The 121,896-nt window shown below is 37.2% G+C and overlaps 1 protein-coding gene and 1 pseudogene across 9 annotated transcripts; one reads left to right on the top strand and one right to left on the bottom strand.

The window, feature by feature from the left end:
• The first annotated feature begins 16,201 nt into the window (after nucleotides 1-16,201).
• PIAS2 (protein inhibitor of activated STAT 2) lies at nucleotides 16,202-116,359 on the top strand. 9 transcript variants are annotated; one of them, XR_015554317.1, is made up of 15 exons: nucleotides 16,202-16,358; nucleotides 42,651-43,125; nucleotides 55,822-55,906; nucleotides 63,645-63,695; nucleotides 63,821-63,911; nucleotides 69,585-69,719; nucleotides 72,187-72,292; nucleotides 74,209-74,282; nucleotides 81,572-81,732; nucleotides 95,196-95,329; nucleotides 96,898-97,069; nucleotides 104,478-104,617; nucleotides 106,638-106,811; nucleotides 109,702-109,739; nucleotides 112,549-112,610. XR_015554317.1 is itself a non-coding variant. In XM_087439171.1 (15 exons), the coding sequence occupies exons 3-15, from the start codon at nucleotides 42,654-42,656 to the stop codon at nucleotides 112,726-112,728; spliced, it is 1,842 nt and encodes a 613-aa protein (XP_087295297.1). In that variant the 5' UTR covers nucleotides 16,237-16,358; nucleotides 31,588-31,696; nucleotides 42,651-42,653; the 3' UTR covers nucleotides 112,729-114,715. The 9 variants fall into 9 exon arrangements, 8 of the variants coding, with proteins under 8 accessions (XP_087295301.1, XP_087295302.1, XP_014636878.1 ...); XM_087439171.1 differs by lacking the exon at nucleotides 106,638-106,811 and adding an exon at nucleotides 31,588-31,696 and having other exon boundaries at nucleotides 16,237-16,358; nucleotides 112,546-114,715; XM_087439172.1 differs by lacking the exons at nucleotides 16,202-16,358; nucleotides 106,638-106,811 and adding exons at nucleotides 29,198-29,286; nucleotides 31,588-31,696 and having other exon boundaries at nucleotides 112,546-114,715.
• On the bottom strand, nucleotides 102,798-103,172 carry LOC101388047 (small ribosomal subunit protein eS25 pseudogene; annotated as a pseudogene).
• Nucleotides 116,360-121,896: the final 5,537 nt, after the last annotated feature.

Below are 121,896 nucleotides of genomic sequence, written 5' to 3'. Positions count from 1 at the left end.
TTATAATTGCTGAATTGAATCACCTCTCTCCCATTCACTTCAAGCTTTCTGAAAGGACTGGCTATCCTCTTCTTCACTTCCTCACCTCCCATTCATTTCTCAACACATTCTGCCTCTACTCCTTTGCAGCTGTTCTTGCCAGAGTCGCCAATAACTTCCCAATTTGGAAATCCAATTATAGATTATTTTACACTATTTATATTATTTAAATTTAGCCACTTGAAATTGTTGACCACTCTCTCATTAGTAATAATAGGTATAATTTATTAAACATCTATAGCACCAGACAATGTACTATGTGGTTTATGTGGTTATCTAATTTAATCCTAGCACCCCATCCTAACACCCATTTTACAATTGTGGAAACAGGCTCAAAGAGCCAAATTAACCAATTCTAAGTTATCCAACGAGAGAGTTAGGAGGCAAACCTAGGTCTCCTGACTGAAGTCAGTGTTCCTTTCCACCATACCATGCTGCCACCTTCCCTGTCCAGTTTCACCTGTCATTTCCACCCTGACTCAGGCACCCTCCCCCCCCCCACCCCACACACGCACACACACTGGCATACATGAACTGCTTACAACGCTTGTGAACCACTCAAGAGCAGTTCCTTTTACTTGGAAGAGTACTCTCACTTCATTTGTCTAATAAAAGCCTGTTTTGAGTAGTGAGACTCAACTCAGATATCACCTTCTAGGACAAATCAATGGAGTTTTTCCAGTCTCCACACTTACCCCAGGTAGAGCTTAGGTGGAGAGAAAATTAGTTCCTGATTCCACTACATACCTTTCATGCTTCACTTACTATGCTGTTTTGTTGATATTATTATCAAAAAGTTAAAAACATGACTCTTTTTGATATGAACGGACATGTGTCAAAGATTTTACCTAACTCACTGAGGGAGACAGTAAAATACTAAAGCTGGTTTAAAGAGCATTTTGAGTAACTGGGTATTTATAGGAATTTTAAGAAAATAATGTTAGAATAAGACTGCTAGGTTAGATACAAAACTGGTTAGTGTTCTACAGGGCAGCAAAACCATAACCTTTGAAATTTTCTTTTCTAAGGGACATAGATACATTCCTCTAGTTTTGGCCATTTACATATAAATTTTAACCAATTAAAATTAAATAAAGTTAAAAATTCAGTCTCTCAGTCACACTAGCCACATTTCAAGTATTCAGTTGTAACATGTAGCTAGTAGCTAATATATTGGGCAGCACATGTATAGAACATTTCCATCATCACAGAAAGTTCTTTTGGATAGCAGTTGGGCCTCTTAAACATTGCTCCAGTATGACATTGAAAGGACTCTGTTTTGCCTTTTTTCCAAAGTTAATATAATTTTTTTCTAAAGAATCTCCTTCACGTGACTGCTGGCTCTCAAACTTTTCTAACCAAGACCCATGTTAAGAAATACATTTTTGGTCAACTAATATTTGACAAGGGAAAAAGAGTACTCAATGGGGAAAAGATAGTTTCTTCAATAAATGGTGTTGGGAAAACTGAATATTCACATGCAAAAGAATGAAATTGGACTCGTGTCTTACACCACTCAAAAAAATAAACTTGAAATTAGCTTGAAATGAACTTAAACATAAAACCTGAAACCATAAAACACCTAGGAGAAAACATAGGAAAAAAGCTCCTTAACATTGGTCTTGGCAATGATTTTTTTGGCACCAAAAGAACAAGCAACAAAAGCAACAATCAGTAAGTGGAACTACCTCAAACTGAAAAGCTTCTGCACAACAAATGAAATGATCAACAAAATGAAAAGGCCATCTATGGAATGGAAGAAAATATTTGAAACTATCTTTCTGATAAGGGGTTAGTACCCAAAAAATGTAAGGAACTCATACAACTCAATAGCAAAAGAACAAACAATCTGAATAAAAAATGTGCAGAGGACTTGAATAGACATTTTTCCAAAGAAGACATACAAATGGCCAACAAGTACAGGAAAAGGTGTTCAACATCACTAATCATCAGGGAAATGCAAATCAAAACCACAATAAGATATCACCTCACACCTGTTAAAATGACTATTATTAAAAAGACAAGAGGTAACAAATGCTGGGAAGGATGTGGAGAAAAGGGAACTCTTGTGCACTGTTGGTGGGAATGTAAATTGGTGCAGCCACTATGGAAAAACAGTATGGAGGTTCCTCAAAAAAATTAAAAATAGAACTATCATATGACCCAGCAATTCCACTTCTGGATATATATCCAAAGGAAATGAAATCAGTAGCTTGAAGAGATATCTGTGCCCCCAAGTTCATTGCAGCATTGTTGACAATAGCCAAGACATGGAAACGACCTAAGAGTCCAGATGATTATAGAAATACATCTTTAAAGTGCTGAAAGAAAAAAAATACTGTCAACTTAGAATTCTATATCCAGTGAAAATATTCTTCAGAAATTAAGGTGACTTTGAAAGGGTGACTACCAGGAGCTGGGAGGTCAGAAAGGAGGCTATGGAAGTAGTCTAGATGAGAAATAATGGGGCAGGGACTATGAGGACTGAGAGGGGAGACTCTCAAATGAGGTCTTTGGAGATCACCTGACCACTGAGTTACTCCTAGAGTTAGTTTTCTAGAATAGAGATCTTATCACATTCCTACTTACAAAATCCTGTGTGGTGTCCCAGAGCATCCAAACCCCTCATCTTGACGTGTACGTCCCTCCCCATTCTCATCTCACCCTGTCTTAAAATTAGACACCACTAATTAAAATCAAAGCCACTGCTTTAGAAACAAAAAGAAAAGGCAAAATCATGAGTTTTTTGCTTTAAGGAAGGAACTCGATTTTTCTCACTGAATTTCCTGCTACCTAGATTTGTTGGGCTAGAGCAGGGTGTCTCAAACACAGCACTATTGACGTTTGGGCTAGATAATCTTTGCTGTGGGGAACTGACCTGTGCATTGAAGATGTTTAGCAGCATCCTTGACCTCTATCAGCTAGATATTAGTAGCACCCCCAAAATTGTGACAACCAAAAATATCTCCAGACATTGCCAAATGCCAAATGTCCCCTGGGGGATAAAATTGTCCCTAGATTAGCACTACTTTTTTTTTTTTTCCTCAAAACAAAAAGAAAAAAAGCCACCATATTTATTTAGTTTAACATTTCCCTTGATCTAAAGAGAGAGATGTCAAAAAAAACCTCTAGGGCATATAAACAAGCATGCACTTCCCCCATCCCCAACCCAGGTAACCCAAAAGAAAAAAGAAAGGCAAAGTTCTGTTTAACAGATAAATTTTATCTTTGCTTCTGGAAGATGTTTCCGTGTCCCAGATGTTTGCACGTCCCCTTCCTCTTGGGGCCACTTGGACCTTCGGAATAGCAGCTTTTCCCCAGCCGGCCCCTGAGCCTTGTTTTGTCTTTTTCACGCTCTTTAACATGGGTGCGTTTTTCAGCATGTCAGGCAAGATCAGAAAGTGGATCTCGCTGCCACCGAGGTACACCTGCTCCAGCTGTGCCACTCAGCGTCTCCATAGGGGACCGTGACGTTGGATATCTGGCAGTTCCTACTGGCCTCCTCGTGAGCCTCTCACTATACACCTCGCCAGAGTTTTTCTCACGTTCACGCCTCGGCCCCCAGCCTCGTGTAGGACTTTTAATTGGCACACCAGTAGACGTCTCAGCGGGAAGAGGCCCCTCCCATCTTCCTTTCCCCAGTGCAGCAGCGGCTCCAGTGAGCAAAGGGTAGGTTCCGTGCTCCCAGAACCAAATTTTTTAATATGTCAATTTATTGCCTACTTAAACTATTAATATCTACAGAGAAAAGAAAAACTCCCATTTTTCTGAGAAAATTTTATTTTCCCCTCGTTTTATAAAACACACTAAAATTTCTTATGCTTAATTTTCAGAACATTGTTTAGATAATTACCAAAGCAACAAAATTGTGTCTGGTGTGCACATTAATGATGCTTCCAAGTTGTATCATTTGATGCATGTGAAATAGAGCTCAAATTTACCACTTGTTTCTCAAGGCATATTGGTTTCTAAAATACTGAAAACACAATCCAGCTTCAGTTGGAGCAAACGATTTACTCCACTACTTTCTTTTACAGCAAGGATGTTTTATAGGGTGAATTCTGAGTGTTCTTTAATCAAAAGCTTTTTGTTTTATTGATTACTCTCTTCAAATTGTACATTAATCCATCAGTCCTATTCCTTTCTCTCCACTAGCCGCTCTCCAAGTAAACACCTTGGAATTCAGTATTCACGACGTCAGTTGTGTCAAACTGTCTTCAGCAGAGCTTCTCTAGGCATGTGAGAATGAGGGGGAGTTTTCAAGAATGACAAGAACCATACCTGCCTAACTGCAAACGCTGTGACAATTGACTATGTCATCTCTGAATATATATTGTTAAAACTCTATTTTTTATGCTGCTAAAAAAAAATGTATCTTGTCATTCTTTAAAAACTGTCAACTCTGTCAATGGGAAGAGAAAAAGTTTTAATCATACAGACATTCTGTGTTGGTATAAGTCTGTCTGCCAACAACTGTTAAAATGTAAGAATAAAGAGCATTTATTAGATCTTATCCAAAAACAGAATTAAATCTGGTCTTTGCCCCATCGCTGTTATCAGTGTCATTTTCTTTTCTTTTTTTTTAATTTGCTTTTCTTTTTTTTATGGTTTTTTTTTTTTTTTTTTTTTTTGGTGAGGAAGATCAACCCTGAGCTAACATCCATGCCAATCCTCCTCTTTTCGCTGAGGAAGACCAGCCCTGAGCTAACATCTATTGCGAGTCCTCTTCCTTTTTTTTTTTCCCCCTTTTCTCCCCAAAGCCCAGTAGATAGTTGTATGTCATAGTTGCACATCCTTCTAGTTGGTGTACGTGGGTCGCTGCCTCAGCATGGCCAGACAAGCGGTGCGTCTGTGCGCGCCAGGGATCTGAACCCAGGCCGCCAGTATCGGAGCATGCGCACTTAACTGCTAAGCCACGGGGCCGGCCCCTGTCATTTTCTAATTTCCCCTAATGGTATCAAAATGTTTGCCCATCTTCCTAACTTCATCTTCACAACAGTCCTCCTGCTGCCATTCCTACAGCCACATGTAGCAGTTCAGAGTCACACAGGCCGGGACTGGAATCTTGTCTCATCACTCACTGCTCTGTGATTTTAAGAAAGGTATTGGACCTCTTCAAGCCTTATTTCCTCATCTGTAAAATGGGAACAGTAATACCCTCTCATAGTGTTTCAAGAATTAAAGGAAACGATGCGTGGGAAAGACTGCCTTAGTCAAGTTTCCTTGATTAAGAGATTGTTAGCTTTTTGTGTTTGTAGAATGAATAATCAACAAAACAAAGAAACCTACCCATATTAGTTGTAAAAATGAAGGGAGTGGATTTTACTGGAAGAACAGCAGGGTGACATATCGTTAAGCCAAGGAAACATTGAATAACAAAGTTCAGACAGGGCAGATACCAGTGCAGCTTCAGAGACCTCAGCAGCTGTTCCCTTCACTCAAAAATGTCCTACTAGTAACTTGACTCATCTTCAAACTTCTTTAGCCTGCAGGTCACTCAGCACAAATTTTCAAGAAAAAGAATTTGATCACTAGCCCCTACCTAACTGATGGGCTTTTCTCAGCCAGCGTTCCATCCAAATCCAATCAGCTGTGGCTACGGAGGAGGATCCTATGTCACAAACAGGTTTGCAGGGCCTATGAGAAGGAGAGCAAGGCTGACATGTACCCCAAAAAGTGTATTGTTCCAGTGCTTGGAAATGCCTGGCACATCATGAGCGCTTAATGAGTCTTAGCTATTGTTGTTATTATTGATAGAGTACCCTGTAATTTTCAGCTTCTGTACATTTCATTACATCATTTTGTTTTTTACCACTGAAATGTCATTCCTCCTCTTTTTGAATGAAAATGAAATCATTCATTTATTCATCCATCCAGAAAATATTTATTTTATACTTAATATGAGTCAAACAATATTCTTGGCTTTGGGGATACAGTGGGGAAGAAAGTCCCTGCCTTCACGGAACTTATATTCTAGTGGGGGCTGGGGATTTGGGGAATAATTGTACCCATACACCATGAATTAATATAATTTGAGATAGTGAGAAGTTCCAGAAGGAAAATAAAACAGTTTTAGGGGATGAATAATGATAGTGGAGGAAGAATAAGGGCTAAATGTGGGAGATAAAACAAGAGCCTGTGGACTGTGGTAAGGAGTTTGATTTTTATTTTTAGAGAGATGTAAACCCATTGAAAGGTTCTGAATAGAGGGATAGTGAGATCAGACTTATATTTATAAAACATCATTCTGGATGTTATATGGAGAATGGTTGTAGTAGAACAAGCTAGAAAGCAAGGAAGTAAGACAGGAGACTGCTACAGTCTTCCAGGATGATGGTGGCAGCAGCAGAGAAGTAGTGAAGAATGATCAGATTTAGGATGTATTTTGTGTTTTGTTTTATTATGAAATATTTCAAGCATACACATCTAGAGAATAGATTGGTATATCCACCTTCCAATTCTGTCATATCTTAACATTTTGCCATATTTGCTTCAGATTGTATTTTTAAGTAAAAAAACTTTACATAGTGAAACTGCCCAGAATAGCCCATAGATCCCATTCTCTTCTTCTCAGAGGTGCCCACTGTCCTGTTTTTGATATTCATCATTCACATGTACGTTTTTGAGCTTCTATCGTATGTGTATATATCCATAAATATGCAGCATTGTTTTATATTTTTGAAAAATTTATATAAGGGGTATGTAACTTTTTTCATTTAATATTGATTAAATGAACTTGATTTTTTCATTTAATATATTTTTTTGGATTTGTCCATGTTCTTATATGTAGCTCTGGCTTATTCATTTTTTTCTTACTCTATATGTAGCATTCTTTTGCAGGAACACATAACAATGCATATATCCACTCTCTTCTTGATGGACCAGATAAGTTGTTTTCAGTTTTTCACTATTACAAACAGTGATGTAATAAATATCTTTATACATATCTCCTGGTGCACATGTACACGTATAAGATTTTCTCAAGGTTAGTGCTTCCTAACCTTTTTCAGGTCATAGCACACAAAGAAAACGATAAAATTTCTGTGGCATGTTAATAAACTGGAGGGGATTTAGGAACATCTATATGGGGCTTGGTGAAAAAGCTCATTACTTTTTTCTTTTAATTGTAAGAAAAAAATGGAATACTAAAGTATTGAGGAAATTATGAAATATTAAATTTATATAAAACTTCTAAATAAAAAATTTCAAGTTTTAATGAAAAGCTTGAGAGCACTTCCATGAGCAAATTTAACGTTTGAAATGTTTATATGTCCTGATCAAGACATTTTAATGACAATGTCTTCAAATTCTTGTAAATATAATTGACAAGAAATTTTACATTTTTACAATCATTCAAAAGTTGAGGGGCCGGCCCCGTGCTATAGTGGTTAAGTGCGTGCACTCCGATGCTGGCGGCCAGGGTTCGGATCCCGGGCGCACACCGATGCACCGCTTGTCAGGCCATGCTGTGGCGGCATCCCACATAAAGTGGAGGAAGATGGGCATGGATGTTAGCTCAGGGCCAGTCTTCCTCAGCAAAAAGAGGAGGATTGGCATGGATGTTAGCTCAGGGCTGATCTTCCTCAAAAAAAAAAAAAAAGTTGAAATTACATTTTAAAAACCTAATAGCCATTCCTTTTCTATCATTGACAAATATAATTTTGAAGTTTTTTATGATAAATTAGGTTGTAGATTCCAGTTGTTTAGATAGTACAGAGTTCCCATATACCCCAGTTTCCTTTATTATTAACATCTTGTATTAATATGGTATATATGTCACAACTAATGAACAAATACTGATGCATTATTATTAACCATAGTAGTCTAGAGGTTAAGATTTGGCCTTCTCACTGCCATGACCCCGGTTCATTTCCTGGTCAGGGAACCACACCACCCACGTGTTGGTTGTCATACTGTGGTGGCTATGTGTTGCTGTGATGCTGAAAGCTATGCCATCGGTATTTCAAATATCAGCAAGGTCACCGATGGTGGACAGGTTTCAGCAGAGCTTCCAGATGAAGATAGACTAAGAAAGTGGTCCTGGCCATCCACTTCCGAAAAAATTGACCTATGAATAGCAGCAGAGCGTTGTCTGGTATAGTGCTGGAAGGTGAGAGGATGGTGCAAAAAAACCAGGCGGGGTTCTGCTCTGCTGTACAGAGGGTTGCTAGGAGTTGGAACCGTCTCAATGGCACTAACAACAAAAATGATCAAAGTTCATACTTTATTCAGATTTCCTTAGTTCTTGCCTAATGTCCTCTTTCTGTACCAGAATCCCAGCCAGGATACCTCATCACATTTAGTTGTTATGTCTCCTTAGGATCCTCTTGGCTGTGATGATTTTTCTGACTTGTCTTGTTTTTGATGACCTTGACATTTTAAGAAATACTGGTCAGGTAGTTTGTAGAATGCCTCTTAAGTTAAGGGATTTGTCTGATGTTTTTCTCATGATTAAATTGGGGTTATGGGTTTTTGAGAGGAAGAGCACAGAGATAAAGTGCCATTCTCATCACATCATATCAAGGGTGCATACTATTACTTTGGTTTATTATATCTCATCAGAACTTGTGAGATGATAGAAAACTATCTCGTGACAATCTCTGTGACAGAGAAGCAAATGAAAAACAGACTTGTAAGCAGCTCCTCACAAACATCCCATGTTGGTTTTTGGTCATTTGATCTTGTTTTCTGGTATGTCCAGTGATTTTTTAGTAAATGCCAAGCATTGTGTATGAATTGTATGTTAGTTTTCCCTTTCATTAATTTCTTCTCTAATGTTTAATATGTCTTTCCTCTTACTTTCCTTGGGTTTATTTTCCTCTTTTGTTTCTTAAAGTTGTTTAGGTCAATTTATTGCCATCCTTTTTTATTTTTTAACATATAATTTAAGGTTATAATTTCCCTGTAACCATGGCTTTAGGTACCACTCACAAATTTTGATATGTAGTGTTTTCTTTATCATTCAGGTAAATAGTTTTTAAATTTTCATTGTGATTTCTTCTTTGATCCATAGGTTACTTAGAAGGGTATTTCTTAATTTCCAAAAATATGGTGATTTTTTGGAAATCAAATATCTAATATTGATTTCTAGCTTAATTGTGCACAGAACATAATCTCTATGATTTCAATCCTTTAAAATTTGTTGAAACTTATCAACAAAAAAATGAAGCAACCTGATTAAAAATGGGTAAAGGACTTGAACAGACATTTCTCCAAAGAAGATATACAAATAGCCAATAAGTACATGAAAAGAAGCTCTACATCCCTAATCATTAGGGAAATGCAAATCAAAACCACAATATACTAGCTGACACCTACTGGGATGGCTACTGTTAAAAACTAGAAAATAACTAGTGTTGATAAAGTTGTGGAGAAATTGGAACGCTTGTGCATGCTGGTGGGAATGTAAAATGGTTCAGCCACTTTGGAAAACAGTATGGCAGTTCCTCAAAAAATAAAAATAGAATTACCATATGATCCAGCAATTCCACTGTGGGTATATACCCAAAAGAATTGAAAGCAGAGTCTTGAAGAGATATTTGTACACCCATGTTCATAGCAGCATCATTCACAATAGCCAAAAGGCAGAAGCAACCTGCCATGGACTGAATGTCTGTGTCCCCCAAAAACCCATATGTTGAAGCCCTAATCCCCAATGTGATGGTATTTGGAGGTGAGGCCTTTGGGAGGTAATTAGGTTTAGCTGAGGTCATGAGGGTAGAGGTCCCATGATAAGAATAATGCCCTTATAAGAAGATGAAGAAACCAGAGCTCTCTCTCCCAGTCATGCTAGGATACAGCAAGAAGGTGGCCATCTGCAAACCAGGAAGACATCACCAGATAAACCAGCGAACCTAATCAGACATCAAATCTGCTGGCACCTTGATCTTGGACTTCTCAGTCTCTAGAACTGTGAGAAATAAATGTTTGTTGTTTAAACCAATCAGTCTGTGGTATTTTGCTTTAGTGGCACAAACAAAGACACAACTTAAGTGTCCATGAACAGATAACTGGATAAACAAAATATGGTATAACATCCAATGAAATATTATTCAGCATTAAAAAGGAAGAAAGTCCTGTCATATGCTACAACATGGATGAACTTTGAAGACGTTATGCTAAGGGAAATAAGCCAGTCACAAAAAGACAAATATTGTATAATTCCACTTGTACAAGGTACCTAGAATAGTTAAATTCATGGAGAAAGCAGAATGGTGGTTGCCAGGGGCTGGAGGAAGAGGAGATTGGGGAGTTGTCAATTAATGAGTACAGTTTCAGTTTTGCAAGATGAAGAGTTCTGGAAATGGATGGTGGTGATGGTTGTGCAATGATGTGACTGTTCTTAATGGCACTGAACTGTACACTTAAAAATGGTTAAGATGGTAAACTTTATGTCTATTTTATCACAATTTTAAAAATTGTTGAGAGTCTCTATTGTCAGTGTATGTTTAATTTTTGTAAATATTCTATATGTGCTTGAAATAATGCATTTTCTGCACATTATTTAAATTTACTGGGTCGTTTGTTAATTATGATGTTCCAAAAATCAATATATCTTTAATGATTTTTTTGTTTGCCTTTTGTATCAATTACTGAGACAGGTATGGTAAAATGCTTCACTGTACTTGTGGATTTTGTCTATCTCTCACTGTAGTTCTGTATGATGCAGTGAGGCCATGTCATTAGGTGCCTACAAATGTAAAATAGCTGTATTTTATTGGTGAATTGAACTCACTCAGGAAAGTCCCAAGTATGGCATTCCCATCAGGTATTTATAGTTCCTCCTGGTCCAGAGGCAATTTACTAATCAGAGGTCATTTTTATCATAAATATCTATGTTTCCAGGTGAACAGAGCTAGAAAGTTAACTGAAGGTCAAGTCCTCATGCAGAAAAGGAAAGTTTTGTTAACCCTTTGCCTAGCTTTTTTCATCAGTGTGAAAAATCTTGAACTTTCTCTCTTCACATATTACTTCTGCCTCATTCTGGTTTTTTTGTTCTTTAAGAACTCCAATTAAACATTTGTTGGACCTTTTCAACATTATCTTGTCTGTCTCAAATCTATGTCTCTAATATTGTCTTATGCACTTCCCATCTTTTTGTTTTCCTGTGTTTCATCCTAAATAGTCTTCTAACATGTTCTGGTTATTAATTCCCTCTTAAACTGTGTGTAATATACCATTAAACCTATCCATTGAGTTCTTAAGTCTCTCAATTCTAGAGTTTCTATTAGATTATTTTTTTTCAAACATTTTTTTTTTTCTTTTTGGTGAGGAATATTGGCCCTGAGCTAACATCTGTGCCAGTCTTCCTCTATTTTGTATGTGGGTTGCTGCCACAGCATGGCTTGATGAGTGGTGTAGGTCCGTGCCTGGGATCCAAACCTGCAAACCCAGGACGCCAAAGCAGAGCATGTCCAACTTAACCACTATGCCACCAGGCTGGCCCCTCAAACATTTATTTAATTATTTGTGTAAGCCTGCTTTTCTTGAGGTCTTTTTCTGGCTTTTGACTATGTGCTGGTCATTTTATTTGGAAAATTATCTGTAGGATAATTTGAAGATTGAAGCGATGATATCTTCATGTGGAGAGGATTTTTGTTTGTTTCTGCCCAGTGCCTGTGGAGTGCCACTCTAGGACCTGTTTATTGAGTATTCAAGATATGAGACTTCCTGATTACTATAAAACCTGATTGCATTTTGTGGAAATGCTGATTTATTTCCAGTTTATCTTTATCGTATGAGATTTTGTATTAAACATGGGGGTGTTTATTAGACTTTCTATCTTCTGTGGCACTAGATTTATTTCTCTGTTGCTCAGCAATCTTGCAAAATTCATAGCTCAGTTTATAGATTTTACTTTTGGATTGTCAAATACCTTCAGGACAAACGTTTGGCTTAACTGCCTGGAATACTACTTTCTAAGATTTTGGCTGGATAATTCCTCATATGAGGCATTTGCTTCTGATTTTCTAATCCAAATTTTTTTGGTGGTTCTCAGAGTTGGATCAAATTACCAAGTTGTTTAACACATGTGCTAGTGTGAAAACATCCTTGCATTACTAGGGTTAGATCTGCTTATAAGTTAGACAGGAAAACTTTTTTTTCCTATTGATCTAACAATTTTTGTCTGGTTTTGGCATCCAAGTTATAATAACATTTAAAAATTAGTAGAGAATGTTCCTTCATTTTATTTTTTATTTATTTTTATTTTTTTAAAGAAAATGCTTTTTAAAAAAAATTTCTTTATTTATTTTTTGGTGAGGAAGATCAGCCCTGAGCTAATATCCATGCCAATCCTCCTCTTTTTGCTGAGGAAGACTGGCCCTGAGCTAACATCTATTGCCAATCTTTCTCCTTTTGTTCCTCTTTTTCTCCCCAAAGCCCCAGTAGACAGTTGTATGTTGTAGTTGCGCATCCTGCTAGTTGCTGTATGTGGGACGCTGCCTCAGCATGGCTGGACAAGCAGTGCGTCGTTGTGTGCCTGGGATCCAAACCCGGGCTGCCAGTAGCGGATTGTGTGCACTTAACTGCTAAGCCACGGGGCCGGCCCCTGTTCCTTCATTTTAAAATTCTCTCTATAGTATTAGAAATCACATCATTGGTTGTTTCTGGTGGAAAGTTTGACTGGGAAGTGGCAATAGGGAACTTTCTGGGGTGACGGAAATGTTCTGTATCTTGATAAGCATTTTTCAAAACTAATTGAGTTTACTTCAGATATGAGGATTTCACTATATGTAAATTATACCTTAATAAAAATATTGTTCAAATATTAATGATTGTTAAATCTAGTTGGAGTGTATACAGATGTTTATTGTATTATGCTTTCAACTTTGATTTTTCTTAAATCTCAGAATAAAAAGTTGGGGATATAAAATTAAAAGATAAATTCATTGTTCAGTTTCCTTGATACTAGTTTTGGTAAAGGTTAAGGCCAAACACTATCTGCAAAGTGTAAAGGAGTGAAGAAATGTGATTAAAATAGATGTATGCTTGGCATAAGAAGAAAGGTGGCTTGAAATTATCTAGGAAGCTTGAACAGTTATAGGGTAAGAGGAGGAAATCATGGGCAAGGAAAAGAGAGTGAGTGAGATCAGGGAGAACTGATGGGTTCAGAGATAGGAAGGGAAAGGAGTAACAAGACAGGGGCTTGGAACTAAACTCAATATTTCATGCATGGTCCAACTAGGTTGAAAACTCTTTTCTAAAGATACTAGGATATATCACATGTATATATGAGTGCTTAATACTTTTTTTGGTGTTTATCAGCTATTTAGATTTAAAAGAATTTATCATCTATCACTTTGTAAGTTTATATAGTACATTTTCCTCCATTTTGTATGAGGGACACCTCCACAGCATGGCTGGTGAGGTGAGCGGAGCGGGTCTGCCAAAGCCGAGCATGTGTAACTTGAACCACTCTGCCACCAGCAGGGCCTTAGGTTGAGATTTTGCTAAAGTTACACAGCTGATAAGTGGAAAAGCCACTCCTGAGACTCTTGGCTCCATGTAATGTAATCTCAGGACACTTTAATTACAATACTTAATATCAAGTTTTTTAATTGGAGCCAGATTAAGGTGGTGGCCCAGCCAGGTAATTGCCTAGAACCTCAATCCATAAAGAATGTTAACACATTTTATCGCTGAAAATGTAATGAGGATAAAATTGTATTTAAAGAATTCCTCTGGGGGAACAGTTCTGCATGTGGCTGGAGTGGTACTTTGGTATATGGCGTACAGTGGTGGTGAGACTACCCTACCTCCCTCCTTCCTCTCTCCCCTCCAAGGATGTTATGTCACTTTCTAAGGACGTTAGATCCAAGTAAGAGCAGAGATTTCTTTTTGATGAGTAGGATATACAAATTTGGATCAAAGCTGAACTGCTCATGACAGAAAAAAGAAAGGCATCCTTTCCACCCTTTCCCACTCAGCCTTTCCTTTAAACAAATATTGAATGAATACTAGGGAGTATAGTTTAGAAAAGATGCCAAATTAGTAATCTGGCCTGGGAAGACAAAGCAGCATCCTATTTCCAAATTCTTTCGGTGGCAACTGATAGAAAACCCATCTCAAACTATCTAAAACAGTAAAGGAAAGGTACTGGCTCAAGAAAACTGACAAGTACAGAGGTAGGGTGGGTGTCAAAGTTAATTCTGATATTTTTTGGTGATTCTAGCCCATGAGATGGGTTGGTCCTCAGGCTGGCCCCTGGTAGCAAAATGGCAACAGTGCTCCACATGCTAGAAAGTTTCCTCAACTCTAATCACTGAATAAATGTCCCCAACATTTATTGGTCTACCTGATTAACCCACCTTAGGGCATTGGCCCTTACTTGATCTAACTGGCAAGGCCTGAAAATGCCCTGTAGCAGCTGGATTTACAGGTACAGTCTGATCTAATCACCGCAGCAAGGAGCACATTAGTTATTATTGGCTTAGGCCAGTCTGGGGTAGCATCTAGAACTCTTTGCAGTCAAACCTACCCAACCCTACAACGAACACTACAAACACGTCTCAGTAGTGCCTTGCTTCTCTTACAGTTTTGTGTTCATGTTGGTCCCTCTTATGCATCGTAAGCTGCTTGGTGGAAGGGCTGTATTGTATTCTCTTCGACTTCATATTCCCCCAAAGCTCCTAGCCCACAGTGGCCTTCACTTAATGTCTATTGAACAATGCTAAACTCTACTGAAGTGGAAACCAAGGCCTAAGGAGAATAAGCTAAGATCAAGAATAAGCCAAGCTAAGACATAAAGTTAATGATAGAGAGCCAGAATTAGAACCTACTGCAGATACTGTTCATTCATTCTTTCATTCATTAAACAAAAAGGAGGCCAAACTACTTGGCAGGCATTTATCCGTCATTACAGTGTAGTGGGTTTAAACATTTTTTGAGATAAAAATTTCAAACAATAATTATTATTTATATAATAATCACACAAATACCTACATAATTACCATGGAAAAATATTCTGAAGCAAAAGTTCAGGGCCAACAAGCAGTCATGGAGAGGGACTTGAATTGAAACGGGGCACCTAGGTTTAGGGGTCTGAAGAAGTGATACGTAGACTGAGACCTGAAGGGTGAAGAGTTAGAGAGGCAGAGGGAAGGAGTTGGAAATTATTCTTGGCCCAGAGATCAACAATCAGAGGTCTTCAACAGTGGTGGCAGTGGGGAGAGTCTGATGGAGGAACCGAAACAAGTGCAGTGCTGGTGTAGTGAGGAAGCGTGGGAAGAGGCAGTAAGCAGGACCCAGATTAAACAGGGCCTTGTCAATTGTATTAAGTGCTTTAAAGTCTTTTTGTGGGTGGGTACCATCCACCTCTTCAAGGAAACTGAACCCTGGACTTGGTCCAGCGAATTTCTGGAGCAGCTTCACTCAGCATCTTCCCTCATCCTTTGTCAGCACGTCTGGGGTGCCATCAAACTTCCCTAGGTCTTCTCTGCCGTTGGCATTTCATTCTTTCCTAGCTTTTCATCAGGGCCCTTCTGAGCACTCTCTTATTTCGGTTCTCCCCCAGCCCGCCCCCAACTCTGCAGTCCGCGATGTTCAGTCGTCCTTCCAAGTCAGACACAATCAGCCAGGTGAGGACGTCGAGGCTATCAGCAATCTAAAGAGGCCTCGCCAAGGCGGCACCATCAGATCAGCACAATAGCTTACCCAACACCCACATTTAGATTGTTCCCACAACTACTGTGGGGGACGGTTTCGTTCGCTGCTGCTTCCTCCGTCCACAGCCACCGTGGGGAACGGCACCGTAAGAATTTTCCCGAAATGTTCCTGTCACGGGTCCCGGCCACCTTCTTCCTCGCCGCCGCTCCCCCGTGCCTGGGTCTCCCTCAGGCCCGCCGGTAACGCTGCCGTCGCGACGCCGCTTCACGGAGTCGGGCCGGCTCTCGGCGCCGGGGAGGGAAGGTACCCCGCCGGGCTGAGGAGGGCACGGTGACCGGGCCAGGCGCCGGAAGGCGGGCAGGAGGCGGGCGGGCGGACAGCAGAGGGCGGCAGCTGAGGCGAAACGAACGACTCGCGCGGGGAGCGCGGACGGAAGACGCGGGCGGAAGGTGGCGGGGCGTGTGGGCGACGGGAGCCGGGAGGGCGGGGCGGCGCGCGCCGGGGGCGGGGCTCCCGCGCCGGTCACGTGACGGGCCCGGCAGCAGCGGCGGCGGCGGCCGCGGCGTCTTTAGCGGCGCCCAGTGCAGGATGGTGCTGGAGGCGGCGGAGGCGGCCGTGGTGGCGGCGGCGTCGTTGGCGGCAGCGGGAGGGGGTGCGGTGGCGGCAGCGGCGCCCGCGGGTGGTATAAAATGGCGGATTTCGAGGAGTTGAGGGTAAGCGGGGGCGCGGGAGTGGAGAGTGGAGGCCGCGGGGGAGGGGAGGGGCGGCGGGGAGCCGCAACGTCGCCGGCCGCCACCTTCTTGTTTCGCGGGGACCGGTTGGCGGAGCCCCGAGCCCCGGCCCGCGTCCGAGCGGGCGCCGGGGCGGGCGGGGGAGGGGAGCGGGGCGGCTGAGGACTGCCGGGCCGCACGGGGAGGCGGGCCTGGGGCCCAGGGAAGCCGGCCGGTGGGTCCGGCCAGGGTTTCGCACACCTGGCGCGAGGGCTGGGGCCGCCCTCGGGAGGGGCTGGTGGGGACCCGTCTTCCCCGTTTATTTTAAGGGCTGAGGTGGGAAGCCGGATTTGCTCCTCCACCTTCGCGAAGGGGGTACGTGTCTGCGGCGATTCCGAAGTCTACTTGCTACTGACTTGGTGCGAGACTGTTTTCTGAAATGTGAAGTTGCGTTTAGGAATTCTCTGCTCTCTTATGGCTGATGCTACCGTTTAGTCAGATCTGTCACGAGAAAGGCCCCTTCCTCCCGCAGTGCTTCCTCAACATCTGGGAGGGAAGCGTGGTCTTTGGGAACCCTGCCTTCGATAATCGGCCTTACACCTTGATATTTCGTTAGTGGCATGGGGAGAAAGCCGCGAAATCCGTGTTGTCAGGAGGTTTGTGAACTCGTTTTGCTCTTGAGGAAAAACGTTTTTCTTCCTAGCCTTAGAACAAGGTCACAACTTTGTTGATGCCTTTGTATAGTAGAGGTTCGAAATGAGCGTGCTGGGAGTAGAACGGAAGAGGTATTTTTCCCCGGGCTGATAACCTTCAGAGTCCTCAACTGAAACAAAACTGTGATAAACGAGCCGGATTTGTTTTATGGCTCGCTGAATTACTGGCGACAGAAATGGGATACTTAAGGACGGAAACCCTGATTTAAGGAGAAAAAAATCAAAGTAGAGATGAATGTGAACTTGAAATTAACTGCAACCAATTTACACAACATAGACGTATGATGTTAGGGTTACTTTTTCAGAATAAGAGGGAAGAGGAATCCAGTGAAAGATTTAGTTTTGTATGTTTGTTATTGTTTTTCGGCTAGGGGTGGGGGGAAGGTTGTTGGCTGATTACCTGGCTGGTACGGTGGACATCAGCAGAAGAACATATTCATGATTCTGATCTAAAGGGAGATTGTTTCATAGTTTGCATAATGCCTGCCATTTTCCTTCCGGCTGTTTCAAAAAGAATTACTTAATTCCCAGTAAAGAGAAAAGTATATTAATGCATTTTATGCCCTGTACTAGTTTGAACAGAGAACCATGGTAGTAGGTAAAGGGTGTTCATGTTGATAAGTGTAAGGGTTTTAGTATCTCAGAGCCGCTGCTGTAGAGCTTTTAACACCTGTGGAGCTTTTGAAGCCAGGCCTGAGCCTTACCTGTGTAAATTCATGCATTAGGTTTATAATAGATTGAGAAGACTGAAGTTTGAAGTTAAATTTATTTTACCTGCAATATCTTTTTTTTTTCTTTTTCGTGAGGAAGATCAGCCCTGAGCTAACACCCATGCCAATCCTCCTCTTTTTGCTGAGGAAGACCAGCTCTGAGCTAACATCTATTGCCAATCTTCCTCCTTTTTTTCCTTTTTTCTCCCCAAAGCCCCAGTAGATAGTTGTATGTCATAGTTGCACATCCTTCTAGTTGCTGTATGTGGGACGCCACCTCAGCATGGCCCGACAAGCATTGTGTTGGTGCGTGCCGGGGAGGGATCTGAACCTGGGCCGCCAGTAGTGGAGCGCGCCCGCTTAACCGCTAAGCCACGGGGTGGGCCTCTGCAATATCATTTTAATTTTTGTGTAGTAACTGGTGTATACAACTTTTCCTCTTCTAAGATTTTTTTTTTTTGCTGAGAAAGATTAGTCCTGAGCTAACATCTGTGCCAATCTTCCTCTATTTTGTATGTGGGTCGTGGCCACAGCATGGCTGCAGAGGAGTGGTGTAGGTCTCCTGGGAACCAATCCAGGCCGGCAAAGTTGAGCATGCTGAACTTAACTGCTAGGCCACAGGGCTGGCCCCCATAAGATTTTTTATTGTTGAAAACTTTTCCAAGACTTGTATGAGACTTTTATAAATGTTGTTAGTCAAAGCTTAATAAAAAGCGGAGAACTTATTTACCAGCATAGGGCAGAAAGGACAGTCAGTGTTTTAGGTTGGAGTGGAACCAGGAACTGGAAAGTGGTTGGCAACTAAAGAAGCTTTTCTCTTTTTCTGTCTACCCCCCATCTTCCCCTCCCTCCCATTTCCTCCTTCTTGCCCCTTCCATTTTGTTTTGTGAGGCAGCTTCATCATCTCTTTCTATAAATCAGCTGTCTTTTTTTCTCCTTGCACTTGATAGAAGGATAGCCCCCTCCCCCACAGTTCACATTAGGTGACCCGCAGAGACTGACTGGGGAGAGTTTTCAGAGGAGGGGAGGGTATGGGCTGTGTAGATACTGGAAGTTATCCGCTCCAGTCTTTGCCTTAGCTGCTCAGTGGCATCTTTTACATTTAAAGATGAACAATATCTCTCTCCCCATTGCAAACAGTGATGATCATGATAATGATAATGGCAGATATCCGTTATAATATAGTGCTTATTACATGCCTGGCTCTGGTCTAAGCCCTTTACGTATATACTTATTTAGTTCTCACAACAATTCTGTGAAGAAGTTTGAGGCACAGAGAGATTAAGTAAGCTGACCTGGATCACACAGCTGGAGACTGGAAGACCTGGGACTTTTACCCTCAGATATCTAGCTTTAGAGTCAGTGCTTTTCAGAGTCTGAGCTATACTGCTCTGTTCAGTTTCCATCAAGTCCAGGTGTGCTCCTGGCCATCTGTGGACTAAATTGAATGATAAATGACCAACATCCTTCTTATGTGACATATAATATTGGAGGGAAAACAGGACAACTGACTAAAAATCTGATTAGAAAGGAGGAAAAGGGGAAGAAACGTCTGGGGCTTTCTAAATGGTCCCTGCTTCAGAATATATTCTGGTGGTCAGAGTGATAGTAAATTAAAGGACAAGGAAAAATCATGGGCATTAGTTTGTTGGCTAACTTCTTGGCGGTAGAGGAAATGGTTAGTGGACCTGGACACCACATATTTGGCTACTGATATTGCTACTGGGAGGATTTCCATTATCTTTGTCCATTATCATTCAGGACCACTCCCTAGGGGCCTCTATAATCAGAGCAGGTCACTTTTGGCTGGTGCTGCCGGCTTCTGGACTGGAGGTCAGGAATTTGGGGAAAGGTCATCCTCACTGTACTTAATGACGCTTGTGCTTTTGCTTTTTAGGCTTGGGGGAATCGGGTCATTTGATGAGGCAACTCCTCTAGAACCTTAAGAGGCTTGACAATTTCAGTTTTTGAGACTGCTATGTGAGCCAATACCAGAGATCTTGTCCGGTCATAGCAGATTATGGCAGTCCTACACTTGGCAACTTGCAGTTCAAGTGATCAGTAGAATACCAGCACACCTCACTTGCAGTTCTTCTGGGAGAGAGGATCTGATTGGTTGAGCTTAGGTGAGGGTCCACTTTTCTAATCATCTTTAGCCCGGAGGTTGGAGTTAGTCATACAAACCTGACTCATGAGATCATCCTGATAGGTTGAGGGAAAGGAAAGGGCAACTTCTCTGTGAAGGGAAATTGTGGGCTGTGTAGTCAAAGATGATTATCCTAATGCATCATGTATTAGAAGCTTTCAAGGTGCTAGAGAAGAGATTACTCAATTCACCAGTTGCTTGCTTACAGCGTTTATCTTGGTAGGAATTTGTGAATTAACTAATTAGTTGTGAATTAACCTGAAACGAGCTCATAAAATCTGATGGCATGGACTTCTGTCACTGCCCTGCTGTCTCCCTCCATAATAGTCTCTAGTGGAGCCAACCACAGGAGTGGAGAAGATGCGGAAGAGTTGGGGTCCTGAAGTCCCTCATCTCGTCCTCAACCAGAGCAGCTTTTTTACCCTTTTCTTCTTTAGTTGTGTAATTCCATACTCTGGGCTGCTGGTGCAGTCCTTCTTAAAAAGGTCCCTGCTACAATTTAACCTGGTTAATCCACGCTCCCTACTTCTTTCCATTCAAGTTTGGGGGTGGAGGGTGGGGGTCTATTGTAGTAATATTCTTTTTTTCTTTTTCTTTTTTTGTGAGGAAGATCAGCCCTGAGCCAACATCCATGCCAATCCTCCTCTTTTTGCTGAGGAAGACTGGCCCTAGGCTAACATCCGTGCCCATCTTCCTCTACTTTATATGGGACGCCGCCACAGCATGGCCCCACAAGTGGTGCATCGGTGCGCGCCTGGGATCCGAACCCCGGCCACCAGCAGCGGAGCGCGCGCACTTAACTGCTACGCCACAGGGCCGGCCCCTATTCTTTTTTTTTTAAAGAATCTCTCTGTTATAGTCCTCATCCCCTTTCTTTTATGCTTTGAGAGTTTATCATCTCTGTGTGTCAGGGAATGAGTGTGAATGTGAGTGCAAGAGTCTGGTGTGTATTTGGGCTAGTGAAAGAGCCAGTGATTATAACTTTCTTAACAGACACTGGTAAACCATACACAGAAGACCTTTTCTACTAAGAGGCTCAGGTAATTCTGTAACAGATTTTCTGCCTAGAAGGCTTGAGTGTTTGATTCCTTACACCTAGGAGGACTTGCCATCCTGGTAGCTTCAGGTGTTTCTCGGATGCAGAGGGAGAAGGGGAAGTTAATGGGGTATTTGAGGCTAGAGGTCCTCATCCCTCCTACCCCCCAACTATTGGGCAAAGAAGTAGATTAATAGATATGATAAATGTAACAGAATCCACCATGTGATTCAAAACTATTATTAATGGACACAACTAAAATTTCCAGGAAGACTTCACTTGAGATCGTGTGTGACAGCACATTGAAAACTAAATATTTAATTTAAAATGAAATAGATAAATTTTAATAGTAAACCAAGATATTCTTAGCTATAGTAGACAGTTTTGCATTTGTTTGCTCCCTAGGTCTCTGCCCTCCCTCTGGTAAACATGAATATCTTTTCTGATAAAGCTGACATTTTTCTAACTATAATGTTCTCCAGATATTTCTCTTTTCTCAGCATTTTTGCCTTTGTTTTTCTGGATTGGATCTTAGCTAGTCCATTTTTAAAATTTTTTATTGAGATATAATTTACATACCATAAAATTCAGCCTTTTAAAGTGTTCAGTTCAAGGCTGGCCCCGTGGCTTAGTGGTTAAGTGCGTGCGCTCCGCTACTGGCACCCGGGTTCGGATCCTGGGCGCGCACTGACGCACCGCTTCTCTGGCCGTGCTGAGGCCGTGTGCCACATACAGCAACTAGAAGGATGTGCAGCTATGACATACAACTATCTACTGGGGCTTTGGGGGGAAAAAAAACAGGAGGAGGATTGGCACTAGATGTTAGCTCAGAGCCGGTCTTCCTCAGCAAAAAGAGGAGGATTAGCATGGATGTTAGCTCAGGGCTGATCTTCCTCAAACAAAAAAATAAATAAGTAAATAAATAAAACTTTTTAAAAAAATAAGTAAATAAGGTGTCCAGTTCAGTGGTTTTGGTCTGTTCACAGAGTTGTGCAACCATCTAATTCCAGAACATTTTCATCACCCCAAAAGAAATCCCATTCCCATTAGCAGTTACTCCCTATTCCATCTTTCCCCCAGCCCTCAGCATCCTCTAATCTATTTTCTGTCTGTGGATTTGCCTATTCTGGACATTTCATAGAAATAGAATCATATATGTAACTTTTTGTGCCTGGCTTCTGTCACTTAACATAACTTGTTCAGGATTCACTTATGTTGTAGCATATATCAGTACTTCATTCCTTTTTATGGCTGAATAATATTCTCTGTATGGAATATACCTACCACATTTTGTTTATCCATTTGTGAATTTATGTACATTTGGGTTGTTTCCACTTTTTGACTAGTGTAAACATTCGTCTACAAGTGTATAATTTTTGTGTGGACATATGTTTTCAGTTTTCTTGGATAGATACCTAGGAGTGGAATTGCTGAGTCATGTGGTGACTTGATGTTTGTTTTGCAAGGAACTGCTGAACTGTTTTCCAAAAGTGCTACACCATTTTACATTCCCACCAGCAGTGTATAAGGATTCTGATTTCTCCACATTCTTACCCTTGTGAATGTGAAGTGGTATCTCATTGTAGTTTTGATTTACATTTCCCTGATGGACTAATGATGTCGAGCATCTTTTCATGTCTTTATTGACCATTTGTAAATCATCTTTGGAGAAATGTCTGTTTAAACCTTTTGCCCATTTTTTAATTGGGTTATTGGTTTTTTTATTATTAAATTTAAGTTCTGTGTGTATTCTAGATACAAGTTCTTTGTCAGATATATGGTTTGCAAATATTTTCTTTTTGTGGAGTTTTTCGTTTTCTTGATAGTGTACTTTGAAGCACAAAAGTTTTTAATTTTGACGAGGTTTAATTTATCTTTTTTTTTCTATTTTTGCTTGTTCTTTTGATGTTAAATCTACGAAACCATTGGCTAATCCATTGTCGTGAAGATTTATACCTGTTTTTGTCTAAGAGTTTATAGTTTCAGTTTTTACATTTAGGTTGTTGATCCATTTTGAGTTAATTTTTGCTTATGGTGTGGAATAGGGATCCAGCTTCTGTTGCATGTGGGTGTCCAGTTTTCTCAACACTATTTGTTGAGACAATTCTTTCTCCGTTTAGTTGTCTTGGTAGCTAGTCTGTTTTTATTCAGGTACCTGAATTTAAGGAATTGCACAATTGAATTGAAGTAAAAGTGATGTATGGAATCAATTGGTATCATAGTCCAAACTATTCTCTGTGAATGTTCATTTTGAACCCACTGGTAACATGGCCTTTTTCCTAGAGTTCTTTGGAAAATGGTATGAAACAAATAAGATTTTTTGTGAGTTTATAGAAAACAGTATGAACTTAACATAGACATTTAGAGCTCTCCATTTGGTTGTTCATACAAGTCAGTAAAAGCAGATCTTGATTATGTCACAGAAGGTGTGTTTTTTTATATTAGCATTAGGGATACATGGTTATTGACTGTATGACCTTGGACAAGTTATTTGACCTTTTCTCTAATCTGGAAAATGGTTTTAATAACATTTTCTTTTCTTTTTTTTTTGTGAGGAAGATCAGCCTTGAGCTAACATCCATGCTAATCCTCCTCTTTTTGCTGAGGAAGGCCAGCTCTGAGCTAAAGTCTATTGCCAATCCTCCTCCTTTTTTTGCCCCAAAGCCCCAGTAGATAGTTGTATGTCATAGTTGCACATCCTTCTAGTTGCTGTGTGTGGGACGCGGCCTCAGCATGGCCGGAGAAGCGGTGCGTCGGTGCGCGCCCGGGATCCAGACCTGGGGCCACCAGTAGCGGAGCACACGCACTTGACTGCTAAGCCACGGGGCCGGCCCTAATAACATTTTTTATTCACTTATTTCCATTCCTTATTTTTTTTAAATGAAAGCAATACTTATGCTGACAATGCAGAAAAATTTAAAAGTCCTTCTTTCCCATTAAGTCCCATTCCTAATATAACTGTCTTTAACTTTTTTATGTTTTTTTAGGTTAATTCCAAAACTCAAAAATACCACATATCTTTGTCTTGATTTTTTCTTTCAACTCCAAACAGTATGTATTGCTTGACTCTGTAGGAGATAAGAAATTTAGATCGTTATGGTTTCCACCTGTGCTATCACTTTGATTTCTACCAGTTACATTTTCATTCCTAGTTCTGCTATTATTTTTAACTTTTTGTAATAAATTTCTATTTCTTGACCTATTAATTTTATTTTTTTTATAATTTTATTTATTTATTTTTTCCCCCCAAAGCCCCAGCAGATAGTTGTAGGTCATAGCTGCACATCCTTCTAGTTGCTGTATGTGGGACGCAGCCTCAGCATGGCCGGAGAATTGGTGTGTCGGTGCGCGCCCGGGATCGAACCCGGACCGCCAGCAGCGGAGCGCGCGCACTTAACCGCTAAGCCACGGGGCCGGCCCTTGACCTATTAATTTTAGACAGTATCTCTTCAGTTCCCAGTCTTTCAGAGAAGGATTTAACACACCTATTTCCCTTTGTTCCTCCTACCTCCACCCTTCCTCTCCTTCCAGCCTTCATTTTCTTTTACATTGTCAAGATTTATAGCATTTATATTATGGCTTATAACTCTTCTAAACTTTTCTGTGCTTCTACAGGAAGATTTTAGAAATTGAGTACTAATAGCCAGCCTTTGTAATATGTATGCTGTTTTGTAAGCATTAGTCACTGTAGAACTAAGTAGTGCGGAGCTGTAGAGGAACTTGACTTCTGTTATTAAACTCGTGCTCCTTAAAGGAGAAATATAACAAAGCCCTGCTTGAGTGAGGAGAGCTCATGAAAATTATTTTTAAAATTTAATATTACATTGTATTCTCATCTTGTAACCATTCACCTTTTCTTGAAGATTGGCTTTCTGGAGCTCTCAACCTTCCTTTTCTAATTTGGGCAGCTTGCCTTCTTGATCTGCTATACAGCTGTCATCCTGGGATTACTTTGCATTGCACTCCTGGGTTAGCTTTGTTGTTATTTGGATCCCGTGTCTTTCTGTTTTTTAAATTCCTTTTTTGATTTTACTGAAATATAATCTTGAGTAGTTGTTTTAGGGATATGCCGGTGATAAACACTCTAATTTCTTGAATATTTGAAAATGGCTTGCCATTGTTTCTGATTGAAAGTTTAGGTATAGAATTATAAGTTGATAATACAGTTTTTCCCTTAGAACTTTGAAAGCTTCTCCTAGGAATTTAAAACATCCAGTAATAAAGGTCCTTTGCAAATCTGATGGTTATCCTTTTGTAGTAGCCTTGTTTACAATCCTTATGGTGATCTCTATCTTTGGTGTTGTGAAATGGGTCCAGGTGTAGGCCTTTTTCATTCCTTTTGGTGAGTACCTTTTTAGTTCTAAGACTCTTCGGTATCGAGAATTACCTTTTATTTCTTTGATAATTTCTTTCCCTCCTTGTCTGTTTTCTCTGAGACTCTTGACAGGTGAATGTTGGACTTCCCAGGTTGACGTTTTATTTGTTTACACGCTGAAAGATTTCCTTGACTTTGTCTTTGAACTCTTCTATAGAATTTATTTGAGTAATTATATTTTTAATTTATAAGAGCTTTATCTTTTTTTGTCTCCTTTTTTTTTTTTTTTTGTGAGGAAGATCAGCCCTGAGCTAACATCTGCCAATCCTCCTCTTTTTGCTGAGGAAGACTGGCCCTGGGCCAACATCCGTGCCCATCAGCCAACATCCGTGCCCATCTTCCTCCACTCTCTATGGGACGCCGCCACAGCGTGGCTTGCCAAGCAGTGCGTCGGTTAGCGCCTGGGATCCCAACTGGCGAACCCCGGCCCGCTGCAGCAGAGTGCGCGCACTCAACCGCTTGTGCCACCAGGCCGGCCCCTCTTTCTTCTTTTTCAATAGCAACCTGTCCTTGATTTATGGGGGAAAATACTTTGAACTCTGTGAGGATGCTAATTCCTTTGAAAAGTTCTCAAGACAGTTCTCTGAATTGGCAGTTGTAATTGTGATTTATGCATTTGGGTATACCACACTAATTTTTTATTTTTTAAATATTTAAGTTATTTAATAGGTACAAAAGATTATTTATAATAGGTAAGGTATAGGTAAACAAACAGGCACGTACCTACCACCCAAGTTAAGAAATAGTTCAAGAGCCGGCCCCGTGGCTTATCCGTTAAGTGCGTGCGCCCCCTACTGGTGGCCCGGGTTCGGATCCTGGGCGCGCACCCACGCACTGCCTCTCCGGCCCTGCTGAGGCCGCATCCCACATACAGCAGCTAGAAGGATGTCCAACTATGACATACAACTATCTACTGGGGCTTTGGGGGAAAAAAACAGGAGGAAGATTGGCAATAGATGTTAGCTCAGAGCTGGTCTTCCTCAGCAAAAAAGAGAGGATTAGCACGGATGTTAGCTCAGGGCTGATATTCCTCACAAAAAAAAAAAAAAAAAAAAGAAATAGTTCAATACATTAGGTCAGCAGGGTGGCCTTCCCTGGTCTCGTTTACATTATATAGATATATACTAGTGTGTGTATATATATCAATCACATTATATATATATAAATTTTTATGTTTTAAAATTTTATGCAAATAGAATAATACTGTGTGTATTTTTTTTTTTTTCCCCTTTTTCTCCCCAAAGCCCGAGTAGATAGTTGTATGCCACAGTTGCACATCCTTCTAGTTGCTGTATGTGGGACGCTGCCTCATCATGGCCGGACAAGTGGTGTGTCGGTGCTCACCCGGGATCTGAACCCGGGCTGCCAGCAGAGGAGTGTGCGCACTTAACCGCTGAGCCACGGGGCCGGCCCCCTGTTTTTTTTTTTTTTTTAAATCATTTTTGATTTTCTATTGTATGAATACCAGTTTATCCATTCTCTTGTTGGAAATGTAGTTTCCATTTTTTTTTTTTTCTATTACAGGTCCACAAATCCCTTATTCACACTTTAGAAATCCAAAAAGCTCTGGAAATGCAAAAAAAAAAAACCTATAAATTTTCTGCAAATTTACTTCGTGAAAAAACCTAACCTGAACTGATGTGACACTTTTTGTAGTTTTTTTCAATCTCATTTAGTGTGAATATCTGTATGTTTCACTGTAGAAATTCTAGGAGTAGAATTGCTGGGACTTAAGGATATGTGCATCTTCAACAATACTGAGTAATGCCAGATATTTTCCAAAGAGGATGGTATCAGTATTTGCTCCCTCCAGCAATGCAGAAGTTATCATTGCTTAGCTTTCTTTTTTTTTTTTTTTTAAGATTTTATTTATTTTATTTTGTCCCCCCAAAGCCCCAGTAGATAGTTGTGTGTCATAGCTGCACATCCCTCTAGTTGCTGTATGTGGGACGCGGCCTCAGCATGGCCGGAGAAGCGGTGGGTCAGTGTGCGCCCGGGACCCGAACCCGGGCCGCCAGCAGCGGAGCGTGTGCACTTAACCGCTAAGCCACAGGGCCGGCCCCTGCTTAGCTTTCTTACTAACACTTTTATCAGCCTTTAAAACCTTTTACCAGTGAGTATAAAATAGTACTTTTTAGTTTTCAGTTTTTCCCTTTTGCTTTGAGGTTGAGCATCTTTTTATTGTGCTGATTAACATGTTCTTCCCTCTTCTGAGATTTTGTTCATGTCTTTTGCCCATGTTTGGACTAGGTTTAAAAACAAATTTTCTTACTGATTTGTAATGCTTTTACAGTTGGGTCTATCTGTATTTTCTGGATTCTAGTCTGTTAGTCTATGCTAACAGCACCATCACATTGTTTTAATTACTATAACTTTGTGACAACTTCCATAAAAACAAACTTCTCTTGATATAGGGCATACATATAGAAAGTACACAGATCATGAGAGTCCAGCTGGATGAATTTTTTCGATAGAACCATATGCAGGTGAAGAAATAGAACGTCACCAGCACCCTAGAGACTTCCCCTAAGTCTCCTCCCAGTGACTAACCTCCTTTTCCTCCAGGATACCTACTGGCTTGACTTTAACATCTTAGATTAGTTTTGCCTGTTTTTTGAACCTTATATAAGTGGAACCATGTAGTGTATATGTATCTTGTGTCTGATTTTTTTTTTCTCAATTTTGTTTGCAAGATTCATCCATATTGTATGTCGTCGTAGTTCGTTCATTCCTTTCCACTAGCAAAATAATAGACTTCCAGTTGCTCCACGTCCTTTCTTGTCCACCCTTTTAATTTCAGACATTTTGGTGAATGTTTAGTGGTTTTAATTTGCATTCCCCAATGAGTAATGATGTTAAGCCCCTTTTAATGTACTTATTGGCCATTTGGCTATCTTTTGTGACATGGCTTGCCAAGTTTTTTGCCCATTTTTGTATTGGGCCATCTGTCTTTTTCATAACTGATTTGTAGGAGGTTATTTTATATCCTGGATACTAGCTCTTGCAGGTTATATTTTGCAAATATCTTCTCATTTCTCCAGCCCTGTAAATCTATTCGAAGTTCTCCTTGACTTCTCAACCTTTCCATTGCCCTTTACCCATTGGCAAATATCTGTAGGGGAAAAGGGGCATCAAATGTTGGACTCCATTTTCTAGGCTTCCCTTCTTTCCACAGTCTTGGTCTCACAGGTCCTTGCTGCCTTTGTAGTGCTTCATGCTTTCAAACAGATGATTTTATATTGTGTTCAGTTTTTAAGTTTTCACAGGAAGGGTTGCTCTGAAACAGTCTAGTCCATCATTGAGGGACACAGAAGTAGGCCAGGTCCTCCTGCCTTATAGTTCTTCAAGGAACTTCTTGGCTGTTTGCTCCTCCGTATAATTTTAGAATCATCTTTTTAAGTTATGTAGATAACACACATACAGCCTATTGGGATTTTGATGGGAAATGCGTTGAATCTGTAAACCAGTTTGGAGAGAACTAACATTTTGTTAAGTTTTCTTAACCATGAACACTGTAATCTCCATTTATTTAGGTCTTTTACAATGCCTTTCAATAAAATTTTATAATTTTCTTCAACTAAACTATTGCAAATATTTTGTTTAGATTTATTTCTAGGTATCTTATTTCAAATCATAAATGATATTTTTATAATTATATTTTCTACCTTGCTGGTGTATAGAAGTACAATTTGACTTTGTATAACAACCTTGCTGTAATCCTCATTGTGAAAAATTATCTGTAGAATTCTTTTGGATTTTCTTTGTAGACAGACCTGTCTGTGAATAATGACCTTTTTGTTTCCTCCTTTCCAATTCTTATGCTTTTTTTTCTTTCTTTTTCTTGTCTTAATGTGCTGGCTAGGATCTCCAGTACAATGTTGAATAGAAGCGGTGATGGGGGCATCCTGATCTTGTTCCTGATTTTAAAGGGAATGCTCTCAGAGTTTCACAGTTAAGTATGATGCTTGCTGTAGGTTTATTGTAGATAAGCTTTTCAGATAAAGGATGTTCCTTTCTATTATTAGTTTGCTAATTTTTTTAAAAAAAAATCACGAATGGATGTTGAATTTTATCAAAAGCTTTTTCTGCATCTTTTGAGGGGATCATATGTTTTTCTTCTGTAACTTGTTAATATGGTGAAATACATTGATTTTCTAATATTTAAATGAAGCTTGTGTTCCAAGTATCAAGTCAACTCTGATCTGTCAGTCTCTTTTTCGTTATTGGACTCAGTTTGAAGATAGTTAATTTAGGATTTTTGCCTCTAATGAGTAATATTGACCTATAATTTTTTAGAAATGTATTTTTCCTCTTTCTGCTGAAAGAGTTTTTTGTAAGATTAGAATGATCTGTTTCTTAAGTGTTTGGTAGAACTTCTTTGTGAAATTGTAACTGTTGTTTTCTTTGTGGGACGTTTCTTAACCACTGATTCAATTGCTTTGGTTATAGGATTGTTCATATTTTCAATTTCCAAACTAGTTTTGGTAGGTTATACTTTTATAAAAAGTTGTCTGTTTCATCCATGTTCTTGAATTTATGGCATTAAGTTGTTAATCTCTAATTTTGTAGTACCTGTAGATCATGTCCCTTTTATCTTTTTTTTAATGCCTTCGTCTTAATCAGTTTTAAAAGCTAAAAGTTTGCCAATTTTAAAAGACTTTTAAAAGAATCAAATTTTTGTCTTTTTTATGCTCTTTAATGTATCTTTCCCCCATTTCATTAATTTCTGCTCTTCATTTCTTTATTCCTTATACTTCTTTGGGTTTGTTTATTTCTTTGCTTTTTCTAATTTCTTAAGTTGGATGCCTTGCTTAATTTTCAGTGTTTTAACTTAGGCATTTAAGACCATGAATTTCTATGTGCTGCTTCCCTTGCATCACACAAGTTTTGATTTGCAGTATTTTCATTATTTTTCACTTGTATTTTTCTGTTTTCCACTGTGGATTCTTTAATTTATGAGTTATTTAAAAGTTTTATTTCCAAACATATGGGAGTTCCTTTAGTTATTGATTTGTAATTGTGTTGTGGTTAGGCAGCATGATTTGTGTGATACCACTCCTTTGAAATTTGTTGAGACTCTCTGGTCAGTTTTTATAATTTTTGTTTGTACTTGAAGAGAATGTGTATTTTCCAGTTGTTGGCACAATGTTTTATATACGTCCAGTAGTTAGGCTTGTTAATTCTGATGTTCACATCTTATATCTTTATGTTTTTAGAGAGCAGAAGTATATTAATCTTTTACTAGAATGGTGTTTTTTTTTTTTTTTTTTCCTTGTAGTTCTATCATTTTTTAAAATATTTTCAAATTGTTACTAGGATATGAAAGTTTAAATTTATTATATTTTTCTGTTGAGTTGAAACTTTTTCTCTGTGTAGTGACTATGCCTAGGAATGCTTTTTGTATTACATACTACTCTTTGATATTACTGTACCTATACTATTTTTCTTTTGGTCAGCTAATTTTGCCTGGTTTTTAAAATTCCCCCTCTCCCTACATTTTTGTGTTCTTTTGTTTTAGTTTTATCTCTTGTGAATATCATGCTATTGAATTTTAAAAAAATTAATCTGCTCCGATAGTCTTGGTCTTGTAATTTTAAATTAAACTTTTTATTAAGCTAATTGTCAGTTCACTCACAGTTGTAAGAAATAGTACAGAGACATCCTGTGTACTCTTTACCCAGTCTCCCCTAGTGGTAAAATCTTGCAAAACTAGTACAATGTCACAACCAGGATATTGACATTGAAACAATCAAGATACAGACCATTTCCATCACAACAAGGATCCCTCATATTATCATTTTTATAGTCACATCCATTTCCTTCCCTCCCCTTCCCTTCCCCTTCATCTCTGTGACCCACTCATCTGTTCTTCATTTTTATGATTCTGTCTTTTCAAGAATGTTATATGAATGGAATCATACAGTATGTTACCTTTTGGGTTTGGTTTTTTTCACTCAGCATAATTTTCTGGAAATTCATCCGTGTTGTTGTATGTGTTAATATTTCATCCCTTTTTATTGCGGAGAGTATTCCATGGTATGAATTTGTTTAATCGTTTAGCTGTTGAAAGACATATGAATTGTTTACAATTTTTGTCTGTTATGAATAAAAGTGCTATAAAGATTTGTGCATAGGTTTTTTTGTGTGAACATAAGTTTTCGTTTCTCTGGGATAAATGCCCAGGCGTGCAATTGCTGGGTTGTATGGTTATTGTATATATAGTTTTTTAAGAACTTGCAAACTGTTTTCCAGAGTGGCTGTACCATTTTACATCCCTACCAGCAATGTATGGAGTGATCCAGTTTCTCTGCATCCTCGCCAGCATTTGGTGTTATCACTGTTTTTCATTTTAGCCATTCTGGTATGTATCTAGTGATATCTCAGTGAGGTTTTAATTTGCATTCTCCTAATGGCTAATGATACTGAACATATTTTCGTGTGTTTGTTTTTCATCTGTATATCCCATTGATGAAATGTCTCTTCATGTCTTTTATTCTTTTTCTAATTGGATTGTTTTTTTCTGTTGAGTTTTGAGAGTTCTTGATATTTTCTAGATACTAGTCCTTTGTTGGATATGTGGTTTGCAAATATTTTCTCCAAGCCTCTTGATTGCCTTTTCATCCTTTTAATAGGGTCTTGCAGAGCACAAGTTTTTAATTTTCGTGCAGTCCAATGTATCATTTTTTCTTTTGTGGAAAAATTTAAGTTCAAGTCTAAGAACTCTTTGCCTAGCCTTAGATCCTGAAAATTTTCTTCTTTGCTTTTTCCTAGAAGTTTTATAGCTTTATTCTAACATTTAGGTCTGTGATCCATTTGGAGTTAATTTTTGTGTAATATGTGAGACTTAGGTGGAAGTTCATTTTTTTTGTCTATGGGATGTGCAGTTGTTCCAGCACCATTTGTTGAGAGGCTGTCTTTCCTCCATTGAGTTACTTTTGCACCTTTGTGAAAAACTATTTGGATATGTTTGTGTAAGTTTATTTTTGGGTTCTCTGTTCTGTTCCATTGACCTATGTGTCTGTCTCTCTGCTAATACCACAGAGGTTTGATTATTAAGCCAAGTTGTGAAATGGGATAGACTGATTCCTCTATTCTTTTTCAAAATTATTTTAGCTCATCTAGTTCCTTTGCCTTTCCATATAAATTTTAGAATAATCTTACCTATATCTATAAAAAGTCTTGGTGGGATTTGGGTAGGAATTGTGTTAAATCTGTGTATCAGTTTAGGGAAAATTGGTGTTATTACTTTGTTGAGTCTTAGAATCCGTGAAGAATCCATTTATTTAGATCTTCTTAGACTTCTTTCATTAGCATTTTGTAGTTTTCAGCATAAATCCTGTACATGTTTTGTTATGTTCTTACACATATGTGTTTTCATTTTCTTTGGAGTTGTGCTTTTAACTTTTGGCCACATGTTCTTTGTTATTATATAGAGATGTGATTGGTATTTGTGTATTGGTCTTGTATCCTGTGACCTTGCTGAATTCAGTTGTTAGTTATAGGAGTTTTGTAGATTCATTGGGATCTGCAAATACAGGCAGTTTTATTTTTTTATTTCCAACCTGTGTGCCTTTTATTTCCTTTCCTTGTCTTTCCACTAGCTAGAACTTCCAGCATTACGCTGATTAAGAGTGGTGAGAGTAGACATCCTTGCCTCATTCCCAGTCTTAGGGGGAAGCATTCAATCTTTCACCATTAAGTGTAATGTTAGCTCTAGATTTTTTTGTAGGTGCTTTCTATTAAGTTGAGGAAGTTTTTCTCTATTCCTGTTTTTCTGAGAGTTTTTATCATGAGTGGGTGTTGAATTTGTGAAATGCTTTTTCTGCATTGATTGATATGATCCTGTGTTTTTTTTTTTTTTTTTACCTGTTAGTAAAGTGTACTAATTGATTTCAAACATTAAACCAGCCTTGCATCCCTGGAGTAAACCTCACTTGGTCATGGTGTATAATTCTTTTTATATGTGGGTGCATTCTCTTTACTAATATTTTTGTGAAGTATTTTAGCATCTATATTCATGAGGGATATTGGTTTGTAGTTTTATTTTTTGTACTGTCTTTGTTTGGTTTTGGTATCGGGGTAATACTAGCTTCATAAAATTAATTTGGAAGTATTCTCTCATCTTCTATTTTCTGGACGAAATTATTTAGAATTGGTGTTAATTCTTCTTTAAATGTTCAGTAGAATTCTCCAGTAAAATCATGTGGGCCTGGTAGGAGCCGGCCTGATGGCGTAGTGGTTAAGTTCACATGCTCTGCTTTGGTGGCTCTGGGTTTGCAGGTTCGGATCCCGGGCACAGACCTACGCACCGCTTATCAAGCCATGCTGTGGCAGGCATTCCACATATAAAGTAGAGGAAGATGGGCATGGATGTTAGCCCAGGGCCAATCTTCCTCAGCAAAAAGAGGAGGATTGGCAACAGATGTTACCTCAGGGCTAATCTTCCTTACCAAAAAAAGAAAAAAAAATCATCTGGGCCTGGTAATATCTTTTCTGGGAGTTTTAAAATTATGAATTAAATTCCCTCAGTATTTAGAGGGATATTCAAATTATCTATTTCATGTTGGGTGAGTTTTGGTTGTATTTTCCAAGGAATTGGTCTTTTTCATCTAAGTTGCCAAATTCATGTGTGTAGAGTTGTTCTTAGTATTCCCATATTATCTTGTTGATGTCTGCAGTTTCTGTGGTGATTTCCCTTCATCTTGCTCTTTTAATTGGAGAGTTTATTTCATTTTTATTTGTTGGGATTATGAATATATTTGCATTTATTTTTACCCTTTCATTTTGTGCTCTTCTACTTTGTCTGTTTTGTTTCCCCATCTGTTTTCTTGCCACCTTTTGGGTTGACTTTTTTCCTTCTTGCTTTCTCGTGTTTTCCCCATTTTACTAGTTGTGAAATTATATACTTTTTTTTGCTTTCTCACAGACTCTTGAAGTTTTCTTAAATTTTCTCTTGAAATTTTAAATATATGTATGTGAGTCTAAAATTATTATCTTTTCCTTTCGCACCTGTAGCATACTTTAAACTGCTCACCATCCTACCAACTTATGTGCATGCCATTATTGCCCAGCATTTTTGTTCTGTCTGTTCTTAGCCTCCCCAGTTATACTATAATTTTTACAGTAAGTGTTTGTTTAGGCTAATCACCCCCTCCCCGGGTTTGTCATTGTCTTTGCTCATCATTCTGTTATCTTAGTACTCATTCCTCTAGATTACTCTCCATTCAGCAGTGATGGGCTTTTTACTGTCCCTTCAGTGTGTTAGGCATACTTTCCTCTTCAGGACTTTTGTACCTGCTGCGTCCTGTGCCTTGGAATGTTTTTCCTCAGATGTCCATTGGGTGCTTTCTTTCTTTTTTTTTTTTTTTTGTGAGGAAGATCGGCCCTGAGCTAACATCTGCCAATCCTCCTCTTTTTGCTGAGGAAGACTGGCCCTGGGCTAACATCCATGCCCATCTTCCTCCACTTTATATGGGACGCTGCCACAGCATGGCTTGCCAAGTGGTGTGTCGGTGCGCGCCCGGGATCCGAACCGGCGAACCCCGGGCCGCCCCCCCCCCCCCCCCATTGGGTGTTTTCTTACTCCTTCAGTTACTTATTCAGTTACCTTCTCAGTGAGACCATCTCTCTTTAAAATTGCAAATCCTCTACCTCTTCACTCCCTGTTTCCTTTCTGCCTTTATTTTTGTCCATTGTATTTATCACCACCTGCCGTATTATATATTTTATTTAATTCTTTATTATAAGTTTGATCTGTCAAGCTCTTTAACTCACTAGTCATTCATTGGAATTTTGTTATAGTTATAACTTTATTTGGGGATATTTGACATCTTTTCAGTATTTACTATTTTTATCTAGTAACATGATATATTCTTTAATTTATTCAAGGGTTCTTTTATGTCCTGTGATATTTTTTTATGTAGCTCTTGCAAAATTTTTTAATTTATGCCTTTGCATTTTATATTTTTTAGTTAGATTTATTTTTTAAGATATTCTTTTTCCTTATCAGTCATTTGAAAATTATTTGATGTATAGAAAATTCAACAAATTTTGTTGACTTATTTATTATTATTGGGTCTAATTTTTCAGTGGATTCTCTTATATTTCCAATGTAAAAAGTCCTATCATTTGTAAATTATAAATGTTAACTTTTTTTTTAATTTTAAAGGTATTTATTTATTTTTGTAAGATCAGCTTTGAGCTAACATCCATGCTGATCCTCCTCTTTTTTTTTTTTTTTAAATTTTATTTATTTATTTATTTATTTCCCCCAAAGCCCCAGTAGATAGTTGTATGTCATAGCTGCACATCCTTCTAGTTGCTGCATGTGGGATGCGGCCTCAGCATGGCCGGAGAAGCGGTGCGTTGGTGCTCGCCCGGGATCTGAACCCGGGCCACCAGCAGCAGAGCACGCGCACTTAACCGCTAAGCCATGGGGCCGGCCCTGATCCTCCTCTTTTTGCTGAGGAAGACTGGCCCTGGGCTAACATCTGTGCCCATCTTCCTTTACTTCATATGGGATGCCGCCACAGCATGGCGTGACAAGCAGTGCCTCGGTTCGCTCCCGGGATCCGAACCCAGGCCGCCAGCAGCCGAGCGCACGCACTTAACCGCTATGCCACGGGGCTGGCTCCTAAATGTTAACTTCTTTTTAAATTTTTATTTTCTAGACGGTCTGGAATAATTCTGAGTGACGACATAATATATGTTTTATAGGTCTTCATGATCTGCTGTTTCATCTTTAAGTATGATATTTGCTATTGATTTCTGATAGATACCCTTTATCATGTTAGCACAGTTTCTTTCTATTCCTGTTTGTTGAGACGTTTTATCAGGAATGGATAGGATTTTATCAAATGCCCTTCTAACGTTTAGCCAGATAATCATATTGTCACTGAACCAAGTGGGCTCACCTCCTGCGAGTTAAATGAGACTCTACACCAGTGGAATTTGTCTTGTAAAGTGTATTTGTGGCAAATAAGAGACCATGAGAAATCATTTCCAAAGTCATGGTGTCCCTGAACAAAGGGAAGCAAGGACCTTTTATTTTAGATGGGGAATGAATATTCAAAAGGTAGAGGTGGATATTCACTTGCTCAGGCTCAGTTGGAAAACATGCTTCCATATACACTGCAGGTTATGGTGAGAAGACCTAAGCTCCTCCTGGAGAGATCTTAGCATTAAAAATAAGGCAAAGGTCATGGGCGTAGCTCTTGTGGTGAGGCTTGGTCTGGTTCTGGGTGGTTGGTGGTTGCATCTCCTTAACATAGCAAAAAGGGAAAAAAAGCAATTTGGAAACACAGTTAAATGCTTCCAGACCCACCCTTGAGTTCCTCGGGGCACCTAGTCAGTGACAATATGGCTTTCTTTTAACCAATAAAGCTTTTTGTATTGTTTTCCTTGTTTTAACAATTTTCGGAATAATAATGAGTTTGTTCTCCAATATCCTCTAAAGGAGATCAGTGAGTTGTTTTTTTAAGTATCATGAACAAATGATTTTTTAATATATTTGATATGTTTGAAATCGACGCAGTTATTGTTCTTTTTGATGCTCACATTGTCTTATCTTGGGCTACTGGGCTGTTTTCTGTGTCCTTCTGATAAGTAGTCTTTGATAACTTCTTTGCTTTCTGGTATGATAAAATGTTCTAGGCTCATCTTGTGTATTTTCTACCCAGACTTGCAATTAGTCATTTCCTTGAGGAGCCTGGGCTCCTTTTGTGGAAAATGGTATTTAGGCTATAATCTCTTTTTCCCTACCTTCAAAGTAACATTTTTTGTGTAATTAAATCTAGAATACTTTTAGATTTATAGTAAAGTTGGGAAGATAGAACAGAGAGTTGCCATATACCCCACAACCAGTTTTTCCTATTTGAATAAACTTTTTAATCATGGAAACATTTTTACATTTACAAAGGTGGAGAACTCCCCATGTACCCAATACTCAGCTTTAGCAGTTACCAACTCTGATCTTTTCATGTATGTCCCTACCCATTCCCCCCAAATGATTTTTTTTTCAAATTTCAAATAATGTTTTATTTTTTATTATTTTTTAGATTGTGTTATAATTGAATTGAGATATAATAATATAATTACATTAGTTTCAGGTGTACAACATGATGATTTGATATTTATATGTTGTGTAGTGATCACCACAATAAGTGGGATTAACATCCATCACTTTACATAGTTAGAAAAATAATTTTTTTTCCCCTGTGATGAGAACTTTTAAGATCTACTCTTTTAGCAACTTTCAGATATGCAGTACGGTATTCTAAACTACGGTCACCGTGCCATACAATACATCCGCATGACTTGTTCGTTGTATAACTGGAAGTTTATACCTTTTGACTCCCTTCACCCATTTCTACTACCCACAACAGCCATGTGCCACCCACGTGCCTCTGGAAACCATCAATCTGTTCTCTGTATTGTTTTTGTTTTTAGATTCCACATATAAGTATGAGATCATATGGTATTTGTTTTTCTTTGTCTGACTTATTTCACTTAGCATAGTGCCCTCCAGGTCCATCCATGTTGTCACAGGTGGCAGGATTTCATTTTCTTTATGGCTGAATAATATTCCATTATATATATATATGCCACAGCTTTTTTATCCATTCATCCATCCATGGACACTTAGGTTGTTTCCATATCTTGGCTATTCTAAATAATGTTACAATGAACATAGGGGTGCATATGTCGTTTCAAGTTAGTGTTTTTGTCTTCTTCGGATAAATACCCAGAAGTGGAATTGCTGGATCATATGGTAGTTCTATTTTTAATTTTTTGGGGGAACTTGCATTCTATTTTACATAGGGGCCACACTAATTTACATTCCCACCAACAGTGCAGAAGGGTTCCCTTTTCTCCACATCGTTGCCAACACTTGTTATTTCTTGTCTTTTTGATAGTTGCCATTCTAACAGGTGTGAGATGATATCTCATTGTGGTTTTGATTTACATTTCCCTGATGATTAGTGATGTTGAGCATCTTTTCATGTACCTGTTGGCCATCTCTATGTCTTCTTTGGAAAAATGTCTGTTTGGATCTTCTGCCCATTTTTTATTTGGATTTTTTTTTTGGCTATTGAATTTTATGAGTTCTTTATGTATTTTGGATATTAACCCCTTATCAGATAGTTTGCAAATATTTTCTCCCATTCAGTAGGTTGCCTTTTCATTTTGCTGATGGTTTCCTTTGCTGTGCGGAAGCTTTTTAGTTTGATGTAGTCCCAACTGGCTTTTTGGCTTTTGTTTCTTTTGCTTTAGGTGTCAGATTAAAAAAATCATCGCCAAGACCTGTGTCAGGGAGTTTACTGCCTATGTTTTCTCCTAGTTTTATGGTTTCAGGTCTTACATTCAAGTCTCTAATCCATTTTGAGTTAATTTTTGTGTATGGTGTAAGATAGTGGTCTAGTTTCATTTTTTTGCATGTGGTTGTTCAGTTTTCCCAGCATCATTTATTGAAGAGACCATCCTTTTCCCATTGTATATTCTTGGCTCCTTCGTTGTAAGTTAATTGACCATACATGTATGGGTTTATTTCTGGGCTCTCTATTCTGTTCCATTGATCTTTGTGTCTGATTTATGCTGATACCTCACTGGTTTTTGTTTTTGTTTTTTTTTTTTTGTGAGGAAGATTAGCCCTGAGCTAATATCCATTGCCAATCCTCCTCTTTTTGCTGAGGAAGATCGGCCCTGGGCTAACATCTGTGCCCATCTTCCTCTACTTTATATGGGATGCCGCCACAACATGGCTTGACAAGCGGTGTGTCGGTCCACGCTCGGGATCTGAAACTGCAAACCCTGAGCTGACAAAGCTGTGTGTGCAAACTTAACCACTACACCACCGGGCGGCCCCATGATACCTTAGTGTTTTGTTGCTATAGCTTTGTAATATAGTTTGAAATCAGACAGCGTGATGCCTCCAGCTTTTTTCTTCTTTCTCAAGATTGCTTTGGCTATTTGAGATCCCGCAAATAATTTTAAAGGAAACCCCATATAAGTGTAACTTTATCCATAAATATTGAAATATGTGACTTAAGGATAGAGATCATCTTAACCAAGTAATTTAATAAGTTTATGTTAAACCATTTTTATTTTCCTAAATTAAACTATATTTGAGTACATTGAGGGATTTTGTGTCTGTACTCACAGGAAACGTTAATGTGTTAGAAAAAGACTTCTTATGGTCCATATCAGGAAATGAGAAAGAATAGGTGATTTACTAGGCCCCCTATTCATCAGGCTTTTGTCTAAAATTTTGGTTGTATGAGTGGACTCCCTGTTGAAGTTTGAAAACTAATAATTTGCGTATGTTAAAAATTTTGTGTTTTGTGTTCAACAGATTTTTCTGTTTGTCTTCTAACATGTATTTGACTTTATGGCTTTTATTCTCTTGAATAGTTTAAGGAACAGAATTCCATCTTTGAGGGCTTAGTAAAATTTATTTAGCAGCAGGATGGACTGGATAAAACTCACTTGAAAAAAAATTTATATTAAAGATGTAGACTTAAGAGGTGGGTGGAGAACAGTAGCTCAAATCATTCTTGGTAGTATTAATAGCAGGCTCACCCTACCTGGTGATGGCTGAAACTTGGTTGAAGGCTGAATTTAAAAAAAAAATAGCCATCACTTTAAGAAGAGATGGGACCTAGCAAGGTTTGTCAAGAAAAACATATTCATAGAATTTGACTTAGTAAGCTCCTTAGAGAGTATCTGAGTAGTAAGTGCTAAATAAAGGAGAGTTTTTGTTGTTGTTTGTTTTTAAATAGAAGTTGATGACCAGAGGGATGAAGTGACTTTCCCGGTGTCCTTAGTCTTGATGCTAGGACCAGACATACATACACCTACTGATTGCTGTTGTGAAGTTTTCCACAGGACACCATTGACTCTCAAAGCTATCATCTTTGGGCCAGTGCTTGGCAGTCCTTTCTCTTTGCAGCATTTTGCAATGCAAAGACTCTCCTGTCTGCTGTTGTGTGCTTTGCTCTTCCCCAAATCAGGGGATTTCTTTTTTGCTTCAGAATCTCGTGATTCAACATTCATAGTTCTAAGCCTTTACCTCTTTCTTCCTTTTTGTTTTTACATTTACAATAGCTAATAGAGCCAATTGCATTAGCATTCTTTGCCAAATAAAGTTACCATTGGAAATAAGTGATATGAGACTTCCCAGAAATTCCTTTTTGAGAGCCAAGCTTACGGTGACTTTGTGTTCTGTTTTGTCACTTCTGTAAAATAAGTTTCCTTAAAAGTAAGAATATCTGAAAATAAGAGGAAGGAGGGAAACAAAGTAATGAATTCCAAGTTAGTTTGATTTCTTTAGAAAGCATCAATGATATCTTGAATCGTATAACTGGCTTTGTTGGTGTTAGTGTTCTCTATGATTTAATGTTGCTTATGCTACTGTAAATAAGCAAATTTCACTTGAAGTATTTATTAGGATTGGGGACTTTGGGAAAGATGCATTGCATTTCTTGCTTGGGAAGATACTTCCTGAAAAGCTATCATAGTTTTTTTATGTGTGAAACCTTGAGTAAACTGTAACTGGTGTGTCATGAGATAGGCCAAGAATTTTCTTGATTTCCATAGCATATGGGTAAGATAAATAAAATCTTCATCTTAACACATGGAGGAAATGAAGCAAGTTGAAGTATAATGACCATGGCATTGTGATATATGTTGCATTTAGAGTGTGATTTAGAGCTTCACCGTCCAGTGTGGTTAGTCCAAATTGAGATGTGCTCTAACTGTAAAACACTGGATATTGAAGACTTAGTATGCAAAAATATCTCATTGACACTTTAAAAAGTTGATTATGTAATTAATTTTTGTGATTTAAAAATATTGAAATAATACTTTTGATATATTGGGTTAAATAAAGCATATTATCAAAATTAATTAAAATTTTATTTTAATATGGCTACTAGAAGATTTACAATTATATATGTAGTTCCAATTTCTATTGTACAGCGCTGATTGAGAGTATAAAAAATGGTTGCAAGGATTACAACTTAATATTCTTTGACTTGTACAGTATGAAATATGGAGACATTATATGAAATAGAATTATGATACAGCTTGTACATGCAGATTACTTTGATATATTTAAATTTGTTTGCATTTTAGGAAACTAGCAAGTATTGTTCCTGACAAGCAGAGTTTTAAATAGTTGCTTCTGGGCTATCAGTGAGACTTCAAGTGCAGAACAGAGGAATTATTATGAATCAGTGCCAGCTGTAGGTATTGCCCCTGCTTACCTCCCAGGTTGAGAAGGAATCCCAGGTAGCTGTGGAGCGTGCAGCACTGTAGGGAAAGTTTCCTTAGTGTCGATTTCTGAAAGGGTAGGTTTCTGAAAGGGCTTTTGGTCAGCTGCAAGTCTTACTTCTCTTTCTGGCTAGATGGTTCACATGTGTACAAGTAAATCTGACCCAAGTGTGGTTTACCTCTGAGTTCAGAGGTGAACTTTTGCTTGAAAATCACTAAGTAGGTGGATTTATGAGGTACCAAGTTCTTAAAAGTATTTACTAGGTTCTGTTGAGTAAATAGATGGTGAGGTGTGAAGGAGGAACTGCTTGTAACCTTCATTGTATACCCAAGAACAAATCAGTAGAAGTGAGAGTCTTGCCCTTTAAGATTTATGACCACTTATTTCCTTGCTCTTCAAAGGTCTTTTTCTCATTGGATACTCAGTTGGGAGTTTCATTTGTTTTAGAAGCTTGCTAAGTAAGATGTATGTAATTTTTTAAAAATATCCTTATTTTCTCATGTTGTCTGTTCTTTAGTATTTGAAATGGGGTGAAAAATTCATTGGATTTTGGATCACAATTCTGTCTTGATTTTGTAGATTTACCACTTAGCATCAGAAGTTATGCATATAGTGTTGCAAAAATTGAATTTTTTGCTTGGTTAATTGATAATATTGTAACAGACATTACATTGTGTGTTGGTAGGGCTTAGTTTTGAAAAGGAACATTTTCATTGGTTATAAATTTCATAGTAATAGAGCAAATATGGTTTTACACTTGAGCATAATCAGATAATGAGGTGGTTAATAGAAACCGATAGACCATAGATTACCAAAATTAAGAGTACAACAAAAGATAACACCATAACTTGAATGTGATTTTGGTGGGGGGAGTGGCTGTATAAACAGGAATGATTCTAAGTGGTGTGTGAAAATGCTGGTTACTAGCACATGCCAGTTGATAGAATGCTGGAAAAACCAGATTTTACAGTATATATTAGATAGGGTTTTTATATGCTTGAGGGTGACTACTGGCTTATGTCCTTTTTTTTTTCTTTCCTTTTAGAATATGGTTTCTAGTTTTAGGGTTTCTGAACTTCAAGTGTTACTAGGCTTTGCTGGACGGAATAAAAGTGGACGCAAACATGACCTCCTGATGAGGGCGTTGCATTTATTGAAGAGTGGCTGCAGCCCTGCGGTTCAGATTAAAATCCGAGAATTGTATAGACGCCGATACCCAAGGACTCTTGAAGGACTTTCTGATTTATCCACAATCAAATCATCGGTTTTCAATTTGGATGGTAGCTCATCACCTGTAGAACCTGACTTGGCCGTGGCTGGAATCCACTCGTTGCCTTCCACTTCAGTTACACCTCACTCACCGTCCTCTCCTGTTGGTTCTGTGCTGCTTCAAGATACTAAGCCCACATTTGAGATGCAGCAGCCATCTCCCCCAATTCCTCCTGTCCATCCTGATGTGCAGTTAAAAAATTTGCCCTTTTATGATGTCCTTGATGTTCTCATCAAGCCCACAAGTTTAGGTAAGTGTTAGAGAAATCACTTTCTTCTGGACAAGGGAGTAAGTAAGCTGTTGATGAATGACTTGCCTTTAATATTATAAAATTGAGGCATTAATGTCAAATGTTTAAATGTATAGATAAAAAAATATTGGCAACCGTGACTGAAATCTAATATAAAACTGTTAATTCATCATTTGACCATTCTTGTTATGGTTAAAACTCAAATTGCTTCTGTGTATATGAGAACAGACACAAATTTTACTTACTGCCTTTGATTCTGCGTTTTGATATTTTTACAGAGACTTAGTTTCTGTGCAATGTAGCTTTTAAAGAAATAAAACATTTATACCTAAGTTTTTTCTAGAATGGAACAGGGAGTGTAACACACATGTTTTTTAGCTTTTTGTTTAATATCCATCGACTCCTCAGAAAATTTAATAAAATTTATTACTACACAGAAGTCGTCAGCCTAGGTAAAAATTTGTTAACCTGGGAGATTATTTTTTTTCTACCCTGAGAAAACTCTTTTTGTTTCAAGTCATTTGAAAACTCTCTTAAATGTCTCAGTGTGCTTTTTTTTCCTTTTTTTATAGGATTATACTGCAGTACATCTTGGTTGAGCCAAAAGGAAATTTTGAGGGGCTGGGCTGGTTAATGGGCTCAGTATGTCCTGATTGGTGGCAGGCAAGGTGGCTATGCTTTTCTCAGGCCCTTTCTCCTTGCTTTGTTTTTATTTAGTGATATTGAGCCAAGTAAGTAGAGTGTGTCAATCTGAAATAAGGATGCTGTATTTGTTCACATTTTATTATTTGTACAAAGTCCTGTGAGTAGAATTATTGCATCAAAGAGTTAAGAACATTTTAGACTCTTGATAACATATTGCTAAATTAGTTTCCAGAAGAGCTGTGCCGGTTTAAATTACACAAAGTGAGGGAATGTCTCTCATTGCACCTTACTTCCTGCTTTTATTAGATGTTAAGACAAATCTGGAGCCGGCCCAGTGGCTCAAGCGGTTAAGTGCGTGCGCTCGGCTTCAGCGGCCCGGAGTTTGCGGGTTCGGATCCTGGGCTTGCACTCACGCACCACTTGTCATGCCATGCTGTGGCGGTGTCCCATATAAAGTAGAGAAAGATGGGCACAGATGTTAGCTCAGGGCCAGTCTTCCTTGGCAAAAAAATAGGAGGATCGGCATCGGATGGTATCTCAGGGCTGATCTTCCTCACCAAAAAATAAATAAATAAAAAAGAAAAACAAATCTTTGCGATTTAAAAAATTTTTTTTGATGAGGAAGATTATCCCTGAGCTAACACATGCCGCGCCAGTCTTCCTCTTTTTGCTTGAGAAAGAGTGGCCCTGAGTTAACATCTGTGCCCATCTTCCTCTATTTTGTATATGAGTTGCTGCCACAGCACGACTTGATGAGTGGTGTAGGTCCACGCCTGGGATCTGAACCTGCGAACCCTGGGCTGCTGAAGCAGAGTGTGTGAACTTAAGCACTGTGCCGGCCCTGCAATTTTTTGATAAGTGGAAACTTGTATCTTGTTTAGATTTTTCATTTTTAAAATTAATGATAGGAGCAAACATTTTAAATGTTTATTACTCAGTTGCTTTTCTTTTATGGTTTTACTTTCATTTTTAACTTTTTTTTACTAGTTCATTTTTATCTGGTTAAAATGTTTCCATAATTTTTTTATTTCTCCCTTTGTCATAGTTTTTGGTTGATACCAATGCACAATATCATGACTCATTCACGTGCTTCTTTCTCAGCCATTATGCAAATTTCTTTTTTTTTTTTTTTAAAGATTTTATTTATTTATTTTTCCCCCCAAAGCCCCAGTAGATAGCTGTGTGTCATAGCTGCACATCCTTCTAGTTGCTGTATGTGGGACGCGGCCTCAGCATGGCCGGAGAAGCAGCGCGTCGGTGTGAGCCCGGGATCCGAACCCGGGTCGCCAGCAGTGGAGCGCGCTCACTTAACCACCAAGCCACAGGGCCGGCCCTATGCAAATTTCTTTGTATGTATTTTGAGAAAGATTCAGACTGGTGATGTGCTTTGAGAAAGATTCAGACTGGTGATGTGCTTAGGTGACCCTACGTCATGGGACTCCTCAGGAACATGGTTGAGGTGAGACTGAGAAGAGAAGAGGGCCCATGGGGTGTGGTTACAGTGGAAGATGTTTGAGACATGGTTCAGTGCCTACAAAGAAGACTGGAGACTGAGAGAAGATGGAGCAGTGTTTTCTCTACTCATTAGCATCAGTGGTATGCCGAGGGGTAAACCCTGGAGAGGCTTTGTGCTTTTTCTTTCCTTACTTTCCTACTTGTTCAGAAATAGAAATAGGAGTTTTCTTGCTTTTCTGTATTCTTTGTAGAGTTTCTCTTTCATTAACCTCAATAAAGTTAAAGGAAAGTAGTAAGCTTTTTATAAGTTTACTAAAATAAAGCTTTTGTATCTCATTTGGCTTAGGTAAAATAATGCCGTAGATATTTTGTGTTGAAAAGTGGCTAAGAAAAACTTGCCTTTTGCTCATAGTTTAAATTAGAATGTAAGAAATACGTATATGGGGCCAGCCTGGTGGCGTAGCAGTTAAGTGCACGTGCTCCACTGCGGCAGCCCAGGGTTAGCAGGTTTGGATCCTGGGCGCGCACCAACGCACCACTTGTCAAGCCATGCTGTGGTGGCGTCCCATATAAAGTAGAGGAAGATGGGCACAGATGTTACCCAGAGCCAGTCTTCCTCAGCAAAAAGAGGAAGTTTGGTGACAGATGTTAGCTCAGGGCTAATTTTCCTCACACACACAAAAAAATACATATAACCTGAGGGCTTATAAAACAGCTTTTTACCCTTGAGCTAAAAGCTATTCATATGTTTTTCAGGAGTCCCGCCTGTTAATTGTTTTCATAAACTTTATAAACTGATTCTTGTTTTAAAACAGAGCTTAAAACATTTCCTTATCCTGCCTTCCCTAAAGAGAAAAAGAAAAGAATTTTCTTAATGTATACAGTCTTATGTCAGATTGATAAAACAGTAATTTAAGTAATGCGCTTTTAGACTTTGAAGTAGAAAGTTAAAAAATCAACATAATACTATATAGTCTGTCAAATAAAAGTGGAAAAAAATTAATCATTTCCAGTAATGACCTTTAATTGAAAAATTTTAGTGTCAAAATGTCTAAGGCAATGTATTGACATTCAGAAGTTGCCTTAATTTTTAACCATTTGCTTTTTATGATGTTGAAAATACTTATGAAAATAAAAATTCTGGCAAAATCCATTTCTTTAGAACACTGCTATGGAGAAACTTGTTTACATTTGGGAAATGAGAATTAAAAATCCTCAGGAGTCAAAAGAGATATCAAATCCATTTTTCTTTTCTTTTTTTTTTTTAAAGATTTTATTTATTTTATTTTTTTCCCCCCAAGCCCCAGTAGATAGTTGTATGTCATAGCTGCACATCCTTCTAGTTGCTGTATGTGGGACTCGGCCTCAGGATGGACAGAGAAGTGGTGCCTCGATGCACGCCCGGGATCAGAACCCGGGCCTCCAGCATCGCAGTGCGCTCACTTAACCACCAAGCCACAGGGCCGGCCCTCAAATCCATTTTTCAAGGCACACGTTCTTGACATCCACAAGCCAGTCTGTGTATTCTCGAGTAATTGCTAAGCCATCAACATATTACTGAGCAGGAATTAATTGACATCCCTGAGCAGGAATTAATTGACATCATGGGACAGACTGGAAGAGCCATGGTGGAAAAAACAGACACAAGAGGTCAAAAAATGTTATTCCAAAACCTCTTGGGATATTGAAACCGATAGCCCTTTAGTATTGAGAGAATCGCTGTTAAAGCATTACACCTGTATTGATGCTAAAAACCAACCAACCAACCAACCAGAAAACAACCACGATGAGTATATTCTGTTTAAGCAGATGCATTATTATATAGTTTGGAATTATTTCTATTCAAAGTGGTTAAAATAAAAATATTTTAGCATTTAAAATGACAAATTGGCATTTAGAAAATATGAGGTTTTCTGTAGCTAAGGTTTTACTGTAACAAATGGATGATCCCCTAATCTATAAAACAAACCAACAAAAATCTCTGTTCTTCATCCTTAAATAGCTATTCTGATTTGTTTTCACAGGCAGTCTTTTTCGCTTCAATTTTCTTCTTTTTTAAGATAATTTCTTTTGAAGGTGAAATACTTTGGGAATTTCCTTTCTATTTAAGTTTTTTTTGTAAATTCAATCTTTTCAAAAGAATATATATAGAACATTGTTATAAAGAATATCAATGAAATGAACAACTGATACCACTACCCAGTTTTTAAAAAAGGATCATTGCCAGTATCTTTGAAGCCATCTCCTTGTTTTTTCTTTTCCAGTTAAATCACTGTCCTGAGCTTTGTGTTCCTCTCCTTTACTTATCTTACTGTATAGTATAAAAAAAGTAATGTTTAATTGGCTTGCTTTTGAGATTTCTATAATGGTATATCATATATATTCTTCTGTGACTAGCTCTTTTTGTTCACTCTGTTTATAAGCATCTGTATATTGATATGTCTAGCTGTTTGGTATTTTGTAAAGTATCTTCAAAGTATTTTGAGCCTTTGATTCTTTAAAATTTCTTCATTGTGCTTTTCAGATTACAAAAGTAATTTATGCTAGTAATTAAAAATTTAAACATCGTAGGAATATAACAGAAAGGGAAGGTTCCTCATATTCTCATATTACTCAGCTGTCAGTCAGTATAGTTATATCAGTAGTTAACTGATTCTCTGCATATGTCATGCCATCTTTTTTCTCTTCTCTTTCATTAAAAAAAGATTTTTCAGCTGCAGAGCCACTGTGTCACATTTCTGGTGAGAGAGGACAGTACTCTACTTGTATCTTCTGTGAATAGCAGCCCCTGGAGTTTTGCAGCATAACAATCTTCCTTAACGGTGTTTCTTGGAAATATATTGTAGATGTGTAGATTATAGTAGATCTGTTGTCTTGTAGATGTACCATAACTTAACCAATATTCTGTTGATGTACATTTTCAGTTTTTTATTATTTAGAAGTATTTTAGTGTATAGCGTGTGTCAGGCACTATTCTTGCAGTCTTAGAGATGTTGCTACTGTGAGCATTTTTGCATATGTGTTTCTGAATACTTGTGTGCGTATTTATGAAGTATAAGTTCCTGGATGTGAAGTTGTTGGGTCAAAGAGTATGAGTATTTAAATTTTTTTTTTTTTTTTTTGTGGGGAAGATCAGCCCTGAGCCAACATCCATGCCAATCCTCCTCTTTTTGCTGAGGAAGACTGGCCCTGGGCTAACATCTGTGCCCATCTTCCTCTACTTTATATGGGATGCTGCCACAGCATGGCTTGACAAGTCGTGCCTCAGTGCGTGCCCAGGATCTGAACCTGGGCCGCCAGCGGAGCGCACACACTTAACCACTACGCCATGGGGCCAGCCCTGAGTATTTAATATTTTGATATTCAACTTTTGGAGGGAATTTCTACAGTTGCTTCAAAAGCATTGTTCCAATTTATACTCCAGTAGTGGATGAATGTATTATTTTCCCTACATCCTTGTCAACATTGTATTTTTGATCTTTTAATCTTTGCTTATCTGAAAGGTGAAAAATTAGTGATAGTCAACATCTTTTCATATTCTTAAATTCCTGAATATTAGGAAATACTCATTAAGCCTCTGGGTGCAATTAAATTGAACAGATTTAAAATGATGTTCACATTAATGTAAAGTCATTAAAATATCTCACTTCTAAAGAATTTGGATAAAATCAGACACTGTATGCATCATTTTCTGTTAACTCAGTTAACAAGTATATAATGAGGATTTAATTTGGATATGGTCATGTAGTCTAATTGTGGAAAAGTCAGAAGTATGGGATGGGCTGTAGGAAGTTTGTTATCTAGTTGGGGAGATAATGTTAACATGCAAGAAAAGTAACAAACAGCTATATGCCTGTATGATGAAGCACTATGAAGTTCAAATATTGTATTGGCCTAATGAATGGGAAAGTCAGTCAAGACTTGTTGGAGTAGGAGTGAGACTAGTGGGAGCTTTGAAGGATGAATGTGCCTATTTTGAATTGATGGAGTTTATAGGAGAGGAAACACTGAGAAAGGGGAGAACTGTGAATAGTCACAGGAGTAGAAATAAAAATGGCATAGTTGTGAGACCTGACAGTGAAGAAACTACTTTGAATAGAGTAAGACTTGGGGAGACAGTGGAAATGTAGGTTTGCTAGCAAAGAGGCAAGGCCATTGTTATGGAAGCTCTTCCAGATAAAGGAGTGTAGACTTGCTTCATTCAGAGATAAGACATTGCTGAGCATTTTTGAGTAGAGGAATCTTGTGGACAGTGATGCTAAGGATGGCCAGCTCCACAGTCGTATCCTGATGGGAGACTGGCAGAGAGGCAGGGTTGCTATTTCATTTGCACAAAATGATAATAGGTTTTGAGTAGGATGGTGGTAGTGAAAATGGAGAGGAAGCAGCTAATAAGAAAATTTTAGAAAACAGCACTTAATGACTAACTGGATATAGAGGAGGAAGAAGAGGACTGAGGTAAAGGAAGTGAATGATTTCTAGTGATTGGACAATTGGTAACTATTCTCCTCTTTCATAATTCTAAATTAAAGTCACTCTTTTCCAAGAAGCATGAAACCTCACTACTCTGCCCTCCCCAAATGATCTTTGCAGCTGTTATATAGGGAAAAAAGTATTTTGGTATTAAACATCACTGATGATTATTAATATAGTGATGGTTTCTGTATAGACAAAACTTTGAAGTGACTCAAGTTTGCTACATTCTGTGTAAATCTCATTTTTGTGTGTGTGTGTGTGTGTGTGTGTGAGGAAGATCAGCTCTGAGCTAACATCCGCGCTAATCCTCCTCTTTTTGCTGAGGAAGACCGGCTCTGAGCTAACATCTATTGCCAGTCCTCCTCCTTTTTTTTTTCTCCCCAAAGCCCCAGTAGCTAGTTGTATGTCATAGTTGCACATCCTTCTAGTTGCTGTATGTGGGATGCGGCCTCAGCATGGCCGGAGAAGTGGTGCGTCGGTGCGCGCCCAGATCCGAACCCAGGCCGCCAGTAGCGGAGCGTGTGCACTTAGCTGCTGAGCCACGGGGCTGGCCCCTGTGTAAATCTCATTAAATTAGAAAAATTTTGGTGTGCTTATAGGAAGATTGTCATTTAAAAAATGTTCATGTAAAGCAATGTTCAGTCATAACTGTATTTGTAAACAATTGAATATTGCAATACAGAATCATTCAGTCAAGTGTTTTGAAAGGATTCTGTGTGCCTGTTAGTTCCAAATGTGTTAAGAAACAGGTTATCAAAAATGAGCTAGTTTGTTAATATAGAACAGAACTTATATTATTTCTTCTATTATAAATGTATAAGAATGTTAGCGTTTTGTGTATTTTTATTTATACGTTTGAGGGTCATCCACCCCTTTACTTTTGATGCAGGGATACAATAGGAAAAAGGAATAAAGTAAGAGTAGTCTTTGATTGGTGATGATGATACAGTTAATTGATGTGTAATTGGGAACCGAATGGCTCAGGGTAGAGATCTTAATCTTAGATAATGCAGTGTAATAAATTGATTTATTCATTGTCACTTGATGAATTATTTTATTACTAGATTAGCTAGACTGAGCCATGGTAATCCACAAAGCTGCCTATTAAACCTCTTGGTTTATCTTTTCCCTGAGCGGGCCATTTTATAAGCCCCTTTTGACTTAGGCACTCACTGCTAAGAAGCATTCTTGACCAAATATAAACCAGTTTATCAAAAGGTGTCGCTATAATACTTCCTGGGGTGGAAGGACTTGGGAGGTTTCGTATGTTATTAAGAATATTTATCCTTTAGGCATATGAAAATATTTTCTACCTAAATATCTTACCAAGAAAAAGTCATTATTATTAAATAGTTGGGAAAATGCATCTGTTGGACTGTATTTCTTTTTTCATCTTTTCCTGAAATTTTGCTATCTCTTAAAAAGCAAAAACTTTTGATTAGAACTTCTGGAACTGAAAATACATTACATATGTATAATGCCTTATTGTTTTTAGAATGCTTTCACGTATGTTACTGCATTTGATCCACAAAACAGTCTTTAAAAGGCAGATGAGCAGAGTGTTATTCCCATTTTAATTAAGGAGTAAAGAAGGACTTTGAGATCTTATGTGAATTTCCTAAATCACTTGGATAGTAACCAGTAGGGCTAAGACTAGGATACAGGAATATTCTGGCCCAGTTATGCTTAAAAAGATAAAAATAACTAATATCCACAGACCTAGAGTAGTTGTAAGTATTAGGATATATCAGCAGGCCTTATCAATTAGTAATTTTAAAGGAAGCTGAACGTAATGGTATAACTTGGAATTTATAAGATTATGCTAAAATTACTTAATGAAATTGTGGCATAGTTTCACTTATTGCATATAATACCATTTCAAAATACAGTGGTGTAAAACAGCCATCTTAGTATGTTCATGGATTCGCCAGGTTAGGAATTTAAAAGGACAGTGTATGAATGGCTTATCTCTACCCTAAGATGTCTACAGTCTTAGCTGAGAAGACTTAAAGGCTGGGAGTGACTTGATGGCTAAAAGCGGGGTCATGTGAAAGCATCTTCACTCACATACTGGCTTGGACTCAGCTTGGCTGTTGGCTGGAATACCTACATGTGTTTTTTTCATGTGGTCTAGTTTGAGCTTCTTTATAACATGAAAGCTGGATTCCAAGAGTGAGTGTCCCCGGAGAGCAAGGAAGAAGTGCATGGTGCTTTTATGATCTAGCCTTGCAAGTTGTATAACATCACTTACAGCATACACTGTTGGTTGAAGCAGTCACAAAGGGCTGTTCAGGTTCAAAGGGAGAGTGATACAGACCCCACTACCTAATTGGAGGAATGTCAAGATTACATTATAAGAAGGGCATGATGAGAGATATTGTTGTAGCCATCTTTGAAAAATAGAATCTACATTATGAAGAATTGTTGAAAAAGGAAATGGTTTGAACAAAGTCCTATCTGATTCATGTCCATGAGTCATGGTCTTTTTCTTTTTTGTTTGCTATTAACATGAAAGTATTCATGGGATCTGTGTAGAATTGGTTTTCTGATCCCTTGTTGGAGAATGTAATGGGGAGAAAATAAATTGCAAAACCTGCAGGCTTCTGCTTTATGTCCTACCATTCTTTCTTCCGACCTGTATTAAAATGACAATCTGGGGCCGGCCCTGTGGCTTGGTGGTTAAGTGCGCGCGCTGCGATGCTGGCGGCCCGGGTTCGGATCCCGGGTGCGCATCGAGGCACCACTTCTCCGTTCATCCTGAGGCCGAGTCCCGCATACAGCAACTAGAAGGATGTGCAGCTACGACATACAACTATCCACTGGGGCTTTGGGGGGAAAAAATAAAATAAATAAAATCTTTAAAATGACAATCTAGCTAATAGACTTAGTTTATGGCAAGTTTAGGGTGCTTTTGGCTGCTACTGTCATAAAATTGTCTTACCTAAAAACTTTTAGTAAGTAGTAGTATAAATTAGATTTTATTAGCATATACACTATTTTTTGTTGCTGTAAATTCTGGGAATCCAGTTATGGTACATAGTGATGAAACATCCATTTTTGCGTAGAAACAGAGTGGTTATTTGGGATTATATTCTGGACTGAAAATTTGGCAGCAAATAAATGACAAAGCCAAAAATGTCAGAAAAATAAAAAGCACATCAAAGATATTTCTGTTGTGATATAAACTACTCTTAAGCTGCAAGTTCTGTAAATTGTACATAAATGTGGGCATATACTAACTACGGAAGCATTCCAGTTTCAATGTAAGGTTCCTGGTTTATGGGTGCTTTTTGGGGTATGTTGACTCCAGTCATCCAGACGGGGCCTCAAATACTGGCGTTTATGCTGATGAATTCACCGAAGGTCTTGCGCCCAGCTCTGCAGGTGTAGATACCTGACATTTTTGGTGCACTAAGAGTGGATCTGTCTCCAGGGAGATTAATGTTAATCGGGCTTATCTGAATGAAGCAAGAATCATAGCTGTTGGGCAGATAATTTCATTTATCTACCCTTTTTGCTCTTGTCATATCTTTTACCTCTTCCTAGGTTATATATCCTGCCTTTTGCTTTAAACGGTTATCTTTTTAAGGAAATCATAAGAAGAAAGAACACCATATTATTTTACCTTTACCACTTATTTACTGTTTGTGGTGGTTTTCATTCCTGAAAATTTGGTTTTGAATTTGGTGTCATTTTTTTTTATCCCGATAATTTCCTTTTATATTTCTTGTAGTGCATGTCTGCTTTCAACAAATTCTCTTGGCTTTTGTTTATATAAAAGTCATTATTTCACCCTGTTTTTGAAGGATATTGAATTTTCGGTTGACGGTTTTTTCCTTTCACCACTTTAAAGATGACTTCTGGCCTACATTGCTTCTGATGAGGTCAGCCTTTATTTGTATTGTTGTTCTCTTGTATGTAATGTTTCTTTTTTTCTCTGACTGCTTTCAAGGTTTTTTAGTCATCATTGGTTTTCAGTATATTAGTTTGATTTTGATGTGACTAGGTAGTTTTCTTTGTATTTGTTTTGCTTGGGGTTTGATCTGTAAGGGCTCCCCCCCCCCATCAAAGTTATGGAATATTCTTTCATTCATTCTGCAAGTTTTTTATTTTTTAATGCTTCATTTTCTCCTTCTGGGACTTTATTTGTACCTGTGTTAGACCTTTTGAGCTTTCTGGCTGGAGAGACTGGGTGCTCATACTGTTAATTAAGAGTGAAAATGCAGTGTGTTCACCTCTAATCTCAAAATATAGGTTATTGAATTTGACACTTAAGAGGTCATTGGTGACCTTAGCCACAGATAGACACCGGAAAGTGGAATCTGCACAAGAAAGAAAGAGTTGAAGAGTGAATAGGAATTAAAGAAATGGAGCGACTTCCTACTGTAGTTCTGTGTTTGTGTTTTATGCCCCATAGTTATGTTTATGACTTATAGTTTTGTTTCATTTTTAGGTCTTCATCATCAACAGCATCTTTCTTTCCCTTTAAGTGTTCTGGGAAAATATGAACCACTTTATGACATGATTTCTAGGAGCATAGTATTTACAATAAATACTGTGCTTAAAGAAAAGTGTTTTACCCAATGAGTTAATGTTTTTCTTGATTTGGTGTGACTTGTGGATTGAAGGCCTCTGACATTGGATATGTTTGTTTCTCTTTAGGCATCAGGAAAACTGCGGTTGGTAACACATGAGCCATTTTGCCTCTTCTTGCATGTTGTTGCAGTACTTGTTAGGAACCAGAAGACTTGAGGCCTCTATATTAGCTTTTGTTTTAATGGGCACTAGAACATCATTGAATAATGCATCAGTATAAATCTGTTAAAGTTCTTTGTGAAGTAAATACATTTCAATTTTTTTTTCTTTTTTTCTTTGCTGAGGGAGATTCACCTTGAGCTAACATCTGTTGCTAATCTTCCTCTTTTTGCTTGAGGAAGATTTGCCCTGAGCTAACATCCGTGCCAGTCTTCCTCTATTTTGTGTGTGGGTCGTCACCATAGCATGGCCACTGATAGAAGAGTGGTTCTGGTGTGCCCGGGACCAAACCCAGGCTACTGAAGCAGAGTGCGCCAAACTTAACCACTAGGCCATGGGGCCAGCCTCTTAGTTTTTAATAATATAGTTAAGAAGGATGACTTCATTAGGTAATCTTTTTTTAACTAGATAATCTTTTGTATGCAAATAATTACTGTGTAGCCCACCCTGGTGGTCTAGTGGTTAAGATTTGGTGCTCTCAGCACTCACTGCCAGAACCCAGGTTCATTTCCTGCTCAGAGAACCATACCACCTGTCTGTCCATTGTCATACTGTGGTGGCTGTGTGTCTTTCTGTGATGCTGAAAGCTGTACTACAGCACCGGTATTTCAGATACCAGCAGGAGTCGCTCATGGTGGATAGGTTTCAGCAGAGCTTCCAGACTAAGACAAAGAAGGACCTGGCCACCCACTTGCAAAACAATTTGCCATGAAAACCCTATGAACAGCAGCAGAGCATTGACTGGTATAGTGCCAGAAGGTGAGAGGAAGGCACAGAAAGACTGGGCAGGGTTCTGCTCTGCTGTCCACAGGGTTGTTAGGAGTCAGAATCAACTGGACCAACAGCAAAATTATTATGTATCTTAATAACTCTATCAACTTAGAAGTTTTAAATTTTCTCTTATATGCTCTGTGTAATTGAATATAAAGTATCGAAAACAAAACACAACAAAGAAAGAAACGAAACAAACAAAAAAAACAAAAGACACCTGAATTTTGGATAGAGTTCTCCTGGGGGTAGTTTTTGACTTCCTCAGATTTTCATTAGGTGATACTGTAGTCAAGGATGAAATGTAATTTTGAAGGGTTGTGTTATATTTTGACTATTATAATTAGTGTGTTAGAATAAAGAATGATAAATGCTTAAAATTGAACCTGCTTTAGAGTGACTTTACTTTCATGATTCCAAGATGAATAGAGTTTAGTACTAGTTTATTTTGGAGTATTTTTACCACAAAAATTTCAGAATTTGGCAGAATCTTTATCAGAAGTGCCTGGTTATTGCAGGTCATTATATAAGATATAACAAATCTTATATCCTTAGATTTGTTATTGGAATATTATCTTTCTTTCTTTTTCTCCCCAGTTCAAAGCAGTATTCAGCGATTTCAAGAGAAGTTTTTTATTTTTGCTCTGACACCTCAACAAGTTAGAGAGATATGTATATCCAGGTAAGAGGAATGTTTGGAATATATTTCTCAGTGAATGTTGGTGTATTAGTCTACTATGGCTCCATGTCAAAGTACCACAGACGAGTGGTTTAAACAACAGAAATTTATTTTCTCACATTTCAGGAGGCTTGAAGTCCAAGATTAAGATGTCGATGGATTTGGTTTCTTCTGAGGCCTCTCTCTTTGGCTTGCAGATGGCTGCCTTCTTGCTGTGTGTACTCACATGGCCTTTCCTTTGTGTGCCTGTGCATCCTTGGTGTCTTTTCCTCTTCTTGTAAGGACCCCAGTTGTATTGAATTAGGGCCGCACTCTTATGACCTCATTTAACCTTAATTACGTCTTTAAAGTCCCCATCTCCACATATAGTCACATTGGGGTTAGGGCTTCAACATATGAATTTTTACGGGACACAATTCAGTCCATAACAGTTGGACTATTTTTCCTTAAGTAAGCATAGTATACTTTGACTAAGGTTAGCTAAATATTTAATAAATACTCTGTATTAGAAAAAAATTTGAACTTTTGAATAAAACCCTAGAGTGTGTTTTGAATTACTTTTTGTCACATTTGGCAACAATTTTTTTTTTTAATGAAATTTTATTTCAAATTTAGCAACATAAAAAAAGAATTTGTGATAACAGCCTAAAGATAGGATGACCATATACTTTATCATCCAAACTGAGGCAATTTTAGAGTGAAAGTAGACATTATTAATAATTTTTCTAGGATAAGAACATAAACTGGAACTGTTTGAGCTGTGTGGTTACCTGGACCACAAAATTAGTAGAAATATGAAAACAATTATGGAAAGTACTCTTAGCTTTGCCATTTAGAAAAATAGGAGAATAAAGTAGACACATTTGTAAAGAGGAAATGAACTGAGATGTAAGAAGAAAGAAAGGGAAATCTGTACTGTATACTTTTCCAATTAAAAATATAGTCATCTTTTGTGTTAATAATATATTAATTATATGACTCTTTAAAACTGATTCTTAAAGATTTAGCATGAGAAAACTGAGTTTCTTGGAGGTTGAATGATTTTCTAGGATTATAGAGTTAAAAGTAGAGCAAAGGGTTGAGCAGATTAGAGGTCTTTTGCCTCCTTTAAGCTGTTCATTAGAACACTCATCTTTTCTGAGATGTTAATAAGAGTTTTTAAAAAATAAGGATTCTGCGGTTAAGTTTTCAAAATTCTGTGTTCAACATTAATTACGTAAGTTTTTTTACAGCCAGACTTTTCAGTCTTTAATATGTTGGTGTGCTTTGTCAGTCTCCCAAGGTGGTGGATCCAAAGTTATGGGCCTCGCATCTCTTTTAAACACCCTGACATCTTGAAGATGCACTGTTGTTACGTGGAGTGTTAAGTGTTGAAAAATAAGATTAAAAGGAAAAAAGAAGACAGTACAAGGATTAGTCCAGAAGATCCAATAGCCAAATGATTGGGGTTTCAGAAAAAAATAGAGAAAATTTAGAGGAGGAAACTATAGAGGAAGTAAAATGAATGTAACTTGATGTAGTTCACGTCCACCAGGGGCAAGACATTGCAGTGCCTTTTTGTAAATTGAAAGTACTTTCAGTCTTGGGGATAGTAATAAACCAACTAACAAATAAATAAATAGAATAAATTAAAAATTGTATTATAAATCTAAAAGCATATTATTAATCTTAAGTTTTGTTTGTTATTCAGTGATTCTCCCTTGCTTGCGATCAGTGTTTACTAAGTGTTTATTAGGTGCAAAGCACTGTATTATATGATATGACCCCTTTCTACAAGTTGCTTGCAGTCTTGTTAGTGAACCAGCTCATGTACATAAAATGATCATTGGCATTGCAGGGTGTCATAAGAAAAGAGCCAATTCAGTAGTGACAAATAAGAGCTGATTTATAGGAGAAGATTACTATTAACCTTGGTGGTCTGGGAAAGCTTCACTAGGGTATTGGATGGGCCTTTGAAGGAAGGAGATTATTTAGAGTAAGTAGATTTAAAGATACAGATTTCAAGGTATATATTTAAGTGAACAAAGCAAGGCATGGAATTGTGAATAACATGCTACCAGTTGCCTTAAAATGGTCTGCGAGTGTGTGTGTGTAATTTGCTTAAGTGCATAAAATATGTCTGGACAGGTATGATTAGCTGCCTCTGGAGAGGGGAGTTGGGTGGTTGGGGTCAGAGTTGGGGGAATCTTTTCACTTTATATTCTTTTTTGTATCTTTTTGAAGTTTGAACTTTGTGAATGTATTAACTAGTCAAAAAATGAATGACCCAAATTTACATAATTATTTTCAATTAAAAATTTTAATCATGTTCTTGTGATGATTGCACAACAATATGAATGTACTTAATGTTACAGAACTATACACTTAAAAATGGTTTACATGATAAATTTTATCAAATGTATATTTATTTAACCATGATAAAAAACCTAAAAAAAACTAACCATATAAGTAAGGCTATTTGTAGTTCTCCCTCCAAAGGAAAGAAATAAAACATACATACACATGTACATACAAGCCCCAACCTTTTCAGAGTTGTGTAATCAAATAATAAAGAAGTCTCCTTCTTCCTCATAAGTAGAGTTTGGTACTCATTAATTATCAGCAGTAATTATCAACATTTTGTCAGTCTGTATGTGACCCCCCACACACTTTTTTTCCTGAAATATTTTAAAGCAAATCACAGACATCATATAATTTCACCCAAAAATACTTCGAGATGCATCTCTAATTAATTTTTAACATAATCACACTAAAAAATTAATAATTCCATAATATAAAACAATATCTAGCCCATATTCAAATTTTCTCAGTTGTTTCAGTATTCAAACATGGCCCATGTATTACTTTTGACTTTTATGTCTCCCAAGATTTTTAAAAAACTTTTTACTTTTAAGTAATTATAGATTTATAGGAAAGTTGTAAAAATAATAGATATGCTTTTCACCTAGCTTCCCTTAATATTAACATCTTGCATAACATAGTGCAATTACCGAAACCAAGAAATTAACCTTAGTACAGTACTATTAACTAAACTATAGACTTTATTTGGGTGTTACCAGTTTTTCTGCTAATGAACTTCTGTCCTGATCCAATCTAAGATCCCAGATCGCATTTTTATGTCATTTTAGTCTCTTCTAGTCTGTGACAGATTCTTAGTTTTTACTTGTCTTTCATAGCTTTTGATACTTTTGAAGAGTACTGGTCAGATATTTTGTAGAATGTTCCTCAGTTTGGGTTGGTCTCATGTTTTGTCTTGATAAGATTGAGATTATGCATTTTTGGCAAGAATACCTCAAGTTATATGCCCTAAGTGTATCGTATCAGGGGCTACATAATATTGAAACATCTTATTTTTGGTGTTAGCCTTGATCACTTGGGTGACTTACTGTCTACCAGATTTCGGTACTGTAAAGTTGCTGTTTTTCCTTTGTTATTAATAGATACCTTGGGGGAGATACTTTGAGACCAGGCACATATTCTGTTTGTCTTCAAAGTTTTGACCACCAATTGAGCGTTCACTTGTGGATCTTGCCTTCAGCAATTACTACATCATAAACACCCTTGTGTTCCAATGGTGTGATTTTCTATTGTCCTTATTCTTTTTCACATTGGAGTTATTCTTTTGTAAGGAAGAGCTGTCCTTTCTCCCCTATTTATTTATTCAATTATTTATTTGTATCCATGTGGGCTCTTGAGTACTCTGGGTTATAATCCAGTGCTATAGTAATTTATATCGTTGCTCAAACTGTTCTACCTTTGGCCGTCGGCCGTTCTTTCAGGCTAGCTCCTGTTGTCTTTGATACATTGCCGTGCATTTCTGAGCACTGCTTTACTTTTTGGCAGCCAGGGTGCTCAGGGCTCATCTTGTAATTTCTCTGCCCCACTTCTGAAATTGATCACTTCTCCAAGGAGCTCTGGTTCCTCTCATATTATACTTCCTCCCACTTTCTTTGAAAAAAAGTGGTTCATTTGTCCCTGTAGCATATTACACTTTCTGGATTTTGGTGATTGCGCTTCTTGTGGTGTCATTTAACTTCTATCCCATGGTTCTCAAACTTTGCTGCATATTAGAATCAACTGGGGAGCTTTTAAGACTCCAGATACCCAGGTTTCATTCATACTAATTAAATTTGAATCACTGAGGATGAAACCCAAACAGTAGTGGTTTTTAGAGCTCCCCAGGTGTTTCTAGTGTGCAGCAAATTTGAGAACCACTGCTGTGCATCCAGCTCCTCCCCTTTGCCTGTAGTGGTAGTAAGGTCTAAACCAGAGGCTTGACTGCATTGAGGTTTGGGTTGTTTTGTTCTTTTTATTACATCCTGTGAAGACTGAGCAGGGAGTTCAGCTTTTTTCTTGGTTTTAGCACTACCCCTTCCATTTGGTGCTACTGCCTCTCTAATCATGCTCTCAGTTTCTCACACTGACTTCTCTTACCTGTTCCCAGGAATCAGTCTGTGATTCTCTTCTCACTACTCTGTGATAGTATCCATGAATGTGCTTTATTCTTATATTGGTGGCTGCAGAATCACCAGCACTTCCCTTTGGAGTCCTTTCTCACTACCTCTACTTTGAGGACCCACAGACACATCAAACACAGCACATCCAGAACTGAACTTGCCTTCATCCCAAGCCTGCTTGTTTGTCTTTTATTCTTTGTTTTATTCATTTAGTCTCACAGTATATATTTATTGACTGTCTACTATAGTCCAGACAATGTTCTAGGCACCAGGGATGCAAAGTTCAAAAATAAACTGGCCTCAGGGAGATTTTTGCTTGGTATATTTCCTCCTGTTGCCTGTTTCATTGATGGCATAGGATCTGCCTGGACAGAGGCCTCTTTGTATTATCCCACATTTCATCTACCACATCCTGTCATCTTGCCACACTCCACTGATTTTTCTTTTATATCTCAAGATTTAAAACTTGATGCAGCTCTACCTTTGAGGGAGCTAGCATTTAGAATAATACCAACTGGAATGTGAATTCTGGCTCAACCACTTAGGTCTGTATGCCCCTGGGTAAGTTAGTGAAGTCCATTGAATTTTATTTACTCAGTATGTAAAATTGGAAAAATAAGCACTGCCTCACTCAGTGGTTGAGGGAATTGAATGCCGTAACTTGCTCTGTCTCTTCTTATCCTGGTTGATCAGCATCACCAATCCAGCGGCACCATCCCAAAACCTGGGCACCATCCTAGATGTTCCCCTTCCCTTTTCCTACCTTCCTGTATCTAGTCAGTCATCAAGTCCTTTCAGTTTTTATGCCTAAATATCATTCAGTGATATTTATGTTTAAATAGCTTTCAAGCCCTCATTTTTGCCTCTACAATTGTAATGGTCTCCTAACTCTCCCAGCTGACCATGTGATCTTTCTAAAGCCCATTTAGTTTTTTCTCTCTTGTGCTTAAAACCCTATAGTGATACATGATCAAGTCCACACTCCATTGCCTGGCATTTCTCTTCAACATCTTGCTCTGTTCATCTTCTTTATCATCTCATCTCTTGTCACTCTTCCCCAGCAGCCTATACTCTGACTAGGCTTTCACAGCTCTGTACCTTTGCATATCTTCTTCCTTCCTACTTTGCTTAACAAACCTGAGTCATGTTTTAAGGACCAGTTCAAGTCTTACCTCGTCAGTGGTGCCTTTCCAGATTTCCCCAAAGGCACCCTTTGTCTCTCACTGTGGTATGTACTTATTTTCTCTTAAAGCATTGTTGCATTTATTTGACTAGTTGCATTTAGAAACTTCTAGATGAAAGCGGCATCTCTTACTCACTTTTATATTCTCAAAGCCTGTCACAGTGCCTGGCATATAGTAAATGCCTACTTTATGCCTGATGGATCAACATGTGAAAGTTCCTGGAACAGTGATTGGAAGAAAATGAATGTCAGAAGATGCTTAGTCATTATTCATAATGTTTGTGAAGATACTTAGCACATTGCATTTCCCATTTGATGTCAATTTCTCATACTAGAATAAAGTATAAATCCTTAGAGAGGTATTCAGAGCCCTTATAGTGTTCCCATCTATTTTTCTAGGTTCATCTTTTCTCATTTCTCTTTTTTCAAATTATGTTCCCCAACCTAACAAGATTCTGCTGTGTATCTCTGGTTGATCCTCACTCTTTCCTTTTGTTGAGAATCACTGCACTAGTGAAACCACTGTTACTGATGGAAGTGTGTCTCTCGAAGTAAAAATAGGAAGAATCAGTGCTGTACAAACCCTGTCTTCTAATGTGATTGGACTAATTGTGATAACTGCCTTGAACTTTCAAGACAAAATTTCCCTTTTTTCTGTAGCACTTATTTTTTGTAATGTACTACAGCACTTAGCACATTTTATTTTAGTTGTATGCTGTTAACCTGCTAGCCTATAAGACTTTTGAGAGTAAATATTATGTATTTACCTTTGAAGCTCTAGGGCCCAGACTGAAGTGTTTCTTGATTTTAATGAGTGGAATGATATGGGTTACTCACAAGTGGTTAGTGTTGTCTAGGATCTTGGGATGTTTTGAATAGACATTTGAGAAGGGTGGAGACTACTACTGGCAAGGAAAACAATGAGAGCAGAGTTAGCAGTAATAGCAGCCAGCTGCTCACACTTGTTGAGCACTTCTTATATCCAGGCACTTTACATGTATTTAACATGTTAAATCATCACAACAACTCCATGAGGTAGGTGCAGTAATTGTCCATTTTCAACAGATGTAAAAACTGAGGTATAGAAAGGTTAAGTAATTTGCCCAAGGTCATACAGCTGGGACTGGAGAGCTGAAGCTGGTTGCTACTGAGCTTTACTGCCTTCCAGTGAACATAGAGAACTGGAAACAGTGAGAAGATTGACCCAGTTGAGTAAGATGAAGGCTAAGTGTACTCTCAAGAAAGGGCTGATCTCCAATGATCTTTTCTCTGACAAGTCCAAGATTTATTGTAATGGCTAAGGATAATCCTTTTAAACTGTAATGTGTGTACAGGTCACTTGGGGATCTTGTTAAAATGCAGCCTCTAATTCTGTAGGTCTGGGATGGGGCCTGAGATTCTGCATTTCTAACAGGCTCACAAGCAATAACAGTGCTGCTTCACTGTGGACTCCATTTTGAGTGGCAAGGATTTGGAAAGTTCAGTGCCCACGATATTTTATATGGGACTCTATTAGGTTCTCATCTAGAAATTCTAAGAGGTTCTCTGTCCTTAATTGGATGCATAACTATGAAGTTGCTGTAATATGGAGATATTGAGACTCTAGGCACCAGTTCTTTATCCTGGTTCTATATTAGAATCACTTGAGTAGCTATAAAAACTACTAATGTACTCTAGACCAATAAGAATAACTGGTGAATGGGCCTTTACATTAAAAAAAATTTGCAAGTGATTAAATGCTCAGCCAAGGTTTAAAAACCACTATAAGCAAACAAATTAATTTATTAAACTCTTTTAGAACCTAGGATATTCCTTTTCACGTTAACCAAATCTGTTGCCTGTTGAAATAAATATTGTATCATGCAAGTTCCCGTGCACTAAAAATACCTTAAAATTTCCATAAGGACATGACTAAACTTTAAGTAAATGAGGGTTATCATCACTACAGTGTTTTGATTAAGACTTGTGCTGTTGGTAGACTGGTGTTCATCTTTTAAGAAATAAGAATAAAAATACAAATAAGGCTTTTTTCTGGTGAGACTGTTCCTAGTGAGAATTCTCATTGTGCCTTCTTAATCCAATTTCTTTCTCTTTCCAACAGGGATTTTTTGCCAGGTGGTAGGAGAGATTATACAGTCCAAGTTCAGCTGAGGCGAGTTTCAAATTTTCTGTTACCTTAATTTTATACTTGTTGACTACGTGCATATAGTCCTGAATTTTAAATACATGAGCATGTTTGAGTACACTATTTAATTTCTTTTTTCTTCTTTAATGCAGACTTTGCCTGGCAGAGACCAGTTGCCCTCAAGAAGATAACTATCCCAATAGTCTTTGTATAAAAGTAAATGGGAAGCTGTTTCCTTTACCTGTAAGTTGCTTTTTATTCACCAGGCTTACATGTAAGTTTAGTATAAATACTGACAAAGTCCAGAAACAGTGACAACTCAGTACCAATGAGCAGTCCTAGCATCCGGATTAAATACTGTTTTCCACTGAAGAGATTAGTGGTTCCTTGGAGAAATGGCTGATTCCAGGTCTGGGGGAGATGGAAAAGATGAGCCTGGAACATCTTGTGTCAGAAAGCAAGGAAGCTGTGAAAGACTCTTAGAATCATATCAAATGGCATAGTAGCAGGACTTGGATATATAGGGCAGCATGTTGTGGTGGTTGTCTAAATTAGCAGGGCCTGGACCATGGATGAGATGGTGAAAGGCAGAGGCTGCTGAGGACAGCCTCTTTTTGTCCTGGAACAAGTCCCTGTGTATGTGACCTTATTGTTGTATCCAGTCATTATGGACCCATCACAGTTGGCCGCTATACTGTGTGTACAAAGAGTAAACTAAATAGGAAATGGTATTACTTTGATAATGGCAGTGTGTTTCTGAATTCTTAAGGGTCAGATAGTGATGAAAGCAGTTTATGTGCTGTTTTACCCACATTAAGGTGATGAGTTTTATAAGACACCCTTGTGCCTTGACTTTCCATATTCCCTTTATGCAGGGATGATAGTAAGCAGCTCATAGCAGAACTTGCGGAATGATGATATGTGCAGTATGGACAGAAACAGGCAAAACTGCCTCAGGGACTCCCCCGCCACTGCCCATCGTTGACTCCAAGGGCCACCAGTGTACAGACTGACAGCCAGCTGAGAAAATTCTGTGTTTTTATGGGCAGAAGAGGAAAAGGAAAAAAAAACCTCTTTGTTTAGAGAGTTATTTGAGAGGCTGAATTATTTTTCTTTTTCAACAGATCGTGATAAATTTCTGTAAACATTTGGAGATGTAAGGTTGCAGGCTGAGGGGTGGGTGGTGGAAGTGGGTTGACGGAGGAGTATTTCTTGGAAAGATTCTAAAGAGTGGAGAGGATGTGTGCCACAATTCAGCTGGCGGAAATCTCCAAGTAGTTCCTCTTGGTGCAGCCAGAAGACTTATCAGTACTAGCTTTCTTATCCTAATAAATTCTATTTCTGAGTTCATGGATTTCTGTTTCCTGAAGCTGTGTATTAGTCTTGCCAATGGACTGCCTCAGAGTAAATCTGGACTGAAACAAAGTCAGCATTTTCTTTTTTTAAACACACACACACACACACACACGCACACAGCTCCCTTGGCCTAAGATAGGACAATTTTGGCATATAAAAAAATAATACTATTGGGGACGGCCCGATGGCATAGTGGTTGGGTTCACACGCTCCACTTTGGCAGCCTGGGGTTTGTGGGTTCGGATCCCGGGCGTGGACCTATGCATCGCTTATCAAGCCGTGTGGTGGCCGGTGTCCCACATATAAAGCAGAGGAAGATGGGCACGGATGTTAGCCCAGGGCCAATCTTCCTCAGCAAAAAGAGGAGGATTGGCAACAGATGTTAGCTCAGGGCTAATCTTCCTCACACATAAAAAATAATAATAATACTACGGTAGACTCAAAGCCATCAAACATATAAATGAGTTTATAGTTATGCTAAAATAAACCACTGGAGGTTGTACAACTCATGACTCTGAAAATTGATAAAGGGAGAGAATAATTCATTTTAGGGTAACCAAATGTTGATGTGGTTAAGCTCTCTATGGAACCATTTTTTTTTAGAATTTTATTTTATTTATTTTTTTAAATTTTATTTATTTATTTTTTCCCCAAAGCCCCAGTAGATAGTTGTATGTCATAGTTGCACAGCCTTCTAGTTGCTGTATGTGGGACGCGTCCTCAGCACTGCTGGAGAAGCAGTGCGTCGGTGTGCGCCCGGGATCCGGACCTGGGCCTCCAGCAGTGGAGCGCGCGCACTTAACCGCCAAGCCACAGGGCCGGCCCTGGAAACATTTCAACTAATAATCATATAATCGATCTAGGCAAGCATCAGTAGTAATCATCATCATCAAAATAATTTTTGCAATCCATAATCGTTTAATGGATCTAGGTAACCATTATCAGTGGATGCTAAAACCATTAGGTATAACTTCATGGGGAACTTTACAGTGGAGAAATCAGGCTGATATCAGCTGTACTCCTGATGAGTCTTGACATCACTGAAAATGGGGCAAACAGACATTATGTGCCTTATGATGTGGTACAATAGGAAGTATGTAATGTTCCTTATGAATTTTTTTTGTCTGAAAATTTGAACCTGACTCTAATCAAGCCTGTACAACTAATTAGTGGTTTAAAACATATATGGGAGATAGAGCAACAAAACTTCATACCATAAGGAAGCAATCTACCTAATTCAGAAGATGAGGTCATTCTTGGGGTCAAAAGTCCTGGTATCTCCAACAGAACAATGGCATTGAAAAAGAAATAGTGTGCATGTTGCGGGGTGGGAGGTAGGAGGAGGTTTATAGAATAAAGAAGAGTTCAGAGACATAACTAAGTACAATGTGAGACTCTGGTTTGGATTCTGATTTCAAACTGTAAAGGGACATTTCATACACTAAACTATATATGGATAAAAAGATATGTCTGGGATTTGATGTCTGGGATTTGCTTTAAAATAATGTGGGATGGGTGTGGGGTAGAGTGGGTAAAGGCTGTTTGTTAGTAAATAAAGTATTGAATTGGATGATGGGTATATGGGAGTTTATTATACTTTTTTCTCCATATTTGAAATTTTTAGTAAAAAGATAAAAGACGTCTTTAGTCAGGAATTTTGAATTTAAACTGGATATTAGATAATTTTTTTAAAATTATGGTTAATTTTGTAAGATTGTGATACTGTTTTTTCCAAAAAGGTCTTATTAAAGATGCCTATAAAAGTATCTGTGGGTCAAATGGCATGTCTAGAATTTGCATTTAAATACTCAGGGTAAAAATAAATGTGTATATGAGTGGAGTGTGTATTTTGGGTGGGCTGAGGGTAGGGCCAGAGGCAAATGAAGCAAGATTGGCAACTTCTTGATAATTATTGAAGCTGATTGGTAGGTACTTACTGTTCTGTCTACTTTTGTGTATATTTGAAAATTTTCATAATATAAAGTAAAAAAGTAAATCCGTCTTGGTAATATTAAAGTAGTAGTGATAATTAGTAAATCTGGGAAATGTTAAAGGACAACACTCAATCTTGGTCACAATTACAAGTAGGGTAGGATATCATCATAGCTTGTAACGAAAGTTTCTTCGAGTGTAGCTTTTATTAAAATGTTAGGTTGAGACTGGTGTGCTCCAACAGCCCTTATTTAGAAAGCTTTTAGATTTGCTCCAGAGGTCCTTTGTCAAATGAACTTTATTTTTGCTGTAGATATGGGAAATTGTTAGACATATGTGAAGGCTAAACATTTTATAAAATTCCAACCATATTTTATTCTCAATAACCAGATGACTGATGTTTGAGTGGAGGTGATGCTGATGGTCAGAGGGAGAATACAAGTTAACAGATAACTGAGAATTACCAGTGAACTCAAACTAGTCAAGTGGGGTAGAGAATAGATTTAAAATACCTTTGGAGATTAAGACTAGTACCATACTTGATTTTGAGTTGCTTATATTCACTGTTATTTTCCCCCTCCTTTTGCTCTATTCTTTGTGTCAAACTAACTTAAAACGTGGTTTCGTGTCTCAAATTCCAGTTGACAGAGTTCACATTTAGCTAGTTCATGAGTTATTTTTGTTATTTTGGCAGACCCTGTGCTATTGTTTTTATTTGGTTAACCTACCAGTGGACATATCAGAAGGCAGAATTATCTTCCAGGCCCAAAAAAGGCAAAACAAAGTTTCATTCAAAATTACCCAGATACTGGTTTTGATATTCCTTGTGTTTATTGCTCATTGAACCAATTCCTAGAGTCTCTATAAGGGGACTTTTTTTAATGAGTTCTGTTTTTATTTCACTTAAACAGATTTACATGGCATAACCTTGCTCCATACACGTACTCTCCTCGACTCATTTCCCTTTTCTGTATTATAATGGAAGTTAAGTGTCTTCTCCCCTGCTCAAACTCTTTTTAATGATTTTCAAAGTTTTGTTGCAAGTTGTAGATTACAAATTATCATGTGGATTCCCACTTAAAAATTATTATCCAACGTCTTACAAGGCAGTGGAGAATGTTCCCTAGTTGTGATAGATAGAATGTGTTCCTTGTCTCTACTGTGTAATACCACCAATACTGTATTTCATTGTTTCTAAGGTATGTATTTTAGCATCCCTAAAATCCAGATGTGTCTTAAAAATGCTGGTGACCAGGTGGCAGCTGTCATGTGTTGCCGTTGCCTGTACTTGTACAACCTTGATGTTATTCCCATGCCATGACTGGTTAGCTGTGCTCCCTCGGTTTTTCAGTCAACAAATGATTTAAGAACATTTTGAGGAGCGTGAATCTTGGCTGTTGTCTGAAAACTTTTGATGGATAAATTCTCAAAACATCCATAGTGTATCAGCATGAACACATGCAATTAAGGGTGTCAGTGACTTGCAAGGAAATCTGAGAGGTGTTAGTGGAGTAGAATATAGTTTTTAGAAATACTTTTATCTCCAAAGCTCTTGGTGGCATATAGGAGAGTATCATGTGGAGAACATGCATTGATGACTGAGTGAAAATTGATTCAGGAGATTCTTCTGAATATTCAAAAGGAATATGTTAGCCAATTCATTTTGCTTATATTTCCTTGCTATGTATGCAGAAATAAGTAATGATCTACTAGTTTGCATCATGTAAGTGTTTTTTTCCTTCTCAAGGCTATGTAGTTAAATTACATCACTGGTATTTTAGATTCAGTGAAATATGGTATCTGCTTTTCAATATGTAGATGTTTTTGCAACTGAGAAATTTTAATTTTCTAAGAAATGTATTTTGGTTTTGAAAATCACAAACTGAAAAGTCTTGTGGTAATTGAGAATTGGATGTACTGTGAATCAAAAATGAATACATTTGCTATTTAAAACAAATACTTGAGGACTAGAAGAAAGTAAAATACAGCATAAATAGCAGTATTATTATAGCCATCAAGCTAATTAATGCCAATTGAAATATTGATTACTCTTATTTGTTAATGTGATGTAACATCTTTCAAGATGTTAACATGACATAACATGACATCTTTAAAGCTGACAATCTCTGTTCTACTCGGAGAGAAGGCAGTAGAGAGCACTTTTATTACTCACAAGATTTTAATAATTCCATTGAAATTCATTAATTTGTTCTTTTTTTAATTCCCAAAGTTTGTTCTCCCACTTTCCCACCCCCAGTATTTGAATGCATTTTGAATGGGAGCTCCTAAGATGAATCAGTACAAAGAAGGGCGACTTTTATCTGTAAAGCCTGATTTCCTATAAAAAGGAAAATGGTTCATAACCAATATGGCAAGATGTCAGCATCTTTAATTTTAATGATGGAACATGGATTTTTTTTTTAATACTTTTCTGAACTTGTGAAATATTTTGTAACTTTTTTAAAGGTCATTTTCCTCTTTTAGATTGGTGACTTTAGGGTAAGGCCTGTATGACTTCCAGGATAAAATAAAAATAACTTAGTGTAACTGAAATTAGGCAAGGTCTTGGAGAAAAATATTTAATCTCCTACAGAGAATTTAACATTATTGTTTTTCTTATGATTATAGGGCTACGCACCACCACCTAAAAACGGGATTGAACAGAAGCGCCCTGGCCGCCCTTTGAATATTACTTCTTTGGTTAGGTTATCTTCTGCTGTGCCGAACCAGATTTCCATTTCTTGGGCATCAGAAATTGGAAAGGTAAAGATTCTCTCCTCTGGGTAGCATGAAACTGATCCCACTAGGAGTTGATTTATTTTGTTTTTTCTTAGGCTGCTAGCTCCAACTCTTTCAGTTTTCTCATTGTAATCTCTAAAAAGTGTTACAATTTTCATTTTAGGGTAGGGATGTGGAGATTCTTAAGGTTAAAAACTTTAAGGTTTCCTGAATGTCATCTCTTTATTTTCCTGGAAAGGAAATAAGTATAATTACAATATTTCTTAGGGCAATGGTTTAATCACAATTGTGCTTTTGTGTGTGTTTAAGTAGTATTTTAAGAAATTGGAAATTTGGGTGATATTATGTATTTATGGAGAGGAACAAAGAAAGCATTATTCTGCTTTGGGGGAAATAGTTAAATATACTCATGTTGTGATTAGAAATAATCTGTTCCAGCCTTTACATAAACAGCTGATACTTCAGATAACATGTGGGCGACTCGTATGAAAATATGTACGTAGAATTATATTATTTCCTCTATGCCTACAGGTTGCAAAACCTGGCTTTCTGCTGATTCTTAGTCTCAACATGCATCATATCAATTATGATCTAATGATTAATACAACAAAGGATTTTCGTTTTAGAATTACTTATTTATAGAACTGAAATAATAGAATGGCAAAAGAGATTTCAGTCAATTTCTGAACATCAACTTTTAATGTTGCTATTTCATAGAAATAAAGGATAATATTCCTATTTTGTGGACGGAGAGTTTGAGTCATACATTTGTAGTAGGAATTTTTTGGTTTTATCACCACAGTAATTGCAGAGCTGGACATCAAGAAGAATATTTTTGTATTAATCTTTGGACCATAACAATATTGCTGTTTCTTTAACTGTTCTCTTGAGCTCTCATTTCTGATTTTTAGTATAACTTGTCAGTATTATCATAGGGCACTGAATCCTAGTATTTTTCATTTGTACGAGCTGAATGTGTAGTGGTGAAGCGTTGGATAAGGATTCAGAAAATCTGGGCTTAGTCCCAGTGTGACCATTGTTTGATTTTGCAAAGTTGCTTAATTCTCTGAAGCCTACTTCCTATAAAGAATAAGTAAAATCTTGAGAGTGGGTGTTGTATACAAATGTAAGGGACATTTTGAATGAGCAAGTATTAATGTTTTAAAGTTTTGTGAGAGGAATTTGAACAGAAGAGTATATCGTTCTGAAGTGATTATTAACTTATAGATTTTTTGAATAAATGATTGTAGACATTGTAGACCTGTCAGTTTTTTTGCCACGTAATGGGAATAATTTTCTTTCCTTGTAATTAAAATGATCAGTTGACTTAAAATTTGCACAATATATTGGGTATTCAGATATTTAAAAGGACTGTTGCAGGACATTAAAAAATGATGTTTAAAATATTTGGTTTGGCAGCTATTTAAAGTATTTTGTTTATTGTAGAATCTGATTGAATGACTATATGTAGTGAAATGGTAAGGTAGAGTTTTAGCATTTAGGTAAAATTATATTTCATCTCTTCATAGCTCTATAAATAGCTAACGAAGTTTCCTTTGTGCCAGATCTTAGAGGTACGGGATTGGACACTATTATTTTTTGGCCTTGTCTTTTTGATTTTTATCATTTCTTTATGTATCTTATTTACTACAGTAGCTATCCCTTCCCCTGTAAAATGCCCATTTGGGAACAGGAGTTAATTTGTCAAAGTTTTTCTCAGAAGAAAACTGATTTGGGGTTCATTTGAATGACTTGCTAAGGTTGCGTAGCAGGTGGTCTCTTCTGCCAGAATTAGAACTTTGGAACTCTGGATTTGAAGTGTTAATTCAGACCACTGGTGTTTGAACTTTGTTTTTGCAGTGGAACCCATTTTTCAATGAAAATATTATGAGAGGGCCGGCCCCGTGGCTTAGCGGTTAAGTGTGTGCGCTCCGCTGCTGGCGGCCCGGGTTCGGATCCCGGGCGTGCACCGACGCACCACTTCTCCGGCCATGCTGAGGCCGCGTCCCACATACAGCAACTAGAAGGATGTGCAGCTATGACATACAACTATGTACTGGGGCTTTGGGGGAAAAAATAAATAAATAAATAAAATTATAAAAAAAAAAATATTATGAGAGCCATGTTATATAAAAACAGAACAATTCTAGTTAAAAGTGGGCATGGGAGAGTATGTACTCATTCTTACCATGTCGCCCCTAAGATACTAGTTTTGCTAACTTAGAAACACAGTTGGAAAACCACTGATCTAAGTTATCTTTCACACGGATGTTTTGAAGTGATAAGTGATTGAGAAATACCTTTACTATGACTGAGCTTTTATTTTCCCTAAAGTAGCTGAGTTGATTTTGTTCCCTTGTCAGTCATTGACCTTCCTGTGGAAGTTATTTTGAATGTCATTTGTAGAAACCAGAGTTTCTTAGACAAGTATTTTATGTAAACAAAGAGACTATTATCTCTCATCTTTAATACAGATTATCTTTCTTTGTAGAATTACTCCATGTCTGTATATCTTGTACGACAGCTCACATCAGCCATGTTATTACAGAGATTAAAAATGAAAGGTATTAGAAACCCTGATCATTCCAGAGCACTAAGTAAGTAATGTTTGTAAGACTGCGTGTATGAGATGCTTTAATGGGGGGAAAAAAAAAGCCTCACATATACATCAATCAGTATGGGAACAATTATTAGAAACCTAAAATGAATTTTGAGTTTAAAAATAATCTTAAGGGCCCGCCCCGTGGCTTAGCCGTTAAGTGCACGCGCTCCGCTACTGGTGGCCCGGGTTCGGATCCCGGCCGCGCACTGATGCACCGCTTGTCTGGCCATGCTGAGGCCGCATCCCGCATACAGCAACTAGAAGGATGTGCAACTATGACATACAACTATCTACTGGGGCTTTGGGGGAAAAAAAGAAAAGGAGGAGGATTGGCAACAGATGTTAGCTCAGAGCCAGTCTTCCTCAGCAAAAAGAGGAGGATTAGCATAGATGTTAGCTCAGGGCTGATCTTCACAAAAAAAAAAAAAAATAATAATAATCTTAAGAATAGATCCCTGTAAATTGAAAAACCCTTCTCTTAAAAACCACTCCCAAGAGCATCAATTTTAAATCCCAATTGGCTGATTTTTGGTCTTTTCATGAAATTTTGATGCATACATTGACTTGAGAAAAGGAAAACAAGTCTTCAAAACCTCCAGTGTGTAACAGAATGTATATTTTAAAAAATGTAGGTAAGAAGCTCTTTTTGCAAAAGAAATGTTGATATCTATCAACAATATTTGCCTTCTGAGATGTTTTATTTTGTACTTTTGCTTTCATCATGTATAATAATAGGTAGAGAAAAAAGTCTAACCCAAACTGTAAATAATTCAGTTCAGTTACTAAATTTAATTGAACAAGACATTTTTCTGGCAAAGAGAATATTTTTTCACCCAATTACCTCCCATACCACTGAATGAACCAGAAAAGAGAAAAGGATCCCTAGATTGAGAAAGGAGCCAAGTAGGGCTAGTGAAATGGTATTTTGTCTCTTATACCGTTTCTTATCTCCTCAAACAGCACAGTAGTGATCTTCCTGCCTGGAGCTGAAAGCCAGGGCAGCTGTTCCATAATTTTTCTTGCCCCGCTTCAGTTCCACTGTCTCCAGTTTCAGTCCCATTCTCCCTATAATGTGAGAATTAGGCATCTGAAGGAGATGTATATATTTTTTAGCTTGTATATACAGTACCTTTTATACATTACCTGGTGAATGAAATCACACATTACCGCATCCATAGTAGTTTTCGGTTGTCAAAGGGAGTATAAGAATATTTTTACCTTTTCTACTTACAAATTTAACAATTGTTGGAAACAACCAATACTCCCTAATAAAAAGTCATGAATGTGTGTTAGAAAAGCATTGAAGCTCAGAGTACTGCTGCTTTCCAATTCCTTTCCTAATTGTTGTATTGTTCTTTAGTGTTAAACAGTTTTCTGGTTTGAAACTCTTCCTTAACTGCAATTTTACTTTTAAAAAGAAAATTTAAAAATTCAGTTAGGGGCCAGCCCGGTGGTACAGTGGTTAAGTGTGAACACTCCGCTTCAGCGGCCTGAGGTTTGCAGGTTCGGATCCTGGGCATGGACCGACGCACCGCTTGTCAAGCCATGCTGTGGTGGCGTCCCATATAAAGTAGAGAAAGATGGGCACAGATGTTAGCCCAGGGCCAGTCTTCCTCAGCAAAAAGATGGGGATTGGCATCGGACTAGCTCAGGGCTAGTCTTCCTCACAAAAAAAAACAAAAAACATTCAATTAAACATGATCTAGAGTTTGCAAATTTGTAATTCTTTAACCTAATAATGGAAGTATGATTGTTTTCAATACGTTAATACTGAACATTTTATTTTTGTAGTTTCTTGTGCTATTCAAAGTGTTTGGGAAATTTTAAATAAGATGTATGTTTCTATAATTCTGCTCATATGTCACAATTAATTTAAAAAACTTCTTTTATCATTTTTCCTTCTTTTTAAAGTTAAAGAAAAACTTACTGCAGATCCTGATAGTGAAATTGCTACAACTAGCCTTCGTGTATCCTTGATGTGCCCTGTAAGTAAAGCAACACAACATTCTGGAGTATTTTACTTTTTATAAATTACTAATTTTCCTACAAAAGTTAAGTGTGGGAATGAATGGTATATTATGATAGAATTCTGAATTTTTGTTGTTTTCCCATTAAGGAATCTTCATGATTAAGCATTACAATTCCAAAGAATGCAAACATTCTTCAGGCAATAACTAACCAAGAAGAGACCTAAAAGAATATTGTATCCAAGAGGGAAAAGAGCTTTAGGTTCAGAATAATCTGTCACAATTAATGCTATAAATAATCTGCAGCTAATAATAAACATATTGTGTTGGCTCCTTTTATCAGAATATAAACGGTATTGAAAAATAGCAGTAAAATTACTGGGACCTAATAAATGCTAATTGAGGGTTCTGGTTTAATGAGTTAAAACATATGATGTCTTAATCTGTTTGTAATGTACTTTTAAATTGCACAGTAATTTTTATTTTATATCTCCTTACATAGAGACTATGGGGGAGAAATCAGTCAACAACTCTGAGATCTTCCTATGTGTTTAGTACTGAGCTAATTGTGGGAGAAAATACCAAAGACTTGCTAAGAAGTTGTCAGAAAGCTAATAGTCTAGTTTGAGAGTTTAAAACCAACTCGCATGAAAAGGCAGCAGACTCTACTTACCACATATAATCGTGCTATTGGAGTACCAAAGAAGAGATGGAAGAAGTCAGGAATAGTGGATGAAGGCTTCTTGAAAATCAGTAGTGTTGAAGGGGACCCTTTCCAGATGAGTGGAACTTTATGAATCAGGAATTTATAATGTAGTCTGGGGGGCATCTGGTGACCAGCCACCATTGTGAGAAATGTACAGGTTTGTTTTTTTTTTTTTATGAGGAAGATCAGCCCTGAGCTAATATCCATGCCAATCCACCTCTTTTTGCTGAGGAAGACTGGCCCTGAGCTAACATCTGTGCCGATCTTCCTCCACTTTATGTGGGATGCCGCCACAGCATGGCCTGACAAGCGGTGCGTCGGTGCATGCCCGGGATCCAAACTTGGGCTGCCAGCAGCAGAGTGCACGCACTTAACCGCTACGCCACGGGGGTGGCCCCTGGAAATGTACAGTTTTTTATTTTTTATTTATTTTTTTTTTTTTTATTTTTTTTTTTAAAGATTTTATTTATTTTATTTTTTCCCCCCAAAGCCCCAGCAGATAGTTGTATGTCATAGCTGCACATCCTTCTAGTTGCGGCATGTGGGACTCGGCCTCAGGATGGACGGAGAAGTGGCGCCTCGATGCGCACCCGGGATCCGAACCTGGGCCGCCAGCATTGCAGCGCGCGCACTTAACCACCAAGCCACAGGGCCGGCCCTGTACAGTTTTTTAAATGGAGAGAGAGTTGTGTCGGGGTGGGAGGGATAATTTGTTGCGTTCCTCCTATAGGCTCCTTATTTAACTGTCTTAGCAAACCTGTATGGAGAGGTTGTTCCCATTTTGCAGATGAGGAAACTGAGACTGAAAGGGATTGGCTAACCCAAACCACACAGTTAGTAGAACAAGGATAATACCGTATTGCCAGATTGGGCTAAAAGATAAATATCCTGATTATAACTCCACCTCTCTCATCAGCAGAGAAAGTGGTGTTTGCAGATATATTTCTTTCTGAAGCTTTATATTTTATCATCGTTAACTAAAACTAACTTACCTTTATTGAAAAGGAATAGAATTACATGAAATTGGGGTTGCTTAGAAATAGGGAACCTGTGGTTATCAAACCGAGAGAGAAGGTCTGCAGTCCCAGCAGGGGAGGATGTTAATGCCCTGCGGTGGTGACGGAGCCCTAGAGGGCATATGTTTGCACCCAGGACCTCCTCTAGGAGCAAATTGTAAGCAAACCTTTAGACGTGAGTTCTTTTGAGTATCTTCACATTACCTTTTTCCTCCCTCTCGTGTTAAAATTGATGTTAAATTGAAACACATGAAAGTGCCATTTTGTTGGTCAAAAACAGTCAGATATTGTCACTTTCTTGTGGTTTAACCCTAGTATATTCAGCAAATTTTAATTTGCCAGCTATATTCTAGGCACAGTCACTATATGGGAGGGGAACTCATGTCACCTTTTATGTTTTAATATGTCAAACTATTCTGTTAGGAAGGAAAGTGTTTCTACACAATTTACCTAAGGAGTTCTATAGTTACACAATGCCATTTTCTGTAAATCTTATTTTCTTGGACCTGTTTTTGTCCTTTTTTTCCTTCAACCGCTGTAACATTCTATGTGAGAACAACCAAAACAACACAATAGCCAAATGTACTAGTGGATTCTCAGGCTTTCAAAATAGTGTAAGTGGTATATCAGAGTGGTTAGGATTCCTCCTATGTAGGAATAGGGAGCAGTTCCTTTCAAATGTGTCAATTTGATTAAAATTGACAGTTTTAAGAAAATTAACATTTCAATTATTTGATGAAATGAAGTAATAAGATCCTGTTTTAAGTTCATTAAATGTTTTCTTTCTCTGCTTACTGGTGACAGCGGGTCTGTTTCTGAGACTATCTTGTGAGCTTTTCCTCAGTATTCATCCTACCTGATTTTTTCAGAGCACTTTCTTTTTTTTTTTAATCAATGTGGAAGTAAGTTGGTGATGGGTGGAAAGAAAGACTATGATAGCTAACAAGATTTTTTTTTTTTTAATTGAGGTAACATTGGTTTATAACATCATATAAATTTCAGGTGTACTCAGAGCACTTTTTAAGAAAAGAATGAATGGTACTCTTCAGGCTGAGGTAGTGTTAACATAAAGTTGGGTAGCTAACTGTAGTATATGATATGTGTTAGAAGATCAAACACAGGTATTTTGATCAAATGTAATGGATGGAGGAGAGACATTAGATGATGAAAGTATTTTTTGAGGAAGAGACAGTTGAAGAAAGAGGTTGAAGAAAGCAGAATCGAGTATAGCCAGCTGACTGGAAATAACACAGGGCTGGTGCGGTGACGAGAAATGGAGAAGAAAAAAATGGATCATTGACACTTGGAAGGAGAAGAGGTGAAACCTGGGTTTATTAGGCAATGATAGCTTGAGGTGGTGAAAGAAATGGTATTTTGTTTCACAGTATGTTTATAAAATGATTTAGAGTAGACAAGAGTCTAGATAGGGAGCATGGTCCAAAGCCTCTGTTCTTGAGACCTAAGAAAGGTAATTTTACAGCAGTTATTGAAGAGGGATCTTATTAAGTGTGCAGAATTATACTTCTGAACACAGTATTGGGATTTTACTCAGGAGTTTTATTTTGGTGATGCATTAGCTTGTGATTTTCAGTCTGTCCTGTAGAGGTGGGCTGGGTGACTGGGGTTAGAAAAGGGAACTAGGTTTGATTTTCCCTCTCAAGATTCCGACTAATACGTTTAAAAAAAAAAAAGGTTCTGTGGCTACAACAGTTTGGAACCACTGATTTGTGCTATTTTTACTTAATAAACTCTTAATTTAGATAGATACTAACTAGTCTACATTGAAGTGAAAATCAATTTAGATACTACTTGCTTAACATTTTATTAATAAGAAAAGTGTATTGGTTAGACATCATTTCATTCATAAAAACAATAAGTTTCAAAACAGCACCGTCATCTGACTAAATAGATTTTAGCACATTCAAATCTTTTTTTATTAACATGCCATAATCAGTATTAGTAAATTGATCAGATTTGCCAGATAGTAATAAATGCCTTCTTGACTTGAGAAATGCTCATTAATTCTTGTAAGACACTAGAGTAGGATTAAATTTAGGATCAGCAACTTTTGTAGTCCTGAATCTTGTCATTTCTGTATGCTGTGGAAATTCTAAGGCAGTGACAGGAGAGATGAAGATAGCATAGAAGAAGAAAAAGAAAAAAAGCAACAGTTTGCAGAGTGTGGCTCAGAAATACCTGGGAGTCCCTGAGACTTTGGAGAGGTCCACAAAGTCAAAACTATTTTTATAATAGTTTAATAATAAATATTAAAATAATTATTTTATAATATATATAAAATATATAATATTTTATAATAATTTTATAATAGACAAATTTTTAAATTTGTCCTTTTTTTGCTCTCCTTCTCTCTTGAGTAGCCAGTGATGTTTAACAGGGGTTACCTGACAGGTGGTGATGTCATTACTCTGATGGCTGATGGAAAGTGTACTTGCATTTTCTTGTGTTTTAAAAATGTCTATTTTAATTTCTAATATAATAAATATTGATAAATATAACCTACATACATAAAAACTCTTTGAGGTTCTCAATTTAAGAGTGTAAAGGGATTCTGAAACCAAAAGTTTGAGAACTAGTAGCCTAAAAAAACCATAGCAGGCTGAGTTAGAACATTATTTTAAAGAAACAAATTATAAAAATTGACAGTACCTCCTTTATTATAAAATTGTTCAGTAGAACAGAAAGAAAAATGAAAATTTTAAATTATTAAGGTCTATTATTCTAGAAACATTATTTTAGTAACATTATTACTAATAGTATGTATATCTTTTTAGATTTAACTCTGTTCATAATCATATGTATGTTTATTGGAAAAAATATTGTGATATATATACTATTTTATGGTTTACTGTTTTTTTAATTAACAGTGTATCTTAAATATATTAATATGTGTAGATCTATCTTATTTTTATCACTATAGGCATATTGTTGAAAGGTATGGTGTAACTTACTTGTTCAACCTTTTTTAGTGATTATTTGGGCTATTTCTACACACCGATTGTGTAAAAAAGCGATGATGGAAAATTCCTAAATGAAACACCAGCCAGCAGAATCCAGTGCAATTTTAAAAGAATAATATGTGCTAACAAAGGGATGCCTCTTAGGAATGCAAGTAGAGTTTGATTTTAGAAAATCTATTAAAACTTTTTATTATTAATCATTAAAAGAGGAAAAAAAAACCCTGTGATCTCATTAGGTGCAGAATAGATATTTAGTCAGCATCCATTCCTAGTAGAACAAAAACCGTTAGCAAAATAGGAAAAGGTAGATAATTAAACTAGCACCGTGTATAATGTTATAAAACTAGGAGCATTCTCATGGAAGTGAGAAAACATTTGGATGTGTTATAGCTCCGCCAGCTGTGTCTCAGTGAATGTGTTGTTTTTAGCCTCTGGTAGCCTTGGCATCTTCATTTCAAAAGTAGAAATATAGATAGTAGTCTTTCTGGAGTCATAGGATTGTTATGAGAATTACATGAAATTTATATAAATGTCCTTAGTACACTATAAGAGTCTACATTACGTAAGGGATAATTTGTTATTAAACGCAGAGAAACTATAGAAGCAAATATTGCAAAAAGAGAAATTGCTTCAGGTTCCATTCTTACTTTTTTTCTGTCTTAAATAATGAGTTATATTGTATGACGTACTTGCACAAATCACTATAACTTCTAAGATCCCTTTTAAAAAGAAATCTAGTTCAACACGTGGGTAGAGGTGGTATAGCACAGTGATAAGAGTGTGGACTCGGGAGCCAGAGCTCGGTTCAAATATTGCCTCTGCCACTTTCTAACTTTGTAATGTTAGTCAAGTTACGTAGCTTCTTTGTGCTTCAGTTTCCTCCTATATAAAATGGGGATGGTAATATATATCAACTGTATAGTGTAGTTGTTAGGTTTAAATGTAAATGTTACTAGCATTAATGTAAAGTACTCAACATTGTACTTTGCATGTAGGTAGAACCATGTAATTGTTAGTTACTGCTCTGATGGTGAATTGGCTAAATTATTTTCTTTTTAAATTACAAGATAACCAAATGTTTATTTTAGAAGAAAGAAATTACAGATAAACCAAAAGGAAAAAACATGTCCTAAAAATCCTACCCCTTACGCAGAGTTAACTGTTATAATTTTTCTATGAACTCCTCAGACTTTATAGTGCAGATAAAGAAGTGCTTCCCTCTTTCCTTCCTTTCTTTTTGCCACTTTTCCATTTTTTTCTCCATTCACTCTACCATCTGGTCAACAAATACTGAGTACATGCTGCGTGCTAAGTACTGTGCATAGACTTTGTCCTTGAAAGGCTTAGAGACTAGTGGGAGAAACAGATTTTCAATTACAGAGCTGGTTATAAACTGAGAGTTTTTATGTGTAAAGGAAATATACAGGGAGCTTTGAAAGGCTATACAGGAAGATGTGATCTAATCTAATCTGGGTATTGTGTATGTCTTGATGTTGGTATACCTGCATCAACTGGAGTAAGAATTGAACCAGAGCACTATAGTTATACAAAAGTATATTGAAACAGTGGCACATGGTTGTATAAAAGTAAAAAATTTTTATAAATGAAAAATATATTTGCAATTAATATCACATACACGAGGCTGATTAATATAGAGCTCCCACAAATAGATACTTAAGATTAATAACCAAATGGAAAATGAGAAAAGGTTATGAACAGACAGTTCTTGGAAACAGAAATGACTCTTAGAAGAAAAGAATAGAGGCTCAACTTTATAATAAGAGAAATGTAGTTCACAACTATAACGGGGTATTTTTCACCTATCAGATTGGCAGAGATCAAAGAATTCAGTAGCACTATATTGACAAGGTCAAGGGGAACCAAGCACATTAATGCATATATATGCATAAATCAGTAAGTAACCTCTGTGGAAGATATATCGTCAATGTGAAAAAAATCACAAATGCACTTTCCTTTTGACCCAAAAATTTCACCTCTAGGAATTTGTCCTATAGATATTTGTTGCAGCATTACTTGTAGTAATAAAATATTAGAAACAGTTTAAATGTCCATCCCTAGGGAGGGTACTGGTTAAATAAATAATGATCCTTCATATCAATTATGATACCTTCATAGTGTAATAGCTTTTTATATTCTGATACATGTGAAACAGTCCCCAAGTTATGTGACAGAAGTGCAGAATTGTGTGTATATTGTGTGCTACCATTTGTGGGAACATGTTTTTTAAAATACATATTTGATTATGCATGAGAGGACATGCAAGAGATGGACAACAGTGGTTCCCTCTCAATAGGGGAATGGGTGAGAAGCAGACGTGTTTTCATTGTATATTTATCTTTTTCTACCTGTGAATTTACGTCTTACCTATTTTCAAAGAAGTGAAATGGTCTTTTAAAAATCATAGGGCAATCAATGAATACAAATAAAATATATAGTGATCTTGATGGAAATAAATTCTGGTTTGAATTTCTTTTTCATTTTAATCTTCTTGTATGACTTCTTCAGAGTTTTATGACTGGCTGTTCCCTTTGAGGCTTTGTTCTCCTTTCTGAAGTGCTTTCCCATGTTGTCGTCCCTGTCCTGTAGTTAGGGAAAATGAGGCTGACAATCCCATGCCGTGCAGTGACTTGTACACATCTACAGTGTTTTGATGCTGCCCTTTATCTGCAAATGAATGAGAAGAAGCCCACCTGGATTTGTCCTGTGTGTGACAAAAAAGCTGCCTATGAAAGTCTAATTTTAGATGGGTGAGTATATCCCAACCTAGCTATTAGCTATATCTGCATTCAGTATGACCTCATGAAAATTCTACTCTAGCATAAAGTCCAGATATTTGTGTTTTCTGCTTTATACTTAATTGTACTCAATCTTATTTTTACACTGTGGTTAGTGGCCCTTTTATCTTCATAATATGATTTTTGGGGGGGACAAGAGAGTGTGTAGCTTCCTTTTCTTTCTGCTTTCCGAGATTATATTTCATAGCCTATAGGAAAGAGGGGAAAGTCCACTTAGAGATGTCATATTGCTTACCTAGAACTTTGTAAGGAGCAGCTAGGGTCTGTGTAAAAATGCAGAACAGGTGGTAGGGTAGATAGAGTTGTGTTTCAAAGCCGGTAAGTTCAAAACTGGAATTCACGCCCAGGTTTTTCTGACTCTGGATCCCAGACTCTTCAGCATTCTCTCATATCATATTGCATATGTCAGAATTTAGAAAATGATATGAACTATCACTGAGTGAGGTACCCTTTCTTTTGAATGACACTTTTTAGAAAAAACTTGCATATATCATCCATGCACCACTGGAAGATTTAGGAAATAGAATTAATGAAAAGATTAAAATAAAATCATCAACATTCCATCCATAGGGTGATGTCTTTGTTATTGATGCATTAAAACGATTGAAATCATGCTTTACATAATGATTTGTATGTACATATGATTTTTACTCAATATAGAGTGAAAAATATCCTAGATCTTTAAAGATACTTTCACAGCATTCTTTTTGCTAAGTTTTAAAAGAGTATTACTGTAGAGAGGAATGAGGCAATGAAGAGTTTACGAGACTTTCACTTTTCTGTCTCTGAACTTTTACTTAACTGGGTTTTTACTTTTTAAATCTTTTTAACTTATTTTGAAATAATTTCAAACCTCCAAAGAAGTTGCAACAGGAGCACAAAGAACCTCCCATGTAACTTTGACCCAGATGCATCAGTTGATAACATTCTGCCATATTTGTTTTATCACATTCCCTGTTAATATATATACGCACACACATTTTTGGTGTGTGCATCTATGTGTAGAGAGAAAGAGATGATAATTATTACTATTTTCAGAATTGTTTTGAACCCTTGGAGAGTAAGTTGCATATGTTGTGCCCCTTTGCCCATTAATATTTTAGAGTTGTTTCCTAAATACTTGATATTCTATTATATGGGTATACTACTCATCGTTTAAAACGTTTTTTCTCTTATTGCCTATGTCATTTGCTTCTAGTTTTTCTGTTTTAAGTTGCCTTGTGATATGAACATTTTTGAAGCTGTTTTTTGTGTATGTCTATGGAGTTTTTCCTTAAGTTCTTAGAAATTGAACTGCTCAATCAAAGAGAATATATAATTTTAAAGGTTTTAGGGGCCGGCCCTGTGGCTTAGTGGTTAAGTGCACGCGCTCTGCTACTGGCGGCTTGGGTTTGGATCCTGGGCGCGCACCGATGCACTGCTTGTCTGGCCATGCTGAGGTGGCGTCCCACATAGAGCAACTAGAAGGATGTGCAACTATGACATACAACTATCTACTGGGGCCTAGGGGAGAAAAAGGGGAAAAAAAAAAAAGGAGGAGGATTGGCAATAGATGTTAGCTCAGGGCTGGTCTTTCTCAGCAAAAAAAAAAAAAAAAAAGGATTGGCATAGATGTTAGCTCCAGGCTGATCTTCCTCAAAAAAAAAAAAAAAAAAGCTTTTACTATTTATTGTTAAGATGCTTTCCAGAAGGAGTAAACTATTTTATTCTCCAAGTCACTTCACTCTCCTGCTAGCAGTGTATTAGAAGCTCACTTCTCAGACTTCTTAGGAACCATACACATTATGTTAAATCTTATTTTTAAAATACATTTACCAATTTCCTAGTTGAAAAGATTTCTTATTGTTTTGATTTCTGTTTCTTATAAGAATTATCAAACATTCTTCATCCATATATTGGTTGTTATATTTCACAAATTGTCTCTTAATGTTCTTTTTTTTTTTGTTTTCATTTTTCTATGTGGGTTCATCTTTTTCTTACTGATTTATAAGTGGTCATATATATTGAGGATATAAATTTGTCTGTCCACATGTGCCAAATATATTTTCCTGGTTTGTTTGCTTTCTAATTGTATTTTTTTTTTACTTTATTTATTTATTTTTAATTTTTTTATTTATTGCAGTAACATTGGTTTATAACATTGTGTAAATTGCAGGTGTACATCATTATACTTCTATTTATGCATAGATTACATCATGTTCACCACCCAAATACTAATTACAACCCATCACCACACACATGTGCCGAATTATCCCTTTTGCCCTCCCCTCTCCCCGCTTCCCCTCTGGTAACCACCAATCCAATCTCTGTCTCTATGTGTTTGTTTATTGTTGTTATTATCTACTGCTTAATGAAGGAAATCATACGGTATTTGACCTTCTCCCTCTGACTTATTTTGCTTTGCATAATACCGGAAATGTCCATCCATGTTGTCACAAATGGCTGGATTTCATCGTTTCTTATGGCTGAGTAGTATTCCATTGTGTATATATACCACATCTTCTTTATCCATTCGTCCCTTGATGGGCACTTAGGTTGCTTCCAAGTCTTGGCTATTGTGAATAACACCGCAGTGAACACAGGGGTTCATGTATCTTTATGCAATGGTGTTTTCAAGTTCTTTGGATAAATACCCAGCAGTGGAATAGCTGGATCATGTGGTAGTTCTATCCTTGATTTTTTGAGGACTCTCCATACTGTTTTCCATAGTGGCTGCACCAGTTTGCACTCCCACCAGCAGTGTATGAGAATTCCCTTCTCTCCACATCCTCTCCAACATATGTTGTTTCCTGTCTTGTTAATTATAACCATTCTGATAGGCGTGAGATGATATCTCATTGTAGTTTTGATTTGCATTTCCCTGATAGTTAATGATTTTGAACATCTTTTCATGTGTCTGTTGGCCATCTGTATATCTTTGGAGAAATGTCTGTTCAGGTCTTTTGCCCATTTTTTAGTTGGGTTGTTAGTTTTTTTTGTTGTTGAGATGCATGAGTTCTTTATATATTTTGGAGATTAAGCCCTTATCAGATGTATGGTTTGCAAGTATCTTCTCCCAATTGTTAGGTTGTCTTTTCGTTTTGTTGATGGTTTCCTTTGCTGTGCAGAAGCTTTTTAGTTTGATGTAGTCCCATTTGTTTATTTTTTGTATTGTTTATCTTGCCCGTTCAGACATGGTGCTTGAAAATATGTTGCTAAGACCGATGTCGAAGAGCGTACTGCCTCTGTTTTCTTCTAGAAGTTTCATAGTTTCAGCTCTTACATTCAAATCTTTAATCCATTTGGCGTTAATTTTTGTGTATGGTGTAAGGTAAGGGTCTACTTTCATTTTTTTGCATGTGGCTATCCACTTTTCCCAACACCATTTGTTGAAGAGACTTTTTTTCTCCATTGTATGTTCTTGGCTCCTTTGTCAAAGATTAGGTGTCCATAGATGTGTGGGTTTATTTCTGGGCTTTCGATTCTATTCCATTGATCTGTGTGTCTGTTTTTGTGCCAGTACCATGCTGTTTTGGTTACTATGGCTTTGTAGTAGATTTTGAAATCAGGCAGTGTGATACCTCCAGCTTTGTTCTTTTTTCTCAGGATTCCTTTAGCTATTCGGCGTCTTTTGTTGTTCCATATAAATTTTAGGATTCTTTGTTCTATTTCTGTGAAAAATGTTGTTGGAACTTTGATAGGAATTGCATTGAATCTATAGATGGCTTTAGGAAGTATGGACATCTTAACTATGTTAATTCTTCCAATCCAAGAGCACGGAATATCTTTCCATTTCTTTTTGTCTTCTTCAATTTCTTTCAGCAATGTTTTGTAGTTTTCGGTGTACAGATCTTTCACCTCTTTGGTTAAATTTATTCCTAGGTATTTTATTCTTTTTGTTGCAGTTGTAAATGGGATGGTATTCTTAATTTCTCTTTCTGCTACTTCATTGTTAGTGTATAGAAATGCAACTCATTTTTGTATGTTGATTTTGTATCCTGCAACTTTACCATATTCGTTTATTACTTCTAAAAGTTTTCTGGTGGATTCTTGAGGGTTTTCTATATATAAAATCATGTCATCTGCAAATAGTGACAGTTTCACTTCTTCCTTTCCAATTTGGATCCCTTTTATTTCTTTCTCTTGCCTGATTGCTCTGGCTAGGACTTCCAGTACTATGTTAAATAGGAGTGGTGAAAGTGGGCATCCTTGTCTGGTTCCTGTTCTTAGAGGGATAGCTTTCAGTTTTTCACCATTGAGGATGATATTAGCTGTGGGTTTCTCATATATGGTCTTTATTATGTTGAGGTACTTTCCTTCTATACCCATTTTCTTCAGAGTTTTTATCATAAATGGATGCTGTATCTTGTCAAATGCTTTCTCTGCATCTATTGAGATGATCATGTGATTTTTATTCTTCATTTTATTAATGTGGTGTATCACGTTGATTGATTTGCAAATGTTAAACCATCCCTGCATACCTGGAATAAATCCCACTTGATCATGGTGTATAATCTTTTTAACGTATTGTTGTATGCGATTTGCTAGTATTTTGTTGAGGATTTTTGCATCGATGTTATCAGTGATATTGGCCTGTAGTTTTCTTTTTTTGTGTTGTCCTTGTCTGGTTTTGGTATCAGGGTAATGTTGGCTTTGTAGAATGAGTTAGGGAGCTTCCCCTGCTCCTCAATTTTTTGGAAGAATTTGAGAAGGATAGGTATTAAGTCTTCTTTGAATGTTTGGTAGAATTCACCAGGGAAGCCGTCTGGTCCTGGACTTTTATTTTGGGGGAGGTTTTTGATTACTGTTTCAATCTCCTTCTGGTGATTGGTCTATTCAAATTCTCTACTTCTTCTTGATCCAGTTTTGGAAGGTTGTATGATTCTAAGAATTTATCCATTTCTTCCAGATTGTCGAATTGGTTGGCATATAGCTTTTCATAGTATTCTCTTATAATCTTTTGTATTTCTGAGGTGTCTGTTGTAATTTCTCCTCTTTCATTTCTGATTTTACTTATTTGTGCCTTCTCTCTTTTTTTCTTGGTGAGTCTAGCTAAAGGTTTGTCAATTTTGTTGATCTTTTCAAAGAACCAGCTCTTGGTTTAATTAATGTTTTCTAATGTTTTTTTGGTCTCTATTTCATTTATTTCTCCTCTGATTTTTATGATTTCCCTTCCTCTACTGATTTTGGGCTTTGTTTGTTCTTCTTTTTCCAGTTCCTTTAGGTGCATTGTTAGATTGTTTATTTGAGATTTTTCTTGTTTGTTGAGATAGGCCTGTATCACTATAAACTTCCCTCTTAGAACCGCTTTTGCTGTATCCCATAAATTCTGGCATGTCGTATTTTCATTTTCATTTGTCTCCAGGTATTTTTTGATTTCTTCTTTGATTTCTTCGTTGACCCAGTCATTGTTCAGTAGCATTTTGTTTACTCTCCACGTATTTGTGGCTTTTCTGATTTTCTTCCTATAGTTGATTTCCAGTTTCATACTGTTGTGGTCAGAAAAGGTGCTTGGTATTATTTCAATCTTCTTAAATTTATGGAGACTTGTTTTGTGGCCTAATATGTGATCAATCCTGGAGAATGTTCCATGTGCATTTGAAAAGAACGTGTATTCTTCGGTTTTTGGATGGAATGCTCTGTATATATCTACTAGGTCCATCTGTTCTAGTGTGTCATTTAAGGCCAATGTTTCCTTATTGATCTTCTGTTTGGATGATCTATCCGTTGGTGTAAGTGGAGTGTTAAAGTTCCCTACTATTATTGTGTTACTATTTCTGTTTTTATGTCTGTTAATAATTGCTTTATATATTTAGGTGCACCTACATTGGGTGCGTAGATATTTACAAGTGTTGTATCCTCTTGTTGGATTGTTCCCTTGATCATTATGTAATGCCCTTCTTTGTCTCTTTTTACAGTTTTTGTTTTAAAGTCTATTTTGTCTGATATGAGTACTGCTACCCCAGCTTTCTTTTCATTGCCATTTGTGTGGAGTATCTTTTTCCATCCCTTCACTTTCAGTTTGTGAGTGTCTTTAGGTCTGAAGTGTGTCTCTTGTATGCAGCATATATATGGGTCCTGTTTTTTTATCCCGTCAGCCACCCTATGCCTTTTAATTGGAGCATATAGTCCATTGACGTTTAAAGTAGCTATTGATAAGTATGTACTTACTGCCATTTTTTAACTTTTTTTTTCTCAGTTTTTTAGTAGTCCTTCTGTGTTCCTTTTTTCTTCTATACAGAATTGATGGTCTCTTTAGTTTGACCTCTGTCTGAAAGCTCTACTCTTTAACTCCCCTCCTCCCTCCTTTTATGTTTTTGATATCATATCCAACCTCTTTTTTGTGCATTTGTATCCATTATGTTCTTTTCATGGAAATAGATAATTTTTCCTGTTTGTGGTCTTCTCTTTTCCCCTTAAATCAGTCCCTTTAACATTTCTTGTAGCACTGGTTTCTTGGTGACGAACTCCTTTAATTTTTGCTTATCTGGGAAATTTTTGATCTCTCCTTCCATTTTGAATGATAACCTTGCTGGGTAGAGTATTCTTGGCTGTAAGTTTTTTCCTTTTAGCACTTTAAATATATCGTGCCATTCTCTTTTAGCCTGTAAGGTTTCTGCTGAGAAGTCAGCTGATAGCCTTATGGGGTTTCCTTTGTATGTAACTGACTTTCTCTTGAGGCTCTTAGGATTCTCTCTTTATCTCTAATTCTGGACATTTTGATTATATGTGTCTTGGTGAGGGCCTCTTTGGGTTTATCTTGTTTGGGGCTCTCTGTGCTTCCTGTACCTGGATGTCTGTTTCCTTCCTTAGGTTAGGGAAGTTTTCATCTATTATTTCTTGAAATAGATTCTCTGCCTCTTTGTCTCACTCTTCTCCTTCCGGGACACCTATAACACGGATGTTAGTGTGCTTGATGTTGTCCCAGAGGTCCCTTAGACTGTCCTCACTCTTTTTAATTCTTTTCTCTTTTACCTGTTCAGCTTGGGTAATTTCTTCTAGTCTTTCGTCCATCTCACAGATCCGTTCTTCTGTATCCTCTACTCTGCTTTTGAGTCCCTCTAGTGAATTTTTCATTTCCAGTGTTGTATTCTTCATTTCTGATTTGTTCTTTTCTATATCTTCCATTTTTTTGTTGACATTCTCACTGAGTTCATCTATTCTTCTCTCCAGATCAGTGAGCATCCTTAACACTCTTTGTTTGAACTCTCTGTCAGGTAGGTTGCTCATTTCTGTTTCACTTAGTTCCTTTTCTGGGGTTTTGTCCTGTTCCCTTACTTGGAATGTATTCCTTTGCCTCCTCATTTTGCCTCTTTCCCTGTGCTTGTGTCTACGTATTAGGTAGGTCAGCTACGTTTGCTGCTCTTGGATAGGTGACCTTATGTAAGTGATGGCTTAGGAGGCCTGCCGTGTGCTTCCCTCAGTTCTCAATGTTCCAGGGGTGACCCCTATGTGGGCTACGTGTGTCCTTCTGTTGTGGCCTGTTTGCTCTCCCTGTAGGCACCCAGGGAGGCTGAGTTATGCTCCTGGCCAGCTGTTGTAATGCTCAGCTGCTTGTAGTTGTTGTGGGCCCTTCAGTCTCTTTATCAGGTGTGGAGAGCCCCAGCACAGTTGGCTGCAAGTTCTAATACCACACTTCTGTTGCAGTATTTCTTTTAAGTGAGTAGGCCCCCAGCGTGGCAGGTTGTTAGGCTCAGTGCCTTACAATTGCTATAAGCCTCCAGCCTTTAGGTCTCTTGTCAGCTCTCTGAGGATTGCAGCTGTCTGGGGCTGGCCTCAGGCACAGGAGCACCCAATTGTTTCAGGCTTTGGAAGGTGGGGCAAACCCCCTATGTGGGTCTTTGAGAAGCACAAGTCTTCTGCAGCTGACAAGCCCTGCCACCCACAGGTCCACACACACAGTCAACACAGTCCTGCCCTGTGTGCGTGCCCCGACCTCCCGAAGCGGACCCAGTCTCTCCACGGCGGGAGCCCCACACACTCCACCATCGCCCCACACTCTCCACCCGCTCCTTGTGCATGTCTTGTCCCGCTGAAGTCGGCTCAGTTGCCAGGCAGCAGAGAATCCAGTCACCAATCTGTGCAGGCCCACAAGTTGCCTGAGGGCTTGTTGTTGGGTGGGTCCAGTCTCTAGGGTGGGCTGCCTGCCCTGGCTCAGCTGGATTAAATGGGTGCTGTAGCGGGTGGGGCAGACCTGGGCTAGCAGGCCTCAGGGAGAACTCCAATGGCGTCTGTGTCAGCACGCCCACAGTGGGCCACAACAATGGCCGCCGCCAATGTCCCAGTCCCTGGAGAGGTCTCACCCCTCACTGAGATGCACTCAGGGCCTATTAGGTGAGTCTCTTTTCACCAAAGCACTGTGCACCTTTCTTTCTGGTGATTTTAGGTTGCTTTCTGAAACAGGTGAGTTTGCGCGTGGGCCCTTTAAGAGCGAGTTTTAATTTCTTTGTGAACCAGCTTTTCTGGGGGTACTCCCCAATGTTTTAGTAGCAGGCAAAGTCAGATATTATGCCACTCGTCTCGATTGTGCTGTGTCCACAAAATGCTGCCAGCGGGGGTGCTCCCCGGCTCAGGGCCCCGCGCCTCCAGGGAGGGCTGCGTACCTGTGTGCTGTTTCCTGGCGGCCGTGAGGCGCTGCGGCTTGTGAAGGCGGCGTTTTTCCTCTCCAGAAGGGAGTTTCTGCCTCTTCCACCTCAATTAGGATTGTCCGTTGTTGCAGGAGTTCCTCTGATCCAGTTTTCAGTTCTATCTCAGGGGTAATTTTTCCACGAGTAGTTGTAAATTGGCTGTGTCCCCGGGAGGAGGTGAGTTCAGAGTCTGCCTGCACCGCCATCTTCAAGAGCTGTCCCTCTAATTGTATTTATTGTGACTTTTTTTTTTTTTTTTTTTGCTGAGGAAGATTAGCCATGAGCCAACATCTGTTGCCAATCTTCCTTGTTTTTTGCTTGAGGAAGATTAGCCCTGAGCTAACATCTGTGCCAGTTTTCCTCTTCTTTATATGTGGGTCGCTGCCACAACATGGTCTAGGTCCACACCTGTGACCGGAATCTGGGCCGCCAAAGAGGAATGCGCCGAACCCAACCACTGCACCATGGGGCCAGCCCCATATTGTGACTTTTTTTCATTCAAAAACTTTAAATTTTTGTTTCATCAAGTATGTCTTTTCATTTTGAATTTCTATCTTTAATATGTTTGTCAAGTCCCAGAGATTTTTATATGAACATTCACTTGTTTGGTACTTTTAAGGGTTTTTTTGTTTTTTCTCCTTTCACTTGTACAGTTCTGCATTCCTTCATAAATTTATTCAACACAGTACTTATTAAATACCTACTGTGTATCAGATACTGGATCTAAAGTGGTGAACAGAGCACTTCTAGTGTGGGAGACAGTAAAGAATTGCATATTAAGTGCTTTGCATATTAAATGCTAAGTGCTTACGAAGGTAAAGAATGGAACTATGTGAGGAAAATTGGAGATGAGGAAGAAACTTTAGGGTGGGAGTAGGTGATCCCATTAAAGTAGGGTCACCCTACCCTACCATGCTGATTGTTAGTCAGTAGTCTCACCAACGTCTATAGAATTATCTCTCCCACGGACTTAAGATACTGCCTCCATTGTTTAATACATTCTTATATACACTAGTGTTAATTTCTGAACTGCTGTTTGCTCCATTGATCAAAGTATTAGCAGGCCAGTGCAAAACTGGTTTGTTTTTTTTTTTTTTGTGAGGAAGATCAGCCCTGAGCTAACATCCATGCTAATCCTCCTCTTTTTGCTGAGGAATACCGGCTCTGAGCTAACATCTATTGCCAATCCTCCTCCTTTTTTTCCCTTTTTCTCCCCAAGGCCCAGGTAGATAGTTGTATGTCATAGTTGCACATCCTTCTAGTTGCTGTATGTGGGACGCGGCCTCAGCATGGCCAGAGAAGCAGTGCGTCGGTGTGTGCCTGGGATCCGAACGCTGGCTGCCAGTAGCGGAGCGCGCGCACTTAACCGCTAAGCCACGGGGCTGGCCCCAAAACTGTTTTAATTATTGGATTACTATGTGTTAATATCTCTTAGGCCATGTGTTTCTTGATTATTTTCACAGTTTGTTTTGCCGTTATTAACATTGGTTCTGGCAGAATAAAAGTGTTCTCAAATTACAGAAAGCAAAAAATCCTGGTTTTTGATTGGAATTATGTTACGTTTTCAGTATAATTGGGGAAAATAAACATACTTAAAGTGTTACATCTTCTGATGGAGGAGGCATTTTTTCCCTTTTTATTCATTTTTATCAGCTTTATTGAGGTATAAGAACTGCCTGTATGTAAAGTATACAGTTTGATACATTTTGACCTGTATATACACCTGTGAAATCATCAAGGCAATCAAGGTAATGAACACATCTATCACACTCAAAGTTTTCTCATGTATCTTTCTAATCTCTCCTTCTCACTAGGTCCTTAGGCAAATACTGTTTATATACTTTGTTTCTATAGATTAGTTTGGATTTTCTAGAATTTTATATGAATGGAATCATGAAATATGTGCTTCCTTTGTCTAGCTTATTTTATTTAGCATGCTCATTTTGAGATTCATCCATGTTGCTACATGTAGCACTAGTTCATTTTTATTGCCAAGTAGCATTCTATTGTATAGATATACCGCAGTTTAGCAATTCACTTGTTGATGGGTTGTTTCTGGTTCTGGGCTATTGCAAATAAAGCTACTGTAAACATTCATGTCCAAGTCTTTGTGTGGACTGATGTTTTCATTGATCTTGGGCGAATATCTAGGAGTGGAATCCCTGGTCACATGGCTATGTGTATGCTTAATTAAGAAATTACCAAACTATTTTCTAAAATGTTTGTACCATTTTATATTCCCACTAGCAGTATATGAGAGTTCCAGTTGCTCCACATTCTCAGCAACATTTGATGTAGTCTTTTTAATTTTAGACATTTTAGTGGTATATAGTGGTACCCCAGTGTGGATTTAATTTGCATTTCCCTTATGAATAATTATATTGAGCATCTTTTTGTGTGTTTATTCACCATCTGTCTATCTTTGATAAAGTGACTAAACTTCTGCCCATTTTTAACTTGAGTTGTTCGTTTTCATATTATTGAGTTTTGATAGTTCTTTATATATTCTAGATGCAAGTCTGTTATCAGATATGTGATTTGCAGATATTTTCTGCCATTTTATCTTTTCAGTCTCTTAATAGTGTCTTTCAAAGAGCAGAAGTTCTTAATTTAGATGAAGGCTAATTTATCAAGGTTTTCTTTGATGGATTGTGCTTTTGGTATTAAGAAATTTTTTCCTTACCCAAGGTCACAAAGATTTTCTCTATACTTTCCTTAGGTGTTTTATATTTTAATTTTACATTTAGGTCTATTATCCATATCAAGTTAGTTTTTGTATATGGTGCAAGGTAAGAATCAAGGTGTGTTTTGGTTTCTTTTTTTTGGCATATGGCCATGCAGTTGTTCCACCCCACTTGTTAAAAAGACTGTTTTTTTCCTCATTGAGTTGCCTTCGCACGTTTTTCAAAAATCAGTTCGCCATATATGTGTGGATTTATCTCTGGACTCCATTCTGTTCCGTTGATTTGTCTATATTTATGTCAATACTGCACTGTCTGGAAATCAGGGTAATGTGTGTCTTTCAACTTTGTTCTTTTTCAAAATTATTTTGGCTATTATAGATCTTTTGCTTTTCATTACGAATTTTAGAATTGGCTTGTCAAGTAGAAAAAAACCTTCTGGGATTTTGATTTGTATTGTGTTGCATCTATAGATAAGTTAAGGGTGACTTAACAATGTTGAGTCTTCTGATCCATTAACATGATATATCTCTATTTAGTTAATGAGGTCTCAGTAATGTTTTGTAATTTTCAGTATATGGGTCTTGTATGCCTTATGTCAAATTTATCCCTAAGTATTTCATACTTTTGATGTGGTATTTTTTTAAAAAATTCTGGTTTTTGCTAGTATATAGTAATATAGTTGATTTTTATATATTCTCTCATATCTTGAAACCTTACTAAACTCAGTTTGTAGTCTTAGTAGCTTTATTATAGATTACACTGGATATTCCATATAGACAGTAATGTTGTTTATAAATAGAGACGTTTTTACTTCTTCCTTTCTAATCTGGACGCCTTTTATTTTTTATCCTGCCGTCTGGCACTGCCTAGTCTGTTAACATAAACATTGATTGACTTTCAAATATTAAATTAATCTTGTATTCTGGGGATAAACTCTACTTGTTCATGATTTGTTACCCTTTTTATTTATTGTTGGGTTTGTTTTTGCTAAATGCATAAGGGATATTGGTCTGTTGTTTTCTTGTAATGTCTTTGTCTGGTTTTAGTATCAGTAATGCTGGCCTTACACAATGAGTTGGGAAGTGATGATATTATAGCTCCTCAAATATTTGGTAGAATTCTCTAGTGAAGACATTTGAGCCTGGAGTTTTCTTTGTGGTAAAGTTTTTAACTATAAATTCAATTTCTTTAATAGACATAGGGTTCCTTAGGTTATCTGTTTCTTTTTGAGTGAGCTTAAGTCTGACTAGAGGTTTGTCAATTTTATTGATCTTAAGAGTACCAGCTTTTTGGTTTCATTGATTTTTCTCTATTTTTTTTCTATTTCATTTATTTTTCTGTTCTTTGTTACTTCCCTTTTCTTGTCTACTTTCACTTTAATTTGTTCTTCTTTTTATAGTTTCATTTAGATAGAAGCTGAGGTTATTGATTTGAGTCTTTTTCTAATATAGGAAGACTACTATAAATTTTCATCTAAATACTGCTTTAGCTACATTCCACAAATTTTATTATATTTTCATTCAGTTCAGAGTACTTTCTAATTTCTGTTTTTATGTTTTCTTTGTCTTGGGTTATTTTGTTTAGTTTTCAAATATTTGAGGATTTTCCACATTTTTTTTCATGATGATTTTAAGTTTAATTTCATTTTGGTTATAGAACATAATTGTATGCTCTAAGTTATTTTAAATTTATTAAGATTTCTTTTATGTCCCCATTCTTCCCTCCTTTCCCCATCCCTATAATCCTTTTTTCTTGCTAAGCTTATAAATTATTTTTTGTGTAATAACTTTTATATTTGCTTATGTTTGTTTTATGTGTTGTGTTAGAGGTTGTTCTTTATTGCCAATCCCAGCTAGGAGGCTTCAGGTCTCTTTTTCTGTTTAGCCACTGATTTTTTAGATGATAGTCACTAAGTATCTTTGTTGTTGCCCATTATAGAACTAAAACCTAGGCTGAAGGGGGTATGATAGTTGTTGTAAAGTGTGAAGTATTGAAATACCAAAACAAACAAACAAACAAGTCAGGTAGCATTACTTTTGTCTCAGAGGTAATGTGTATTATTTTGTTATTTCACCTTTGAACAAAGCCATTGACTACATTTCTGTACTTCTTAATTGTTTCATAGGCTTTTTATGGAAATTCTCAATGACTGTTCTGATGTGGATGAGATCAAATTCCAAGAAGATGGTTCTTGGTGTCCAATGAGACCGAAGAAAGAAGCTATGAAAGTATCCAGCCAACCGTGTACAAAAATAGAAAGTATGTGCAGAGTGGCAGCAGAAAGCATAGCAATGAGACTCATGCAACATTGTCTTTTTCATTAACCTTGGCTGCTAGAACTACATTTAGATCTCAGTTTGCCAGGTTTATCTTTTGATCATCTGTTACATATGTAATTTCCCCCAACTGATTTTTATTCTTTCCATAAGAAATGTGCTAAAGTTTACATTATCTTACAATCAGCCTTTTCATAGTATATTTTTCATAGTAAAGTAAATGAAACAATCACCTAGGATTGTTTTAATGTATAGTATTTGCTACAAAATGAAAAGTTATAAATGACATTTCTATGGACAGTTTTTCAGAATTGTTTTTGGAGTACCTGTACTTGGGACCCCCAGGTGGAGGTGTGGCTAGAAAGACTGTATCATCTGTTAATGGGGGGGGGGGGGGGGGTCACACATTAGTTGCTAAGAAAACTGCACGAATTGTTTCCATTCTTTGTGGGAAGGAATTTGACCATTGCCTTGGTTATCTGGGATGTACACTCAGCCTTCAGCTTCTTGCACCTGTCCCCACTGAGTGGGGACACTAAGGGCAGTTTGAATAATTGAAACCCTTAGGTGTGAACTTGAGGTTTCTTTTTATCTGACGTAGTCCACTCACTGCATTTGCGTTTTGTACTGACTATATTTGATACTCTAATAATGTAATGAATAGTAAGTATTCAGAGTAAGAAGAGAGGAGAAGATAAAGGATTTATGTCAATATTAATCATTCTCCTGTGATTGTTACTGAACCTACGGATGGAATGATTTAAGATTTCCCTCAACTTTGAGAAAAATAGTGATTTAGTTTATTGGTTGCTGCTGCTTTTCCATTATCAACTAGCATTCATTTTTTGCTAAATAGATTACAGGGCGTAATATACTTTCTATGAAATGGTGAGTTAACATATGATGTAGGAGACTATAGTGGGCAGAAAGGAGAACGTAGGTGATGAGTAGGTAATTGATAAAAGCTTTAAATGTCTAAATAACTTAAATGAGAAGTTTAGGGTTTTTTCAGCTTATCAAGGTGAAAATTTTTATCAAGTTCTGGCTTATGTTGAAGAGCCTATACTTTCTTTGATACGAACATGATTACTGTGCTAGAATGGAAGTATCTGATTCTGACTTAACACTGCCATACATCTGTGAGAACACACAGCCAGCGAAGCCACATACTCTTGTCCATGGAGGGAGACCAGCCCCCTAACTCCAGATGTTTGTCTGTAAAATGACTGCTTACCTGGGGAGACAGCGTGAGCAGCAGGATCTGCGCAAGTCCATTGGCTGTACTGGGGAGATGACTAAGAGCATGCTGTCTGAAGGAAGCTTTTGACTCTCTGTCAAGGCTTAGAGCTCACCCTGCCTTCCCAGGTAAGCAGTCATTTTACAGACAGATGCCTGGAGTTAGGGAGTTGGTCTTTGTCCATAGGATGGAGTATGTGGCTTTACTGCCTGTGTATTCTCCCAGACATGCTGCTCAGTTAACGCTCTTCTGGCTTGAGTTTATTTATGTTACACCTTTGATTTTTTTATTTTCCTTCTGTTCCTTACATGCAGGTTCAAGTGTCCTCAGTAAGCCTTGTTCTGTGACTGTAGCCAGTGAGGCAAGCAAGAAGAAAGTGGATGTTATTGACCTAACAATAGAAAGCTCTTCTGATGAAGAGGAAGACCCTCCTGCCAAAAGGAAATGCATCTTTATGTCAGAAACACAAAGCAGCCCAACCAAAGGGTTTGTTAATTTATAGTTCCCTATTGTTTATTACACTTGTAACTAACTGTTCTTGGGATAGGTTTGTAAGTGTCTATTTGAGAGTTGTGTAACTATAGAAGGCTATTTTAATTTGCCTTTGTTCAGTTGAAGTATTTTCAGGTGAGCACAGTGTTATAGGAAAGCAAATTTTGATAAAGACAATATTCCCATCTTTGGGAAGTGAGAGTTGAGATCTTCTCATGTCTAAGTATTTATTTCATATTTGATACTTTTTGTCATTTTCTTGAATCAATTTGTAAGGAGGAAATTTGGCATCACGGACCAACGTGAGGAAGCCTGGTGTAATGGAGTATGGAATTGGGAATCCAACAAGTGTGGATTCCAATTTTGACACCATTGCTTACTCATTCTGTGATCTTGGATGAAATACTTCACTTGTTTGAACCTCCTTTTTCTGTTCTGTAAAATGGAGTTAAATAATGCCTACCTCATAAGATTATTTTCAGGTTTCAATAAGATAATGAAAAGAGCTTAGCTTCAGTGTCAGGCACATGTTAGTTTCTCAATAAAAATTGATTGCCTTCCTCTCTCCCTTTCTCCAGGGCAAAATATGGGCAATTCAGTGCATTCTAGCATGTATTCTTTATGATTCATCTAGCAGAGCCATTGCTGACCTATAGTAAATGACAAGTTTGAGTATTTAGCAATAGGTGCTTCTTGGAGATTTCAGAACCTGCAAGAAAGTAGCAGAGGGTTCTCTTGACATTCTATGAACACATTCTTTCAAAATTGCGTGTGCCAGTCTTGATTTTTTGGCTTCTCAGTGCACTTATTTATTCTAATGGTTTTATTGGGGTCTAATTTACATACCATAAAATTCTCCCATCTTAAGTATTCAGTTGCACAATTCAGTGATTTTAGTAAATTCATCGTCACAATTCAGTTGTAGAATATTTCCAACACCCAATAAACTTCTCTCATGTTCATTTGCAGTTAATCCCCATTCACACCCCAGATCTAGGCAACCATTGATCTTCTTTTCATCTCTATAAATTTGCATGTTCTAGACATTTTATATAAATGGAATTATACTCTCAGTGCACTTTTGTAACATTCTTTTTTTATAGTTTCTTTCGAAACCAGGAGAATTAAACCTTTTGTGTTGCCTTCTTCACTGTTAAAATATTTATATTTCCAGATATGATTTACTCATGATAGTAAGGGTGTACATTTTCGTTTTCCCATTTAACCAGAATGAGGTTGTTTTTTTTTGTTGGAACAGAAAGTGAGAAAAGTATTTCAAGTGGTTTTTTTCTGGAATGCTGATCATTTATTGCTCCTTTCAGACACTTTGTTTGGCACTTCTAGAATTTAAATGATAAAAAATGAAAATATAATTTTGAAATGTTTACTAGAGTGGAGAATCATGGGAATGAATACTTATGTGTGGTATTTCCAGATTTTACTCTCTCGTAATATCCTTTAGAATATGCTTGAAAAACATGGGTTGCACAGTATTATAGTTAGATGGATTAATGCCAGGTTGAGGAGTCATGCGTAATGATGCTGACTTTTGAATTGATGTGGTTTTTGAGGATATCTCTTGTGGCATGTCATAAGGATCTACCCTCTTATCTGTACTTGAGCACATTTTTATTAGTACTTGATGAGGACACAAAACTGGAAGAATGGCATGTACATTGGTGACAGAATCTGAAATGGCTTCAGTATGCAGAGGAATAAGGATAGTTCACACCCATGGTCAGCTACCATAGAGATAGATGTAAGACTCCTCATCTAGGTTAAAAAGAAAACAAAAGCTAACATTGTAAGTGTAAGGTGGAAATTTGTGACTAAACTAGCAACATATGAAAATTTTGGTTTAAAAAGTTAGCTACCCAGCTCATTCTGTGAAATCAGCATAACTCTTAATACCCGAAGTAGATTTACACATTAACAGTCATACAGAAAAACTGTTATGAAATAGTCTGACACAGGAAGATAGATGAAAATTCTGAATTCAATCTTAGGAAATCATTTAATGATATATTAAAATGGCATCCATTACCACTAAGTAGGGTTTATCCAGGAATGCTTTATTATTAGGAAATACATTGATAAAATGGATCCTGTCATAAGGAAGACTATAGAGTCATCTTAATAGATGCTGGAAAGGCATTCAGTAAATTAACAGCCATTCCTGATAGAAACTCTTTGAAATGAACTTAATGGTTTGAAGAGTTTATCACTTAAGCTGATTTGTTCTTAGGCTCCATTAGTAAAAGAAGCATAGTGTCCAGGAAACATAACATGCCAGTTTTGTTCCATTCTGGGCTAGATGACTTTCACTTATACCATTTTAGTTCGTGCTGATCATCAAGAAGGGTATAAACAAATGAGTGCAGCCAGAGAGGATAACAGGATGGTGAAGAGTGGAAACTGTAGCATGATGGATGAATGGTCTCAGGACAGAAGCTGTGAAGGCAGGAGAAGAGAATATGTGGTAGCTATCTTGTAGTTCTTAAAAGGGAGTCATTGATTAACTGCATTAAGTTTATTCTTGGTTGTAACATTTGGCAGACCTTAGTCCAAAGAAGGAAAGATACATGGAAAAACGTTCCATTTGAGCTTTCTGAACACTAAGAAAGTTGATGTTTTGTGTTGAAGTCACACTTTCTGTGTTAAGGTAGATCACACTTTCTGTGTTAAGGTAGAGTGGGTGACACCTGTCACAGTATCATAGTGGAGACTCATGCTATGGTTATGTCATCTCTGTGAGCTCTTCCAACTCTTACACTTTTGTGGTTTTGTTCCTGGTCATCCTTTTCATATCTTCTCTTGTGGCTCAGCATCTAGAATTTTTTATGGTTTTTCTCTGCCGTGTAAGTTTATCATAGGACTTCTTGGTCAGCGATAGTAAGCAAGTGAGAAATAATAGAGAATGAGAAACCAGGAAAACTACTTTAAGTAACAGTCCAGAAATTATGTGAGCTGTAATTTTTTGAGAGGTATTGTTTAGTAAAAATTATTCTTATAAACAATTTTACAAAGCACCAAGAAGTAAAAAACATTCTGCCTGGAGATAACCACTATTAACATTTTGATGGTAATCTTTCTAGCCCCTTTCCTTGCATACCTACTGTAGTCTTTAAGTGCAGTCATATAGTACCTATCAGAAGAAACTGGCACCTTAATCTAAGATACTTTTCTACATTGAAAGATGATTGTAAATATCATGCCCCTATTCCATTCACTGGAAATTGAAGAACTGCTTTGTCATTAATAAGGAGGTATTCTGAAGACGGGAAACAAAGAATAGAGAAAAATATGTATTTCTCTGGATTAAGAATCGTTAGGAAATGGTAGCAAAATTGAATCTTTTTTAAAAATACTTTTATCATCACAGTGGGAGCACACAGTGAATTTCAGGTTTATGGATAAAAATTCAAGTTATTGAATTGTTAACTCATTTCCAGACATCTAAGTCTGAGCCAAGTATGATGAATTCAGTGATCCAGTACACAGTCTAGAATTCTGATACTTGCTGTCTAGCAGCATTCTAGCAATTTACTTTTATGCTGTGATATTATGGGTAAAGCTATAAAAATTTAAAATATATATGTACACATGCATAATGTATACATCTGCCTATGTATTTGCCAATGCTGTGGGGAGGCAGTAACAAATGTTAAAAGCTTTAAAAAAATTTTTATTATGTTATGCCATCACATTTTTATAGCCACAGTTCCATCAGATGTAGCTATTTACATTTCTCCATGGTCCCTGTTATTCTGTATCTATAAATACGTCTATTTTTTGCATAGGCATTAGATTCGTTTTACCTTTCTCAGTGTGGCCCTTGTGAAGATTCTGGTTAAAACAAAAATCTGCTACCAATGCATAGTTTGATAATCCTAACAAATGACTATTTTCACTCATTCTATGTAAAGTTGAATTTCTGTTAATGGTTGCGAAGTTCAGGTAATAGGAATTAACCTACCCCAAATAGTTTAGTTTTTCGCATGTTTACTGAGGTTTTAGATATTGATTTAATAATTTGTACCCTTATTGGATTTTAACATTTTCACATGTAGTGACAGTCAACATTTTGTATTGGAGAAACAAGGAATAGTTATTTAATAATAACTAGTCATGTTATGAGAACAGAACATATGCAATAATTGGATGTTACTATGATGACAGACAGTCATCCTAGTACATTGGGACATTGACCTGACAGATGTAAAGAAAGGGGCCAGGGGAGGAAAGTGAGTTTTGTTGTTGTTGTTGTTTCCTATAAATCTGATCCAAGTTGAAGGGTCAAATCAGGATCAAGACGAAAGAAAATCTCCTGTGAGATGTCAAAGGAGAGAAGGGGGAGCAGGAGGAAGGCAGACATTGTTTTTTTGCTTGTAAACCTGGAAATTTTTCTTTTAGTTTTTTTGGTGTCAGAAGGAAAATGATAGATTAAATGTACTTTTAAGTATAAATTTTTAAAAATAAATGAAATCATGTGTGTGTATATATATTGTGTGTACATATGTATGTGTTCAGAAGCTTGCCTCTTAGATTTTTAGAAAATATGATTAAGATATTACTACTGTGAGGAAGCAAAAAAAGAAAAAAAAGCAGCCACTTTTTTAACCCCCTCCTCTGCACTAACATATCAATCTCTTTCTCCTTCTTACTTCCTGTGCCCCCTTTGCTGATTTCTGATGTGCATTCTTGTGTGGGAAGTAGGATCATGTGTAATATGAAAACACTTTTGGTGATTTCCTATTCTTCTACTTTCATCCCTGTAGAGGACCACTGTTTCCAAACCTCCAGAAAAAGATATGCTTTAATACAATATAACTTATTTGATCTCATCCCAACTTTTCTCTTTTCCCTTCCAGAATCTGCCTTTTCTAATGTTGCTCACCTCCTGCTTGTGGTTTTAGGTCTCCAGGTAACATGGAAGGCCAAGAAAACTCCTGATTCTAAGCTAGACAGTTTGCTCTGTGGAAGATGACTTCCTTCCCTCTTCGTCTACCTCTGGAAAATGTGTTTTGAAATACCAGGCTCATGTTATTGTCTCAAGCATGTTATATTTCCTGTGCCTCCTGAATGGTTCAGTTTTTAAGATTTCTGAACTCTCTGACCTATGTTATTCATTTTTCTGAGACTAACACGGTTGACAACATAGCCATATATGTACTCTCAAGAGGGCTTCGTTTTCCACATTTCCGATGACGTCCATATTTTTGACAAATAGTACAGAATAATGGCTAGACCGGATCCTCATGTCATAATGCAAACTAGTTTTAGAAGAACTCCGGTGTCTAATAAGCTGTGATTATTTAAGTGGTTTGAGATTTAAATTGAGGTTCTGAAACAGTTTGTCAATTGTATAGAGTATGAAGGGTGTCATGCAACTATGTCATCATTTCTTATTACTAGTATTTAATAATCTGAGCAATAAGAGGACATGTTTCAACCAAGGGAAAGAACATCTAGAAGTCCTAGTTGTCATCTCAGTCTCGCTTTTTGACCATGGTCCACTTTAAGTTTCTTTCGGTTTCACTTTCTTCATCTTTGTAATTGTCCCTTCCAGCTACAGAATTCTATGCCTCTCTCATTAAGCCTACAGTAGTTTACTGTCAGCCCTTTGGGATGCTAACCTTAATGTCTCCATGTCCCTGCCTCCCCTCCTTTTTTTTATTTAATAAAGTTTTATTTTTCAAAGTGTACAGTTGGTGGAACCTGCTTATGCATCTTTACTAGCAGCTGGGGCATCTCTACCCTTGGAGTTTCTGGTGTCAATTATCTGAACTCTGTGCTTTGAAACCACTTGAATGAGTCCTTCGCTAAGGAGCTCCTGAAGGGCTGCCCTTGCTAGGGAACTGGGCATCTCCAGTCTGTCAGAGACAACAGCTGGGTTATAAACTTATAGTTAGGAACTTCCTTACAGAGTTTTTTATATGTGGCTTTGTCAGACAAGACTAGGTTATTGAGCTTGTCCCGAACTTTGGCTTTGGACCACTTCTTTTTGGCCTTGCCCCCAGATTTGTTTGCTTGGTCTTTTGTCTTTCTTGGCCAACTTTCTGGCATTTATCTTCTTCTTGTCATCCTTGGGTGGCATTGCGAAGCTTAGAGAGCAGCTGCTACCACTGCAGCATTGCTAAGATGTTGGACGAAAGGTGGCCACCATCAGCCATAGGGTCCGTAACATTGCTTAGTTTCTTGTATACATTCACGATGTTTTTCTTGTGAAGTTCTAGTTTACCGTGGGCTAAGAGAAAATGAAGGTTAAATAGGAAAAATGCAAAATCATCTCTCTTTATTCCTGAACTTTTTCAAAATATGTTTAATTGTACTGCTTCTTGAAATTATAAAGTTATAATTATATATAATGTGTGTATATATATATATATATATATAATACCAATTATCAAGTATTTCTTTTTCTTGTTTTTTTCTTTTGTGAGGAAGATCAGCTCTGAGCTAACATCCGTGGCAATCCTCCTCTTTTTGCTGAGGAAGACCGGGCCTGAGCTAACATCTATTACCAATCCTCCTCCTTTTTTTCCCCAAAGCCCCAGTAGATAGTTGTATGTTCTAGTTGCACATCCTTCTAGTTACTGTATGTGGGACGCCGCCTCAGCATGGCCCGACAAGCGGTGCGTCGGTGCGCTCCCGGGATTTGCACCCGGGCTGCTAAGCCACAGGGCCGGCCCTGAGTATTTCTTAAGTGTGTTTAATTTGTATTTTTAGTAGCATGACCAGCTAATTTCAAAGTCATAAACTCTCTTAGAAGAGTAGATAGTGTTGTGGTAGCCATCGTTTTATCTCTGGATATTATATCTTAAATCCTGCCTAGTTATCTCATTCTAATTTCTGATTGCTGCTGATTATCATCAGGTTGGCTGGCTTTAGGATTAGCTTTCTTTGCTTGGGTGATTCCCAGATAAGATTACTAATAATTAACACAATTCAAGTTAGAATGGAAGAAATTTTCATTGAGTTATAGTAAGTAGCTTCACTCATAAAGGTGCCCTGATTTAAATCAAGTCTTACGAGTCCTCTATTTTATTTCTAAATTTATTTATAGATAAAATTACTGATACTCACATATATGTTACACATACTAATGTATATTTCCATTTGTGGATGAAAGTTTTATGTATTACTCCAGCACTGTACATGATGTTTTAATGCCAACTTGCTCTTATGTCACAGCTGCAGTTGAGAGCCAGCATATGTTCATGTTAAAATGAAGACTGTTATGAAAGAGGAGAGTAGAGTGGAGTACTGTGTAGTGAGTAGCTGCCATATAGTTATGTTGAAACTTAGCAAACTTGCGACTGAGAATGCCCAGAGGTGCTGCCCTTCTCTCCTGTGAACTAACAGCCAGATTGTTTGTAATTTCCCGTGCTATTTAAAACAGGGTTCTCATGTATCAGCCATCTTCTGTAAGGGTGCCCAGTGTGACTTCGGTTGATCCTGCTGCTATTCCGCCTTCATTAACAGACTACTCAGTACCATTCCACCACACGCCAATATCAAGCATGTCATCAGATTTGCCAGGTATGTGAAGAGTTTTTGGTTTTGTTTTGTTTTTATCAAGTTTTATTTATTTTTAATCTTAATCGGTGGAGCAAATAAGTTTTAAAATTTTAAATAGAAATGCTAAGGAAATTTGAAGCCTTCATGTAAAGGTAGTATCTGTTTTAATACATCACATTCAATTCCTATCATTTTGACTATAGAGCAATCTATAGATTCCTGATGATAGGAAATATAGTAGGATAGTAGGAAAATTTTATAGTTTATTCTCCCTCATAGAGAGTTGGTACTCAGAGACTTTTTCTTATTTATCATAGAAGCTTCACAGGTTAGAGAGAGTAGTTTTTCATACTCTTCTTGGTAGCCCATCACTTCTTGGTAGCCCATCAGAACTTCAGAATATACTGGTGTATTGTAGGGTCAATATTGCCTACCAGCTTTACCCTGTGGACTTCATTCCCCTGTAAAGATAGGATCTACTGGCTGTTTCCCTAGTGCTGCTTAATATTTAGAGATAGCTTTTATATGAATATTAACTCAAGATTTTAAAAATTCAAGGCTGCTTGAATTACCTTAGTGCCGAGATTTACACAACCAAGGCCACATTATAAAATGTGAACTTTTTTCCCCGCTCACTCTTGTTTCTCTGTCTCCATAGCTATTGTTTTTGCAGACATTTTTTGTCAGTCAAATTTGAGCAAGTTAGAACCAGTGCCTCTTATATTCATGACTTCCTTCTCTCTGAAGGGCCCTTTTAGTGGAATACCATGCTGTCCTCCTGTTATTAATTTTGTTTTCTAGATTTATGAAGTTAATTTTGACATATTTATTCTTCTTATCCCTCTTAGTGAGGTCTTTATTTTAAGCACAATATTTATTCTATTGGGCAAAATTTGTATTGTTGAAACAGTTGATAGTTGTGTTATCTGGCCTAATGTAATTTTGCCACTTGAAATTTGTTCAGATTATTTGAATAAAATTTAATGGAAAAAAGAGACTAAAAACAGTATCTATAAAAAACATTTTAAATACCTTTTGCTTCTTAAATATGCTGACTCCATTATGTGCTTTGGGAATTAGAGTTTAAAAAATTGTTTGTGAACTCATCTAGCACCAATTTTAAAGTGTTTGTTGTGTACAAAGCTTGATGCTAAGGTACAGATGAAGTTTCATGGTCCATAACGAAGATGGAAACTTGGAGATATCTTAATTTCTAACTGCTATGTTTCCCTTTACTCTTGGCTAGTTGTAAATGAAGTTGAAGAGGGTGCATATGTCATCTTAGTATGTGTTATAAACAAGCATTCCAGAAGGACGTGTTTCCTAAAGACCTTGAATTAAAAATTAATCTTGAAAAAAGATAATGAACATTTTGTTTGCTAAAGTGACCCTGGCCATTTAGCAGTAGCATAGACACAATTTACATATCACTTGCTCTGTTAGTTTTCAAGTTATGTGAGTCTGGATGAATTTTTAATTTGGGAGAACTTACATTATCTCAGAATTTGGGCATAAAGTGAGACTATTTACTTTATAAAATGTGCAAATTTGAGAAAAATGCAATAAAATATGTTAACTGTGTATTTGGTAAAATACCTTTCAAGCTGGTATTAAGGAAATAAGACTAATATCCATGGCTGATATTTAGCCAATATAAACCATGGTGATACTGGTTATTAAAATCTTGAAACGCTTTCTTACCAGTTGATAAACTGAATAGAATAGGATCTATTGTATTTTAGAAGAATTACCAGTTTATTGTCATCTATGAATTATGTAGCAGTTACTTCATCCAAATAATTTAGTTTTTACTTTGGTTTTATTGTTAATGTGCTCTTTTGTAATTATTAATTACTTTGGTTTTATTTTTGTGCATAACTTTTATGTAATTAGCCATACTGTACAGTTTTGATATTTATAAGTTTAATAATTTATAATAAAATATTAAATAGAGCACCAAGAATGGAGAGATGACAAAGTTTTAATACATTTCTTAACATTCCTTTTAAACATCATAAACATGAATCTTCTGAATCTGCAGGAGAACAAAGAAGAAATGATATTAATAATGAACTGCAGCTTGGAACATCTTCTGATACTGTGCAACAATGAATACAAAATAAAAAAACTAATTTGTATTTATGGAGTGGAAAACAGCTTGATTATTTCAAGAAAAAACATGACTGCCTTATTATTGCTAGTGCCATATTGTCAGGTGCGAATGGTGCTCAAAAGTTGTATCATTAAAATTTGAAAATGCTAACCACTTACATATTTAATCATGTAACAATCATGTTTTGTTAAAGTTCATGACTCAAGAAAGGAAAATGTGTTGTTATTAATAAGGAAAAAACTAAATGAGTCAGTTTCACATAAAGAAGTATTTAAAATTTAAAACCTACAATTTTATCAGTGTTAATAAAACAAAAATATTTAGAATGTATCATCAGAATTTTTAACACTACCTGATTTTTGGTTAAAAATAATTGAGCATTTTCAACCACGAAATACTAAGGAGGGCATAAAATATATCACTACCACATATCATTGCTGTTGAAACTTACGGTGAAATAAGAAAACAGCATTTTGCTAGACTTATAAAATAAGGCGTAACATTTTAATCACTATTCATCAAACTTCATCTATTTCATATAAGAGTTTTAATAGTCTACTTAAAATGTAAAATGCAAGACTTTGATTATAGTTTAAAGTTTTTTATTAGAAGGAATAACATCTGAAATACTATATCAAACTTCACTGTTAGTGTTTGAGAAAAAATGGTTTCAGTGAGAAATATTTTACATTAAAACCTTATTGGATTTTCTGTAGAGAGCATCTGTGTAATGCTAGGGAGACACTCTAGAGTTTTAACCAAAATTTTAGAAAAATTTCTAGGTATATTTTTATGCGTTGTGTAAGTCACCATATTCACTTATCCCTGGATGAGGTGTCAAAAGATATAGATCAAGTAAATCTCTTACGTCTTTTCTCAATAGACTGTATACCTCCTGACACAAATGAAATAATAAAGAGAATTACAGTACATCTGAAGAGCTGGGAATTGAAATAATGAAAATATAGTCTTTGCACCTTGATGGGCAGCCTCCAGTGCTAGAGCTGCAAAAACAGTTTGAAAATTATATCAAGTCTGTGTGTTTATTTAAATTGAAGTTATGAAATGGGAATAGTTAAATATTTAGAAAATGAGCATTTTTGAGTGATTTGGCTTCAATACACAATATTCCAACAGACATATCAATACTTTCTTTAGCTTTATAAAAAAAATTTTCAGTTATTCAAATGGACTGAGTGATTCAACAAACGTTAAAGGTGATTGAACATATTAAATAAACTGTATAAAGCATAGGTATTATAAAAAAAATATACCATTTTAAGTAAAACAAAATAAAGTTAATAAAATTAAACCAATTAAAGACATGCTAATAAACTATTTTTGTGACTTAGTCAATAATAAAAATGTTGAATATACAAAACTCTCAGAAGGTATTATAAGGGCTAGACAAATTTTGAATTACTCTTCACCAGAAGTGGAGAGAGGGTTTACTGAACGTTATCGTTAATGTGAAGAGAAACTCTCTGTTTGAGATGTGTCACCTACTGATTATCAATTTAATGGGGAAGTCTTTGAAAAACTTTGTTGTGATTCCCTTTGTCCATTGTTGGCTCAAACTGCTGTATCATGTAGCTAGTGACCGGCATATAAAATGAAAAATCATATTAACAGTTTTTTTTTGTTTTGTGAGGAGATCAGCCCTGTGCTAACATCTGCCAATCCTCCTCATTTTTGCTGAGGAAGACTGGCCCTGGGCTAACATCCGTGCTCATCTCCCTCCACTTTATATGGGACGCTGCCACAGCATGACTTGCCAAGCAGTGCGTCGGCGCGCACCCGGCATCCGAACCGGTGAACCCTGGGCCGCCGCAGCGGAGCGCGTGCACTTAACCGCTTGCGCCACCGGGCCGGCCCCAACAGTTCTAAAAAATGCTTTAGAAATTGAATGATTTCTCTCAAATGATTGGTGCTACAGCTTGTATCACTTGATAAGCATTTTTATCATACCCTTATTTAGAGATTATAAGGGAATATACTTTAAAATTTTGAGTTATAAATTATTCATAGTGGTTATTAAATGTTTTAAATATCATCTCCACTAATATTCTCTATTTTGAGTAATAGTTTAGTATCAGACTTTCACTCTGTATGATTGTTATATTTGAGGTGACATTGAATGCCAGCATATAAAACTTAATAGAATTGAGTGGAAATTGGCCTGTCTTAGTGACCTATACCTAGTGTGAGATTTTTTTTTTTTATGTTTTGAAATTTAGTCAAACAGAGAGGTCTAGAGTAACTGACTTTGAAATTTATTGCTAGACTTTTCAGACCTGAAAATTTTTATTATTTATTGTTATAACTTTCATACTTCAAAATGGCATTACTGGGTAATGTTTTACACATTTCTGTTTCTGAAACATAATTGGAGAATCCCAGATCTTTGGTTTAGAAAACTGCATTAGCTTATGACCCAGTAAACCTTGATAAGATTTAGCTTGTTAGTGAGCAGCAGTTACCAAGTGCTTGCTTTGTGCAGAGCATTGGACTGTGTACTCTTGATGTGGGAACAGGGGGACAGAGCTATTCATGAATTAGACATTTGTTTAAGAAGTGATATTTTAGATGAAGCTCAATGTGGTGTATTTCCTAAAAATAAATGTGAAGTATCTTAAGAGCCTAAGTATGTTTTTTTAATGGTCTGAATCTGGATCATTATCTCATCATTTTTATTGCTTCTCATTCTATTAAGCGATGAAGGGGAAAAGTTTGCTTTGACTAGTCCTACTTCTCTCGAAATTTTTGGCCTCTGAGTCAGTGGGAGGTGGTTTTTCCAATTGTTTTGTCAGGGAATGTGTTCATTTTTGGGTTTTATGCACATCACTGATTGTGGTATAGAACTTCCCTTTGGCAGAATGGTAAGCAATTACCCCAAATGTTTTATGACTTATGATAAATGCAAAATGATTTTGGGAAATAATTCTTGTCTCCAAAATATGAGACAACTATTAACAAAGCATTTTTGTTTTAGGTTTGGATTTTCTTTCCCTTATTCCAGTTGATCCCCAGGTATGTATCCTGAATTTAAGCAACTAATTTGTATTTGATTATTGGTTATGTCACACTAACTAAAAATGACCAGTTGCATAAAATCAGGACAGTCAACTCTCAGTTACTTAAATTGATGGAAAGGAAGTACTATATAAATATTTCACAAGTTTATTTGGAGGAATAAAGTTGCTGTTTTTCAATTTATGATATTTCGGCCTTCATACTTGAATTTTTAATTATATTTTATTTAATTTAAGAATAAGTTGGCATTTCTTACAAGCATTTGAGTGATTAAAATGAGGGAAAGCAGTGCTAGATGGCTGGCAGTTAAAACTTTACAGAGATAATTTGTAAAGCGAAAATATGTATATTTTCTATACATAGAAAATAGTGGAAGCTGATTAAACAGACTTGAATCATTAGCTTGATTTTTCCTTGTTTTTAAAGGCAATCAGATTCAGACTTTGGGGATGCCCCAATCTAAAGTTGCTATAGACCAATCATTCCTGTTTATTTCTGTCAGAGATAATAAACTCTAGTATCCCAGAGTCTCTATGTGAAGACCTTGCAGTGAGCATGGACTCCACTGACAGGCTTACAACAGAGGCAGAGCAGAGGAGGAAGAGGCATGGGAAAAGTGTAAGGGGAAAGTGAAACAGAAAGAAAGAGACTTTGAGAGAAGTATTGAGAGTAGGGAGGGATAGAGGAAGAACCACAGATCACTGCTTTGTAGCTGCTCAGAATCAGCTAACCACAGCTCTTTTATCAGCCTCCTGTTTCAATACGCTGTGTCTGATCACACAAACAGCGCTAGAAATTTGGGCCCAAGGTAATGTGCAGAAGGAGGAATTTCTTCTCACCCTAAGTTGACTTGGTTACATCAGTAGATTCTATAGCAAAAGTATCCATATATTTTTCTAGGAAATGGATTTTTCAGGCTTAAAGTATTACTGATTTTTATGTGAACTATCCTTTTTAAAAAACTGATCTTGGAACCTAGAGGATTTTGATTTCATAGTGCTATTTGGCATGCTTAGTGTCAAGCTAAGTTATTTGATAAGCCAATAAGAAGGGTGAGGTTGTACCTTCAGTTTTCCTTAGAATCGTTAGATTTCTTCCTTCATATTGCCCCCTTAATCCCTGTTATCCTTGTGCAGATATGTGTTGATTACATGTAAAGGATACATACTTAGAGGTAAAATGGCTGCAAGTTAAGTAGTATAAGAATTCAAGGCATAGAGCCTATTGATGGCAGGAGTGTAGTATCTAGCATCCATTTATAAATGAACAAAAGTACCTTTTTACTACTAGGTAGTCAAAAACTGCCTGAGAGGTAGCAGAAAAAAATGTAAGTTTCTGGGCTTTTTTCCAGATTCTTTTTCTAATTTTAGTGGAAAGTTGGAAATTGACTTGATTTTAAAGAAGTTTACTACCTGACAATTCAACTATCTTTAAAGCTCCTAAGAAGCACTTTAAGAACTGTTCCTTCTCCCCCTTAACCAATGTCCCTTGAAGCTCTTTGTGCATGGCACTTATTTAATTGGTGAACCAAGACAGTTATCCATCCTAAACATTAAATTACTTTTTTGAAAGGCAGCGTGAATTTCAGTTGTTGCTGTTTCACTGATGGCAGTTTAAACCTGGGTCTGTTGTTCCCATTTTATTATCTTCTTTGAAGATCATGTAGTCTAAACAGCTTCAGTTTTAAATTCCTGTTCTGTAACTTAGTATCTCTAATGAGAGGCTGAATAATATACAGAATTGATAATATTGATTGGATATCCTTACTGATGATCTTTCATACAGTCAATCTAAAGACAAACTTAGGACATCTCCTCTTGCAGTATATACTAGACCTCACTTATTTTACTGAAGTCAGTGCAGTTGTTTCTCATGTAAAATATTCTACGGTGATATAAAATAAAGCTTTTAGCTCTTGTCTGTCTCTCCTCCTCTTGGTCGATATTAGAGTGTTCAACTCAGGTTTGAATTTGTCTGGGAATTAGCAACCAAGGTGGTAAGGAAACTGGAAATATGAACTCTGGAGTAGGGTGTCAGGCAAGCATCACAAGGAAGATTAGATTAGGTTAGATATCTTTTAAGATTGATTCCAAAATTTTGTGATTACATGAGATAATTCTCTGTTCTGAGCATCCTTCCCTAAATTTTGTGATTATGTGAGATAATTCTCTGTTCTGAGCATCCTGTGGTAGTTAGCTACTGTGTAGTCTATTTTAGAATGAATGCTATCCTTCTAATTACACAGGTATTATTACCGGTACATGCAAAGGAGTCAGACGCCACTATTCAGCTGATCAGCCTTCACATTATTCCTAAAGGGTCTGATTGATACTAAAGGGTCTGATTGATACTAAATTTTGAAAGAATTAACTGAATTTTGCGTTTTTGTTTAATACCATTAAAAATAAGTATTTATTAGCCTTTTATAGTGCAATTTAAATCTTGTGTAAATACATTTAGTGAGCAAATTCTTTTTGAGATTAAGTGTGAATCATAATTTTGGGGCCAATATTTACTATTAAATAACTTCAGTTATTGTTGACAATTTTGTACTTGTACCTGTATATTTAGTCAACAAATTCTACAAGTTTTGAGAGAAGCAAGGATATGCTGCATTCACTAAATAATGTAAAATAGCTAAATTCTGCCACCTTCCATCCAAAGATGTGAAGCTTTGAGAAATTTTTAAATCCCCCTGGGATTTAAATATGTGGCTGTCGCTTGTACATATCTAACAATTTCTAGTCTCTTTATTTAAAATCAATGTAGCCTCTTCCTCATCAGCATCATTGTTTGTTTCAAGCAGTACTGTCCTCCTATGTTTTTGGATAGTCTCACCTCACCCTTAACAGCAAGCAGTACGTCTGTCACCACCACCAGCCCCCATGAAAGCAGTACTCATGTTAGTTCCTCCAGCAGCAGGAGTGAGACAGGGGTCATAACCAGCAGTGGAAGTAACATTCCTGACATCATCTCATTGGACTAAAGGAGGACTTACTCGATTCTAGGAATCATCAAACTGCTCTTTCTTGGATCTCTGGTCCATGGAGGCTATTTTTTTGGTAACAATTAGTTTGATATTTATTGAAACGTCAGATGGATTCTTTTGCTTTCTGAGAGATGAACACAGATGACTACAGCAAGAACCAAATGACATGCAAGGATTTTTCTTATTCATGCTGTGCTCTGAGCATACGATACATTCAGCCATAACTGTATCTTCTTAAGAGATGGATTTCAAGTTCATATGTTACTGGATGGATTCTACAAATCAGTTAAAAAAAATTTTTGTGGTAATAAACAGCAATAAAGTTATGTAAATATTCAAGTAAACTTTTTTCTAATTAAAAAAAGATGTAATCAGTAATTCTGAAATGACAGCAACTTCTGTTTAACCTGATGTGAAGGAAAAATATATGGAAAAGAAGTATGTTTGCTGAATGAGTCCTTTCCACGGAGATTTGTTCTGTTTCATTGAAGTAATGAAGTTTTGATAAGTGGCCAAAGCTTGGGTTCCACTTTTCTTCCTGCAGTTTCACTTTCTTCCTGATTCCATCAAAGAAAAATGGCCTTTGTGTTATGCTTTTTTCCCTGGTTGTCGTTTACACTTTGAAGTTGTTTGCTAATGAATGCGGAACGAAGTTCTGGGCTTTGGCTGCTCTTTATTAGTGATTATGTTGAAGAACACTATGCAGTTTCTGCCCTGACATAATATGTATTATTTTTGGTAATTGTACATTTTCATTCTAGAGATTTCTATCAATTTGGGGCTTGCCTTCTCAAAAAAGAAATTCTATGCAGCCATTGAATGAAATGTTTTTGGAGTAAGGTGTGGCTGGAACGTTCCTTAGAATTTTGTTTGCACTGTCCAGAAATATTGAGAGATGGAGGCAATGGAGAAACAGATTTAGAGGAGGAAGGAATAACAAAGTTTAATTTCTTCGTAAGAACTTCTTTTGCTCATTTATTTTATAGAATAACATACAAATCTTTGAAACTTTTCAGATTTTAGTAACACTGACAGAATGTTTTAGATCTCTGATCATATTTCTCAACAATGTAATTTCAGTCTCATAGCAATGATTTTCAAACTTCAAGAAAAAGCAAACAATTGCAAAGGATGGGGACAGCATCAGATTTTTTTCCCTTTTTTTAAAAGGAAATCTTTCCTGAACTCACAAAAGACAAAACAGAATTAGAAATATTTGAATTTAAGTGAGGAAAGCTTGGAGAGGATGGGCCTGAAGCCCACTTTGAAAACCACTCTTATAAGTGCGTTTGATTTTAAATCCCTCAGGAAGCTGAGTTTTTACCCTTAGAGAAACATTTTTACCCAAATTTTATATTTTCCTTTGCTTTATTTGGCTTCCTAAATAGTTTTTGAGTTCTCAAGAAGTTAATATTTTCCTAATGTTTAGCTGTCTCTCCCTAAGCTGTATCTACTTTAGAAATAAAACTCTTTTTAAATCACTAATCTGATTTCTCAAACTGAAGTGCCCAGATGAAGACTTCCAATTTCAGTTAGAATCAGGACATGTTACTTCAGGGTTGCTGCAACTCCAGGGAGCTGACTTGTCACTGCTTAGTTTTTTACACCTTCTCAAGTTTTCATGGCCTGTGTGCTCCTTTTGTACTGATTTAACTTCATGTGATTTTCTACAGCATCCCTTCTTTCGCTACATCATGCCGTTATAAAACGTATTATCACTTTTGGAGAGCTGCTTATTATTAAAATGTGGAAAACAAACCTGAATCTTCTCACAGTAGTTATACCATAGTTTTACCTTCTTAGTCATTAGATTTCCAGTCCATGTTACAGTCCTTTGGTCCAGATATAGAATTTCTTCCTAGTAAAATTTTATGTTGCTGCTCTAAATACAGATGCAATTTCAGTTAACTCTGTAATCAGATACAAAAGGTAACCTGATTTGTGTGGTATAATTTGTTAATAAAGAAATGGTGTATATTTGTTATCATTTTGTTACCCTTTAGATTCTCAGAGACCCCCCCCCCCCAGTTTAACCAGCAAAGTTTTATAAGGTAAATGGAAATATTAATAGAAATTAGTTTGTTTACTTGGTTCTTGTAACCAATACGTCTGTGCTTTTATAGTTGTGCTTTGTTTCCTTTTCACTATTTTATGTGAACAGTTTTAGTGTTCATTTTTGGTGCTGTACACTGAAATTACATATAAAGTTTTAATTTATCTCATAGAGGCGACTAACATTTTAAAATATACACTGAAGTTTATAATCTTGAAATTGGGGCTTATATTGTGTATATATCTTGGAAGGTGAGTACTTTTTATGCCTTTTGCCTTAGGACAACAGCATGACTCTTAAGCCATTATCCTTTTTTTAGTATGGTCACTAAATATTTTTACCAAGACCCTGGCTTTTTAGCAGTGTATTTTGCTAGCCCATATTTCTGCTTAACTAAGTATATTGCAGTTTCAAGAGGTCATCTTAGCTGTTATGTAGATGTCAGCTAACCAGTGATTATATGGAATATCTTGTTTAAGGAAAGGAACTGCAGTTACTAGTCTCTTAAAAACACTTAGCCAACCTGTATTTTCATCCCTATTCATATAGAAGTGTTGAGGGCTTTTCTTGCTTTGGTAAATCCTGACAATGTAATTGGTGCTGAATATAGCTTCACCCCTACGGTCTGCTTACATTCACTAACTTTCTGACCCTTACGTGAGCCACTTGAGGATTTTATTTCCATTTCTGCCCAGAAGGTATAAATACTTGGCGTCTGTCATAGGGTAATTATAAAGTCCAAATGAAACAAGAGAGGTAAATTTAGGTTATGTGGCATTTTAATGTGTTTCAGGAAAGCTAGAATGAAAATACCATGATTAGGTGACAGATTGTGAGTATAAATAAGTTGATCCGTAACTCTTGGTATAAAACAAGTTTCCCTAGGGTAGAATCTTAAGGAATTTGAAGAAAGGTAAAATGTTGGATTTTAGGTGAAGTGGTGTTCAACAGAGGCTATTCTGACTTTGAGTCAGACCTTGCAGACATTTTGCCTTCAGACCAGTCCTGGACACTTGTCATTTAGTAACCAAGTTGTCTGTTTTTTTTCTGCTAATAAAGTATTCATGAGTTACATTTTGTCTTTTTAAGTAAAGTCAGTTTTTACAAAGCATTAGTTTAATTCTCAGGTATGCCTTTCATTTCTCTCCAGCCGCTAATTGGTAAAAAAGCACTTAACTGTTTCTTTCTTTCTTTCTTTCTTTTTTTAGTAAAAAAAAGTGTTAGTAAAAACACTTTTATTTTCCTAATTTTTTTCATCTTGGAAAATGTAGAGCAATGTGCCATTTAAACTTGGGTCTGACATTGTATTTTGTGGCCTTGGATCCATGCGATGTGGGAGCTTGGAGTTGTCATTTAGATCAGTGATTGATGATTTAACTGGCTTCACCATTTTTTTTGCTACAGTTCTACATGAATATGGTGAAACTTGTGGAAAAGAATTTAAGAATTTCTCTGCTTTTTTAAGAGTCTCATGCTCCTGTCAAATAAATGATTGGTTTGTAAGCCCCCTTTTTTTGTTGTTAGAAACCACACTCCAATACCTAGCAGAAACAAATAAAGCTATATAAAAATGCCCATTCTTCTTTAATGCTTGCCTGATTCAGTGTTTTTGTTTTTTTTTTGTTTATGCCAGTAAAATATGCTCATTGTGGAAAATTTAGACAAAACAGAAAAGTGTAAAGAAAAATAATAATTGCCTATAATTCTATCATGCAGGGGAAAGAAAGCACTTTAATATTTTTGCGTTATTTCTTGCCAGTCTCTGCTACTTGTGCATGTTTTTATGTAGTTTCATTTATTTTCAATATAATTTGTATCTTAATTTCTTTTCCTCAATCTACAGGCATTATTCCATGTCATTAAAAACTATGTCAACCTTTATAAATTGCATGATAGTCCATTGTATGGATGTGCCGTGATTTGTATCACCTTTCCTCATTGGACATTTTAGATTGCATCTAATGTTCCAGTGAATGTCTTTGTGCATAAATTATTTCCTTAGTATAAATTCCTAGAGGTGGAATTTCTGGGTCAAGGATATAAACACTTTCAGAGTTCTTGATTCATATCACTTTTCCAAGTGGTTTTACTAATTTATACTCCAACCATTTGCTATAAGAACTGTCTGACCATATTTTCAAAGAATATGTACCATTTATCTCTATGCAGGCATCTGCACTAAAGACCCTCTGCCCTTCTGACCTTGGTGAGCTGGGCTAACTCATGTGGAGATAATTGGCAGAGATTTTCCTGGGCTGTCTCAGTTTCAAATATATCTATCTGACATGTTCCAGAAACATCTACATATGGATATCCAAATGATTTTTCATATAGTTTTACTTGTACTGTGAAGTAGCCCATTGGCAGACTACATTTTCCATTTTTAGTTAGAAAATCCTGACACTTTTTCTTTTTAAACCATTTGTGCCTAGGGCCAGCCCTTAGTAGCCGGCTCTCTTTTTTCCTCTTCCTGTAGGCTCCATTTTGTCCTTTCTGTGCTCCCCAGAGCAAGTAGGATCTTCTGAGCCAAAGGCAGTCCAACCCAAACTGGAAAAGTGGTAAGGCTAAAACAACAAAAGCAGGGCCAACCTTTGCTTGTTTCAGTTAGAATTCCTCTATGTTTCCAATTGGATCTTGGTGTTCTAAGGGCACTGTGGGGAAAGAAAAACCAATTGCTATCTTCAGATGTTCAAGGTGTTATTTTCTTGATTGGCTTATCACATGCATTATTTCCCAAACTGCTTTTTATTTCTGAATGGCTTTTAAAGTTTCCTTTATTTTGTGTTGTCTAAACTTAACTCTTTCAAGTGAAGAAGAATGTTGTTGTGTTATAAAAGAGAATATGCCTCTTATTTTGGCCTTCATCAAACTATTTAACAAATATTCAGTATGTCTGGTAAGTGTATGTGGGATGGAGTAGTATAAAAGATCTGGTCCCAGACTTCAAAGGGCTTATAAGTAAGTTTTCAATAATCAAGAATTCTTACCTATTAATAGTCGTTGTGCTAAGAACTTTACAAAAATGTCTCATTCCTTATGATAGACCTTCAAGGAAAAGTGGTATTGTTCCCATTTTACAAATTAAGAAACAGATAAGTTTCACAGTGGACTTGGGAGTCTGAAAACAGACCTACCTCAAAAGCTCTCTGACTTAAGTGAAGTTGAAGCTAAATAGGAGACTGATGTGGGAATCTAGACATAAAATTATGAGAACTGATTTCAGCTGATGGCCACAGGAATAAGGAAGGAGTGAATGTTGGAGCCATTTCAAAGGAAGACTCAAGATTCACTGTTTGAATGGGTATAGGAGTAAGGGGTAAGTCCATTTCTCAAGCTTGGGTCACCAGGATAATGGTGCTATTTACAGAGACAGGAGGCAGTGAGAACAGAGATTAGTAATTTAGGGAAGACAAGGATGAGTTTGATGTTAAGCAGAAAGGAAGTGTCCATGAAGCTCATCCGTGTTTTCTGCAGTCTTTCAAGAAGTGTGAAGTTCCCTTGTCCTCCACTTTCACCTTCACTTGTCTCCTTTCTGTATTTATCCTGGTCACTCCCAGTTGGCCACCCTTGCTCCTCCCTAAACCATACTCAACTACATCTCAACTTTTTCTTTTGATTTTTCTCCACTGCCTTGCCATAACAAATTTGGCTGTCACCTGAAGTCCTGCCATACCCTGCAGCTCTCACCAGTGTGAGCTGTGTTCACATTACACATATCTCAAGAGGTGGTAGTTGCTGCTCTCTCTATTGTAATTTCTAAACAATGTCTCCTGACAAGAGGGTATACTGTCAGCTACCTCTGCTCTCATCAAGTAACCTGCCGATCACTCCCTTTGATTTGCTGAAGGCTTCACTTGGTGACTCACAGTGTTCTTTGCCATCTCTAATTCTGTAGCTATTCTCAATGTCATCAAGGTTCTTGTGGATGATCCATCCAACAGTCTAGCCTGTGAGATTTTTCGTTATCTCACACCCAACAACATTTTTTTCCACTGAAACTCGCTACCACTGTTTCACCCCTTCTGTTTTCTCTGTACTTTCTGTCCCACTTAGACTGGTCTTTCATTATTACAGCCTGAACACGTCCACAGAGTCACCTATTCGTCTTTTTACTTAGCATTGCATGGTTCTTTTGCCCATTCTCATCAATTATTACAAAAATTACCACTCCCTTTCAAATTACACCCTTCTTATCAGATAATCTTGCTTCCTAATTCAATCAGCAGATTTAGTACATCAACATGATTTCTCTCCATCTATGCCCACCTTCATCCTTACTTCTTTATTCCAGTCTCAGAGGATGAGGTGGGCCTTTGACTCCTGTCTCCTGTCATCTTCAGGACCTTTGTCCACCAGACTTTCTCCCTTTCCTCCATGTCTTTCCTCTCTCTACTGCTGCTTTTGACTTATAGTCTCAGTCATCAAATATTTGAGATAGTGTTATATGCCAGGCATTGTATCAGACGCTTGGACCACAAGATAGGTACCTACCTTCAGCAAAGTTGTACTCCGGTAGAGTATACAAATGTGTAAAATAGGGAGATTACAATGCGATGGTAAAAGGTGAAGTACAGGGTGCTACAGGAGCACATAGATGAGGCAACTAACAGATTTCGTGGAAGTAACATACAAGTAGGAACATCAGAGTTGATTGGAAATTTGCCAAGTGAGGATTGAAAATGTTCAGAATAGCTGGAAATTTGCTAAGGAATATTAAGAGAACTATGTAAGAGATCATGAAGGGTCTTGTAAAGCAGTGAGAAGGCATTGAAGGGTTTTCATGATTATTAACAGTAATGAGCATTTGTTGAGTTTGGTATGATTATCTCCATTTTACACATGTGGAAACAGATTCTGAGAGGGTAAGTAACTTGCCTAAGGTCATGCAGCTTGTAAGTGGGGAGACAGGCTTCAAACTCAGCTTTTAACCACCTTCTCAGAGAGGCCTTCCCTGATCATTCTGTCTAAAAAGTAGGTGTTTCCAAACTATCCTTATCACATCACTCAATTTATATCCTGTATGGCGCTTATCACAACCTGTGTTTATTTCATGTATTGGTTCACTGTGTATTGTCTGTCTCCTCTACTAGATTGTAAGCTCCATGAGGGCAGGGGTGATCTTACTTCACTTGCATTCCAGAGCCTGACATGGTGTGTGGTGCATAGTAGGTGCTCAATAAATATTTGTGAATGAAGAAATGGTGGATAACTGTTTGTACTTGACTTATGCTGACTGTGGAAATCATTTAATACCTGAGCAGCAGGCATTCACCAAGAGAGGAAAACAAGAGGAGGAGGTACATGTTTGGGGCAGATGGTAGAAGTAAAAGGTGCTGGGGAGTTGGGAGGAAGTCAGCACACTGACCTAGACTCCAGAGTCTTACAGGGCAGGGGCCGGGAATGGGGGATTGGTAGGGCATTGCACAGTGGGGATAATAATGTGTGGACAGGTGTTGTACTAAACCTGAAAACCTAAGTGACCCCTTGTAGACCCAGTCTACTGTATACATAACGCTGAGGGAATTCTGCATGTAATCTACTCTATTTACTGAGGAACACTTCATCTGAAGTCAGGCACGTCACACATAGAATTGTAGGTGTAAACATTCTAACTTACCATCTCCAGTCGCTCAAGGCTAACAACTCCACTAAGTCATTATTGGACTCAGTACTTTGGAACTGGAACAAGAATGTTCTGGAAGAACATTCCAAGATGTTTCTGGAAGTCGTGCCCACGTGCCATTAGACCAGCTACGTGCTTATCCTACAACACAGGTGGTACTGAAACCATGAAAATGGAAGAGCTCATCCAGAGAAATCAATGAGTGAGAAAAGAAGAGCTAAAAAAGGAATACAAGGAGATTGAGAAGGAGCAGCTGAGAAGGGAAACCAGCAGTGGTGTCACAGAGGCCAAAAGAATAGAGTATTTCAAGAAGAGAGTGGTCAGTGGAGTTAAAAGCTCCTGATATAATATAAAAATAAATTATCCATTAAAAAACTTTAATTTCCAAAACACCGTATTTGATTGAATCAATACATAAAACTCTATATCCATTAGCAATCACTCACCCCCATTTCCCCCATCCATCACATCCCCCCACCACTAGGCAACCCCTAATCTTTGTGTCTGTATATTTGCCTATTCTAAACATTTCATATAAACTCAATCATATGACGTGTTGTCTTTTGTCACTAGCTTCTTTCAGTTAGCCTAAATGTTTTTAAGGTTCATCCATGTTGTGGCATATATCAGTATTTCATTCCTTTTTATGGCCAAATAGTATTCCATTGTATGGATATATGACACTTGGTTTATCCATCCACCAGTTGATAGACATTTGGGTTGTTTCCACCTTTTGGCTATTATAAATACTGCTGTGAGCATTCATGTACAAATATTAGTATAGACGTATTTTCATTTCTTTTGGGTATATACCTAGGGGTGGAAATGCAGGGCCACGTGATAACTCCATGTTTAACATTTTGAGAAATTACCAGACTGTTTTCCAAAGTGGTTGTACCATTTTAAATTCCCACCAACGATGTAGCAGGGCTCCAGTTTCTTCACATCCTCACCAACATTTGTTTTTTTTTATTTGTCTTTTGATTATAGCCATCATGTTGCGTTTGAAATGTTACTTGATTATGGTTTTGATTTACATTTCTCTAATGATTAATGATGTCATGTGCTAATTGGTTTTTTGTGTATCTTCTTTGGAGAAATAGCTGTTCAGATCCTTTGCCCGTTTTTTTAAGACAATTTTTTTAGAGCAGTTTTAGGTTCACAGGAAAATTAAGAGGAAGGTACAAGATTTCCCATATACCCCCTGCTGGTACACATGCATAGCCTTCCCATTATCAACATCCCCTACCAAATTGGTACATTTGTTATAATTGATGAACCTACATTGACACAATGTAATCATCCAAAGTCCATAGTTTACATTAGTGTTCACTCTCAGTGTAGTACATTCTATGGGTTTGGACAAATGTATAATGATATGTATCCATCATGATAGTGTAAAACAGAATATTTTTACAGCTGTAAAAATCGTCTGTGTTCCACTTATTCATCCCTCCCTCCCCTACCCCTCAACCCATGGCAACCACAT

The sequence above is a fragment of the Ceratotherium simum genome, chromosome 14 (genome assembly GCF_057802395.1).
Source record: "Ceratotherium simum simum isolate JZ-2026a chromosome 14, ASM5780239v1, whole genome shotgun sequence".
Taxonomy (NCBI): domain Eukaryota; kingdom Metazoa; phylum Chordata; class Mammalia; order Perissodactyla; family Rhinocerotidae; genus Ceratotherium; species Ceratotherium simum.
The sequence above is the reverse complement of the archived record's forward strand: the minus strand, read 5'-3'. Positions and strand labels throughout refer to the sequence as shown.

What these genes read in the sequence shown, in the direction of transcription:
- PIAS2 (XM_087439170.1), top strand. Translation starts at nt 16,335, where the DNA reads ATGGCGGATTTCGAGGAGTTGAGG. An exon ending in CGGATTTCGAGGAGTTGAGG is followed by an intron (nt 16,359 to 42,650) that starts GTAAGCGGGGGC and finishes CTTTCCTTTTAG; the next exon opens with AATATGGTTTCTAGTTTTAG. An exon ending in GTGTATCCTTGATGTGCCCT is followed by an intron (nt 74,283 to 81,571) that starts GTAAGTAAAGCA and finishes CCTGTCCTGTAG; the next exon opens with TTAGGGAAAATGAGGCTGAC.